The sequence below is a fragment of the Symphalangus syndactylus genome, chromosome 24 (assembly GCF_028878055.3).
Source record: "Symphalangus syndactylus isolate Jambi chromosome 24, NHGRI_mSymSyn1-v2.1_pri, whole genome shotgun sequence".
Taxonomy (NCBI): domain Eukaryota; kingdom Metazoa; phylum Chordata; class Mammalia; order Primates; family Hylobatidae; genus Symphalangus; species Symphalangus syndactylus.
This window is the reverse complement of record NC_072446.2, coordinates 14,971,538-15,102,427: the sequence shown is the minus strand read 5'-3', so window position 1 is coordinate 15,102,427 and position 130,890 is coordinate 14,971,538. Positions and strand designations below refer to the sequence as shown.

Genomic DNA, 130,890 nt, shown 5'->3' with positions numbered 1-130,890 from the left:
GGGGCAGGCGGGGTGGGCTTTCCCATCCCCAGCGATGGAGGCAGGTGCTCTTTCAGGCTCACCTGGAACACAGTCGCATGTGCTGGTCTGTTGGCATCGCCTCGGCAGTGAGCCCCTCTGTGGGCCACCATTTCATCTGCACCTTCCTCCTTAGTCCTCCCACAGCACTCCCAGGAGGGCATGGTGGGGGGCAGAGACACCGGATCTCAGGCCACACTTTCCTGAATTTTCCCCCAAATTCAGTGACCCAGCAGGACCTGTGCCTCCTGAAGTGGTTTCACTGTTATTTCTGGAGTCTCCCAAGGAGGCCCCCAAACCAGCCTCAGAAGCCACTGTGGGTCCTTGGAAGCCACTGTGGGTCTTCCCTGCCCTCTTCCCACTCTGCTCTCACTCGCCCGTGCCTGCCACCCCAAGGCTCTGGAGAAGGCTGCCCGGGCCCCCATCCCGGGACACCAGTGTCCACGCCAAGGCCTCTACCTGCAGGCAGCTGCAGAGCTCCGGCTCCTGGGAAGGTGGGGGAAGGGAGCCTCCTTCCAGTGTGGAGTCCTGAGCCCCTCCCCGGGTCCCTACTGACCATCACAGCACCCACCTCACTGCTACCCACCCCACAGCAAGGCCTCCACGGCATGAATGGAGACAGTGGGCCTGTGGGGGAGGGGGTTAGAAACAGCGTCATCTGTTCCAGCAGGAGCTGGTCACGCCGCAGGGCGGGCGCCTCTGACAACTTCACCAGCCCCAACCTCGCCCTCTAAACACATTCATTCAACCAATCTTTCCCCATTTACTTATTGAACACCAACCAAATACGAGGTCCTGGTGAGAAGACAAAGACGTAAGTCATTTAGCCGGGCATCATGGTGCATGCCTGCAGTCCTAGCTACTCGGGAGGCCGAGGCAGGAGGATCACTTGAGTCCAGGAGTTCCAGGCTGCAGTGAGCTATGATTGCACCACCGCACTCTAACCTGGATGACAGAGAGAGACCTTGTCTCTTAAAAATAAAAAAAAAAACCATGTACGTAATCTCTGGAATAATGTTTAGCTTCAGTCTGATAAATGCCACAGTGAGGTGCTGAGCCTGCCCAGGCGGTGTCCCTGCCTCAGGCCCTTTGCACGTGCCGTTCCCTCAGCCCGAATGTTCTTCCCCTAGGTGTCCACACGGCTCACCTCTTACCTCCTGCAGATCTCTTCATCTCACTGGCTGCTTGGTTCAAGTTGCAGCCCCTCTCCCCAGCCTGCTTGACTTTTCTCCATAGTCCTTGTCACTCCTTCCGGCCTTTGCTTGCTCTGTGCTGCTCACTTGTTGCTTGCGTGTCATTTATGTGTGTGTGGACTGCCGGTCCCCCCAAGGAATGTGAATCCAGGTGGCAGGCATTCTGTCTTATCTGCAGCTCTTTCCCCAGTACCTAGGCAAGTGCCCCATACATAAATAGCTGCTGAATGAATGAACCGCCTTAAGGCATGTGACCTGTTCAGTGATTCAGCAGCTCAGGAGGAAGATGTCAGGGGACATTTTCCCACCACTGGGGACAGACTCAGGTTTTTTTTTTTTTTTTTTTTTTTTGAGACGGAGTCTTGCTCTGTCGCCCAGGCTGGAGTGCAGTGGCGCGATCTCGGCTCACTGCAAGCTCCGCCTCCCGGGTTCACGCCATTCTCCTGCCTCAGCCTCTCAAGTAGCTGGGACTACAGGCGCCCGCCACCACGCCCAGCTAATTTTTTGTATTTTTAGTAGAGACGGGGTTTCACCGTGGTCTCGATCTCCTGACCTCGTGATCCGCCCGCCTCGGCCTCCCAAAGTGCTGGGATTACAAGCGTGAGCCACCGCGCCCGGCCAGGTTTTTGTTTTTTAGTTCAGTTTTTTTTTTTTGGAGACGGAGTCTCACTCTGTCACTCAGGCTGGAGTGCAGTGGCACAATCTCAGCTCACTGCAACCTCCGCCTCCCAGGTTCAAGCGATTCTTGTGCCTCAGCCTCCCAAGTAGCTGGGATTACAGGCGCCCACCACCACACCAGCTAATTTCTCTTTCTTTCTTTCTTTTTTTTGTATTTTTAGTAGAGACAAGGTTTCTCCATGTTGGCGAGGCTAGTCTCAAACTCCTGACCTCAAGTGATCCACCCGCCTCGGCCTCCCAAAGTGCTGGGATTATAGGCGTGAGCCACCGTGCCTGGCCCAGGCTCAGGTTTTTCAAAGCCTGAAGTTATGTCAATTTTGGACATAATCTTTAAGAAAGAGAGATACAGTTACATGTACAGAATTAGGGCCAGGGCCTTTCCCCTAAGCTAAAGCTTCGACTGCCTCAGGGTGAACCCCATGTGAGCTAAGACTGAAAGAAAGACTGGTGCTGATGACAGGAACCTCCTTCCAGGCAGGGGGAACAGCTGTGGAAAAGCTTCGAGGTGGCAAAGAGCCGGAAGAGAAGGTCTGTGCGACTGCAGCTTGGCAGGGGATCCAGGAGAGGCTGGAGGCCCAGCAGGGCTGGACCAGGAAGTGGCAGGTATGACATAGTGTGGCCTTGGTTTCTCAGGAGTCCAGAGGGCAAGCCTGGCGAGATGACCCTTGGGTTCCAGCAGGACTGAGCCCTCTGCCAGCCGATGTTTTCCTACTCATTCCGGTGGCCCCAGCCCTCCCTATCGGCTGCCAGGAATGTGTCACCCCTGCTTCGGGGTCCCTGCTGCCCCCTGCCCCACTCAGAAAGATCCCTTGGGGCTGGTTGGGGAGGCAGCCTCCCCCTCCTGCTCTCCCTGAGCTCTGCTCAGAATAAAAGCTCTCAGGGTCCTGGCTGCGGATGCTGTGCCCTCGCCCATCCGTGGCCACTGCCAGCCATTTGCATCACAAATGAGGCACAGTCGTGCTGTTGGACACCAGCCTGGTGCTACCCTCGGTGACTCAAGGACACAGGCCAGCATCCAGCTGCTGAACATGCTGCCTCGCCCCACCCCCAGCCGCCTAAACTGTGTCGCTGGGGAAGGATGCCCTGGTCCCCAGCCTGCCTGGGATCCTCCTGGCCTGGGCAGCTCTCCCCACCAGCCAGGAGAGCAACCATCGTCCAGGTGATAAACCCAACGCGGGCAAGGAGCGCTCTGCATGTCAGGTGGGAGCTCAGCACTTGGCAGACATTCTCTCTGGTAGCTTTCACGGCAGCCTGCTTTACAGAGGAGGAAACTGAGGCTCAGAGAGGGTGAGTGATAGGCCCATGGCCACTCAGCTACTCAACTATACTCAGTAGAACTGAGGCTTGAACTCATGTCATTCTACTCTAGAAACTGTGCTGTGAGCACCAGCTATTCCTTCCAAGGCCATCCGTGCTTACCCTGGGCATGTAATAGCTGTGCTCTGGATGAATAAAAGTGACCAATAGCTGCACACTGGGTGAATATAAGTGACCAATAGCTGTGCACTGGATGAATATAAGTGACCAATAGCTGTGCACTGGATGAATATAAGTGACCAATAGCTGTGTGCTGGATGAATATAAGTGACCAATAGCTGTGTACTGGATGAACAAGTGACCGATAGCTGTGTGCTGGATGAGCGAGTGACCAATAGCTGTGCTCTGGATGAATAAAATTGAACAATAGCTATGCACTCGATGAATAAAAGTGACCAATAGCTGTGCTCTGGATGGATATAAGTGACCAATAGCTGCGCCCTGGATGAATAAAAGTGACCAATAGCTGTGCACTGGATGAATATATGTGACCAATAGCTGTGTGCTGGATGAGCAAGAGTGACACAGAAGGAGAAGTGAGAAGTGGAGGGAGTCAGACGGAGAGAGGCAAAGGAGGAGTGGTCAGCGTGACTCAGAGGCAGCCACTCCAACAGAACCCAAAAGAAAAGCAGAAATGCAGGCATGAGAGAGGGAGGGAGACAGGCAGGAGAGAGAGTGACACCGAGGTGAACACAGAGGGGCCTGGGGACAGGGTTTCCTTCTGGGGTGACAGAAATGTTATGGAGTCAGATCATGGTGACAGTTGCACAACTTTGCATGCACACTAAAACCCACTAAATTGTGTACTTTCGTTTATTGATTTGCTTTAGAGATGGGGTCTTGCTGTGTTGCCCAGGCTGGAGTGCAGTTGTGTGATCATGGCTTGCTGCAGCCTCAAATTCCTGCACTCAAGCTATCCCTCAGCCTCCCAAGTAGCTGGTGACCACAGACACTCACCACCATGCCTGGCTAATTTTTTTTTTTGAGTTGGAGTCTGGCTTTGTCGCCCAGGCTGGAGTGCAGTGGTGCAATCTCAGCTCACCACAACCTCCGCCTCCCGAGTTCAAGCATTTCTCCTGCCTCAGCCTCCCGAGTAGCTGGGACTGCAGGTGCATGCCACCACGCCTGACTTTTTAGTAGAGACGGGGTTTCACTATGTTGGCCAGGCTAGTCTCGAACTCCTGACCTCGTGATCCGCCCGCCTCCGCCTCCCAAAGTGCTGGGATTACAGGCATGAGCCACTGTGCCCAGCCGCCTGGCTAATTTTTTAAAAACTTTTTTTTCTTGAGACGGGGTCTCTCTGTGTCACCCAGGCTGGTCTCAAACTCCTGGGCTCAAGTGATCCTCCTGCCTCAGCCTCCCAAAGGGCTGGGATAAGCCACTGTGCCTGGCCTAATTTACAAACTTTAAAAGAGTGAATTTTGTGGAATATGAATGACACACTATTTTAAAACACAAGAGGACATCAGGCAAACCCGAACTGAGGCACACTCTGCAAAATACGTAAATACTCTTCACTATGTCAAGGTCACAAAAGACAAAGAAAGCCCAGGGAAAGGCCCCTGGGTGGTTGCAGTGTGATGTGAGATCCTGGAGCAGAAAGTGGACATCAGGAAGAAGCTGTGAGGCCTGAATGTGACCTGTGGTCTGATTAATATTATTGCATCGGCCGGGCACAGTGGCTCATGCCTGTAATCCCAGCATTTTGGGAGGCCAAGGCAGGTGGACCATCTGAAGCCAGGAGTTCGAGATCAGCCTGGCCAACATAGTAAAACCCCATCTCTACTGAAAATACAAAAAATTAGGTGGGCGTGGTGGCACGTGCCTGTAATCCCAGCTACTTGGGAGGCTGAGGCAGGAGAATCGCTTGAACCTGGGAGGTGAAGGCTACAGTGAGCCGAGATTGCGCCACTGCACTCCAGCCTGGGTGACAAAGCAAGACTTGGTCTCAAAAAAAAAAAAAAAAAAAAAAAAAAAAAAAAAAAAAAAAAATTATTGCATCAATGTGAATATCTTAGTGTTGCTGATTGTCCTGTGGTTTTGTAAAATGCTAATATGAAGGAAGCTGGGTGAAGGGCGTGTGGGAACTCTCTGTACTTAATATCTTTGCACCTTTTCTTTCTTTCTGGAGATGGTGGTCCTGGTTCCCCAGGGTCAAGCTCAGGGCTTGAGTGGGATTACAGGCATGAGCCACCGCGCCTGGCCTCACCTGCCTATTTATGATTACAGCAGTTTGCAGGACCATAGTTTTGTGTGCACCAGTGAAACAGCTCACATGAGAATGATCTGTGCTGTGCACAGTGCTTCGATTTTGTGTTTTCCGCTGATGACATGTTGAGGTCCAGGGAGGAGGGGTATAGGTGAGGCCCATTCTTGGAAGAGCAGCCCCCACCCACCCCAGGGCTCAGCCCTGTCACACCCGTCCCCCGAGGACTGGCATTTGGGCATCATCACCTTTTTACTACTTTCATCACCTTCTTCAAATGGGCCCATCCATGGAACTGCAGCAGGGCAGCGGGTCGGGGGTGGGGGAAGCGTGGGCCTGGGCTGGGGGTGGGCTTGGGGGCTGTGCACTGCTCTGTGGGCTCCCCGAGGCTCCTCTGATAGAAATCATCCTAGTTAGGGAAGCCAGGACAGTCACGCAGGGCTTGGAAGTCAGGACAGTCACGCAGGTCTCGGAAGTCAGGACAGTCACGCAGGGCTCGGGAGGCAGGACAGTCACGCAGGGCTCGGAAGGGCCTGCACAGGGTTTCCTGCTCTGCTGTTACCATCTTGAAATTCTTCTCTATTTTTTTTTTTTGAGACAGAGTTCTCACTCTGTCACCCATGGGCATGATCTCCACTCATGGCAACCTCTGCCTCCCAGGTTCAAGTGATTCTCCTGCCTCAGCCTCCCAAGTAGCTGGGATTACAGGTGTGCACCACATTCCTGGCTAATTTTTGTATTTTTAGTAGAGACAGGGTCTCACCATGTTGGTCAGGCTGGTCTCAAACTCCTGACCTCAAGCGATCCGCCTGCCTCGGCCTCCTAAAGTTCTGGGATTATAGGCATGAGCCACTGTGCCCAGCCCATCTTGAAATTCCTGGTAACGTTTCAACAAGGGGCTCTGCATTCATTTTGTCAAACTTCATGTGGACATCTGACAACAGCAAGCGCCTTCAGAGCCCTCGTCATGTGCCCGCTCTGTCCTAGGCCAGCCACACACTGCCTCCTTGAATGCTACCAGCCATTCTGTTACAGGCATGGTCATCGTCAACCCATTCTGCAGATGGGGAAACTGAGACTCAGAGAGCTCCTGATTCAGGCAATACCAGGTAACACCAGCTTTGAAAATCAAATCTCACCAATTCCTTTTTTTTCAAACCGAGAGCCAGAGCGGCTAGAGTTGGCTCAGGGAGACGCAGTCCCCGTGTCTCAGTGCAGGTTCCCAGCCATTCCCCAGGGAGGAACAAGAGACCATCTGCCCTCCGGGTGCTTTCTCCGTGCCTTTTTGGAAGTCCCCATAGGCTGGGTTCATTCTGCCACATTTCCTTTCTCCTGGCCGGCGGGGAGGACTGTCTCAATAAGGGGTGAACAAACCCCGGTTTTAATCAGAGCAGCCACTTCCTCTCACCAGGGAAGAAACCCGCCCTCTCACAACCCACTTTCTATATTTAGACCTGGGGCCTCGCCTTGAGCTGGGCCAGGGCTGGGTGTGGCGGGGCCTGCGGCTGCTTCCGGCCCTCAGGAAGGAAGTTTCCACCTGTTTCCCAAGAGCCGGAGGCACGAAGCCTGCAGGTCCTAGGCTGAGTGCAGGATTCTTGAGCCCACGGGGGCCCACAGGACGGTAGTTCCAGCCTCCCCGTCTGCAGCTCCACAGCCATGTGGGGGACAGGGCCCATTTCCAGGACAAGAGACGCCCACTCCCATTTCATTCATTCCTTCAGGGACCTGGTGTTTTCTGGGTGCCTCCCACAACCCAGGTGCTGTTCTAGACTCTGGGGATATGGCAGGGAACAAGACAGGCCCCTGCCTTCACGGAGCTGACAGTCTAATGGGGATGACAGAAGTAAATACAATAAAAATAAATTAATAAAACAGAAACCAGATATAACTAAGGAAAGGTAATGAAGGCATAGATCAGGCAGATGGACTGAGAGGCATAGCAGAGCGGGGCGGGGTCCCAGGGCCTCTGCGGGCCCCTGGGGTGTGGAAGGGCCTGGAATGCAGCAAGAGACTGAACAGAGCTTAAGGCAGAGAGGACAGAGTGTGCTGATGTCACAGGCAGGGCTCTTGTGCCTGGTGTGGTGGGAGCCAGTCAAGCTGGAGACAGGGGTGAGGTCAGGCCCTGAGGGGCCTGGGGACCAAGGCACAGGTGTGGATCTCAAATATCAAGAGAAATCACCCAGCACTTTTGAACCTAGCGTGACATGCATCACGAGCTGTGTGATTTGTTTTAAAGCTCACCCCTACTGTGATGTCAAGAAAGGGAGGCAAGGGGCCATGGGAGGGAGTCCAGGCCAGTTGGAGGGGGTCCAGGCTAGCGTGGAGGGGGTCCAGGCCAGTGTGGAGGGGGTCCAGGCCAGCGTGGAGGGGTGGTACCCCAATAGTCTAGGGCACTGGCTCTCCACTGGGGCCATTCTGCTCCTCAGGGGAAGGTGGGCAATGTCGGAGACATTTTTTCTTGGCCAGGGGTGCTGCCAAGCATCCTGCCATGTCCCCACAGCGGAGAAAGATCCGGCCCCAAATGTCAAAGGGGCAGCGGTTGAGAAAGCCCGGCCTAGCGGGAGGAGGTGGTAGTGACCAGGGCGACGGTGGTGGAGGAAAGTGATGTGTCAGGTTCTGATATCTCCAGGGTGCATGGAGGATGGATGAGGAGTCACTTAGCATTCTGCTCTGTGTATTTAAGAGTGACCCATGAGAGCTGTAAACTCAAGTCTCAAGTGTGGGTGACCTCCAACACCCAGGCAAGGGTCCGCCTAGCATGGGCTCCCGTGCTGAGCGCAGTGTCTGCAGGACTATTCTGGACACATCTTTGGCAGTGCCCCCATGTGGTGGCAAGATGCCCCAGCAGCAGTAACCTTTGGCAGTCGGCCCCCAGCAGTCGGTTAAGGAAGACTTCGGTGTCCTTGGAAGATTGAAGACGAGAGAGGACTCGAGAAGGGGGTTCTCGGCTTCTTGCTAATAAGAGAATCTGAGTACCTGAGTGATTAAGGAGCAAAGGGACACAGTCATCTGGGGATCAGAAATTGATGGAGTGGCTTATTCTGACTTCATTAGGAGTTCCCAGGAGAGCCAGGGAAAGGGGAGGAGGATTGCTGGGTTCAGGAAAGGCACCTGTCACATGTGTGCCTCACTGACTTGCTCGTTGCTGCAAGAACATAGTCAATGCTCCCTCTTCTTTGCATCTCCAGCTTCAGTGCTCTTCAGTTTGTCAGGCGCCTGCAGTCCCGATCCTGGGAGAGCACTCCTCAGCTGGCAGGCTCCAAAATACCCAGGATGAAGGGAAGGCAGGGATGGCGTGGATGGGGCGGGAGGCTTTCCTCATCTCCCCCAGCTTCAAGCCCTTCTCTCCCCTTCCTACTTAGAAGATGCTTCCAATGTGGGCCTGCCAGCTCCAGCTGACAGCATCAGGCACTGTCCCAGACACCACCTGAAAAACAAAGGCAGTGAACAAACCATGAATCCCTCAGGAAATATAGACAGTTAAACAGTACATGGAGGAATGCACAGCCTTGCTGATCAAATGAGAAAAAAAAAATAGATAAAACAACAAAGCCTAGTGCTGCAAAGGATGCGGGGAAAAGAACACATCCCTTTACTGTAAACAGATTCCGATTTCGAAGATGCTTCTGTCTGCCTGGAAAAAGCCCCACGAAGCTACCTGAACCCCGGACTTCGAATATTATCTTGAGGCAGGGTTCTGCATCCGAGGAAGTAACCCTCAGCAGCAAAAGCGTTCACAGCAGCATTATTTAAAATGAGGGGTGGAAAAAAGAAAAAAACCCAGACGTCCCTTGCTCACACTTGTGGAGCGCTCACACCATGCGAGTGCTGGACATGCATTAGCTCTTTGATCCTTTCCACTGCTCTGTGAGTTGTGCTTTATGAATATCCCATTTTACAATAAGCAGGGGACACACAGAGGCCAGCCCTTCCTCCACAGCCGCTCAGGGGCTCAGAGCTGAGGCACCTCAGTGCCACCTGGAGCTTGGGTTCCCCTCCCTCCAAGCTGTTCCTTAGCAACATGAGGCAACCTTGTCCGCGAAAGAGGAGGTGACCACAGCTCCTGGGGATGTGCCAACACTGGGATGTGACCCGAAGACAAAGGGCTTCTTTCCCCTTCTGCCTGGCAGTAAGAGAGCCCGCCGCCCGGCAGGCATGCCCCGGCCTGTGGTTCTGGAATGCGGGCGAGCCACCGTCCCCAGAGACCTGTGTTGGTGGCCAGGCCAGCCCACACACCCGATTGACACATACTCTTGTGCTTGCCCAGGAGCGGAGTCAGACCATTCACGCTGCCTTCATGGGAGTTGAACAGTTGAATTGATGCCCTTAAACCCAGTGTTACCCTCTGGGAAGACGCCCGGGGGCCTCGTGGTTATAGGTGCTGGAAGGACAGCTCCAGCTCCAGGCACCTGCCACATAAAGGTAGTTGTGAAATTTCGGAGGTGCTCTTGGCACAGGGCAGAGGTTGGGGATCTCTTGCCTGTGAGGAGAGGACAAGGGGAAAAGGGGACGTGCCTGAGGCTGGTGTGGGTGTTGATGTGACCTCTGCTCTTGGGATGGAGCCTCCCCAACTCTAAGGAATGGGGCTGGCCTGGATGAGTGTGCCAGAAATGGGACTCCGGCCATCGTAGTCCACTGGGTGCCCTGTGTGGTAGGCACAGTGCTCAGGGGAATAGCTGTTTCTGTCCAATGATTGTTCTCTCCTTCTTGGCTGAGCTGGGGGCTCATGTGTCGTTAATACTGGCCAACTCCTGCTTACCCCCCTCCCCATCTGAGAGAGCAGGCCCCAGGCTCCCGGCATGTGCAGGTGGCAGTTTATGAACACAGTGACAGCATCTGAAATCCTGGTCAATACTAAACACGACTGATGGCCACTGTGCTTATTTTCAGAGTCATCTGCAAAGCAAGTGATACTGGTTTTCCATTTACATTGGTGCAACAGAAATTCCTTTTAAAATAGACATTTATTTATTTATTTTATTTACTTTTTTGAGACAGGGTCTCACTCTGTCCCCCAGGTTGGAGTACAGTGGTGCAATCTTGGCTCACTGCAACCTCCCCCTCCCGGGTTCAAGTGATCCTCCAGCCTCAGCCTCCCAAGTAGTTGGGACTACAGGCATGTGCCACCATGCCAAGCTAATTTTTGTATTTTTGATAGAGATGGGGTTTCACCATGTTGGCCAGGCTGGTCTCGAACTCCTAACCTCAAGTGATCCCTAGGCCTCGGCCTCCCAAAGGGCTAAAATAAACATTTAAGTAAAAAAAAACAACAAAAAACTGAGTCATTTTAAAGAAAAGTATGAAACAAATGATAGACCAGAGGAGATGGTCAAGGTCACAGAGGGAGCCTCGGAATGCGTGAAGTTTGGGAACCCTGGGCAAGGGCCCTCCTTAGCCCCTGGCAAGGTCACTCCAGATGGTGTGGGTCTTACCAGCCTCTCCTCATCCCGGCCTTGTTTTAGTCGCCAGGGCCTGGGTGGCAGATTCTTGAGTCTCTGGGATCTTTGCCCTCCCCTCTGCTTCTCCCTCTTTCTCTCCTCGTTCCTCCTTCTCCTTCCTCACTGATCGAGCTCAAGAAGCACCCAGCAGGTCCACCGCAGACCCCTCCCATCCCATCTTGCTTTGAGGCTTTCCTCATGGGACAGGGTTCGCCTGTCCTGGTTGTGGAGTCTCCACTTCCCCACTCAACCCCACTTGTATCTTCCTTCATCTGCCCAGTGCACCGAGGCTGCTCATCAGAGTCACCTGAGGGGCTCTTACCAGATGCCCCGGCCTAACCGCCTGACCAGTTGAGTCGGAATCCCTGGTGGAGGGACATCCTAGCAACTCTCTCCTTCAAGGAGCCTGACCTGACGGGAAGAGTGTTTCCCTGTCCCTGTCGCCCTGGGGTTCATTTTCGGGCAGATGAACGACGGCTGCAGAGCATAGAAGCCCAGCTCCGCTTCCTGAAGGACCCAGGTTCCTTCCACACTTCTGCTCGGTCACCCTCAGTGTGGTGTCTTTCAGTTGCTTCGTGGTCACGAAGTGGCTGCAGCTGCTCAGAGGCTCCCGACATCACAGTAGCTGCACCAGCAGGACAGCAGTGAGAGGGCTTGTGTCTCAGTGGCTAAAACTGGGTCACATGGCTCCCGCCAGCTGCAAGGGAGGCTGAAAGGCAAGTCTCGGGCAGAGGGCAGTGGGATGCCTATGATTAGGCCAGTCCTGATTCATCCCTAGGGCTAGGCATGCAGCTGGCCCAACAGAACTGCTATTTTGGTAGCAAAGGAAGAAATAAACAGCTTTTGAGAGTGCAGCCAAGAGTGAGTGTGACAAGGAGACATAAATATCATGTGCCGGCAGGGTGCCGTGGCTCGCGCCTGTAATCCCAGCACTTTGGGTTGAGGAGTGCGTGGATCACTTGAGGTCAGGAAATTGAGACCAGCATGGCCAACACAGTGAAACCCCGTCTCTACTAAAATACAATAATTAGCCAGGCGTGATGGCAGGTGCCTGTAATCCTAGCTTCTCGGGAGGCTGAGGCAGGAACCCGGGAGGTGGAGGTTGCAGTGAGCCGAGATCATGCCACAGCACTCCAGTCTGGGCAACAGAGGGAGATTCCATCTCAAAAAAAAAAAAAAAATCTATGTGCCTCCCACTGACAGATATTTATTTTTTTGTTGGCATCCCCTACCCTCAGAATATACATTCTAGGTGGGAATTTTTGTCTCTTTTGTTCTCTGCTGTATCTTCAAGATCTACAACTGTGCCTGGCACTGTGTAGATGCCTAATAAGTATTTGTGGAGTAAATGCCCAACCCTACGAGGTGGGTACCCTTGTTAGCCCCGCTTTCTAGTTGTGAAGCAGGCCCAGAAAGGTTCGGCGACTTGCTGGGGACACAGGGACCTCTAGCTGATGCAGCCTAGAGTTGAACCCCCGGGGAGCTGGCCCCAGAGCTCATGCACTCCGCCCTGCAGAGCCCTGCCCCTCCTGCTGGGCTGGGAGCTGAAGCTGGTGGTTCTAGGCTCAAATTCCTGCTCTACGGTGACCAGCTGTGTGACCTAGGGCAGTCTCTACCTCTCTGGGATTTGCTCCTTGTCTGTACAGAGAAACAAGCCTTTCTCTCAAGGCTGCCTGTGCATTCCAGGAGGTGGTCATTAGCACAGCTCTTAACACAGAGTCTGGCACCCAGCAGCTTCCTGGCTATTGCTGGCTGTTGTTTCTCTCCCATGTTATAGGGTGGGCAACCAAGAAGCAACCAGAAGACGTTCAAGGTCACAGAGCCTGTGGGTTCAAAGGCAGGCCTATGTGAGTCTCCCGCTGGAGGAAGAGCTCTCCTGGTGTGGCCAGTACCTGGGCCTGCTCCTGAGCTCCTCTGGCTTCCCTAGCTGCCCTCTGCCCACCCCCCGCCCCCCTGCCCTGCTCTCCCAACCCCCCACCCTCCTGCCCTGCCCCCCACCCCCCCACCTCCCCAACCCCCTGACCCCTCTGCCCTGCCCCCCATCCCCCACCCCCTGACCCCTCTGCCCTGTCCCCCATCCCCCACCCCCTGACCCCTGTGCCCCCCCACCATCCTACCCCCTGACCCCTATGCTGTGTCCCTCCAGCCCCCCTGCCCTGCCCTCCCACCCCCCACGCTCCTGCCCTGCCCCACCCCACCCCCCATCCCCCGACCCCTCTGCCCTGCCCCCCCACTCCCCCACCCTCCCACCCCCGACCCCTCTGCCCTGCACCCCCGGCTCGGCCCTGCCTTTGTCCTGCTTACCCCCTCGCAGAAGGTGTTGCCCAGGTGCTAGCAGGAGGTGGGGCTGGGCCGCACACTGGGCACTAGTTGCTATTTGCCTTCCTCTCCATGGCCCCGCCTGGTCTGGGCAGAGGTGGCATGGGGCCATGCAGGTGGTGGGGAGGGCACCTGGCTGTCCTCTCTTCTCTCCCTGAGCTCCTGGTGGTGCTGGCCAGCAACTAGTTTGCCCAGAATTGAGGGCTTTCCTGGGAAGCCTGACTTTCAGTTCTAAAACTGTGAAGGTCCCGGGCAAAGCCGGGTGAGTTGGTCACTATGGCAGCAGAAAACCTGAGAAGGGTGGGGGTGGGGCAGTAGAAGGGACAGCAGGGAGTCAGGGCCAGGATCAGCCACCCGGGACAATGTGATACCCCTCCAGCACCAGACAGAACCGAGGGAAGATCCCTGTCCCCATCCCACATCACTGATTCTGGGAGCCTTAGTTTCCATTTTGGTAAACTGATGCTAGAGATTCCCGCCTCATAGGGATGAGGGATGGGGAACCGGGTGAGGAAATGAGCATAGAGCACTTAGCAGATGCAGAGATGTGATTCATGGGGGATCACATTATTAGGTCTCTGGCTTCAAACCCAGCTTTCTGCCACTAAGAATAAAACGTGACACCCCACAGACCCTGGAAGCACCCGCGATCTCAGACCGAATCTCCCCAACTCCACTGCTCACTCTGCTCCAGCCTTGTGGGCCTCCCGGCTGCCTGAGATTGGGCCAGGCCTCGCCCTACCCCAGGGCCTTTGCACATGCTGTTTCCTCTGCCTGGAGCACCATGCTCTTCCCCTTCTCATCTTTGGGCCTCAGCTTCAAGGTCACTACACAGAGAGGCCTTCTCTGTCCCTCTTATTTGAAGGAATATCTGTCTCCTTGGGGAACGGTCATCTCTTGGCCGGTTCAGTGGCTGCCCTGGGCCTGGTATGGTGCCCCACCCAGATCAAAGCTCAGGATGTGGTCGTGGAGTGGAAGAATCATTGAATATTGGCCTGCGGAGGTCCCAATGGGCTGGATAAAGAGCCCAGCGTCTTAAATCTCTTTCCTCCTCTGAGCCTCGATTTCCTCATCTGTCAGCAGGCTTGAGAGGAGCATCTGAGTCCTTGGTCTCTGTGAGGCATGAATGAGGGGACAGAGATGAAGTCTGTTCAGTGCACTTGGCACGAAGCAGGACTCGGGGCCTGGCAGCTCTCCTGATGGCACCCTGGGGGCACCCCCTCCCCACTGTTTCCTCCCTGAGCCCTGAGGACCCCATGGGCGGTGGGTGCTGCTCCACGCTCCACACAGACCAGGAAGCCAAGCTTGGGGCCACCCCCACTGCCTTCTCCCGGGCACCACTGCCCATGGCTGGCCTCTCCTCAGGCCACAGATCTGGCCTGGCTGCCCAAACTCTCAGCCTGGAGGCAGCTGAAGCGTCACATGCCCTTGGCCAGCCCTCCCCGAGGGGCGGGTTCCCCTCGGGAGACTTCAGCACATTGTCAAAGCTGTCAAACAATTTCCCTGCCAGGTTTTTGCAAGAATCCAAGGCCTCGCGCCCAATGCCAAACACCCTCTTAAGACGATACCTCCGGGGCCTCCAGGCCTGCTCAGCGTTCGCTGCCTCTCCTCGGCCTTATATAGTCAAAAGCCGGGGAATCCCTGTCCCACCCTGGGCTGGGATCTGATGGAAGCTGCCACAGCCTTGGCCTGACCCCGGGATCTCCCGCCTCCAAGTCGGCCATCTCTGGCCAAGGGGCCGGGTGAGAGGCCTGGCATGCGCGCAGGCCTGCGCAGGGCTCTGGGTGTCCCATCGGCTGGCAGCCGGAGCGGCCAGGCCAGCACAGGCTCTTACCAAATAAGGCCTGGGCAGCTGGGCTTGGCCAGGCTCGGACGCCGGCAGCTGGGCCAGCGGCAGCAGGCCTGCCTGTCTCCTCCTCCCGTGCTGCCCTGCCTGCCCAGCAAAGACTCTGCAAACTGTGGTCTCCTCGACTTAAGGGAGAGCTCCACCCTAAGAAGCCTGGGTAGACGGTCCTGGATCCCCTGCCAGAGGCGCTGCCATGAGGAACCTCTGGCAAAGTTCCATTGGGAACCTTGAGAGAAGGCAAGGTGGAGAAACATTCCTAGGACTCCCGCTGCTGCAACGGGAGTCCCAAGCCAGGCCAAGAAATGACCTGTCCCTCCCCCAGGACCCCGCCCCCACTCCTGCATCCCCCAGGGTGTTCCGATTTGGATGTTGCTTGTCCCACCAGTCAGCCCCTTCCTGGTGCCTGGTCTTTGGGGCCAAAGGGCAAGGCTGGCTAAGCGGTTTGGGAAGGGGGCCTGGGCTCAGGGGCACACTGAGGGCCCTTGGGCAGTGACCTGCCCTCCAACTGTGGCTACGATGAGGAAGGGACATGCTTGCTGGTTGAGGAGGCAAGACCCCGATGACCATGAGCCAGTGTGGGCAGAGGAATGGGCAGGGGGAGGGGCAGGGGGCAGGTCCTCTCTCGGGAGCCACTATGGGGCATGAGGCTCCTGTGTCTGCTCATCTTGGTTCCAGCCAGCAGCTTTGGCTCTTGGAGCCTCAGTTTTGCCATCCTTAAAATGGGTGTGATAAAAACGCTATCTCAGGGTGGCAGTGGGAGTTCAAGGGGACAAGGTGCACACTTCGCAGGGCCCTGCAGGGAGTTCCTGGAAGATTGACAGCAGGGCGAGGGAGGGATCTCTCCTTTCCTCAGAGATGGGGGAGGCAAGGGCTCTCCTTCTGTCCGTGACAGCCCCTCCTCAGCTCCTCCTGCCCTCCCTGCTGTCTCATTATCTTAGGGGTGATGGGGGCATGGTGAGGCCTCCCAGCCACTCCCAGTGCTGGAAGTGCAGGTGTGGGGTGACCAGCTATTGCACATGTGACTGCATGGCTGTGTGTGCGCGCACGTCCCTCCCAACCCCTATTAGCACAACCATGGGAACGTGATCGTGCAGCCCAACAGCCGGGGCGCAGGATAGTCGAGAGGGTGGCCCCGGCCTGGAGATGTCTGTGGTTCTGCTGCTGCTCATTTCTGAAGCCCCTTCATGAGTTCTGGGACTCCTGGGGGGCTGGGGCCCACTTATGAGTGCCTCAGAGGCGCTCAGTGCAAAGTAAAAATGTGGTCCCCTCACATTCAAAAACACGAAGACTTTTAAGACGACAACAGCAGAGCATTAAACCAAAGGCGGCCCTTCTGAGTATGAGGGTCCCTCTGCGACTGCACAGGTCACACCCCATGCAGCCGGCCCTGTCCCCTGTCCCCCTCTGCAGCTCAGGTGGGCGGGGCCTGGTCACTCCAGCCTGGCCTCAGACTCTGGGCTGAGTGGTGCCAGGACCCGCCGGTCAGCCTGGATTCATCATAGCCTCCGGTGTCCAGTAGGCTTGGCAAGAAGTGTCTGTGGAAATTTATAAAAGTGACACTCCCCAGCCCCCAACCTGGGGAGCAGCCAGGAGCCCTATGTCAGGATGTGGGGCCCCTAATGATAGTGCTCTTCCAGCCACTCTATTTAAGCTGGATGAGTTTGTTCTCAGGGACTGGAGGCCGGCAAGGTAATGCAGCTGTTTTTAGCATTTTAGCAGGAGGCAGGTGCTGGCCAGGACGCCTGTGACGCTATGGGTGACGATGGCCATGACCCGGACACATACAGGATGGGCAACCTGGGCCGAGCTGGTGTGCCTGGAGGTGGGAGGTGGGTGCCTGGAAGACTGGTGTGGCCTGGACGTCCTGAGAACCCCAGAACCTCTCCTTGGGGCTCCCTGGGTGGCTACCACCTTTGACTCTTCCCCTAGGGGCACACACTGCTAGAGGCAGCTCCGCCTTTCCAGAAAGTTCTCTGGGATCTACAGAAACTGACCACCCACCCAGGTGCTTGAACGTGTCAGCTGGGAATTTGCAGTTGTTCTGTTGGAACCTCTGAGATTCCAAGCAGAATTGCTCAGAGCCTTCCGGATGCCCCACATGACATCCGCTCCCTCGGGGGTAGACAGGGTTTGGCTGCTCATCGGGGTCTCCCAGAGCCTGGAACAGTGCTGGCCTAGAAGCCGTGAACAACCATCCTGCAAAGCTGGAGAAGCAGGGCATTTCCCCGCTGACGCGCTCAGGACCAGGAGCTGGTGTGCGTCAAAGTCAGCACCAACGCCGGACCATGGCCTGTGAGATACTCGTCCCTCAAGATTGCATTTCAATGGAAAGACTGGCATTTCCCATTAATTCACCTATTTTTTGATGGAGGAAAAAGGTCTTTCTGAGTCGGAGAGGGGCTCTGCTGCTGGGGGTGGTCCCCTTATCTTCCTTGCATAACCCATATCTTCAGTGTATCTTGTGCCTTTGCAGTTTCTCTTTCTTTGAAATGGAAGAGAGAAGGAATATGCTCCCAGAGACGGTAACTGGAGAGCTTTGGAGCAGACTTTTATACTCTAAAGTAAACTTGTGCTTTTCATTAATTAATTAACAGAGATTTATTTGGTGTGGACCTCACGCCAGAGCCTGTGCTGGATGCTGAGAACAGAGGAAAAATGAGCCTAGGGAAATTGTGGCTGAGTGCAGCTAGGTCAGTTTTCTGTTTTACAAATGCAGGAACCAAGACTCAGAGAGGGTGTGTGAATCATCTAAGGCCACACAGTGCCTGCGTGACAGGCTTTGGCCTGTAAGGGGAAAGCTGGCTAGAAGAGATGAGAAAATGGGGTGTCATTCACCAGCAAAACTGGGTTCAAATCCGCCTCTGGGACCTTGGGTAGGACCGGTCTGCCAGACACAAATGCATATCTGATTGTTCCCCTATCCCATTTTGTCTGTGTTATGTAAAATGCAGATTCCCCCATCTTTCCTTTATCCCTTTTGTTTATGTGGGTCCCCTCAAGCTTTAAGGGCTGTGCTCTGCTATAAGCTAGCCAACTTCTTGGAGCCTCAGTTTCTCATTTGTCAATGGGAACAATTACTGATGGTTCCTGCAGTCACTCAACAAATATTTGTTAAGCACCTACTATGTGCCATGCAGCATTGTAGGCACTGGGATATAGCTGTGAGCCAAATACCCAGCACAGGGCTGATGTGGGAGTTGATGGGGTGGTGCAGCGGGTCTGGCCTGGGCTCCCTCAGCGAGCCAGGCCCAGGGTGCCCCAGGGCAACAGGGCTGCCCTGCAGGTAGGCTCAGCTTGGCAGATCCCTGGCCCTGGGGGCCGTCACATGGGAGCCAGGCCAGGGGCGTGTGGGAGCAGAAAGAGGATGGGGGGCAGGAAGGAAGGAGAAAGAGGGAGAAGAGAGGAGGGCACTGTCCTCACCCCCATCCTTCTCCAAAGAAGAAGTGATGGCATCGTGCTCTCACTGACTCATCGTCCTGGTAGGTCCTTAGGACACCCAGCAAGGCAGGCCTCCGTTTGACAGACGAGGAAACTGAGGCTCAAGGGTGACGTCACTTGCCTAGGATCACAGAATTCCCAAGCGGGACCCAGGCAGTCTCCCTCCACAGCCCAGTCTCTTCCCTTCAGAGGCAACAAAAAAAGAGGTAAGGGGAGAGAACGATGGGAGGCGGGGAGGAGGGAGGGGCAACAGGAGGTGTAGGAAGCAGGAGGGGGAAGAGGCCCCTGGGAGGCTTTGTGGGCCCTGCCTTATTTTCCCCTCCCTCCTCCTTCTCCTCCTCCCCCTCCTCCTCCTCCTCCTCCACTTCCTCCTCCTCCTCCTCCTCCTCCTCCTCGTTTGAGACAGAGTCTTGCTCTGTTGCCCAGGCTGGAGTGCAGTGGCGTGATCTCAGCTCACTGCAACCTCTGCCTCCCGGGTTCAAGCAATTCTCCTGCCTCAGCCTCCTGAGTAGCTGGGACTACCCAGCTCATTTTTGTATTTTCAGTAGAGATGGGGTTTCACCATGTCGACCAGGCTGGTCTCGAACTCCATCCCCGCTTCTCTGGGGGCTTTTGCTCCTAGGGACTCGGGCTCAGCTGAGATCCTGTGGCAAGTCCTGTGGGACTGGCATGGAAGACTCCTGGGCACGTGGTGGCTACGACTCTTCCCTGACGATGGTGGCCCCACCTTGGGGTTGGCTTCTCCTCTCCGAGTCAGGGACCTGGCATTTTTGGCAGCCCTTGGGGGCTATTTTTAAACCTCACAGCTGGTTTTCATCATGGCTGCTGATATGTACGTGTAGAAACGCTGGCTCTTGCCAGCATTCGGAACAAACCTTGAAAACGAGCAGGGTTGGAACTGATCAAAGTAGGGGCTCAGGGAAACCTGAAGTGGCAGCCAGTGCTTTGTCCCCACCCAGACCCTTGTAAGAGTAGGGGATGAAAGAGCACGGCTCAGGGGATGAAAGGAGGTGCCAGGGCAGGAGAGAGCAGGGATTAGGCATGTTCCCTAGAAGACGTAGCTGAATGTTGGGAGACAAGAGAAGGGCTCTTTAGCAGCTCGAGCCCTGTTATCCTCATTTTCCTTCTGGGAGGCAGCAAAATACAGAGGTTGAGAGCATGGATTCTGGAGTCCCACAAACCCGACTCCTGCCTTGAGTCCTGACTCAGCCTTTAACAGTTGTGTGACTGTGAGTGTATCAGTTAGCTACTGCTATGTAACAAATCATCCCAAAACTTAGTTGCTTAAAACATGATTCTATGAGTTGACAATTTAGCCTGAACCATCAGTTGGATGGTTCTGGTGTGGGCTGGGATCCCTCGTGCATTTTTGCAGTCAGCTGCCAGGTCTGTAGGAAGCTCTATCATCTAGGGTGATGGGAACAACTGGTCTCTCATTCTCCGGCAGACTGTTCTCCTGATGGAGACAGGGGTCCAAGAGAGAGAGAAGAAACCTGCAAGGCAGTCTGGGGTCTTAGATTTGGCACAGTATCACTTCCAGCAATTCTGTTGGCCAAAGCAAGTCACAAGACCAACCTGACTCAAGAGTTTGGAAACCACCTCTGCCTTTTGATGGGAAGAGCTGCAAAACCATTTTGCAAAGGGCGTGGATACAAGGAGGGATGAATTGAGGTCATTTTATAAAAATCTGTGTACCACACTGGGTACCTATATACCTCTCTGAGCCTCAGTTTCCTCATTTGTAACATGTGAATGGTTTGGCTTGTCAATTGGAGAAAACGATGAGACAAGTCTCAATCATTTTTGGAGATTTATTTGCCAAAGTTAAGGATGCACCCGGAAGACAGGTCTATGTCTTTCTCTGAAGATGGTTTTGGGGGCTCCAAACTTAAAGGAGAAAGGGTGGGATATTGAGAAACACACGGTTCTCACATAAAAGGGACAAAGGAAAGATGGGGGAATCTGCATTTTACATAAGATAACACAGAATGGGATAGGAGAACAATCAGATATGCATATGTGTCTGGCAGGTGGGGTGACTGCACCTAAAGATAAGCTATCAATTGTTGTAAGAACTAAATAAGGTGAGGTATGTAAATAGTCACCAGCATAGTGCCTCATGCAGAGTAAGTGTTGATTCCTTGAGAGGAGGCTTACTTCTTGTCACCCCCTACCCCACTATCCCTGTGAAACATGACCTAGGAGGTCAGCTGCTCTCTGGAGAAACGCTGTCTAAAAAGGCAATCTGTAGCTGCAAGAAACCCACCAGGACCGGGAGCCTTTTGGTAAATATTTCTTTCATCCTCTGCTTCAGTGATAGAAACAGAAAGTCCTAGTAAAGGAGGATCGAAGTTTATCAGGCATAAGGACACACTGACTTCTGTCTTTCTGCCCTTCAGGCCATTCAGGTGTCTTCACTCTTTCATTCAACAACATCAAGCACCTACTGTGTGCCAGGTGCCGTATTAAGTGCTGGGGGACACAGTGGTAATAAAAGACAACACAATCCTTGCTCTCAAGGAGCCAACAGTTATAATGACAGCAACACACACCAGTTCAGGTCTATGTCCCTGTAATAAGGTAAGAACTTCAGGTCACAATCCAGATAATAAATATGGCATTGGTTTATTTTTCTTACTATCAACAGAATTGTGATTGGATCCTTATCCCACTAGGCTGGGTGGGGAGCTTAATCTCAGGCTGTCTCATATTCTAGTTGCTAATAATAACTTCCAAACCTCCTTAATAGCTCACTTATATTGAGTGGTTACTAAATGCTGGCCCCATGGCAGATCTTTCTTTCTTTTGAGACAGGGTCTTGCTCATTGACCAGGCTGGAGTGCAGTGGCAAGATCACCTCTCACTGCGGCCTGGACCTCCTCGGCTCAAGCCATCCTCCCACCTCAGCCTCCCCAGTAGCTGGGACTACAGGCATGCACCACCACACCCAGCTAATTTGTTTTTGAGATGGGGTTTCACCTTATTTTCCAGGCTGGTTTTGAATTCCTAGGCTCAAGCCTTCTGCCCACCTCTGTCTCCCAAAGTGTTGGGATTACTGGTGTGAGCAACGGCGCCCGGCTGTAGGTAACGTCTTTACAAGCATTTCATCTTCTTGCAGCAATCTGATGAAAGCATTTAGGGAGCCCAGGAAGGGAGGCAATGGCGATCTGGAAGGATAAGCTGTTTGTCCTAGGATATACAGCTATGAAGTTTTTAACCGAGGTCTGGTTGGATTAGGGAGGGGACCTTCGCCATGGGGCGGTCATGACAGGTGCAGGGCGCCATCGTCTCCTCCAAGGGTGAGGCGTCTCCTTGAGGTGGGGTTTACCCCATGGTTTCTGTTCTTGGGTGGCAGGGCCCTGAACTCCCGGGTGGGTGTTTCACCCTGGGAGGTGGCAGCGGTAGGGACAGGGTGTCTCAATCTCAGCAGAAACGTCAGATGTGGCCACCAAGAATCAGCTAGATCATCCAGAATAGTAGGCACAGCTTTAAGTGCACACACCCACAGGCCTGGATGTTTTTTTAACATTTAATTTGGTCCAGCATCAGCCAGCTAAACCTCCCCCTTATCCTCGGCCTGGCTGGCAGCTGCCCTTCAGGGAGCTAAACCGACTCCTGTGAGTGAGCGGCCAGGCCTTTTCGGGAGCCTTCCAGGTGTGACTCTGGGGAGGGTCCACATATATCAGTCACTCACCCACTTTTCACACCCATGCACACTTGCCTGTGCACATTCACAGACACACTCACACCCAACTTTTTTTTTAGAGATGAGATCTCATCTCACTATGTTGTCCAGGCTGGTCTCGAACATCTGGCCTCTAGTGATCCTCCCACCTTGGGCTCCCAAAGTCCTGAGATTTCAGGCGTAAGCCACTATGCCCACCCACACTTCTACATGCATGCTGCTTCTTGCAATCTCACACACACTCACACACATGCACATGCCACTCCAGCACACACACACACACACACACACACACACACACACACCCCTCTCCTGAGCCACCCTGGGCTGCAACTCACCTGGCTTGAATTTTGCTTTCCTCAGTTGACCCTGGCCCTGCAGATTGAGAAGCTGCACAGAGTCGAGGCCGGAGACAGGAGACTTATTTTTCACCTGGTTCAACCACCAGGTCTCTTGCTGTCTCTGGGCCTTATTCCCCTAACAAAAACAACAACAGTCCATGTTTATTGAGGATGCTGTGGACACAGATCTAAGACTCACAGCAGGCTCGCGGGAAATGGAGGCTCGGGTAGGGAAAACAGCCTGTCCAAGGTCACTCAAGCAGTAACCAGAAGACCTAGGGTTTGAACCCTGACTGTGGAATTCTAGCCACTTTGCTGTACGATTTCCCAGCCCACTTCATTCTCCCAATGAGGGCATGCTGTTGTAATCCCATTTCACAGGTGAGGAAGCTGAGGCTGGTGGCGTGCAATAGCGCCTCGCACTGGACTTCTCTCCCTCCCTTGCTCACAGTGGGTTTCTTCCTGCCCAGGGCCCTGGCCTGCTTTGTTCTCTCCACCTCCCTACTTTGCCAAGTTCATTTCTCTTCTTCCTCTTGGTCTTACCCCAAATGCCATTTCTTCAGGAAGTTTTCTCTGACCCCCAAACTAGACCATACTCTCGCTTGAGGCTTTGACTGTATGTTTTCTGTTTGCTGGTATCACACGTGACCCCCAGTGCCATGGCCTGAAGCAGCTCTTGATTAGTTCACCGGTTCCTTGAGTCAGGCATCTGGGTGGGCTCCACTGACCCTCCGTCCAGGGTCTCAGTGAGCCCAAGTCAAGGTGTCAGCAGACTGTGCCCCTTTCTGGAAGCTCCGGGGAGCACCTGTTTCCTGCTCATTGGGGTGGTTGGCAGGATTCAGGCCCTTGGTTCCTCCCTTTCTAAGGCAGCAGCCTCGGGGTGAGTCTTCCCTCTGCCGCCCCTCTTCCCATTCCCTCTTGCACTGTGAAGGGTTCCTGTGAGGACACCGGGCCCTCTCCAATGGTCCGGGATGATCTCCCCATCTCCAGGCCAGCTGATTCACAACCTCTGTTCCATCTGCTGCCCAAACTCCCCTTCACTGAGCAGCCTAGAGTAGTTACAGGTTCTAAGACTGGGGTGAGGGCATTATTCTGCCCACCACACTTCCCTTGCTCTTTCCTGCCACCTGTTTTTCCTAAATGTGTCATTATATATTTGTGTGCAGGATTATTTGTTTTCTCTCTGTCTCCCTCCCATAAATATCATCTGCATGACTCAGGTCGGGTACATAGTGCCCATACACAGGAGGCATTGAGTACAAATTCCCTGAACAGGTGGCAGTACTGGGGTCTGAACCTGCACCTCCATGTCATTCTTCACCAACAAAGTAGTCTGGATGCTCAGTTTCTCCCTTGCCCCCCCATCAGGTCTGCTGTGTCCAGTTGCACAGGCTGTAAACTGCACAACTCCGCGGCACTATTCGCAGCTTAGTCTCTGTGATCCTCACAGTTGGGTGGGATCCCTCAGGACCTGTAGGCTGAAGCTCTGCTCCTGAACCTGAGCCTGTGTTCTAAATCTGGAGCCTGTGTTTATAACCTTGGCTGTTCCTAGAATCATCCAGAGGGCTTAAAAAAGCCCTCCTGCCCAGGTCATGCTCTAGATCAACTGTGCCAGAATCTCTAGGGTGGCACTCGACACCCCAAGTGACTCGGAAGTGCAGCTGAGGTGCAAGCCTCCCTCCAACAGGGATGCAGAGATAATTACGTAATACAGGAAGAGCCCCCCCGCACCCCACCCGGCACCCCCGTATACTTTGCATAACCGAGGCCGGGCAGCTTCCTCTCCCACAAGCCGGTTTCTTCACTCTGTGTGGCTGCAGCCTGGCTCTCCAGCTTCCTGTGGCCGATAAGCCATCCTGCGTCATTACAACACTGGGCCAACAGCTGGCTGCCAGTGTGGTCACCAGTCCTGCTCCAGTGAGGGGGGCAGTCATCTCTCCCGGTGACAAACTGCCTGCCCGGAGTGGTCTGAGGAGAGGGAGAGCAAAACCACATCATCGAGCCCCTTGCTCGGAACTGCCTGGAGGGTTGACAGATCCTAAGTTTTACTCGGCTTTGGGAAATTTGCTGGCACATTAGTTGCGAATATTTTGCTCTGAGGGTCTGAGCGCAGCCTTCGAGGTCTCAGCATCTTGCTTCTAGGGCAGGTGATGAAGTGCACCGGAGGCTGGGGCATGGCCGGGTGAGCCGAGGTGCTGGGAGCAGCAGGGGCCATCTGGGGCAAACTACTGCCGACACACTGGGTTTCTAGGGTGGACCTGGCCTGAGAAAGGACAGATGAGGTGGCTTGGAGGGGCCCGGAGAGCATGCAGGCCACAGATGGCACTGTGTGTGCACGCTTCACCTTCTGCGAGAACTACTCACGACCCTCTTGCTCGGTCGAGCCCCGGCCGGGAGGGGTGTGGTTTCGGCCCCTTGGTCACGTCCCCTCATGCGGAAGGTACAGTCCCTGTGGGCACACAAGCCCAGGGGTGGGCCCAGCACCCACAGCTAGCCAGCCCCGGAGGCCCCCGAAGGAGTCCCCCAGGCCAGCACTCCTCACCTCTGGGCATCCACCTCCCCCCTTCCCAGAGGGCTGTGTATCTTTGGCCTCCTGGCTGGCGGCCTTGGCATTCCTTTTCTTTCTCTTTCCTCCTCAGTGAAGCTGGCGGTGGGGTGGAGACAATTCAGGTCTGACTGCCTCAGCAGCAAAGGAGGGGGGTTGGCAGCTCATCCCAGGCAGACCCCGAGGTGAAACATCCGCATGGCACACCAGTGCACTTGTGGCTATTGCAGCCCCGTAGTCAAAACTCCGGGATGTCACCATGCTGAGGGCTCTGTCGCATCCCCTGCTCTGGCTTGGCCAAGCTCCGGATGGGGACAATCACATGCCCGGCCTTGTCCCAAGAAAGAGAAGGAGATAATGGAAGACCACCCTTCTCCATGGTGCCACGTGGTGATGCTTGCTCTTGCTTACTGAGGGACCATTCTCAGCCTGGCTGCGTATGAGTGCATTTAGTTCTCACAACGGCCTTGCAGCCACATAAATCCTCCTTGTACCCATCTTGTAGATAAGAACACCAAGGCACGGAGAGGTCAGGTAACCAGCCTGGGGCCCCACAGCCCTTGGGGACAGTGCTGGTGTTGGGATGCAGGCCTGACCTCCCCAGGCGCCCCGAGTCCTGCTGCCCCTTAGAAGGAGGCCCACGAGCCTTGTCTTTGCGGGGCTGTGAGAGGGGATGCTGCCGTTCCCACTGCAGAGGTCACAGGGGAGCCCTTCCGCTGCTCAACAGGAACCGGAACTTTGGAAACCACGTGCTTATCTGCCCCTCACAAGAGCTGCAACTTGGCAACACTCATGAGCAATTAGGGTTGGATGAGTCTTCAGGATGGGTCTTCATCTGCTTACTTGTTCACTCAATCATTCATTCACCTACTCTTTCATTTGTTCAGCCAATGTTTATTGAGGCCTTCTCAGGCCAGTTTCTGGGCCAGCTGCACAGCCATGCTGGGAATAAACCCACAAACACGTGCTGTCTATGCTATGTCACGTGGAAGGACACCAGAAACAGTTAAACTGGGTAAAGGGCAGGAGGAGGATGGGACAGGAGCCTGCCTTAGGCAGGGTGGTCAAAGAAGGCCTCTAGGGAGGTGACATTTGAGTAGACATCTGAATGGAGAGAATGAGCCAGGCCCTGGGCGCAGGATGTGCCAAACAGAGGGAACAACCAGTGCAAAGGCCTTGAGGCAGGGGTGGCAGCAGGGTGGCCAGTGTGGCTGGAGGGCAGTGAACAAGAAGGAGTGTGGCAGGGTGAGGCTGGAGGAGCTGTCGTGGGGAGGGATGGTCAGGTCGGGATGGGCCCGTGCCACACTGTGAGGGCTTTGGACTTGACAGAGTGAGATGGGGGACAAGGGGGCCCATGAGATTGTTCTGCCTTGTGTTTTAAAGACTAGAGTGGGGCCGGGCGTGGTGGTGTGTGCCTGTAATCCCAGTTACTCGAGAGGCTGAGGCAGGAGAATCGCTTGAACCCAGGAGGCAGAGGTTGCAGTGAGCAGAGATCATGCCATTGCGCTCCAGCCTGGGCAAAAGGAGTGAAACTCTGTCTCAATAAATAAATAAAGACTAGGGTGTAAGGGCAGAAAAAGGGAGGAAGTGAGGAGGAGAGAGATGTCCGTGGCTTCACATGAGGGGGGCAGGAGGCTGTGAGAAGTGACCAGGTGCAGGGCGATGTGACGGTACAACCTCAGGGCTTGATTCTGACTTTGACAAAGGAATGCCTGTGGAAGGCAGGACACCTGGTGGAGTTAAAATGACTGTCCAGCCTGGGCAACATAGTGAGACCCAATCCCTACAAAAAAAAACTTAAAAATAAAGTAGCTGGGTGCAGTGGGTCATGCCTATAATCCCAGCACTTTGGAAGGCTGAAGTGGGAGAATTGCTTGAGCCCGGGAGTTTGAGAGAAGCCTGGGCAACATAGTGAGACCTCGTTTCTACAAAAAAAGAAAAAATTAGCTAGGCATGGTAGTCTGTACCTATAGTCCCAGCTACTCGGGAGGCTGAGGTGGGAGGATCACTTGAGTCCAGAAGGTCAAGGCCGTAGTGAGCTGTGATGGCGCCATTGCACTCCAGCCCGGGCCACAGAGCAAGACTCTATCTTAAAAAAAAAAAAAAAAAAAAAAAAAAGTCGGTCGCGGTGGCTCACGCCTGTAATCCCAGCACTTTGGGAGGCCTAGGCGGGCGGATCACTTGAGGTCAGGAGTTCGAGACTAGCCTGGCCAACATGGTGAAACCCCATCTCTACTAAAAATACAAAAATTAGCCAGGCGTGGTGGTGCTCGCCTATAATCCCAGCTACTCGGGAGGCTGAGGCAGGAAAATCACTTGAACCCAGGAAGCAGAGGTTGCAGTGAGCCGAGATCTCACCACTGCTTTCCAGCCTGGGCAACAGAGTGAGACTGTCTAAAAAAAAAAAAAAGGTGCTTTTGGGTGGATGGCTGATTGTCAGGTAAGAGTTGGTGATATGTGATGACGTGGGGTCATCGGACTGGCAGAGAGGTTGGAGAACAAGAAACTCCAGAAGGCTAGGAGGTGAATGAGTGTGACTAGACATGCATCTGGGCAGCCGAGTCTCCAGCCTCCAAGCTCCTGTCCTGCCCTCTTCCAGGCCAGCAGATGCCCAAGGCTCTCCCGTCCCCACCCCTTCCAGCCCTTTGTTGCTTTCACTTGAGCCCAGGAGGTGGAGATTGCAGTGAGCCATGATCATGCCACTGCCCTCCAGGCTAGGCGACAGAATGAGATCCCTTCAAGAAAGAAGAGAGAAAGAGAGAGAGAGAGAAAGAAAAAAAGATAGAGAGAAGAGAAGGAATGGAGGCAGGGAGGAAGGCAGGCAGGCAGGCTGCAAAGATTTCAGCCTGAGCAGTGAGGGGCACGGAGGGTGCACCTGTGGAGATGTGAGATGGGGGAAGAGCAGGTATGAGGGAGAAAATTCTGAGTCCTGCTTTCAATGTTGCATTCGTCTGCAAGATTGCTTAGCTAATTCCTGAAAATTGGGTGGCTTAAAGCAGCAGAAATTTAAATCCCAAATCAAGGTGTGGGCAGGGCTGTTTCCTTCCGGAGGCTCTGAGGGAGAATCCATTCCAGCCTCTCTTCCAGCTTCTGTGGGCACCAGAGATCCTTGCAGCTCCTTGGCCTATGGCAGCGTCACTCTAATCCCTGCCGCCGTCTTCACATGGCCTTCTCCCTGTGTCTCGGAGTGTCTTCTTTCTCCTATAAGGATACCAGTCATTGGATTTAGTGCACAACCTAATCCTATATGACCTCATCTGAACTAATTCCATCTGCAAAGCCCCTATTTCTAGATAAGGTCACATTCTGAGGTTCTGGATGAACATGAATTCTGGGGGACACCGTTGCAGGTGGTGCAGATGTGGTAAGATTAAGATGTGACGATGAGCCCGCCTGGCGCTGCTGAAAATGTGGTGGGCCCTGAGCTGGGGATCAGCAGGTGGTCCAGGCTGGAAGTCAAAATTGGGAGTCATTGTCTTAGCCATGGCGTGTCTGCCACTGTCCTGGATGTGACACCAAGGAGGGAGGGTGCACAGAGAATAGACGAGAGGTCAGAGTCTGGAGCCTCCCCAGGCACGTGTTAGAAGAACCTGGGGATTTTGCAGGAGGCTGAAACCCACCCTGAGAGGTCCAGATTAAAGAGATGAGGTGGTAAGAGCTCCCCAGGGCATACGGGGGTGCAACTTGCATGAGCACCCCTGGTTAAAGCTGGTTCCTGCATGGGACCCAGTGATGCTTTGATGGCTGTTACATAGAAGTAGTTCAGTGCCTCCTGAAAGGACAGGTGTGAGTGGCACTTGCCATTGATTCTGATGAGCCTCCTCCTCCTCAGAGCAGGGTCTCACAGGGCTGTGCTTGCCTCCTGGAACTCCTCATTGTTGGCAGGGCCCTTGGAGCCCCTGGTAGCCAGAGAGATTGTGTGTGCATGCAATGGGCAGGACAGCAATTTGACATTCAAATTTGTTCTCTCAGCTCACAGGGCTGCTGGGCCCCGGCTTGAATGGGCTTTAGAAATTAGATGACAAGGAGAAGTGTTCTTTGAACCTCCATTACCCTCCAGCCTGGCCCTATGCTGCTACCTCCCACCCATCCCCCATGACACCTTGGCCACACGCAGGCTTTCTTGGGTTGTCTCAAACCTGTTGAACTCCTTTCAACCTTGGTGGCCTTTGAATGCATTCTTTCCTTCTTCTGGGAATCCTGTTTTCTTCCCCCATTCCTCTCTGGCTGACTTGGATTCACCACTCAGTTCTCAGCTTCATTGTCACTTTCTCCAAGAAGGCTTCCGTGATTGCTCTTCCCCCGACCCTGAAGCTTGGGCTTGTCCCCTATTATAAGTTCTCATAGTTCCAATGCTTTCCCATCATTGCACACATCAGAATCTATTTAAATAATTATTTCTGCAGTTATTTGTCAATTGTATGTCTCTGTTGCTAGGATACAGGGACCTTGCCTGTCTTGCCTGCCATGTCGCCCCCAGCACCTATGACAGGGTGTGGCTCACAATAGCTGGTCACTAACATCCACTGGTGGAGGGATAGGTCTGGTTGGAGGGGAAGGTTTGGTTCAGTGCCCGTGGGTCAGGGGATACTTCTGATGGTGGCACAGCTATTTGAGAGAGGCTGCAGCATCTGATAAAGAAAATAAACCAGCCAGTTGGGCCACTGGACACCTCAGTCACTGCCACCACATCCACAGCCATTGCAGAAGGGGCAGCTCACTCAGGGTGGCCATATGTGGGGAGACTTAATCCCGCCCCTATGGTGAAGATATTGAACCATGGGTGGGCATCTGACCTGGGGGGGCTGATCATTGGCACCAACAGATGACCTGAGCCAGTCCAAACTCTCTTAGGGATTTAAGAAACCCTGGGAATATAATGCAGATGACGAGATGACAGCAGGGTGTGATGCTGAGGGTTTCTGGGGCAGAGGCAAGCCAGGCAGGCCACGTCGGCCACCTCCTTGGTGCTCCCCAGGCATGCCGGGCACATTTCAGCCCTGGGGCCTTTGCACAGCCTGGAAGCCTCTTCCCCAGGCAGCTGCATGTCTCGCACCCTCACCTCCTAGGTCTTTGTTCTCATGTTCTCTTTTCAGTGAGGTGTACACTGACCACCTCTGCCACCACTTATAAACCTAATTCTTCCCATAAACACTTGACTTCTCCCCATCATTTACATCCCCATATGACATACTTGACTCCTTTTTGTTTTGTTTTGTTTTTGTAGAAATGGGAGGGTCTCGCTATGTTGTCCAGGCTGGTCCTGAACTCTTGGTCTCGGGTGATCCTCCTGCCTTGGTCTCCCAAAGCGCTGAGATTACTGGTGGGAGCCAGTGCGCCCAGCCCTTTCTTACTCTTGGTTGACTTTCTTTCCTCACTAGAATATAGGGAACATGGCTCTAAGAGGGGCCATGAGCATGGTCTGTGGAGTCTGGGAGACCTAGGTTCAAATCCCAGTCTCACCACTTTTTACGTGTGTGACCTGGGTGAGGGACTCTCTCTCGGGGCACCTGTTTCCATCTCAGCCAGGGTCACAGTGGGAGGCCGTCATCACGGCTAAGGTCAAGGCAGGTGAAGGTGCTTTGTCAACTGGGAAGAGTGGGTTTGCGAAGTTCGCCCTTTGTTCTAGGAAGGAAGACATGCATGAAGCTTCCAGATGGGAACTTTCTGTTCCAGATGGGAACATTTCAGCCAGCCATGTTCCAGGGATTGGCAGCTCCTTGAACCGGAAGTCCTGAGATTGAATCCTGGGACCGTAACCTGGTAACTGCACTAGACAAATCTGGTTCAACTTTTATGTAACAAAGTTGTGAGTTGTTTTCAGTTGCCATGAACCCCCAGGTTGAAGGTCGCATAACCTGGGCATGCCCAGACACACCAAGCATGCAGCCAGGGACGGAACCTAAGTGCTCGAGCCAGGATGTGGAGACTGAATTAAGAAGTGGACACTGCATGGCAGGATCCAGGATCCAATCAGATTGAGCCCTGGCATCACCCCATGGCAGGATCCAATCAGATCACACCTCCTGGCATCACCTGATGGGAACAGCCAATCAGATCACACCTTATTATCCTATGCTTATAAAACCTGACCTAGCCCCCAGCTGGGAGACAGATTCAAGTGTTTCCTCCTGTCTCCTTGCCACTCATAATAAACCTTTCTCGCTGCAAAAACGCAGTGCCTTGGTGTTTGGCTTTCTGCTGCATGTGGGTAATAGACCCAGTTCGGTCCAGTGACTGACCTAGTTGGCAGTGAGCTCAGCACATGACACAGTGGCTCAGGACTCCACTCAGCAAGTTCCCTGGGACTGCATCCCTTTATTGTCCCATTTTCCAGGGAGGAAACCAAGGATCACCATGGTGAAGGGGATGCCCGTGGTCACAGCTAGTGAGTGGAGGAGCGAGATCTCCAACAGGCGTGTGGCATACGCGACCCTGAGCACCAAAATATTCTTGCTAGAACCATGACAACAGCGTCAACAACGACAAATAACAGTGACTGGGTGTTTGCCGTGTGCCAGGCATTGTTATAAGTGTTCCATGGACACTACGCTGACCACCCCGTGAAGGAAGTGCTCTTTCAGATCCCATTTTGCAAATGAGGACACCGAGGCTAGCAAGCAGTTGGACTGGAATGGGAGCCCAGGAGGCCTGCCTGCAGGAGCCGAGAGCTCACTACTGCACCGTGCATTGTATTCATTATCCTATGCTTAGTGCTTAATGTTTATCCTACGTTTAGATGTTTAGTGGACCGTTCTGTCCTCTGACCCTGGCCGACAGGCTCTCCTAGGTTCTGGTGGTGAGAGTTACATTGGTTTCTATGATGTGTAACAAATTATCACAAACTTAGTGGCTTCGACAACACCCATTCATTATCTGTTTTAATGGGTCATGAGTCTGGCACGTTCTAGCTGGGTCCACTGCCCAGGGCCTGACAAGTCTGCAGTCAAGGTGGTGGCTGGGCTGCATTCTCATTTGGAGGCTCAACTGGGAAAAATCCACTTTCAAGCTCCCTCTGGTTGGTGGCAGGATTCATTTCCCTGCAGCGATAGGACTGAAGTCCCTGTTGTTTGTCCAGCTGTTGGCTGGGACTGCTGTCAGTTTCTAGAGGCTACTCACAGGTCCTTATCACGTGATCCCTCCTGGGGCCTTTTCACACGTCCAATCTCTGACTTCAAGAAAGGCTCAGTTCCTCGTAAGAGCTCATCTGCTTAAGCCAGGCCCACCCAGAACCATCTCTCTTTTGAGGAACTCCAAGTCAACTAAGTAATAATTTTCTCATGGCATGATACACCACCGTATCTACAGTCCTGCCCACATTTCAGGGAAGGGGGTCATACAGGGAGTCTACAGCAGGGGCTGGGATTCTGAGCCATCTTAGAATTCTGCCTCCCACAAGGGATGGGGGCCTTTCTGTGCTGTGAAGGAAGACAAGGCTTCTCTCCGGAAGGATTCCCAGCCACAGTGCCTCAGAAAGAAAAGTTAGCAAAAGGCATGGGCCCCTTTCCAAAGCCTTCCCTCAGCCAGCTTTGGGAATTTCTCCAAGTCTTGGGCACTGTGTTTGGTAATCAAGTGTGGATTCAGCTCCTGTGTGGCTGTAACCTTTGCAAGAGGGGAAAGAGGACACTGCTAAGGGCTCTTTCTGTCTTGAGTGACACAAAACCAGACTCAACTGGCTTAAGAAAAACGATTTGTGTGTAAATGAAATGGTCTAGGCCCTTCCTGCCTTCAGGCACAGATGGATCCAGGGGCTCAAATGCTGTCATCAGGACTTGATTTTTCTCCATCTCTTACTCTCCCATCTTTTTCAGTCAGCCCCTGGCAGCCCAGGGCTTACTTCCTCCCACCTCCCCTTCCAATAGAAAGCCAAATTCTTTCTTCCCAATAGTGGCGCAGAATTAACTCCTGTTGGACTGATGTGAGTTCTGTTCCCGTCCCTAAGCCAGTCACTGAGGCCTGCGGGATGAAATAATCTGATTGGCCAGGACTGAGTCATACGTCTACCTTGGGCTTTGAGAGTGGGGTTTACCCTCCCCAGACTACAGGAATTCAAGCTGTGATGGTGGTGGGGGGGTCCTCTCAGAAAATCCTGAGTGCTGTTTCCAGAAAATGTGGCGATGCATACTGGGGGTGGGGGGTGGCAGAAACAACAGTTGTCTTCCCCATCTGACGAGAAAGTGGAGTGATGTAAGCACCGCCCCATCCCACACCATCCAGGGGCCAGAAGCCACTGAGGGGATTATGAAGCCAGTGGGGCTGTGGGTGGAGGGGTGGGGGGCAGGGAGAGGGGAGAGGGGAGGGGGAACTAGGAGCCTCTCCCTGAGGTGGGTGAATAGAGGGAGGGGCAGCAGAAATGCAATGGTCTCAGGGGAAGAAGGAGACTTCCCAAGACTGGGAAGGGGAGGGGAGGGGACGGGGTCTATGCCTGGGGAGACTGTTTCCCCAGGGCACTGTCTCCCAGGGGCATTGGCCTCCCCCAGTCTCAGGGACTCCAGGCACTGCCAAGTTCTCCAGCCTCAGCTCAGCCAGAGGCTGCAGATCCACCCTGTCTGGGGGTCACCAGCCTCTGACAATGAGCACTTAAAGGTAGACAGTGTGAACTGAAGACCAGCCAGCACCTGGAATGTTCGTTCCACCTGGGGCAGGACCCCGAGTCTTTACATTACCTGGGGGCAGTGGGGCAGGACTGGCTGTGTGATTTGCAAGACCTGGGGCAGAATGAAAATGCAGAGCCTCTGGTTCAAAACAATGGAGGATTTCGAGGCCGGGGCAGCAGGGCCTCACAGCAAGGCGGCGCTCTGAGCTCAGGGCCTGTGGGGCTGTCTGGCACTTCCCTGTGGGAAATCAAGTTTCATTTGACTTAGAAAAACAGTCAAGTGATGCCTCCTGCCCTCACTGGGGTGTCCTTTTTACCCCGGGCACTTCTCCTGGGCTCCTGCCCTCCTGGTGCTGAGGTAAGAGGAGACACACGCAACCTTGCTGGCCTGGCCAGGAGGAGCCCACAGCCATCATTTCAGACAGAGGAACCCGAGCCGGACGCGAACCTGGGTTCAGACACTGCCGTTGCTGTGGGTCAGCGGCCGTTCCACCTGTGGAGCAGCATCGGGTGGGTGATTGCCCTTCACCGTGACTGTCAGGAGAACTTCTGCATGGCCTGGGTGTACTTCATGGGGGGTGCGGCCCCTCTATAATCGCTCTGCAGTCTGGGCACCCTGTGATGGGGGCCTGGTCCTCATCTGCGCTGTCTCAGCTGGCTCCCGTGTGAGGTGAGGAGTTAACCCCTGCCCTAGGCCCCCTCGCTCCTCTTGCCACCCGCCTCCCCACCACTAGCTCCTGACTGCCTCCCTGCTGTCACCAGGGTCCCTTTGCTTTGTGCTGGGGGGACCTGCCACCTCCCCCTCCCCTATGTGCCCCATGTGAAGGCGTCCCGTGGGTCCCCAGGTGTAACTGGGCAGGAGCCCTCCCCAGCGCACATCCCTGAGTCTGCGGGCCGGGGCCTGTCCTCCTGGCTGCCATTGGCCAGAGGCGTCCCAGTGCTGTCCTGGGAATGTCCCCGGAACAGCAGGTCCTTCCAGTGCTGGGTTCCATCCTGCAGCCTGGTTAATGGGCATGTAGAAGGCACAATGTGCCCAGCTGCTGCCCAGGACGGAGTGGACGTGGCCTGCCTGGGAGCTGATTCTTTTCTGAGAATGCAGGATGCAGAGAAGTACCATGGGGAACGGCTGACAGCATGCTGGCCGCAGGCCACTGACTAGCTTATCTCCTGTAGCTGCCTGGTGACAATTTGACTTTTCCCAGAGCTCCTCCCACTGCCCTTCTTGACAATGGGGTGGGTCACTCTGACCTCTTGATTGACTTGCACTTTGACCAAAGGGGAACTCCAGGAGAGGCTGGAGGAGCCAGGCCTGGGGTGAAGGCATCTGTTGAAAGCCGTCCCTGGGTTGCATTGTCTGAAAGCCAAGAGATGCCTGAGCGAGGATGGCTTTGTGGGCATGTGACTTGGGTGGTCATATAGATACCTGCACTCCGGAAGGACCCCACGCTCCAAAGGACCCCACGCTCCAAAGGACCTCATGATTGGTTTAATGCCTTACTGGTCACTGTTGGTTTAAGGACCCTTTGAACAGGGGCCTTTCGTTTTCATTTTGCACTGGGCCCTACAAATTACGCAGCCGGTCCTGGCCCTGAGCTGCCCCCACCACAGGTTTCTTACCAACAATTCGGGAACGTCTGTCTTCCCCTGAGTGATGCCCCTTTTCGTGGCCTGCTGTGGGCAGTTCATTCATTCTGGTTCAGAGTCGGTCCTGACCCCAGGCTGCAGAGCCCAGAACCTTCTAGTCCACAAAGGGCAGAGGTTCCTCCTGAAGAGGCAGGGAAAGGACAGGGCGTGCTGTGTCCACATCCTCCTCCCCTCCCTAGACAGCGTAAGTCCCCAAAGTGCTTGGGATGGGAGGGTGGCCGTCCACAGGGACCCCTTGGTGGGGACCACACGTGGTTAATGCCAGGATCTGGCCTGGACCTTGGCATACATCCCCTCCTGGCCTCCCTGGGGACGGGAGGGACTGCCTGTGCCAGGGTTCCCGGGGCTGGGTTCTAAGAGAGCTTTTTAAAACCACTTCCTGGTCCGGAAAGAGGAGGACACCAATTAAGTGCCTGGCTGAGGCCTGAGACCCAAATGGTCTTGAGTCCAGTCTTTCACTTAAAGTCCAAGTTTCCAAGAACCTGTCAAAGATGCTAAGTGAGGACTGACTGTACATGACTTTTGTGATAGAAGAGAGGGCGAGGAAGAGAGGGAGAGAGAGAGAAAGGGTTTGTACCCAGTGGAAGGGGATGAGTCCTGGCCCGAATCCTAGCTCTGCTGTGGCTGTGCCTCAGGGCCTTGGCTTTCTCCTCTTGAAAGTGGGGCTACTGACAGTTCCTGCTTGAGGGGGTAGTGAGAGGAGGCACAGGGCCTGCGCCCGTGGAAGCTTAGACCCTGTGGTTTCTCTGTTACTTGAAATATAGCCAAGTTGGGATCTTTCCAGAGACCCCTCAACTCAGGACTCCTTCCAAAGGACACATCTTCTGACACTGGAAGAAGCTTTCAAAAGAGCTCCCCAAAGGTGAGGAAAAAACACACACCACAGTTAGTTACAGAGATGTGGGATTTGGGAAAGAAAGGCTGGAAAGGAAGTTTCCAATTTTTTTCTCTATACTTCTGTATCTCTGAGCACCCTGGGGCTCCTTGAGCAGTTCAAGGGGTGGCCTTGAACTCTGAAGAGGAGTCGAAAGGCAGTAAAGAGAATCCTCGTCTATGCCTCACTTGGCTTGAATTTCCCATCATGTTATCATCCTACTCGATGACCAGGGTACATTTGTGCAGGCTAAGAAATCAACATCGCTACATTACAATTCACTAAATTCCAGACTTTATCTGGAGTTGACCAGTTTCTCCCTAATGTCCTCTTCCTGTTCCAGGATCCCATCCAGGGCGCCGCATCCTATTCAGTCGTCATGTCTCCTAGGCTGCTCTGGTCTGTGACAGTTTCTTACCGTTCCTTGCTTTTGATGAACTTGACCATTTTGGGGAGTACAAGTCAGATGTTCTGTGAAATGCCCTCCGATCTGAGTATGTCTGATGTTTTTTCATCATGGTTAGACCAGGATGATGGGTTTCTGTCACGTTGTATCAGTAGAGGGTACATGATATCCACATGGCCTTGTTTTTACTTTTAAGAAATTCTGGAAATGTCAACAATACTGCATATTTCTTATGGGATGTGTATCTGTATCTCAGCCATCGTATGTGGTAAGATGTTAACATCACACTATCCTTTAATCTGTCTCACTCAATCTCAGAGTCATGGAGGTCCCCACACCAAAGGGACCCCTGTGGCTAACTCTGAGGGAGGGTGATGGGGACTGGTTATGGTCCCCTGGAACCTGTGAATGTGACCGTATTTGGGAAAAGTGTCTTTGCAAATACAGTTTAGGATCTCACGATGAAATCCCCCTGGATTAGTGCGGGCCCCGAGTCCAATGACAAGTGTCCTTAGGAGAGAAGAGAAGAGGAGACACACACAGGAGCAGCCTACGTGAAGTCGCAGGCAGAGATTGGAGCAATGGGGTCACAAGCCTGGGACACCTGGAGTCCCCAGAAGCTGGAAGAGCCCAGGAAATATCGTCCCCTAGAGCCTCTGGAGGGAGTGTGACTCTGTCTACACCTTCACTGTGGACTTCTGGCCTCCAGAACTGTGAGAGAATAAGTGTCAAGCAACACACTTTTTGGTGACTTGTTACAGTAGACATGGCAACCCTGCACATCCCTGTCTTAGCTGAGCGTAGCACAGCTGGGCTGTGTGCAAATTCCCCGTGACCGATGACAGCGCGATGTTAACAGTTTCCTACACTCAGGGTCCTCTGGCTCTGCCGGCTGCCTTCCTGCAGGCCCTGTCCCTGGCGGGTGTAGCCCCCCCGTCGCTGCCTCCCTTGCTACATGATCTTTGAGGAAACTTTTCTGACATCCTGCAATCTGCCTCGACCAATTTCCTTGATGAAATTAGACCTCGTCACAAACATTGAACCATGCAGCTGCCTGACTTCCTGGAGGCTGTGCCTCCCCCACTGGGTGTTTAGAAAACCGTCAGGCTCGGCTGGGCACGGTGGCTCATGTTTGTAATCCCAGCACTTTGGGAGGCCGAGGCGGGTGGATTACGAGGTCAGGAATTCAAGACCAGCCTGGCCAACATAGTGAAACCCCATCGCTACTAAAAATACAAAAAATTAGCTGGGCGTGGTGGTGGGTGCATGTAATCCCAGCTACTCGGGAGGCCGAGGCAGGAGAATAGCTTGAATCCAGGAGGCAGAGGTTGCAGTGAGTGGAGATCATGCCACCCACTGCAGCCTGGGTGACGGAGGGAGACTCCGTCCCAAAAAAATAAAAAAAAAGAAAGCTGTCAGGCTGAAGCGGGGGAGGCTGGTGGAATGCTCTGGTGTGTGTCCTGGGAACTAAGTCCCGGGGACTTCCTAGGCACAGCCTCCAGTTCACACAGGCAGGAGAAACTAGAGGGTACAAGAGAATGTTTCGCGTCTTTTGGGGTGAATTTGGCTAAAAGTGAGTCCTCAGGGGAGATGCTAGTGGGGAAGAGACCAGAGTTAAGAACTTATTCTGAGGGCAACAGAGCTGCCGCAAAGCTCGCTCCACTGAGTACTAGCCACTGACCTTTACTGACCTTGAGCAAGCCACTGACCTTGAGTGAGTCACTGACCTTGAGCGAGCAAGCCACCTGCCTCTCCAAGCCTCCCTGTGTTCATCTGCAGAAGGGGATAATGATGCTACTGATAGCACAGGGTTGTTGGGAAGGGCAAGAGAGATGATGCTGACATTCTGTGGAGCACTGTGTGTTGGTGCCATCCCAGCACCCACTGGAATTGTGCAATTCATCACTCTGGACATGAAGGGAAGGCAGCCTAACGTGCACCAGCTCTGACTGACTTGCTGTACTACAGAGGACACCTCCTGGGACTACTATTGGGGTAGTTTAGGGTGAAATCACCCAGACCAGGCACTAGCTCTCCTGGAGGAATCTGCCGCTTTCAAATCCAGAGAGCGAATTGGCATAGCCCAACTCCTTCCTGCTGCCCTCCAGACCCTGCGCAGGCCCTTTGGGTTCTAAATACTAGGCATCAGAGGCTGAAGTTTCCTGGGTTGACCACCCCTGGCTCCTTCTCTCTCCAATGTCCATGGCCAAATCCTCTGCTCTATATTTTCAGTTGGTTTCTTGTGCCCAGGCCTACTGGTCCAGATCTCCTTCCCTCCTGGCCCGGACTTTCCAAAGCTCACATTCCCATCTCCAAAATGGTGCAGGGTTGCCATGAGTCCGTTGTTCCGGAAGTCCTTCTTTGCTTGCTTGGGGTATGGATGTAGGAAGGGTCCTACTGGCATGAGTGACTGGTCCACTACTGCTACCCAGGCCAGGCAAGGACATCCCTGCCCCACCAGGTCACGGTGAGAATGGGTGTCAGCTGCTCATTGGCAAAAGTGTGGGATCTCCATACTGGACAGGGCTGGGGAGCTCTCCAGCTGCCTCGCTGAACGCCATCGCCTGGGTCCCGCCTGCCTCGGTAATCCCTTCGCCTAAGCCTTTTGCTCTGAAACACTTTGCCTGAACATCCTCCTGGATTTCCCAGCCCATCCTGATCCTCTCATTCCTCAAACCCATTTCAGGATTCACCTTCAATGACCCAGCCCAGCGCCTGGCAGGTTTTCCCTGCATCTTCGTGGCTTCCATGGCATTGATTTGAACTTGCCTTTGCTTCCCAGGTGACATAACGAGTATTTTTAAGACCCCCAAGAAGCTTCTGTGTATATTATTTAATCCTCACAGTATCCCTGCCAGGTGGTGGTGCGAGTGTTACTGGCCCCATTTCACAGGGGGAAACTGAGGTCCCCAGAACTTAGGCTGCCGCCCAAAGCCATGCCGCCAGTAGGGGGCAGAAGTGGGGGTTTTGACCCAGTGCAGTGGCTATTCAGGGCCTGGGTTTCTTTCTGGAGTCCCTTCTGGAGCCTTTCTAGAGCCCTTCAAGCAGGGCAGGGGCTATTTAAGGGGAGTGAGGCCCTTCCCTCAGGCACAGAAAGCTGAGTCATCAAGAGAAATACCGTTTTCATGCCAAATGAATGCAAAAAATCCATGATGTACAAGATATCAAAATGTTAAAATAAAGTCAGGATGCAACCCTGCCCTTGCCCCACCTCCCCCCCACCCCCCACCTCACTTGCCCTCCCTACATCCAGCCCTGGCTGCAATAAAACATTATTTCTAGAAACAGATGACCAGCCTGCGGGCCGTCGTTGAACGATTTGAATTTTCATATAGAAGGTTTGAGGCATGTGCTCCTTCCCCACCACCTGCACCCCACGTTTTTATTATGAAAACTTTCAAGCATACAAAAAAAGAGGAGAGAAGAGTTAGATAGACACCTGTCTCATCTGTCCTTTTTATCCCCCACCCTGGATCCTAAGCACCTCAAGGCACGACATAGTGCCTTAGACTCATACCGCTCCAAGCGGGGGCTTGGAGTTTAGCGGTATGAATACTTTGTACCAAGGTGGCATTTCTGGTCCACCCTGACCCTCTGGGTCAGAATCTGCATTTCTAAGATTCCCTGGCATTCTCCGGCACAGTCAGGTTTGAGAAGCGTTGGCATGGCGCACGCTTTGCCAGGAGACGGGACCTGTGTCCACATCCTAGTCCCGGCACGTTTTGAGTGTTCAGTTTGGCAGTGATTGTAAGGTGCTGGACCGCCTGTGAAGTGCTTCCCATATAAAACTCATTTAATCCTAAATAACAACTCAGTGGCTCTCAACCTGTCATTCTGCTCTCCAGGGAACACTTGGCAATGTCTGGAGACATTTTTGGTTGTCAGTCTGGGGGTGGGGCTGGATGCAGTGGCTGACGCCTGTAATCACAACATTTTGGGAGGCCAAGGTGGGAGGATTAGTTGAGCCCAGGAGTTTGAGACCAGCCTGGGCAATATAATGAGAACCTGTCACTACAGAAAAGTAAAATAAAAATTAGCCGGGTGTGGTGGTGTGCCCCTGTGGTCCTAGCTACTCAGGAGGCTAAGGCGGGAGGAATCCCTTGAGCCCAGGAGACTGAGGCTGCAGTGAGCTATGATTGTACCACTGCACTCCAGCTTGGGTGACAGAGAGAGACCCTGTCTGAAGAAAAAGGGAATAAGCCCAGGGTTGGGGAGTTGTTGGCATCTAGTGGGGAGAGGCCAGGAATGCTGCCAAATCCCCCACAAGGCATGGGACAGCTCCACCCCATAGCAAAGAATGATCCAGCGCAAATGTGCGTAGGGCCGAGGCTGGAACGCTGTGCAACTGCCTAGCGAGCTGGCCACTGTTATGATCTCTGCTTTGCAGAGATGGAAACGGAGGCTTGAAGAGGGGAGGGCTCCACAGCCACCACCCAAACGGTAGGTGGAGGGGCCCTGACAGACCCCTCGGAAGGTTGCTGTGAGAATCAAATAGGTCCTTCGATCAATTTTTTATGAAGCAGCTACTCTGTGTTAAGTCCTGGGATCATGTAGTTCAGTGCTGGCACACAGTAGGCATTCAATAAATGCTGCTGCTCATCATAACAGAGCTGCATAACATTCACTGAGCCCTGAGGAAGGACATCGTGGCCATTGTCCATGAGGCTCCAGTGACACTGTTCCAGCTCTGTTGTGTGGTGTTCCCATTTGGCTTCCAGCAAACACAGGATGTCCCTGTGGGCAGCTCGCTGGTGCTTCCCTGCTCTTTGGCACCACGTTCCAGCTCTCTGTGCAGAGCCAGGCTGCCCAGCATGCTTCTGGAGCCCTTGGATTCACATCCCAGGCTGTATCCCAGCCCAGCCCATCTGCTGTCCCACCAGGGATGTGCATCGCCACAGGATATCTGCAGTGCTATTTGTAAACCTCGGGAAGCCTGATTCCTGGGATAGGGCCCACATTCCCGGGGCAGCAGCTCCTAGAAACACTGGCAGCCCGGCAATATTCCGACATACTTACACTAAAAAATTATTCACTCCTTATCTGAAATTCAAATTGAACTGGGCATTGTGTATTTTATCTTAGCCCTAATTCCTGGACCACCCTCTTCTATCTCCCTTTCCCTGCTTTAGTATTTTATAAACACTTTTTTTTTTTCGAAATGGGGTCTCGCTCTGTCGCCCAGGCTGGAGTGCAGTGGTGCGATCTCAGCTCACTGCAAGCTCCGCCTCCCAGGTTCACGCCATTCTCCTGCCTCAGCCTCCCAAGTAGCTGGGACTACAGGCGCCCGCCACCACGCCCGGCTAATTTTTTGGATTTTTAGTAGAGACGGGGTTTCACCATGTTGGCCAAGATGGTCTCGATCTCTTGACCTCGTGATCCACCCGCCTCGGCCTCCCAAACTGTATAAACACTTTTTATTGTGAAATATACATACAGAAAAGTGCAAAACATTTAAGAAACCAGAGGAGTGAATTTTTGCAAAGTGAACACGCCTCGGTAAGCAGCACCCAGATCAAGAACTAGAACATGATCCCAGGAGCCCCGTCGTGCCCACGATTCACCGCTCCCCCACCTGAGGGCAACCACGGTCCTTTTCTGAACTCCACGTGCTGACTTTTCCTGCTCTGGGGTGGTCCGGGTGTGCAGGTGCAGTGTGTTCTCCTGGTGTGGCTTCTTTTGCTTACACTGTGTGTGGGGATGCATCCCTGTGGCCGGGTGCCTCATCTGTTCTCATCCATCTAGAATATTCCATGGTCTGTTGCGTCACCTCTTGTTTCTCTAAACCCTATTGATGAGCATTTGGATTGTTTCTAGTTTGGGCTACTATAAATAAACTGCTAAGAACATTCTTGCGTGATCCTGATTTAAATTTCATCCTAGCACTTAGAATCACCAGTTATAGTAGACATTGAATCGTTCTGTATCGCCATCTTCCCCATTCGCGCCTAAGCCCCATGGGACCCAGGCTGTCTGGATCACCCTGGTAACCAAGCCCCTCACACACTGCTTGCACACAGTAGGCGCTTAATGTGTGTCTGGGGGATGAAAGAACACCAGCTCCCCACTCCCCAGGGCGTGTGTTAAGGGCTCTCAGGGACAGTACTTACCAAGGGTTAACCTTGGGGCACAGAACTTGAATTTGCATGCACTTTGACTAAGGACCCCAGACAACTGCCAGGCAAATCTTAGGGAAATGAGCCCCTTAGGCTCTGGGAGAGGAGCAGCCCAGACTGGGGGCCTGCTTCCTTTCCGCTGGCTGCCTGTCCCTGGCTCCCACCTGCCTGAGTGTCCTTTTTATAGCCGGCCATGGGCTGCCCTGACTCTCCCCAGACAGTCGCCAGTGGGAACATTCCTGGGGCTTCTCGAGTGCCTCCAGCTTCCCGCTCTGATGGCTGAGGGCTGGATGATAAAGGACAGTTAGGGATTCCGACTCCAGCACCCACCTGGCCTGGCTTCTCTCAGAGTCCTGTAAAAATAGCCTGCCTCTGGCTATTTTGGGTCATGGAAAGCCATAGGGAGACACACTGTTCTGAGGAGGACTGAGAAGGGAACCCAGAACAGCTAATCGCAAGCAAGCCCAGCTGCTCTTCCAGCAAAGAAGAATGTTGCTGAAGATTGCAAATTAGCAGCTCTATGTAAGAATAATGGCACAGTGCACATGCAAATGTACCCCTACACACACACACACACACACACACACACAGCACTCCCTCCTGTCTCCTCCTGGGCCACTGGCCCACAGAAGTTTGCCTGCCTGGCCCTGGGACATTTGAGCTCGGCCCTGGGATGACTTGGCCGGGGGTAGGGTGGGGGGGTATTGCTTGACCAGAGTCTTGCATGGCAAAGGGCAGCCAGATTTCTCACTGTCAAATGAGGCATGAGGTTCACTTTGAACTCCTGTCTCATCTAGGTGGAAAGCTCTACCTTCCATGCAAAGAACTCTCCCAGGAAATGAACTCAGCCTCTCAAAGTCTCTTTGTTTAAAGCTAATTTAAGAACATTTTAAATGAAAAGGGGGTGCTAGAATCCCACCACCAGCTCACCTGGGTTCAAGTTTACATATTCCCTTCCTGATCCACCTGGATGTCATGCATCTGGTCTGTCCAGGGGCCTTGAAGTGACAGGAAGAATAATGAATGTTGTCAAGAGTGCAGACAGCTGGCTGCTGGCACCGCCCTGAGGTGAACACAATGGCTTCGCAGCTTTGCTGACCGGAGTGTGAGAGGCGATGCTATCAGCGCCCTGGGCGCTGGCCTTCCTCCTACCAGTGAACCTCTTTCCCCATCTGTGACGTGGAACAGGACCTACCTCACAGGTGGTCGTGTGGATTCCCATTAGATGAGGGCCGAAAGGGTTGAGCTGGGTTAAATCAACTGACACTGTAGGCTGCAACCTTAGCTTAGCTTAGCCTCTCAGCTGAAGATTTAGGTCATTTTAAATAGTCCTTTGTTATCTGAAAGGGCTCTGGAATTCTGCACCCACAACCTCCTTCCCTTCCCTTTTCTCTTCCCTTCTTCCCCTCCCCTCCACTCCCCACTTTTCTCTCTCCTTAGGTGAGGTTCCTGGAAGTGGCATGAATACATTTTGCAGCCCTGGCTCCAAGGACAACCAGCCAGTCTCCTTCAGGGAGCTGTGATCTCTGTAGGAGGGGTGGGGGCCGAAGGTCCCTGACCTCTCAACATCTGCCCAATATCCGCCTGACCCTAGCCTAGTCTCACTTGCCTTTTGGACGGGAGCCTCTCTGCCTGTGCACAGGAGCTGCTCAGCACCCACAGGCCCGGGCGGGTGGCAGCACTGGTCACTGGTCCTGTCCCACAGCTGCTGGGGTCCTGCAAAGGGGCTGAGTTAGGAACCCCCATCTAGGGCAGAAGAGAAGCCTTAATTCCCCAGGGCAATGCAGGGAGAGCCACAGCCTGCTTTCCCCTCCCTGCCTCCCTTTCCTTCTCTCTCATTTTCCCTGCATCCTCTCTCTCTCTCTCCCCTTTCCTTTTCTCTTCCCTCCCCTCTTGTTTCCATTTCCCCTAATCTCCAGGGCAGGCACAATTGTGCTGGCCAAGTGCCCAGTGGGGGTTTGGAGTGGGGGTCGTTTAGCTTCTCCTGCCCTGGAATCTAAACTGCAGTGGGGTGGGAGCCGGTAACAAGGATTTATGTTTCTGGGTTGACCTCACCATTTCCTTTAACACATGAGTCCAAGGTGGCTGCACTGGCCGGCGGAGATGGAGTGGCAGCTGCCACACTCCCGGGGTCTCCCCTCTGTCTCTAGGGTGATGCTCGGGTGGATGAGGATGGGGGATGGGCTTGGGGCCTGCAGCCTCCCCACAAAAGCCAACTGTCCAGAATTCGGAGGCCAACAGGGAACAGTCCCCTGCCCTGGCCCAGGTATCTGCCTTCTGAGTGGGCCCGGGGGGCCTGGGCTATAAGCCCCCAGAGGTGGGACCTGACCCCAGGATCACGGAGACATCCTGGCTTGAGGGGGACCATTCTGTCTGTGAGGACTGTCTGGAAGAGGGCAGGCATCTGGGCCTCACCTGTCCCCCTCCCTTGCGAGGGAGTAATGAAGGAAGTTCTGGCTGCCCAGGCTGTTCTTTCCAAGGGACACTTCCTGAATGCAAGAGCCAGGACGATGCTGGATGGCACAAGAGCAAGGCCTATCCAGGCCCCTCGGCCTCCCAGCCAGTGGCTTGTCCCCTCTGAGCCTCTGCCTCTCCTCTACAGGGCTGCAGGATGGACTGGGTGGAACCTCGGGGCGGGCGCTAACCAGAGCAGCCACTGCAGTACTTCTGAACTTGCAGAGGGGCCAACCTAGACTTCAGCAGAGATGGAGCAAAACCACCTGAGCATGGGGGTCAGAGCCTGGGCTTAGGGATTAGGTGAGCACGTGTTGGAATCCTGGATCAGGGTTCCATGAGCCAGTGTGGCCTATGGTCCTTAGGCCCCCTTTCCACCCCTACCCCAGGCCCTTGCTGTCCCCTGCCTGGTGTCCCTCTCTCACAAGACTCTCTCCTTTTGCTCAGTTGTCAAATTCTCTCACCACCCCCTTAAGAAATGATCAACTCACCTTCCTCTTCCTAGAGCTCCCTGCTCCCATTGCTGCCCTTCCTCCACAGCATGGACACCCTCTGTGCCACCTGGTATTTCACTGACTCCTTTATGCAAGGACTCCATCCCTTTTATCCCTTGCACTTAGAATAGCACCTGGTACACAGCAGGTGTTCCATAAGTATTTGTTCAATACAGTTAATAAATGGGGGCTGGAGCGGTGGCCACACCTGTAATCCCAATACCTTGGGAGGCCAAGGAAGGGGCATTGCTTAAGCCCAGGAGATCAATAGCAGCCTAGGCAACATAGCCAAAAAATTAAAAATTAGCCAGATGCGGTGGTGGGCACCTGTGGTCCCAGCTACTTGGGAGGCTGAGGTGGGAGGATCACTTGTGCCTGTAAGCTCAAGGCTGCAGTGAGCAGTGATCACACCACTGTACTTGATATGATTTGGTGGTGTCCCTACCCAAATCTCACCCTGAATTGTAATAATCCCCATGTGTCAAGGGCAGGGCTAGATGGAGATAACTGAATCACGGGGGGATAATTGAACTGAACAGTATGGGTTCCCCCGTACTGTTCTTGTGGTAGTGAGTAAGTCTCACGAGATCTGAAGGTTTTATAAATAGGAGTTCCCCTGCACAAGCTCTCTTGCCTGCCGCCATGTAAGACGTGACTGCTCCTCATTCGCCTTCTGCCATGATTTCGAGGCCTCCCCAGCCACGTGGAACTGTGAGTCCATTAAACCTCTTTCCTTTATAGATTACCCAGTCTTGGATATGTCTTTATTAGCAGCATGAGAATGGACTAATACAGTACTTCAGCTTGAGCAACAGAGCAAGACCCTGTCTCTAATAATAATAATAATAAATAATGATAAATGGTATGGCTTATGGTTCATCGCCAATAATGGAACCAGATTTTGATCCTTCATCCGAGTTGCCAGAACTTTCAGGTACCCGTGCAGCAGAGATTTCCCATCTCTGGAATAAAGAGGAGGAGGATGATCACTGCACAAGCAGCCGGGGGGCCCTGGGAGTGTACAGAAAGAAGAAAAGGAAGCCGTGGACTCGCCCCCACCGCTCTGTGAAGGACTCACTGAGTTCTGAAAGCTTCCACAAGTGTCTGGGCAGCCCCTCAGCTCTTCACAGCAGGAAGCGGATGTGCAGACAGCCATAGCTCATTGTCACAGCCTGGCATGTTTCATTAGTGGTTTCACAATCCACACGCTGGCCCTCTCTTCCTTTCTGCCTGCGGGCGGACGCTGGGGAGGCGAGTTCTGCCCCACAGCCTTGCACCTGAGCTGGGTCTGCTCCACGTTGCCTGAGCTCTGGCTCTCAGGGAGCGTCTGAAAATGCTCTGGCCAGAATCCCTGGAGAGCTGTAGCAATCCTGAACGGGGCCTCATCCCAGAGTTCCCGTGTATTTCCTGCAGGTGTGGCTTGGGCACTAGCAGTTTTTAAAGTTCCCTAGGGAATTCTGATGCACAGCCAAACTTGAGAATTGCCCTGTTAATGGATCTTAGTGAATAGAAATAATATTAACTATCCTTTATGAAGCTGCTTCTGCCTGCCAATGCTTCTTCGCAAATGTCCCAAATCGAGCTCCCTCTGGGGGCCAGGCAGGGTGTGTAACTGGAAGAAGTGGACTGAGGGAGAGACAATAGGGAAAAGTGGGGACTGTGGTGAACTGGGGAACCACAGCCCATCCCAAAGGGGCAGCCACAGCTCAGTGCAGCTGACTGTCAACACCCCAGAAAGCAGATCCAGTGGGTGAGATCCTCCTACGAGTTAAGAGAAACAGGAAATTTGAATTTTAATGTGAAATTTGCCAGTTAAAAAATATGAGCAACTCATGGAGATTGGATGGGAGGCAAATCATGCTCTTTGGTTGGGTGGAGCCTGTGGGCACCCAGTTTGAGGCCCTTGCTTCAGGTCCATTTATTTTTTCTTTGCTGCAATGTCCGTGGGAGCTAGATATTTCCTATTCTCTTTTTAGAGGCGAGGAAACAGACTCAGGGAGGTAAAATTGTTTCAAATTTGCTGAGGTAGGCAGAGTAATAGCTCCCAAAGATGTCCATGTCCTAATCCCTGCAACCTGTGATGCGCTACCTTCCACGCCAGGGGAATTAAGCGGCAGATAGATTTATGGCTGCCGATCAGTTGCCTTTAAGAGAGGGAAGTTATCATGGGTTGCTGGGTGGGTCCAGTATAATTGCAGGGATCCTTTAAATGTGGAAAAGGGAGGTAGGAGGGTCTGTGTCAGAATGAGAAAGACAAGACCAGTCTTTCCTGGCCTTGAAGATGGAGGAAGAGGCTATGAACCAAGGAACACAGGCTTCTAGAAGCCAGAATAGGCAAGAAAATGGATTCTTCCCCATAACCTCCAGAAGGAATGCAGCCCTGCCAACACCTTGATTTTAGCTCATCTTAGACTTCTGACTTCCAGAACTATAAGACAATCACTTTGTGCTGTTTTAAGCCACTGAAGTTGTGGCAGTTTACAGCAGCCCCAGGAAATGAACGCACCTACCCAGCTAAATAAGACACAGTGTCAGGATCTGAACCCAGGCCGTCTGACTGCAGAGCCTGAGCTCTGAGCTAGTCCCTGCACATCTGAAAGTATGGACACACCAGAGGGCCTGGATTTTCTGGTACAACCCTGATCTCAATATCTGCTTCTTTGTAGGAGGATGAGTTTGGGGAAGTATAGCCCTCGGCCTAGGGGACAAGAAGGGGATTTGCTCATCAAGTTGATGTCTACCCAATAGCTGTCGAGCCCACATGTGGCAAGAACTCTTAGATGGCCCCAGGATCCTTTCTCTCTGTAGTAACAAGCCCCTGAGTGTGAGGTGGAGGCCCAGAACACACCCTCCATTTCCCGCCTCCCTTGTGGTTAGAGATTTGGATATGGTCCTGTGGCTGGCATCAGGCCACTGGGGGGTACTCTTAGAGGCATGGGGAGGGCTGAGTTGGGGGTGAACCATCCTGGACTATGCAGACAGGGCACCATTTCTGGCACTTTCTGGCACAATTTCTGCTATATTTTGGCAGCAGCAGGCCAGAGTGGGATCTTAGAAGGGTCAGCAGTCATGGTGGGAGGGGGAAGCTGGCATTGAGCCTTTACTAGAAGCTGTCTTTGAAACATCATATCTTTCTCTCCCACAAGGTCTGTCACCTGAATATTTTCCTTTATTCGTTAAATGAAGTTTGGCTACAAGGGGCAGAAAACAAAACAAGCAGAAATCACAATAGCTTTTTAAAAAAGAAACTGAATTCTCCTGGCATATTTTTCTTTCCTATAAACATGAAGTCTGGGGCAGCATTCCAGGGCCAGGAGGAGGCTCCACAAAGTCTTTAGGGTGACTCATGACTCTGCCATCCTCATGGTCCAAAATTATTGCATGAGCTCCAGCCATCACATCTTCTTTCCAGCCAGGAAAAAGGAAGGAACAGAGAAGGATGTCCCCTGTTCCTTTGAAGAACACTTGAGAAAACTTCTGCTCACCTCCCTGTGTCACGTGGCCATACCTCACTGCAAGGAAAATGTAGTCTTTATCCTGGGTGGCCATGCAACCCCCTGAAAACTGGGGGTCTTACAACTAGGGCAAGAGAGGAGAGTGGATACTGCTGTAGTCTGCCCGATCAGACCTGTTCCAGCCACGGGGAGGAGCTGAATGGAACAGCATCATTCCATTTAAGGCAATTGGCTGTGTGTCCTCTGACAAGTCACCTAATCCTTCTGGGCCTCTTTTTGCTCATCTAACTAAAATCAGATTAAATGGTTTTTCGTGTCTCCCTCAGTAGAATCCTTCTATGGGGTCTAAGAATTATCTCATTTTTAGCCAAAGACCGTATCAAGATGTAGAGACACTGGTGGGTACTGCCTGAGTGCGGTATCTTCTGTGTCAGACTGACCAGGCTTCAGGTCCTATGGGGCCCTGGGAAATGTCCTTCCTCCTCTGAGCCAGGTCCCTCCTCCTGGCCAGACTTGGATGAAGGCTGTGGATGAAGTGACTGTAAAGTTCCCAGCTTGCCACTCAGCAACGCCAGCAAATTACTAATATTCTATTAATAAAAACGACAGAGGAAATGCACCTGTTTCCTATTGCTGCTGTAACAAATGCCCACAAAGGTAGTGACTCAAACACCGCACATTTATTCCCCTCCAGTTCTGGAGGCCAGAAGCATGAAATAGACTCACAGGGCTGAGGTCAAGGTGTCTGCCGGGCTGTGTTCCTCCTGGTGGCTTTCGGGGAGAGCCCACTTCCTGCCCACTTGGGTGCTGGCAGAATTCAGGTCCCAGAGCTGTAGGAATGACCTCTTTGGAGGGTCAGAAATGAGCTCCTGGGATTATATTAGGCAACAGGTTGGATTCAGTTTTAGGAACAGAATTGCCATTTGGAAATTATGCTCCAAATTCTGCTAGATCTGAATTTTTTTAAGTAGCCAGTGCAGACACAGAAGGGCAGCTGTGAGCTGGGGTCCCGAGGAAACTTCAGAAAGCCATGTCCATAGCATCCTCCTTCCGTGGATCCCAAGGAGACCTCTGGACCCATCTGGGCCTCTCCCCACCCAGCTTCAGCCGTTGTGGTTTCAGGCCCACAGGGGGTCCCTGCCTCCCTAGATTGTCTCTGTCCCATTCCCAAGGCCATTCACTCTTTCTGGCACTCGAGTCCCCAGACACGCCCCCTCCCACCCAAGACCCCAGCAAGTGTCTCACAGCCCTGATCCCAGCCGCACCAGAGGACAGAGTGGAATCTGGGAGTTAAACACCAAATGTCCAAGGGTGGTTTTCCACTGAGACCTAGAGCCGAGGGGGCCATCAGCACCCGTTCTCTGAAGGCGGCTGGGGGCAGATTCAGGGCAGTCGAACAGGTGGACTTTGACGTCACCCTGCCCAGGCTCAAATCCCAGCTCCACCTTTGAGCTGTGTGACCTGGGATATGTTTCTTAACTTCTCTGTGCCTTGCTTTTGACATTTGTAAAAGGTGGATCATGATGGCATTTTCCTCCCAGGACAGGTATGAAGATTACAGATGAAATCAATCCAACATAACTGGTATAAACCACTTAAGGGATGCCTAGGACATCCCCCTGGTAACTGCGATTCCTGTTATGACCATGACAGGTGACAGCAGAACGCCCCACCCAGCTCCCACCCCAGTTGTATAGGCTGTGGGCTCCGCTTGGCCATGTGTGTTGTGGGGAAGGAGACCCTGTTTTCTCCTGCCTTTGCAGTCCCATTCTCTTTCCTAAGGATTCTCTTTTCCTTCTTTTTTTTTTTTTTCTTGAGTCAGAGTCTCGCTCTGTTGCTCAGGCTGGAGTGCAGTGGCATGATCTTGGCTCACTGCAACCTCCACCTCCTGGGTTCAAGCGATTCTCCTGCCTCAGCCTCCCAAGTAGCTGGGACTACAGGCATGTGCCACCACACCTGGCTAATTTTTGTATTTTTAGTAGAGACAGGGTTTCACCATGTTGGCCAGGATGGTCTCGAACTCCTGACCTCAAGTGCTCCGCCCTCCTCAGCCTCCCTTCGCTTTTCCTTTTACAGCCCTTCTGAGATGTCTCTTCTTCGGCGTTTCATTCACTCCCCGCTGCACCCTAGATGCCTGTTCACAGCTCAGTCCAGATTTCTAGAGCTGCTTTTAAAGGGTAGCTGCCACCCAGTGTTGCTCCCTGTATTCCCAGGTCACCTTGCAGCCACAGTGAGCTTGTCCCCATTCTATAGACGGCAATGGTCATAATAGTATTAGTAACAATGATGATAGGAAACATTTGCTTACCACTAATTAAATACGAGGGTCTGTACTAAGCAGGCATCCCTGTATTATCTCATTTCAAGATCTCCGGGGTCACAGAGGCAGCCTGTTTCCAGAGACAGTAACTGAGGCACGGAGAGAGGATGAGGAAATGAAGCTGGGAGACAGTGACTAGCTTGGTGTTCCTTACAAATGGGAGGTGGTGGCTGGAATAGGCCAAGCTGGCCTGACTCAGAGTCCAGCTCTAACTTCTGTCACCGGATTTAAACGGCATTCTGGAGTTTTAATTTTCCCCAAGCAGATGCTTCCTCCTTAACGTTACAATTTCCACACGTGCTGGGCACATTTGGAGGTGGACAGAGATGAGGCAAAATTAAACTTTTTCGAGTTGAGTCTGGTTACTCTGGGTAGAGGATCTTGCAAAACCACCTTGCTTCGCTAGGAGGGACTTTGGTCATGAAAGATAAATGTTCTGCCGTCTAAATCAGAGGTAGGACGCCCCATGCTGTGAATTGTGCTGCTTAGAAAAATTGCCGGTTATTGGGTTGCTTTTAACAATTTGGTAAGGAATTTAAATCCCCCATCAAATAAATGAATTGCTATTAGTTTACAGGAATGGTCTTGATTTCCACTTCTTTCTAAATAAAGCCTCAGGAAGACAAAAGGGACATGGGGAAATTGCAGGTTAATTTTTCGGTGTGCTCATAAAATTCCAGGACGCATGCAAATGAGGGCAAAGATGGTCGCACGGATAAGAGCTTAAACTCTCTGAGAGCCTGCCACTGCCAACTCACTTTAAAACATCAAATATATGAAAACAGTAAACTTTATAACGTAGCTATGGTAAATGGAAAACACGATCATTTGCCAACAACAGTAATAAAAATAATGATTATGATTAGTCACACATTTTGAGCATTTAACTCTGTGGCAGGCACAGCTGTAATGCTTTAAAACTGATGTTATCCAAATTAGCCAGGCACGGTGGTCCACACCTGTAATCCCAGCTACTTGGGAGGCTGAGGCAGGAGAATCGCTTGGAATCCAGAAGGCAGAGGTTGCAGTGAGCCGAGATCGCGCCACTGCACTCCAACCTGGGCAACAGAGCAAGACTGTTTCAAAAAACAAAACAAAACAAAAATCTGACGTTATTCTTTGAAGCTGGTACCATTGTTTCCATTTTACAGATAAAGAAAATGAGGTTAAATTCTTCTTCCAGTATGTTAACAATACGGGTATCCAATGAAGACATGAAACTTGCTTCACCCATTTTTTCATTTTTTCACCCATATCCTCCTCCTTTCTTCCCTAATTTCACCTATCTTCATCTTTAAAAGTTTAGAAACTTGACCCAGAAGCACCCTTCTAGCCTAGGCTGGTGAACACCTTGTTCCTCACCTATCTTGTAGCTCCGAAGTGCCCACCACACCATGCCTGTTGGTTAATGCAGCCTTCCCCATTGCAGTCCTACTAAGGAGGGCTGGGACGGGACCCACTCTCCCGCCTTCCCAGTGTGGGGCCCAGAGTGGGTTCTCAGCAGACACTTGCTGAACAAATGAATGAGGGAATCAGTGAATGAATGAATAAAGCAAATGCAGAAGTAAATTCAGATTCAAAATCCACCAGAGGTGTTTCGCTATGATTTCAGTGGTCCCTGTCTTTGGTTTAGTAGTGATGTGTCTTTTTGAGGCCCTAAACTACTTTCCTAAAATGAGGCTATTAGGGAGCGGCAACGCTGGGCCTCCCCGAGGGACTGTGGCAAGGATTAAACCAGTTAACACGCTAGTGTATCAGAACAGTACCTACCCAGAGCGAACACTCAAAAATGTTAATAACAGTAATAAGAATATTTATTATTTTATTTTATTTTTTTGAGATGGAGTCTCGCTGTATCACCCAGGCTGGAGTGCAGTGGCATGATCTCGGCTCATTGCAACCTCCACCTCCTGGGTTCAAGGGATTCTCCTGCCTCAGCCTCCCAAGTAGCTGGGATTACAGGTGTGCACCATCACGCCCAAATAATTTTTGTATTTTTGTATTTTTTTTTTTTTTTTTGAGACGGAGCCTCGCTGTTGTCGCCTGGGCTGGAGTGCAATGTTGTGCTCTCGGCTCACTGCAACCTCTGCTTCCCGAGTTCCAGCAATTCTCCTGCCTCAGCCTCCCAATTACCTGCGATTACAGGCACCTGCCACCACGCCGGGCTAATTTTTGTATTTTTAGTAGAGACGGGGTTTCACCATGTTGGACAGGCTGGTCTCGAACTCCTGACCTCAGGTGATCTGCCCACCTCGGCCTCTCAAAGTGCTGGGATTATAGGTGTCAGCCACTGCGCCTGGCCTATTATAATTTTATATATGAGATAAATGATATCTACCTATCATTACCATTTAAGACAAGTGACATGGGTTTCCCATGTACTGTAGCACTGTGATATTTTATTTTAAAATAAATGCATTTGATTTTAAAAAGTGAGTTGGAAATAAGTAAATATCGGTGCAGGTGAATCCTAGATAGGATCCCAATCCCGAGGTGGTGTCCAACCCCTGGGTGTAGGACCTCAGGTGAAGGGTTACTCAATTTGGGGCAGCTTCCCTAAGCCATGATTGTGCCACATGCATGGCTGGTAGCATGGATGTCAGTGTGGGGAGGCCCAGGCCCTTGGAGGAGGCTGAGGCAGCCTTGTCTGGGACCCTGGGTGCGCCTCCAGCCATCTTCCCCACAGCCCCTTCTCTGAGCACGCAGCCTTCACCCCAGACCCGGGCTGGTATTTTTAGCACACAGGCACCCTGCACGGCCCTGTACACTCTGACCAAATTTAGAAATCTCTAGAGATCTTTGCTTTTCTACACCCTTCAGAAGGAGCAATGAATGAAAAATCTCCCAGCCTCCAGTTTAGCGAGAGCAAACCCTCCTGTTTGCAGGGCTGTCTCTGGTAGGGAACCCCAAGGTTTACTGTGCAGTGAAAAAAAGCCAGGTGCAAATCCTGTGTGTGTTTTGGGTCTACGTCAGCAAATGCAAAGCAACCCCTGCACCGTGCACGTGTGTCTGAGTCAGCACAGCCAGCAGCAGGGCATGGAAGGAGCCCCCCGCAAGTGGGGGAGGAAGGGGCTGTGGAGGTGATTACCTCACTCTCATGCAGGGCTGAATATTACCGTTTCCCCTGTTAAACAAGTGTGTATTACTTCCGAAATCTGACAACCCCAAGCACCAAAAGGCTTAAAAATATCTCAAGATTGTAAAGCCTCCGACAGAATGCTGAAGCGGGATTGCACAGTTGACCAGGAGCTTCTGAGGTTGTGGCGGACCCTCCATGTTTCTGACTGCCGGACAGTCACAGCCCTCTCTTCCCTAATGCCACCAGATGTTCCCTGGGACACCTGCCCCCAGTTCTGGTCCACACAATGCTGCCCTCCGCCTCCAGACCCAGGGGAGGCGAGTGGCCAGGGCCGGCCAAGCCGAGCACTGTATGGCCCCTGGTTCAGGACATCGCTGGGACCCAGAGGCCAGAGACCTTCAGCTGGGATCCCCAAGGATCCCCTGGGACCCCCTGGGACTGTTGTCCACCTCTGTGCCACCAGGAGAGGAGAGCCCCACTAAGACTGGAGTGACACCGGAAGGCGCAACCAAGAGCAGGCAGGGAGAACGCAGAGTGCAGGCGCTGCCTGAGCCCCTGCCCTGGGCTGTGTCGGGGGAGCTACTGTGAAACTTTCTGTCTCTCCAGGCTTAGCAGGCCGCGGTGTGCGCCACCCGGCTCCCACCAATAAACACACAAACGCTGATGGCTAGATTATTTGCATATGTGTTGTTAAATATGGCCAATATTAAAATTAAATGATACAAACATGTAATTAAAGGAATTATATTAAAAACAGAGATAATAGCTCCTCAGGACACATCACTCCCTAATTAGCATACTGCACTTCACCACTTCCTAATTAGCATACTGCACTTCACCATTCCCCAGGCTCTTGGGGCTGCCACCTCTGCTGCATTTTGGGGAAGGAAATGCTTTAGGTCCAGACGCGCATTCCTGTGCATCCTCTGGATAGCAGGAAATCTGCCAGCATGGAAATGGGCAAAGGCTACAAACAGGGATCCCCCCAAAGCCATCGTTTCCCAGCATGCCTCTGAGAGAAGCCCTGTAACACAGGCAGGAGGGCACCTGCTCTGCAGGACCCCAAGCAACAGGAAGGAAACGGGAAGGAGAGGGGGAGGAGAGGGGGAGGAGAGGGGGAGGAGGGGGGGAGGGGGGGAGAGGGGGGGAGAGGGGGAGGAGGGGGGGAGAGGGGGAGGAGAGGGGGAGGAGAGGTCTTTGGCATCCTTATGGTGAGAACCACATTTTCTATTCCCATTTCCCTGGTAGCTAGGAAAGGCATTCAATTAACGTGTATTGATTGGCTTGAGAAAGTCGGGGTCCCAGAAGTCTATGGCCTTGCTTAAGGTCACCTAGCGGTGGGGCAGGAACTGGGACAGTTTTAATTTGACTCCGGAGCCCTGAACTGGCCTTGTAATTGGCGCTTCTTGTGCAGTGCTCATGGACACCTCAGCTGAATGAAGGCCCTGCCGGTGGCTGGACAGAAACGCCCTGTAGCCCGCATCCCTCACATTCAAGGCTTCTGTTTTGAGCACTCATTTCTAAGTGGCTTGCAACCTTGCAAAATGAGTTGTGGAAGTGCATGGGCACAGTACTTAAAAACATAGAGTCCCGAGTTGAGGCAGGTCTGCCCTTTCCAGTTATTTTCTAATCCTTGTGATTACAAAGAGGTTTCTTATTTAGGGGTGAGCCTGACTTTCACACTTGGGCAGGCTCCACCGGCAGCCTCCTGTGTCCCAATCTCCAACAGAAGTTAAAGACATGAGGAGGGTTCAATACATTCACTTTGGGGGATCCCTCCTACTTATTAAGAAAATGATTTTCCATTTTTGGTAACGGAGTTTTCTTTTAAAATTATTTAAGTAAATTTGGGGAGCAAATGCTACAGATAGTTATGGAAGGCATCCTGAGCTGATGGGCAGTTGTTGGATTTGATGGGAAACCGGGGTCCGATTCAATTTCCCAGAGAACCCGAGGCCTGGTGTGGGCAGGGAGGGTCAAGGAAGGGAGGAGCCCAGGGTCCGGCCCTCAGCCCCACTCAGGGAATGCAGCTGCCTCAGAAAATGCTGGCTTTCATATGTCAGGGACAAAAGGGACCCTTTTTTTCTCCCCCTTTTTTAGTTAGAAGGAAAGCTTTGAGCCATTTATAAAGACAGGCTCGCTGACTTATGGGAAAGTGGGCTTCTCTGCTGTCATTTACTAACTGGTATCCTTTAGCTCTGTGTCCCCACCCAAATCTCATCTTGAATTATACTCCCATAATTCCCGTGTGTTGTGGGAGGGACCTGGTGGGAGATCATTTGAATCATGGGGGCAGTTTCCCCCATACTGTTCTCATGGTAGTGGATAAGTCTCATGAGATCTAATGGTTTGATGAGGGGTTTCTGCTTTTGCATCTTCCATATTTTCTCTTGCCACTGCCATGTAAGAAGTGCCTTTCACCTCGCGCCATGATTCTGAGGCCTCCCCAGCCATGTGGAACTGTAAGTCCAATTAAACCACTTTTACTTTCCAGTCTCGGGTATATCTTTATCAGTAGTGTGAAAACCGACTGATACACTAAATGTCATGTGTCTGGACATGCGAACAATCCCTAAATGGGTGAGAATCATGTGTTTCTGCTACACTCTGTTTCAGCAATGCAAGTCTTGGGATGGATTAGATCAACCTTAAGTAATAAGAACAAAACCAGTCTTCAGAAAACTTTTGGGGGTTCCAACAGCATTTACCACAGGACCTGGTGAAACATGAGCTTTGTTTCATTCGGCTGCTGCTTTGCAGGAGGATGGAGCAGAGCAGGAGGGGGCGTGGCTCCAGACAGGTCGGGAACATTCTCAGAGCTGGGCCCCTGGATGACCCTCTGCTGGTCAACACAAATACAGAGCCCCACCCTGGAAACAGGGGAGAGGCACTGCCATGCTTTCAGTTTGTCTTCTGTCATATTCTGGCGACCTCTCAACAGTGCTGTGGTCCTTGGGGCATGTGCACTGGGAGTGGGGGGCTTTTCGCTCCCCTCTGAGGAGATTCTTTCTCCCTCCAGTGTTGATTCATTCTCATTTAATTAAACTTCGAGTTTTAAAAATGAGAACTGTCCAACCCAAGTATCCATCAATAGATAAACAGATAAACAAAATGTCATCCCCCTCATGCAAAGGAAAATTATTCGCCCTTAAAAAGGTAAAAAAATTCTGACACAGGCTACAGCGTGGATGAACCTCAATGAATTATGCTCAGTGAAATAACCCAGGCACAGAGAATAGTGAAATTCATAAGGGATGGGAAGGAGAATGGAGGTCTCCAGGGGCTGGGTGGAGGGGGACAGGGAGTTAATGTTTAATGGGGGCAGAGTTTCAGTTTGGCAAGATGAAAAGAGTTCTGGAGATGGGAGTACAACAAGGGGAATGTGCCTAACACCCATGAACTGTACTTATCATGGCTAAGATGGCCAATTTTTTTTTTTTTTTTTTTTTTTTTTTTAAGACAGAGTCTTGCTCTGTCACCCAGGCTGGAGTGCAGTGGTGTGATCTCGGCTCACCACAAGCTCCACCTCCTAGGTTCTTGCCATTCTTCTGCCTCGGCCTCCTGAGTAGCTAGGACTACAGGCACCCACCACCACACCCAGCTAATTTTTTTGTTTTTTTTTTTTTAATAGAGACGGGGTTTCACTGTATTAGCCAGGATGGTCTTTATCTCCTGACCTCGTGATCTGCCCGCCTCGGCCTCCCAAAGTGCTGGGATTACAGGCTTGAGCCACCGTGCCCGATAAGATGGCAAATTTTATGTGTATCTTCCTACCACTTACAAAAATGATACAATCAAGAGCAGTGCAAGTCTGTTTGCCAGCGTGCTGGGTCCTAACAAAAGACCCCAATGACTTCAGTCCTGCAGCCTGCTCTGGGCTCTGATGTTCATCATGGCTTGGAGTTGCTTCCCCCGACAGAGTACAGAGTAGCTGAAAGTCCACTGTTAGCGGGTTATTGGAGGAGAGCACTTACCAGCGGCCCACCTCTGCTGACTGCTGTGCCAGGCTGTGTGAAGCACTGTACTCCCATTCTTACCACAGCCACAGAGGACAGCCCGTGGTCACTCCTGGGGAGCAGCAGAGAGCTGAGGCTCTGACGGCCATAAAACAAAAATCCAAAAAGTGGCAAGGAACAAGAGAAAATAATACAACTACAGAAATAACAACATTACATGTAAGTGGTCCAAATATACCAATTGAAACACAAAGATGGTTGGACTGGATGAAAAAGAAACTGTATAAATAATAAACACCCATTTTAAATATGAAGATATGTCATTTAAATAAAATAGAAATAAGTAAATATAAGTATATAGAGAGTAAAGAGAAAATAAATAGAATAAAGAAATAGAAATTTTAAAACATGTCCTCAATCTGATAAAGAGTACCTACAAGGGTACTTGATATGATTTAGATTTTCTTCAATTTATTGAGACTTGTTTTGTGGCCTATCATATGGTCTGTCCTGGAGAATGTTCCATGTGCTGGTGAAGACGGTGTATATTCTGCAGTTGTTGGGTAGAGTCTCCTGTAAATAGCTGTTAAGTCCATTTGTTCTGGGGTATAGTTTAAGTCCATTGTTTCTTTGCTGACTTTCTTTCTTGACGACACGTCTAGTGCTGTCAGTGGAGTGCTGAAGTCCCCCACTACTATTTTCTGTTGCCACTGATCTCATTTCTTAGGTCTAGTAGTAAATTGTTTTATGAATTTGGGAGCTCCAGTGTTAGGTGCATATATATTTAGAATTGTGATATTTTTCCTGTTGGACTCATCCTTTTACCATTATATAATGTCCCTCTTTGTCTTTTTTCTCCCCACTGTTGTTGTTTTTAAGTCTGTTTTGTCTGACATAAGAATAGCTACTCCTGCTTACTTTTGGCTTCCATTTGCATGGAATATCTTTTTCCACCCCTCTACCTTAAGTCCTATGTGTTAGGTGAGTCTCTTGAAGACAGCAGATACTTGGTTGGTAGATTTTTAGCCAGTCTGCCATTCTGTATCTTTTAAGTGGAGTATTTAGGCCATTTACATTCAAGAAGAACCTGCATAGCCAAAGCAATACTAAGCAAAAAGAACAACTCTGGAGGCACACATTACAGTCTTCAAACTATACTACAAGGCCATCCTTATCAAAACAGCATGATTCTGGTATAAAAACAGGTATGTAGGCCAATGTAATATAATAGAGAATCCAGAAATAAAGTCCAATACTTAAAGCCAACTGATCTTTGACAAATCAAATAAAAACATAAAGTGGGGAAAGGACACCCTATTCAACAAACGGTGCCGGGATAATTGGCAAGACACATGTAGAAGAATGAAACTGGACCCTCACCTCTCACCTTATACAAAAATCAACTCAAGATGGATCAAAGACTTAAATCTAAGACCTGAAACCATAACAATTCTAGAAGATAATATTGGAAAAACTCTTCTATACATTGGGTTGGGCAAAGAGTTCATAACCAAGAACCCAAAAGCAAATGCAACAAAAACAAAAATAAATAGATGGGACTTAATTAAACTAAGAAGTTTCTGCACAGAAAAATAAATAATCAGCAGAGTAAACAGGCAACCCACACAGTGGGAGAAAATATTTGTAAACTATGCGTGTGACAAAGGACTAATATTCAGAATCCACAAGGAACTCAAACAAATCAGCAAGAAAAAAACAAATGATCCCATCAAAAAGTGGGTAAAGAACATAAATAGACAATTCTCAAAAAAAATACACAAATGGCCAACAAACAGATGACAAAATGCTCAACATCGCTAATTATCAGAGAAATACAAATTGAAACCACAATGAGATACCACCTTACTCCTGCAAGAATGGCCATCATTAAAAAATAAAAAAAAATAGATGTTGGTGTAGATGTGGTAAAAAGGGAACACTTTTACTGCTGGTGGGAATGTAAACTAGTATAACTAGTATGGAGAATCCTTAAAGAACTAAAAGTAGAACTACCATTTGATCCAGCAATCCCACTGCTGGGTATCTACCCAGAGGAAAAGAAGTCATTATGTAAAAAAGACACTTACACATACATGTTAACAGCAGCACAATTTGCAACTACAAAAATATAGTACTGGCCTAAATGCCCATCAAGCAATGAGTGAATAAAGAAAATGTAGTATATATATACCATGGAATACTACTCAGCCATTAAAAGGAATGAAATAATGGCATTCACAGCAACATGGATGGAGTTGGAGGCCATTATTCTAAGTGAAGTAACTCAGGAATGGAAAACCAAATATCGTATGTTCTCACTTATAAGTGGAAGCTAAGCTATGAGGACACAAAGGCGTAAGAATGATACAATGGTCTTTGGGGACTCGGTCGGGCGGAAGGGTGGAAGAGGGGTGAGGGATAAAGGACTCTATATTGTGTACAGTGTATACTGCTCAGGTGATAGGTGCACCAAAATCTCAGAAATCACCACCAAAGAGCTAATCCATGAAACCAAAAATCACCTGTTCCCCAAAAACTCTTGAAATAAAATGTAAAAAAGAGTACCTACAAAAACTTACAGCTAGCATCATACTTAATGGCAAAAAACTCAATGATCTTCCTCTAAACTGTAAACAAGGCAAAGATGTCCGCTCACAGCACTCCTATTCAACATCATATCCAAGGTCCTAGCAAGTGCCATATGGCAAGAAAATTAAAACAGAAACATACAGTTTGGAAACGGGAAAATAAAATAGTCTCTATTTGCAGATGGCATGATTATCTATATAGAAAACCCCAAGGAATCTACAGATAAACAATTTCAACTCACATGTGAGTTTAGCCAGGCTGCAGGTTACAAGGTCAATGAACAAAAATTAACTATACTAGCACCAAAAAATTGGAAATTGAAATTGCAAAAACAGTACGATTTATTTTTTATTTTTTGTTTAATAAAAAATTGTATTTACTTAGAAGCATTCAGAATGTCAACAAAACAGCTGCAACTTTTTTTTTTTTTTGCAATTACAGAGTGGTATTCAGTTAACAGAACAACAATTATTTCGTATAAGCTGCATCAGAGACAGCTGAAGATGAAAAACTACCATCCCCATATATAACTAATTTGTGCTGTGCACCAACAAGAACCTGCTTTAAATTTCCACGCCAATTTACAACCCCCATACTGTAACAGACAAGGTTAGTGGCTATTGAAAATACCACCAGGACAGGGCTATCTAAAGACACATTTGGCAGTGTGTTAACCATACAAAAAAAGACACTGTACAGTATAAAAACAAATCTTACACAGCCTTACATTTCAGTTTTTTTCTTTAAAGGCAGTGAGTTGTGTACAGGGGGGTTAAATGCTTTATAGACAAGAAAAAAAAACTGCGCTAGAACCAACTTATTTATCATCATCATCTTCTTCATCTTCATCTTCTTCATCTTCCTCCTCCTCCTCATCCTCTTCATCTTCCTCATCTTCCTCCTCTTCCTTCTTTTTCTTGCTTTTTTCAGTCTTGACAACTCCCTTTTTGCTGCATCAGGCTTTCCTTTAGCTCGATATGCAGCAATATCCTTTTCGTATTTTTCCTTCAGCTTCACAGCCTTCTTTTCCTAAGGCTGCTTGTCAGCTGCAGCAGTGTTATTCCACATCTCTCCCAGTTTCTTCGCAGCATCACCAATGGACAGGCCAGGATGTTCTCCTTTGATTTTTGGGCGATACTCAGAGCAGAACAGGAAGAAGGCCGAAGGAGGCCTCTTGGGTGCATTGGGATCCTTGAACTTCTTTTTTTGTCTCCCCTTTGGGAGGGATATAAGTTTTCATTTCTCTTTCATAATAGGCCTTGTCTGCCTTTGCCATATCCTCAAATTTTCCTTTCTCTTTAGCAGATATGGTCTTCCACCTCTCTGAGCACTTCTTAGAAAACTCTGAGAAGTTGACTGAAGCATCTGGGTGCTTCTTCTTATGCTCCTCCCGACAAATTTGCACAAAAAAATGCATATGATGACATTTTGCCTCTCGGCTTTTTAGGATCTCCTTTGCCCATGTTTAGTTATTTTTCCTCAGCGAGGCACAGAGTCGCCCAGTGCACGTCCAGCTCTCACTTGCCCCGGCGCTGTCTCCGTGGAGCTCAATGTACTGCAATGGCTAACAGTACGATTTATAATAGCACTCTCCCCGAAGGAAAATCCATGACAAACTTTGATACAGATCCAACATCTGTGCAAGATGTCTACGATAGATATAAAATGATGATGAAAGAAATCAAAGAAGGCCTAAATGATTGGAGGGATACACTCTTCTGTTCACGGATTGGGAGACTGAGTATTGTTAAAGTGTGAAATTCTTTCCAAATTGATCTATAAATTCATTCCCCCAAAGATCTCAGCAACACTTTCTTTTTGCATAAATTCACAAGTGGACTTGAAAATTTAGATGGAAAGGCAAAGGATTCAGAATCACCAAAAACAACTTTAGAAAAGAAGAACAAAGCTGGAGGACTTGCATTATCTGAGTTTGAGGCTGACTATACTCTGTCATCATCAAGACAGCCTGGTTCTGATGAAGGACTAGCTTGGGAAAGAATGGAGCTAAAACACCCACACATGCGGCCAATCCTTTTTTTTTTTTTTTTGAGACGAAGTCTCACTGTAGCCCAAGCTGGAGTGCAGTGGCGTGATCTTGGCTCACGACAAACTCCGTCTCCATGGCTCAAGCCATTCTCGTGCCTCAGCCTCTGAGTAGCAGGGACTACAGGTGTGCACCACCACACCCAGCTAATTTTTTGTATTTTAGTAGAGATGAGGTTTCACCATGTTGCCCAGGGTGGTCTCAAACTCCTGAGCTCAGGCGATCTGTCCTCCTCAGCTTCCCGAAGTGCTGGGATTACAGTCGTGAGCCATCGTGCCTGTCAATACATTTTAACACAGCTGCAAAGAGAAGTCAAGGGACAAGGGATAATTTTTAAAATAAATGGTGCTAATCGCCGGGCGCGGTGGCTCATGCCTATAATCCCAGCACTTCGGGAGGCCAAGGCGGGCGGATCACGAGATCAGGAGATCGAGACCATCCTGGCTAACACAGTGAAACCCTGTCTCTACTAAAAATACAAAAAATTAGACGGGCGAGGTGGCGGGCGCCTGTAGTCCCAGCTACGCGGGAGGCTGAGGCAGGAGAATGGCGTGAACCCCGGGGGGTGGAGCCTGCAGTGAGCCGAGATCACGCCACTGCACTCCAGCCTGGGTGACAGTGAGACTCTGTCTCAAAATAAAATAAAATAAAATAAAATAAAATAAAATAAAATAAATGGTGCTAAAACAATCCATCAACCATGTGTGGAAAAGCGAACCTTGATCCACACCTTGGGTCATAAGCGCTATTTGGTTCAAAATGGATCACAGACTTAAATGTAAAACATAGCATTATAAAACTTCCAGAAGTAAACCTAGGAAAAGACCTTCGTGACCTTGAGTTATGCAAAAGATTTCTTAGATATGACATCAAAAGAATGATTCACTGGCTGGTGGTGGCTCACGCCTGTAATCCCAGTACTTTGGGAGGCCAAGGCGGGTGGATCACGAGGTCAGGAGATCGAGACTATCCTGGCTAACACGGTGAAACCTTGTCTCTACTAAAAATACAAGAAATTAGCCGGGCGTGGTGGCTGGTGCGGTGGCGGGCACCTGTAGTCCCAGCTACTCGGGAGGCTGAGGCAGGAGAATGGCGTGAACCCGGGAAGCGGAGCTTGCAGTGAGCCGAGATCGCGCCAGTGCACTCCAGCCTGGGTGACAGAGCAAGACTCTGTTTCAAAAAAAAAAAAAAAAGGAAAAAAAATGATTCATCAAAGAAAAACAGCAGATAAATTAGACTTCATCAAAATTGAAAAAAATTTTACTGTTTGAAAGACACTGTTAAGTGAATGAAAAGACAAGACACAGACTGGGAGAAAATATTTACAAAACGTATGTCTGATAAAGAACTTGTGTCCAGAATACATAAATAACTCTCAAACAACCCAGAGTATAAAATGTCAAAAGCTATGAACAGGCACCTCACCAGAAACCATCTGCAGATGGCAAATAAGCATGTGAAAAGATTTTCCAAATCATTGGCTATTAGTGAAATGCAAATTAAAACTGCAGTGAGATGTCACTACATGTGTAGTAGAAAGGCTAAAATTAAAAACGAAAACAAGGCCAGGCGCGGTGGCTCACGCCTGTAATCCCAGCACTTTGGGAGGCTGGCAGATCACAAGGTCAGGAGATCGAGACCATCCTGGCTAACACAGTGAAACCTCGTCTCTACTAAAAATAGACACACACACACAAAAAATTAGCCGGGGTGGTGGCAGGCTCCTGTGGTCCCAGCTGCTCCAGAGGCTGAGGCAGGAGAATGGCGTGAACCTGGGAGGCGGAGCTTGCAGTGAGCCGAGATCGCGGCCACTGCACTCTAGCCTGGGAGACAGAGCGAGACTCTGTCTCAAAAATAAATAAATAAATAAAATAGGCCGGGCGCGGTGGCTCAAGCCTGTAATCCCAGCACTTTGGGAGGCCGAGGCGGGTAGATTACTTGAGATCAGGAGTTCAGGACCAGCCTGGCCAACATGGTGAAACTCTGTCTCTACTAAAAATACAAAAATTGGCTGGGCGTGGTGGCACACATCTGTAGTCCCAGCTACTCGGGAGGCTGAGGCAGGAGAATTGCTTGAACCCGGGAGGCAGAGGTTGCAGCCAGCAGAGATCACGCCACTGCACTCCAGCCTGGGTGACAGAATGAGACTCTGTCAAAAAAAAAAAAAAAAAGCCTGACAATGCCAAGTGGTGGCGAATATTTCTGATGGGGCTGTGGGCATGCTTGGATCTTGCTGGTGGGAGTGCAGAGTGGTGCATTCACGTCAGAAGATGGTTTGGCAATTTCTTACAAACATACATCGACCTAGTGACTTAGAAATCTCACCCCTAGGTATTTGCCCAAGGGAAAGAAAAATGTCTGTTTACACAAAACCTGTATGCAAATGTTTATAATGGCTTAATTCATAAACCTCTCAAATTGGAAAGAAAGCCAACATCCTTGAACTGGTGAATGATAAAGCAATTGTGGAGCGATCAGACAATGGAATATCGCTCAACAATCAAAAGAAAGGAACAGTGAGACACTAAACAGCAGGAAGAATCTTGAAGTCATTTGTTGAATGAAAGAAGCCACACTCAAATATAGAGTATAGGATTCCAGCTATGTGACATTCTGAAAAAGACAAAACTATATAGGACAAAATCCGGTGCTGGGAGCTGGGAGTAGGAGTAGTGCTTGACTACAAAGGAGTATTACAGAACCAAACTGGGGTCTGTTTGCCATACTCAAACTGGACATTTACACCAAGGTTTCCAGTGATAGGAAGAAAGGTTTTTAGTGGAGGGAGTCGAGTATGGAGAACTAGGCAGCTGAATGTTTAAATTCTGACCTCTCCGATGACTTGCAGGTAAGGATTTTTAAAGGTGGGTGGAAAGTAACAGTTACAGGCAAAATTATAAATTAATATAGAAGGTTCTATTGTTGGTTGGCTTAGACTTAAAAGGGCCAGGATGTCTTCAAGTGCAGGCTTACAGGTTGTAGACAGATTCAAAGATTTTCTGATTTGCAATTAGTTAAGGAAGAGAAGCTTTGTTTAATGATCTGGGGTCAGTAGAAAAATGTTCACTGGCTAGGGGGAGCGACCGCTTAGAACAAAGGATGATGATTAAAGTTTAGTTTTTACTTTTCTTAAATCTGAGGTTTATGTGTCTGGATCTCTCTGATGGGAGATCTTAGAGGGGTTCTGAGGTTTTGAACGACTCAGTAACATACGTTAAGATGTGTCTTTGGGTTTTACAGGGAAAGTAGACATTTGGGGGGCTTTAACTTTTTTAGTTATTGTCTTAGGTTATTATTTTGTTTTAGTAAGTTCTTTACTTTTGGGGCTAGCTAGGTGTCTGGATTTCTTTTTGAAGGAACTCAGGGCTTTTTATGTGTGGGGTCCACAGGCCCCTAAAAAGGGGATCCCTGTTCTAACTTTGGGAGCACAGTGGGATGCCTGGGGTGATGGAGGTGCCCTGTGTCTTGGTTGAAGCGGTGATTACATGATCATTCGTCAAAACTCATAGATACTTAAAAGGGGGAATTTTACTGTATGTAAGTTATACCTCAGAAAAGTTTTTTAAAGACTTAAAAATATGTAAAACAATGCATTGTTGGAAAATTGCAGTAAGAAGAATTCTGCTTTGCACTTCACTGAGCTCAAAAGCTGTGTGAGGAAACTCACTTCCAGTTGCCCAAGTGGAGGCCTCACCTTCTCACGACTGATTTCTGATTCTTTATGGAATTAAAAAAATATATCTATCAGGAACTATCTACCTGTCTGCATCCATCCATCCAAACGTCTGAAGTCATCCTACACATGGCAATACATGGTAAGGATAATTTTTAAAAAGCATCAGTTGCACTTATTTGGAAATGGGTCCATATCACCAAGGGTGGAATATCACCCAGATATAAGACCAAACAAGCTCCAAACAAACTCGCAGAGTCAGACAGATGAGTTGATGAATCCTGCCCATGCTCCACGTGACCGCATCTGCCTCCAGGTGGAAGAGGAAACTGTGTGGTCAGACCCCGAGTCTTCTTGCTGCCTCCCTCCCATTCCCTGGGCCTTGCCTGGCCACGGCAAAACTGGGGTCTCGGCTCCCCTCCCATGTCACCTGGGCATGCAATTGTGCCGGTCACTCCATGGAGGCCTGGCAAATTCCACAGCATGGGTCATGTGTCACTTCCAGAGGCTCTGGAACAAAGACCGGGTGACAGGCCAGCAGAGAGATGCTGAAGTGCTCTTTTGGGTTGAACCACCCAGAATAAAATGCTAAGGGCCTGGCTACTGAGGGAATCTCCAGTTTTTCGAACATCTGTGAAAGCAGGAAAGCAACACACACTGGACAGCAGGTGGCCTCTGGGGCCGGTGCTCCCGTGCCACTCCCGAGATCCTGTTTCTGGGGGTCTGTGGGTAGGGGAGGGAGTGTTCCTGAATCTGTACTTTTTACAAGCTCCCTAGGTGATCCCTAGGCCCAAAGAAATGTATGAGCCACTGTGGTCGAGGGCCTTGAATGTCGGGTGGGGGAGCTGGGCTTGCACCTCCAGATGGTGGGATCAAAGGAAGGCCAGGGGTGTCACATGTCAAAACTTGAGCAGGGCCACGTGGCAGGAGGAAGGAGCACCTTGGCCCAGGCAGATGGAGCCACTGGTGACCGAGCGAGAAGCGCACAACCAAGTGAGAGGATCCAGGGGCTCTGCCCAGGCTGCCTCTAGTGGGAAGCACCCCCACAGGGACTGGGTGCCACTCGTAGGTGCACGGAGGTGGATCCCCACGTGTTCCAGTCAAAAGCCAGGCTCTCCCTCCATCCACAGCTGCCCGACAGCAGCTGCAGCAACTGCGTTCTGTCCTGGAAGGCATCTCACGCCCCCCAACACCATGCGCCTTTCAGCAAAAGCACCTCCATACCCTACTGTGCTTCTCACCCTTTCCTTAAAAATTGCTTGCATTTTGGCCGGGCGCAGTGGCTCACGCCTGTAATTCCAGCACTTTGGGAGGCCGAGGCGGGCAGATCACAAGGTCAGGAGATCGAGACCATCCTGGCTAACATGGTGAAACCCCATCTCTACTAAAAACACAAAAAATTAGTCAGACACGCACCTGTAGTCCCAGCTACTCGGGAGGCTGAGGCAGGAGAATGGCATGAACCCAGAAGGTGGAGGTTGCAGTGAGCCGAGATCGCGCCACTGCACTCCAGCCTTGGCGACAGAGAGAGACTCCGTCTCATAACAACAACAACAAAAAAAATCACTTGCGTTTTACTTCCAGCGTCTCTGAGGCAATCGGATGTTAGTAATCAACTGTAACATGGGGCTGTATATAGGATATTGTGTATCAACATCCTTGGGATCACATTCTAAAATTGCAGGCACCCAAAGTCAAAACAGAGTGAGGTCAGCAATCATGGCCACATTTCGGGGAGGTTGCTGAGCTCGAAGTCACGTGGGGCTGACCCTGGGGCCTCTGGTGTTTGTCCTGGGAGTGAATGTGCCAGGGAGCTGGCGGCTCAATTGGGTATATCCATGGATGAAACTCTCTTGACTCCTTCCGCCTCATCGGAAGAAGACTTTCAAATATCAGCTTCTTGTCAGGGGTTGCAAGCAGGAGGCTGCAGACTACTTACTGACGCTCTGCCGCAGAGACAGAACAGGCATATTTGTTTCTGTATCCATTTTAAATCAATTTTTGAACTCCAGGGCAGCTGGATCTAACTCCTTCTATATGATCGGTAAATCTGGGCATGCCTGTGTAACAACGGTTTTGTTTTCTGCTTAAGAAAAATTATTTAACTGACACAATGATTGTTTTTTATCTAACAGAAAAATCCTTGGATCCCTCTTAAAATTTTGTCATATTCACAGATAATTTTAGCGCCGCAAGCATGCTACTCTCCCTGTTGCGGGGTAAGCGGTTCTCACGCTGTGAAAATGCTGGATGGACTTCTTTCCATACACAAGTATGTGTTTAAGTTGTCACATAGCCATTAGGTGAAGGGGCTACCCTGGAAAAGCAAGAGAAAACACATCTTTTTCTGTGGAATCTAGTGACCCACGGGGACTGATTTAAAGTAATTCATTGTTGCCAGGCACGGTGTCTCACACCTGTAATCCCAGCACTTTGGGATGCCGAGGTGGGCCAACTGCTTGAGCCCAGGAGTTTGAGACCAGGCTGAGAACATGGTGAGACCCCATCTCTACAAAAAATACAAAAATTAGCCAGGCGTGGTGGTGTGCACCTGTAGTCCCAGCTACTCAGGAGGCTTAGGTGGGAGGATCACTTGAGCCCAGGAGGCAGAGGTTGCAGTGAGCCAAGATTGCAAACACTGTACTCCACCCTCGGTAACAAAGCAAGACCTTGGATCAAAAAAAAAGTAATTCATTGTCTAGTATGTTATTTTCTGCCATTTTACTGCTTCTGATAGTTCAGGCCTTAGGTTATGATTATAGCAATGACCAGAATGAGTCTTTTAATCAGCAACCCTTGGACTCATGTACACAAGGTCATACTTTATTAAGGAGAACGATAGGAGCGTGTGTTTAGGTTCACAGTTGCTCCTGAGAGGAGCTATTAGCAGTCTTTCTATATGAACTCTGCAGCCAGCTTTCATCCACTGGGTGCAATTAAAGAGTTTGAGACAAACTATTTTGCTTAAAATAGTTTTGAGATCCAGCAAGAAATAATTCCTTGTTTGAGACAAGGTCTTGCTGTGTCACTCAGGCTGGAGTGCAGTGGTGCAAGCAGCCTCAGGCACTGCAGCCTCAACTTCCTGGGATCAAGTGATCCTCCCATCTCAGCCTCCTGAGTAGTTGGGACCACAGTCACTTGCCACTGCACCCAGCTGATTTTTAAAATTTGTATTTTCTGTAGCAATGGGGTGTCCCTATGTTGCCCATGTTGGTCTTGAGCTCCTGGGCTCATCATCCTCCTGTCTCTGCTCCCAAAGTGCTGGGCGCCTGCTCTCAATTAAGATTTTTTATTTTTTTGAGACAGGGTCTCATTCTGTGGCCCAGGCTGAAGTGCAGTGAGGTCATTAAGGCTCACTGCAGCCTCAACCTCCCTGGCTCAGGTGATCCTCCCACCTCAGCCTCCTGAGTAGCTAGGACTATAGGTGCATACCACCACATCCGGCTAATTTTTGTATATATATATATGTGCGTGTATATATATATGTACATATACATATATACACACATATATATGTACATATATATACATATATATACACATATATATGTACATATATATACATATATATACACATATATATGTACATATATACATATATATACACATATATATGTACATATATATATACATATATACACATATATATGTACATATATACATATATATACACATATATACACATATATACACACACATATATATATATACACATATATATATATATAATTTTTTTTTTGTAAAGACATGGTTTCACCATGTTGCCCAGACTTGTCTTTAACTCCTGGACTCAAGCAACCCTGCCTGCCTTGGTCTTCCAATGTGCTGAGATTACAGGCATGAGCCACCAGGCCCAGCCTAATTAAGTTTGTTGATGGCACTTTTTGTCCTGACAAAGCACAGTAAGCATCCCATATAGTACTCTATCTGCCATGCACAGAAAAATAAACATATGCATCTTAAAATGCTAAATTGTGCATACTTTAAAAGATAATGATTTAAAGGAACCAGGTTCGTAATCACACCCATGCCTTGGAAATGGTTCAAAAGTTACTAAAAATAGCATAAACTAGGCTGCCACTTAAAATCTGTGTTTATCTGATACTGTCAATCAAAAATAAACTGCAACGAAAGCATGAGGAGATGCAGAAAGTCGATTTGATAAGCCAAATGTCCCAAGAATTGAATGGAACATATTTAAGCAGAACTAACAATGCCCTTTAGTGACTAATAGTCATAAAGAATGCATTTACAAGGACTATTCAATGGTTATCAGAAAAAAATTAAACATTTATACTGGAAATAATATCTGGAAAATATCTTGCCATTTTCAAAAGGTAGGCTGTCAAACTTTATTATATAAAATGACTTCAGTTTCATCACCCCTATCCAGCCTTTTCAGTGACTGATCTCAAACAATAGAGGCTGTTAACATGCATCAGCCAGGTCTTAGGTTTGTTTAAAAGCCATCCTTTATATAGTAAAACTGTTGTCAAACAATGTTGTAATTTAAACACCCCCTCCCTGCAAAACAGAGATGTTAAACGGTGCAAGGGGTGTACATTCCGGAATTATTTCTTGCTGGATCTCAAAATTATTTTAAGCAGAAGCATGTCACTCACCAAGCATTCACGAACTCAGAGCCAACTAGTGTCCTCACTCCCAGGTTTTGCAAAGGTCCCTTCTCTTCCTTGGCAATGAAAAATTTTTCTCTTTCTGTATCACGGAATTAATAAAATTGCAAGACTTTGCTATAACTTTCCGTGCTTATTACTTCCGAATAGTGAACCCGTCTCAATATTGGAAAAGACAGAAGCGACTGCCCTCTTGCGGGCACTATTGTCACTTCATCTATTTTGGTATCAAAGGCACTAACGGCACTTGAGGACCAGGTGTTTCCCCTTCTTGCCAGGTGTGGGTGAGAGTCACGCACATAACTGAGTAGGTATTGATCATCTCATCTGAATTTTGTTCTACATCTCAACAGGTGTTACACACATGAAACACTGCAACTATTTATAAAAATGTGTTTATCGGAGCTTTCATCTTGGGACAGAATCCCACTCTATTGCCCAGGCTGGAGTGCAGTGGTGCGATCTCAGCTCACTGCAACCTTCGCCTCCCGGGTTCAAGTGATTCTCCTGCCTCCGCCCCCCAAGTAGCTGGGATTACAGGTGCCTGCCATCACGTCCGGCTAATTTTTGTATTTTTAACAGAGATGGGATTTCACTATGTTGGCCAAGCTGGTCTCAAACTCCTGACCTCAGGTCATCCACCTGCCTCGTCCTCCCATAGTGCTGGGATTACAGGAGTGAGCCACTGCGCCCGGCCTAGGAGTTTTATTTATTTATTTAAAACAGTGTTTAGATACCAACTTGGCTTGCATTTTCAAACATGTTTGTTATCTGTTTTTGAAATTAAAATACATTTGGTCATAGTAAAATACATGATATAGTTTGGATATTTGTCCCTGGCCAAAGCTCATGTTGAATTGTAATCCCCAATGTTGGAGGTGGGGCCTGGTAGGAGGTGACTGGATCACGGGGGCGATTTCTTAGGAATGATTTAGCACCATCCCCTTCGTGCTGTCCTCGTGACAGCGGCAGTTCTCAAGGAATCTGGTCATTCAGAAGAGTGCAGCACCTTCCCCTCTCTCGCTCCTGCTTTCACCATGTGACTCGCCTACTCCCTCTTCGCCTTCCGCCTTGATGGTAAGTTTCCTGAGGCCTCCCCAGAAGCCGGGCAGATACCAACATCATTCTTCCTGTACAGCCTGCGGAACTATGAGTCAATTAAAACTCTTTTCTTTATAAATTACCCAGTTTCAGGTATTTCTTTATAGCAATGTGAGAAAGGACTAATACAACATAAAATTTACCATTTTAGCTATTTTTAAATGTATGGTTCAGTGGAATGATTAGGTAGATTCACACTGTTGTGTGGCCATCACCATGACTGATCTCCAGAACTCTTTCTTCATCCCAAATAAACTCTGTGTCCATTAAACACTAACTCTCCATTCTCCCTCACCCCTCAGTGCTTGGCAAACATCACTTTACCGTCTGTCTCTATGAATCTGACTATTCTAGATACCTCCTATAAGTAAGATCATATAATACTTGTCCTTTTGTGACTAGCTGATTTCACTCAGCATAACGTCCTCAAGGTTCCCCCACATTGTAGCATGTGTGAGGGTCTCCCTCCTTTTGAAGGCTACATAATATTCCACTGCATGTATATACCACATTTTGTTTACCCATTCACCTGTCCATGGAATTTGGGTTGTTTCCATCCTTGACTATTTTGAAAAATGCTGCTATGAACACAGGTGTGCAAATACCTCTTTCAGACCCTGCTTTTAGTTCTTCTGGGTATACAGTATATCTGGAAGTGGGATTGGTGGGTCAGATACTAATTCTATTTTCTTTTTTTTTTTTTGTGAGAAACTGCCATACTGCTTTCCACAGTGGCTGCACCATTTAACATTCCCACCAACAGTGCACAACGGTTCCAATTTCTCCATATTCTCTCCAGGCGAAGAAGACGTTTTTAAAGACCAGTACTGACATATAACAAATATAGCAATTTTAAGTCATTTCATTTTATTGAATTATGTAAAACATCTTTAAATAACAGTAAAATTAAGAAACCATTGCACAAATTCAGTCACAATGATGGCATACTACAGCCCACAGAATTTAAATCTCATGTGAGTTGAGTTGAATTAATTTGCTGGTACAAAGAGAGTATAATGCTCTTCCTGCTGGGAAATTATTTCCACATATTCACATTGTATAGGGCTTCTGAACTTGTGATATTTTCAGTAAAAGGTCCACATCTTAAGAATCTGAATTTAGGGCTTACCAATGATCTTGAAATACAGGGGTGGAGACAGGTTTGCAGCAAAAGAAACTGCTCAACTAAGCAACGAAGAAAAATCTGGCTCTGTATACAGATAGAAATTAATTTCAAGTGTTAAAGAGGCATCTCTCATGCTGCTCGAGGGTGGAAAAATCTTGTCAACTGGCAAAAAAGAAATACTCACTAATCACTGGGCATTATGAAAAAGTACAAATTCCTTACAGGTACACATTTGCATTATCTGATTTTATGTTTCTTCTCACTCTGCCAATTATTTTAAAAATATAAAAAGAGTAGTTTTAGCAGAAAAAAGGGTTATGGAGTGAAATACTAACAAGCAATAATGGAATGTAACCAGGGCAATTTCATACCTGCCAAGGAACATAATCAAAAGAGAATACAAAAATCTTAAGGTGAACCTTGCTCCTATACCAAAGTAAAATAGATTTATTCCTTATTTTCTAGTCTAATCTAGTTTTTCATTTCCTACTCAGTTTTCCTTTGTATAAGATTAAAACATTTTTTGGTTGAATTTAGAACTAATTAAAAGCATTATGGTAGCTTTAAATTTTGTAGAAAATTCATTTGTATAAAAATATTTGTCTTTAATGTTTAAAACCATATATTATTAGAAATATCATGGGTGTATATAATGCAACATAAAAATTTCCAGCTTTGACTGTGGAAGCACTAGCTGGTCTAGACTATTTTGAAATATCCCAAAATCACTACTCACTCATTGTGGGCCACCTTGCCAATATCAAGTGAATGAATTCATAGGTTTGAGGTGTTACCCTCTTATTCAAGGTTTAAAACTGTTATAAAATACCTGCAAAGTTTCTTTGAAATATCCAGCTACAAACAGGAGAACAATTCTAGACACTACCTCAAACTTATGTCATCCATTGTCATGAACTTAATTGTTTCAAAGAAAATGCTAAAAATTTCTAACTTGCTTCAGGAATTAGGGGCAGTGAACATGCAACCTGACTCTCTCTCACTTATCCATCGTGTTGAGAAGCATTTCATGCCTTAAATGCTAAAAACTTCTAACTTGCTTTAGGAATTGGGGGCAGTGAACATGCAACCTGAATCCCTCTCACTTATACATCATGTTGAGGAGCATTTCACAGGTCACGCCTTCATCCACTTCCTCTTTGACTCTGGCTGTGGTTTCTCCACAGGCGACAGGAAACATCTCTCCTGGGAACTGTTCTCCCTTCGTGGTGGAAGCCTCCTCAGCAGTAGCTTCTTGAGAAAAAGTCCAGGATGAGCAAATTTATCAGAAAGCCAAGGAATTGGAATTTATAAACTGTGCAAATATATTTTGGAAACCATCACTTAAATTTGAACACGGCAGCAAGCACGTTAGAAAACAATCTGATTGATAAGATGGTACTATTCTGATCTCAACTACTGCCTTAAATCAGGGCTTCTCAGCCTCAGCGCTACAGATGTTAGGGGCCAGAGAGCTGTCTGCTGGGGGCAGGGCGCTGTTCTGGGCACTGTAGGATGTTAGCAGCGACCCTGGCCTCTACCACTAGATGCCAGTAGCACCCTCCTCTCCAGCTGCAAAAACCATAAAAATGTCTCCAGACACTGCCAGTGTCCCCTGAAGGTGACAAGGGGAGGACACAGGCATTCCCAGCTGGCATCAGCCACTGTAGGCGAATGTGGATCTTACAGATTTACATCGAGGCGGATCTTAAGAGATTTATATCGTGGCTGAGCTGCTCACCTAAGTCTTGTCTCAGTACCCGTGTAATGATGCTGCCTACATGAAGAAAGCCAGCTGCCTGCAGGGCATTTGTCCCTTTGGCCAAATGACATACACTGAGTACTGATTCTGGGTTGCACATTCTGCTAGGGATGCTGGGGCCAACGCCAGTCTTGTATCCATAACCTGCTCCCCCTCCAGCAGCTCTGGAGCCAGTCTGCACAACTTAGTGGGTTTAAAACAGACCACTGTGAGCCGACCCATATTCAACCCTCTACTGTCCCCAACCTTTTCAGTACCAGGGAACACTGTTGTGGAAGACAATTTTTCCATGGACTGGTTGGGGGGCGGGGGTTGGTTTTGGGATGGTTAAAGCACATTACGTTTATTATGTACTTTATTTTTATTATTACATTGTGATATATAATGAAATAATTATACAACTCACCGTAATGTAGAATGAGTGGGAGCCCTGAGCTTGTTTTCCTGCAACTAGATTGTCCCATCTGGGGGTGATGGGAGACAGTGACAGATCGTCGGGCATTAGATTCTCATAAGGAGTGTGCAGCCTAGATCCCTTGCATGTGCAGTTCACAACAGGGTTCGCACGCATGAGAATCTAATGCTGCCGCTGATCTGACAGGAGGCGGAGCTCAGGCGGTGACCCGCGAGTTGGGGAGCGGCTGTAAATACAAAGCTTCGCTCCCTCACCCGCTGCTCACCTCCTGCTGCGAGGCCCAGTTCCTAACAGCCCACAGGTCCACGGGCTGGGGGCCGGGGAGCCCTGCTCTACTCATTTTCCAAATTATTTCCCCAAACATCCACAGAGCGCCACACTGAAGAACGTGACTGCCTCATGTTAGTTCTAACCTGTCTGAGGATATTTTTGTCCATGCTTCCTTCAAGTATTTTTTTTTTTTTTGGGTGGATGGAGGGAGACAAGAACACCCAGTTCTTAGATATGAAAAGAAACACTGAGATCCACAAAACTGGTGCGATCAGGCCAGGCACGGGGGCTCACGCCTGTAATCCCAGCACTTTGGGAGGCCGAGGTGGGCAGATCACTTGAGGTCAGGAGTTTGAGACATGGTGAAACCCCGTCTCTACTAAAAGTAATAGAACAATTAGCCAGGCGTGGTGGTGGGCATCTGTAATCCCAGCTCCTTGGGAGACTGAGGCATGAGAATCACTTGAACCCAGGAGGCAGAGGTTGTGGTGAGCTGAGATCACACCTGGGCTATAAAGTGAAACTCTGTCTTAAAAAAACAAAAACAAAAACAAAAACTGGTGCCATCAGATAGTCACTCGTCGAGATCTATCAATGAACTGGAGAGGTGCTGCGTGCTGGTGTACCGGCAGAGCAGACACAGAAGTGAGACGATTATCTGGATAACACAGGCTACAAAGACCCTGAAATGCAGATTAAGTCATATTTTTTTGCCAGGTTATTTGCCTTAATTCACACTTGCTTTGGATATGACCACTGACCATCAAAAATATGAAAAAAGTTTGTATATGTACAATTCCTATCATCAGTTTTTAAGCCTATAAGAACCTTCTCAACTCTTCTCCACAGCAAAAATGTCACTGACTGAGGGTGACATGTTCAAAATTCACCCCAAATCATTTGGTCTTCCAGAGGTTTAAGAGATAATTAACAACAACAACAACAACAACAAACCAAAAACCAAACCAAAACAAAACCACTGCATTTACGAGTCAAGATGTGGAGAATTGCAGAAGTGCCCTTTAGGTGCGGAATTAGTGGGGAAGTCACATTTTTCCAGGGACCCTTTAGGATTTGACTTAAACTCAGAGCTGAGGCGGCCAGTAGCCCGGCCTTGGGTTTCTACAATGCGGGCTGATGAATTGTGGGTCAAATTTCACCGGTCTGTCTTCTCCAATAAAGGACTGTGCTTATTATTCACTTGTTCATTCAACAAGTGGTGACTTAACGAGCAATGCTAAGGCCAGGCCTAGTGCCAGGAGCTGGGGATGGACCCGATGGGCCAGGCCCGCCTTGGAGGAGCCTGCAGTGCGCTGCATGTGGGAATCCAGCACTTATTAAAGAACCAAAGAAGCGTGAAGTGCACAGGAGGGGCAGCACAGGACCAGGTGGGTGGTCGCACAAAGTGCTTTTATTTTTCTGAAGACACAGAGCATGTTTAAGGCGGATAGGAAAGAGCAGGCCAGGAGGGGTGAGTTGGCTGAGGAGGGTGGGCGGGGGGACATAAAGCTGCTGATCTAGGGGGTGGGTTCCAGACTCAGAGTCAGAAGGGGCCTTAGATGGGAGGGGTGGCTCCTCCAGCCCCTTCCTCCATTAAAAAATGTGAAAAATGATATTTTACAACATCACTGGTATGAAGGACTCCAAATGGAATCCAGGCTGCATTCATTGCTTAATACCCATCAGTGTGACACTGGTTTTTCTTCTGATCTGCCCCAGGAGCACTGTGGACAGCCCTGTGCCCTGCGGGGCCTGATGGAGAAGCCCCAGGAGCTGGCAGAGGATGGCAGGAACTCCAGCTGGGAGTGGGACGACACAGGAATGCCAGGGCAGCGGGCAGCAGAGCCCATCTGCTGGTGCAGAGTCAGCGAGGCCTCCACCCAGAGGGAGGGAGGCAGGGGCTGGGAGTTTGGGATGAAGGTGCTCACTGGAAATCAGTGGAAAAGTTGTTGGTGCTGAGGTTCAGAATGAGGGCTCTGGGCACCTGGGCAGGCTCGTCCCCACCCTGCGATGGAGCGCTCTCCCTGCCAGATGGATGACAGTGCCCCCTGCAGAGGCCTGTGGTCATGATAAGAAGGGACTTGCATGAGCTCAGTGGTAATTGCTGATGCCTGGAGGAGAAAGGAGGGTGCTCCGTGCATGGGCAGCGTGCACAATTCTGGAGAGTTCCAACTGAGCTGAGCGATGGGGCACTGCCTGGGACCTCTCAGTCTCACCAGTTCCCTGCCAGGCAGGGCCTGGCTGTGTGACGCAGGCATGGGAAAGGCAGGCCTAGGGCATACCCAGGCTTAGGGCTTTGCCAGATGGTGAGACACAGAGAAAGAGTGGGGGAGTGCTGCCTGTGGACAGAGCGACTGGGACCAGGGACCCAGAACCGACTCCGCACAGAGGGAGTGGGAAGGACTGCAGGATGCCCGCTTCTACCTGAGTTTCAGATACATGATGAACACTTTTTTTAGTATAAGTATATCCCAAATAGTGCATGGGACACATTTAAACAATGATTCACTGTGTATCTGAAATTCAGATTGAGCTGGGCATCCTCTATCTGATCTGGTAACTCTTGAGGAAAGGCAGGTGGAGGGCGACCGTCATCTGTGGGAACATTCGCAAGGCAGGGACTGAGTCTGGAATCAGAACATGGGGTATTTGCTTGTGCTGTAAAAGGCTGGACGGTTTCCAGTTATCTACGGTTCTAAGGTTCTCAGAGGAAAGGAATGGAGAAGGTCAATAGTGCAGGTGTTCGCCTGTGCAGGTGTCAGGTCGGCCCCTCTTACAGCAGAGCCATTCACAGGACACACAGGATGGGGCCCAGCTTCGGCCAACCTGGGAACTCACTTTAGCTCCCAGAGGCCAGAGGACGAAGACTGTGATGGCTGTGGAGGCTGAATGGTGACCCCTAAAAGGATATGTCCATATCCTAAGCCCCATAGCTGACCTCCTTTTTTCAAAAGAAGTCCTGAATCCTAAATGACAAATGTCTTTGTAAGAGGCAGAAGAGAAGGCCCAGACACAGAAGAGAGGAGAGAGCTAGGAAAAGACAGAGGCAGAGACTGGAGGATGTGGCCACAAACTGAGGAATGGTGGAGCCACCAGAGCTGCAAGAGGCTAGGAGGGACCCTCCCCTAGGTCCCCAGAGAGAGGGCGGCCCTGCCCACACCTGGATTGAGGATTTCTGGCCTCTAGACCTATTTGAAAATCAATTTCTGTTGTCCCAAGCCACCCAGCTTGTGGTCATCTATTGCAACAGCCCAGGACAGTCCCTGTAGCTGCAGGCGACAGTCCAATGCGATGGAAGAGGGCTCCTGGGGGTGGGGGCCACACGTGGACCTGCGTGGGGCTCTCACACTGACTTTCTCACGCTATGCTCACTGCCATTCTGAGAGACCTGGCACAAGCCACCTTGCAAGACCGACTGGTGGACAAATAGGGGCTCTGGACACATCCCCTGGACAGTAACACTTGCTATCCAGGATAGTCAACAACCAGAAAATCACTGAGGCGGTAAAAACAAATCTGTGTAAAATCAGTACCGTCTCTGTTCGCGGCTTCCTTCCATCCCTTCGCGGCTTCCTTCTGACCCTTCGTGGCTTCCTTCAGGATGGTCTGCTTCCTCTTTCCTGTTCTTCTTCCTTTTCCTGAAGCAGCCGACTTTGCTTCCCCTGAACCACACTTCTCCGAATGTCTGTGCACGTTACTCTGTTGGAGAATTGACACAGAACACACAAGGCGAGTGAGATGGGGCAGGGACCCCTCTCAGGGGCCTGTGGGGACCCCAAGCATGGAAAGAAAGGAAAATCCTGAGTTCTTTCGAGGGAAATTCCACGCACCTCGCTAGCCCTAAGAAGTAAATAAGCAACTTGATAAGCAAGAAGGTAATAGGAAGCCAGGCACTGTGACTCACATATGTAATCCCAGTACTTCAGGAGGCCAAGGAGGAAGGGTTGCTTGTCCTTGTAGGGCAAGGTATCCTCCATATGCTGATTTATAATTTTGTCTGTAGCTTCTGCTTCCTTGGCACCCTGCGAATAAACTCCTGCTGCAAACTGTGGTGTGGATATCTGGTCTTACTGCACCAGGCAAGCAGACCTCAGTTTGGTTCTGTAACAAGAGTCGGCTTCCCCAAAGGCACTGAAAAACGCACAGTTAAAGAGATGGGCTTTGGGAAAACTGTGGGTAGCATGGACCTTTGATAATCTTGTACAAAAATGATGACTTTTTAAAGGTGAACCTTTCTGTTGTGTTTAGGTCTAGCCAAAAGCTAGCTTGCTTTAAGTATTTTTTTAAATAATAGAAATCAATGAGAAGACAAAATTTATTTTTCTAGAATGTTTCTACTCTCTAAAGTGAAGACTGATGTTGAACCAAAAATTCAATACATTGGTCAATTTTATAACCATCAACTACATACCATAAAGATTTCACTTTTCTGTTAGCTTCTCTCTTGAAGCTACTGAGCAGAGGTCATGGGTGGCAGTTATGAAACTGTATACAACATTCAGGAATAACAGTCAAAGACTTCCCCTAGTCAAGCCTACTCGTGACATATTCTCATCTAACGAACACTTAAGATAATCTTAAGTTAGAAAATTTTCACTTTTTGAAAAGGTCCCAGGCAAAAGTAAAAAACTGGTAACAGGTGTTTAAATTTGCAAATTATATGAAACATCCCGCCTGATTCCCATTTTGACTTTCCCACTGTGCTTAATAGGACTGTCTGCGTTTATGACGGAAGGAAGAAGAATTTACACATAATGGGGGTGATGTAACAGGTTGTTTAAACTTCTTCCATTTTATGCTTAGACACTGCGGTTGGCAAACGACAACTAGTCAGTCAAATCTGGCTGCCAACTGTTTGTGAAAGCAAGTTTTACTGGAACACAGCCACGTCTATTCATTTACACACTGCATCCACAGCTGCTTCCATGACACAAGGGCAGACTCAAGAAGTCGTGGCAGAAACTGATTTGCGTTGCCCTTACTGCACCAGGCAAGCAGACCTCAGTTTGGTTCTGTAACAAGAGTCGGCTTCCCCAAAGGCACTGAAAAACGCACAGTTAAAGAGATGGGCTTTGGGAAAACTGTGGGTAGCATGGACCTTTGATAATCTTGTACAAAAATGATGACTTTTTAAAGGTGAACCTTTCTGTTGTGTTTAGGTCTAGCCAAAAGCTAGCTTGCTTTAAGTATTTTTTTAAATAATAGAAATCAATGAGAAGACAAAATTTATTTTTCTAGAATGTTTCTACTCTCTAAAGTGAAGACTGATGTTGAACCAAAAATTCAATACATTGGTCAATTTTATAACCATCAACTACATACCATAAAGATTTCACTTTTCTGTTAGCTTCTGCGCTTACTGGCCACCTGTACGTTTTCTTTGGAGAAAGGTCTATTTAGATACTTTAACTGTTTTGTTTTGTTTTTTCCTGAGACAGTCTCGCTCTGTTGCCCAGGCTGGACTGCAGTGGCACAATCTCAGCTCACTGCAACCTCCACCTCCTGGGTTCAAGCAATTCTCCTGTCTCAGCCTCCTGAGTAGCTAGGATTACAGGCATGTGCCACCACACCTGGCTAATTTTTGTATTTGTAGTAGAGATGGGGTTTCACCATTTTAGCCAGGCTGGTCTCGAACTCCTGACTTTGTGATCCACCTGCCTCAGCCTCCCAAAGTGCTGGGATTACAGGCGTGAGCCACCACGCCTGGCCTAGATACTTTACCTGTTTTTCATTGGGTATGATTTACTGAGTTATAAGAGTTCTTTTGATATTTTGGACACAAGTCCAAATATGCTTTCTTGAATAGGAATTTCAAAAATTTTATGTTCTGAGGGACTGCATGAGGCGGACTTGTTCTTTTCTCTACATTTTTATTTCTTGCACCAAAGAGCAGTTTTTTCTCTTTAGAATTCTACTCGTTAATTTTAACTCTTTACAATTTTTGCATGAGCAATGGTGTTTTGGGAGCACTGCCACAGCTTTTATTTGAAATTTTAAACTAAGAGGGTTGACATTCCAGAACTATCCCACTGTGCTACTCAGAAAAACACAACTACACTACAGTTTTCAGAAGAAATATTTAAAAAAAATAGTCAGCTTTAGGAAATTCAACTTTTATAAAACTTTTATAAAGTTAGGCTGAAGCCTACATGGTCCAGTGACCTAGCCAGCCATGTGCAGTGGTTTTTAAATGTCCTGAAATTCTCTGATGCTGTTCCTTTCAAAAGAAACTTCATTCCCCACTCCTTGAGTGTGGGTGAGACTTCATGGTTCATTTCTTGTGACTAGAAGTAATGTGCCACTTTTTTTTTTTTTTTTTGAGACAGAGTCTTGCTCTGTCGCCCAGGCTGGAGGCCAGTGGTGCGATTTCAGCTCACTGCAACCTCTGTCTCCTGGGTTCAAGTGATCCTTCCGTCCCAACCACTCAAGTAGCTGGGATTACAAGTGTGCACTACCACGCCTACCTAGTTTTTTTTTTTTTTTTTTTTTTTAAGTAGAGACAGGGTTTCATCATGTTGGCCAGGCTGGTCTCGAGCTCCTGGCCTCAAATTATCCACCTGCCTTGGCCTCCCAAAGTACTGGGATTACAGGTGTGAGCCCCCACACCTGGCTGTTGTGCCACTTTTAAGACTAGACTGCAAAAGGCACCGTGCCTTCCTACTTGCACTCTCTCACTTGCTCTGAGTCAGGAGGACACTCAAGCAGCCCTGCAGAGAGGTCCCTGTGGCAAGGAACTGAGGCCGGTGCCAGCAGTTGTGTGGTGGAGCTGTCCTGGAAGCAGATCCTCTGACCCCAGTCCAGCCTTCAGATGATGCAGCCCTGGCGGACATCCTGACTGCAGCCTCAGGAGTGATCCTGAGCCAGGACCACCCAGTTCAGCCACTTCTGAGTTCCCAACCCACAGAATCTGTCAGGTGATAAATGTTTGTGGTTTTAAGCCACTCCATTTTGAGGTAATCTGTCATGCAGAAATAGGTAACTAATACAACACCTAAAAGAATAAAACCATAAATGTATTGCTTAGTCCAGTACCAACTGCACTATTCTTTTTTTTTTTTATTAAAAAAATTATTTTAGAGACAGGGTCTCACTCTGTCTTTGAGGCCAGAGTGCAGTGGTGCGATCGTGACTCACTGTAGCCTCCAACTCCTGGGCTCAAGTGGTCCTCCTGTCTCAGCCTCCTGAGCAGCTAGGCCTACAGGGGTGCACTGACACAACCAGCTAATTTTTTTGGAGGGATGGGGGTCTCTCTATGTTGCCCAGGCTGATCTCAAACTCCTGGCCTCAAGTAATCCTCCCGCCTTGGCCTCTCAAGTAGCTGGGATTATAGACACCAATAACACTATTCTAGGGACATCTGAAAAGATGTGTGAAAACCACATTCTCTCTGTCAAGTAGCCTAAATCTAGTTCACTGTTTGAAAATATTACACTAAAAGCTGGGGTTCTTTGGGGAGTGTGATAACTCTCTATTGTAAGATTTTGTGTGTTGGATTGTCCTTTTTTTTTTTTTTTAGGGGATGAGGAGACCACACTTTCATAGGATTCTTCAAGAATTTTGTGATTTTAAAAAACTAATACCCACTTTCCTAAGGCATGACAGATGCTCCTGAAGTCCTGGCACGTTTCTATCATCGGGTTTAAACTCTCCTGGTGTGACACTGTCCTCCTGAGATAGAAGGATCTTTCCATGGGGAATTTACTGTGACTTAAGTAAGCTTACCCAGCGGGAAAAGCCTTTGCCACACTTGGAGCATTTGTAAACAGTCGGGATGAAATTTGCATCGTGGTATTTCCTGAAATGAGCGTTTAGAAGTTGCTTCTGTCGGAAACACTTATTGCAAGAAAGGCAGGTGAATGGTTTCTCTCCAGTGTGGGTACGAATGTGAGCGGTCATATGACGTTCCTAAGAGGGAAGGGGAAGAAAGCAGCTTGTCTAGTTCAAAGGGCTTTCTTGAATTAGACATTGTTTATCGTACAATACCTTTTATTTCCCTCCCTAAAGATGAGTCCACTATTAAGCAGAATCACTGCAAACACATTCTGAACAAGGCAGCATTCACTCTCAGTAAGTGGCCGCCGAGGAAACAAACTCGTATGCAGCAGCAAGTGACAAAGGTCTTGCAGTGGATTCCTTGCTGGCTGTCCTGTCCTGTTGGGATGTGGGAGTACACACCACAGGGCGTGACAGGATGGTCCTTTGTCCCCTCGTTACTGGGAGTCTTCCTTCTATACAACTACTTACAATTAACTGAATTTACAAAGGGCAAATAGAACCTGCAAACTTGAAAGTCAAATGTCACAGTTTAAATTCAGCAGACCTTTGGGGTTGCAAGTACGTTAAGTATCAACATTTTTCCATTTACTTCCCAATAGTATCGTAACAGATCTTAATACTGACTTTTTTTTTTTTTTTTGGAGACAGGGTCTCACTCTGTCACCCAGGCTGGAGTACAATGGAACAATCATAGCTCACTGCAATTTCAAACTCCTGGGCCCAAGTGATCCTCCTGCCTCAGCCTCCTGAGTAGCTGGGACTGTGGACGCGTGCCACTATGCTCGGCTCAATTTGTATTTTTTGTAGAGATAGGGTCTCACTATGTTGCCCAGGCTGGTCTCAAACTCCTAGCCTCAAGCAATTCTCCTGCCTTAGCCTCCCAAAGTGCTGGGATTATAGGTGTGAGCCATCGTACCTGGCCTAAATAGAGATTTTATCTTAGAAAGGAGAAAATAATTTGGGAAATCAGGACAAAAATATGTATGAAGTCAAGCAAAAGTACACATTTTGTTTTATTCAAAATGTGATGATTATTTGGATTAAATATACATTCGGCCATTTCTGCATTACTGTCAGTGGCCTAACTGATGGTCTTTCTTCTAATCTTTCTCTCACCCAATTCACTAAACATGCTCTTCCACGCACAGCTTTCACCTCATCACCCTCCTTTGGGACAGCATCTCTGGCTCTCCCCGCTGGGAGCCCGACTCTCCAGGACCGCGGCAGCCAGGCGCACCCAGCAGTGCTCCAAGCCTCTGCCCACGGCCACGGCCTGCCTGGCTGCTCTCTGCTCCCACATACCCGCTGTATGCCTGCTCCAGAGCCCCCTCATCCTTTCCAAGTCCTATCCATCTTTCAGGAAGCCCTCCTAGTTCATTTGAATAAATATGAGCCTGGGGCCTCAGAATATTCTTTGCTCAAAATCTACCAGAAAAACTCCTTTTCCTTTATTCAAAGCATTTACAGTTTACAGCCCACACTTCAAAACACAGTAAGCACTGATTTTCACCTTTGGTAACCAATAGCATGCAATGCTTCAAAGCAGTGGTTTGGTTTTCAAACTTCTAGTCTGAGGGCCTTTTATACTTTTAAAAATTACTGTGGCCTCTGAAGAGCTTTTATTTATACAGGTGGCATGTATTAGTATTTACTTTCTTAGAAAGCAAAACTGAGGAATTCTTAAATATTTTTTAAAATAAAACAATTTATTAACTCATTTAAAAATAACAACAAACCAACTACCTATTATTTCTGTAAAATTACCTATTTTTCAAAACAAAAATAACCTAATGTCTGTCTTAATAGATAAGGTTGCCAGTTAAAATATAGGCTGCAACTACTTGTATATAAAACTATTTGTTATTTGTCTGAAATTCAAATGTCACTAAGTGTGCTGTAGTTTTATTTGCTAAGTCTGACAACTCTATTAAAAGCATTCAGGGCCAGGCACGGTGGCTCACGCCTGTAATCCCAGCACTTTGGGAGGCTGAGGTGGGCAGATCATGAGGTCAGGAGATCGAGACCATCCTGGCTAACATGGTGAAACCCCGTCTCACTAAAAATACAAAAAATAAGCTGGGTGTGGTGGTGGCCACCTGTAGTCCCAGCTACTCGGGAGGCTGAGGCAGGAGAATGGCGTGAACCCGGGAGGCGGAGCTTGCAGTGATCACGCCACTGTACTCTAGCCTGGGCGACAGAGCGAGACTCCATCTTAAAAAAAAAAAAAAAAAAGGAATTCAGATGGATTCCTATTTCTGCTCTTCCCTCAGTCCACTGGAGTATGTTAAGTGATAAAGAAAATTTGGTCTCATAGACATGTAGTTTGAAAAGAGAGAAACATTTTACTAGCTCTTCCAAATAACTGTGGGCATTCTTCTCTGCTATTACACTAAAATTCAGTTAGTAGTAATTTCTTTTTTTAGGGTCTCACTCAGTTGTCTGGGCTGGAGTGCAGTGGTATGAACACAGCTTATTGCAGCCTCAGCCTCCTGGGCTTAAGTGATCCTCCAACCTCAGCCTCCCCAGTAGCTGGGACAGATGTGCACCACCACACACAGCTAATTTTTGTATTTTTTTGTAGAGACAGGGTCTCATTATGTTGCCCAGGTTGGTCTTGAATTCCTGAGCTCAAGAGTTCTGTCCATCTCGGCCTCCCAAAGTGTTGGGACTATAGGTGTGAGCCAGTGTGTCCGGCCATGGTAATTTTTTACCCATGGGTTGCAATGTGGAATCTGAAACCCTGCCAAGGAACTTGTTCTCCTCTGCGACGTTAAAACCTCTTGTTCTATCTTTTACTTTGAATGGATCTTTTACCTGTGTGTGAGTCTGTAACATCATGGATTGGTCATTTGGAAAGTATTAGTTCACTGAGTTATGCAGGTCTTCTAAATGCTGACATATTTCATTACACAATATAAAAATTGCTTTAAAAAATCACTCCAATCTTTCTTATTTATTTTTTTTGAGATGGAGTTTTGCTCTGTCGCCCAGGCTGGAGTGCAGTGGCCGATCTCGGCTCACTGCAACCTCCGTCTCCCAGGTTCAAGCAATTCTCCTGCCTCAGCCTCCTGAGTAGCTGGGACTACAGGTGCGCGCCACCAATGCCCAGCTAATTTTTGTACTTTTTAGTAGAGATGGGGTTTCACCATATTGGCCAGGCTGGTCTCAAACTCCTGACCTCAAGTGATCCACACGCCTCGGCCTCCCAAAGTGCTGGGATTACAGGTGTGAGCCACCGCACTTGGCCTATATTGTTCGTTTTTTTAAAAAAAGTCCACCAACACCCAGTGCTGCCAGTGTGTGAAGGTGAAGAATACCACAATGACCAGTTCCACTGGGTGTCACTGCCTTGATCCGGGCTAAGGACCACCACTACTTTGGCACCAAAAGTGCAAATGTCAATGTCTCAAAAGGGCAAATGACACCTTTCCATTATCGTAACAAAGGCTTGGCTCTTGTGGGGCCCTAGTTGGTCACAGGGAGCTCTGGGGGTACGTGAACATACTTTAAAAACTGTTGTTTTGAACGACTGGCTCACAGTTGCTTTCTGGTTATTCTGAATAGGCTACTCTATTAAAAGTATGACTTTTCTCAATATTTTCAAGGTGGTAGAGAATCCCACCCTAGTCCTCCATTCTTCCACACACCACTGCCTCTCCAAATTAAGTAAAGTACAATACCTGCTTGCAGGCGTAACTGCAGTGTTCGCACTTGAACCTCTTCTCATTTTTATGAGTTTTCTGGTGCTGCATGAGGGCATAGCGTTCATGGAAGACAGCAGAACAGTAGCGGCATTTCAGCTCTGCAGCGCTGTAAGCATGCAAGTTGCGCATATGCACACCTGAAATGGTTACAGAACGTTATATACTTCAAGAGTGTTGTTTTCTGTTAGCCTGCTTCCCCTCTCCTCTAAACCGGGGTTTCTCAGCCTTGGCGCTGGAACATGCTAGTTCCTTCCTGGGCAGGGTAGGGTGGGCTATCCTGTGCATTGTAGGATGTTAAGCAGCATTCCTGGTGTCTGTCTACCAGATGCCAGCAGCACCTCTTTCTCCCCGGTTGTGAAAGCCAAAATACCTCTAGACATCACCACCTGTCTTCTGGGCAGTAAAATCATTCTCAGTTGAGAACCGCTGCTTTAAACGAACAGAATGCTGAAATATCATTTTAATACTCTTTCAATATGGAGTTAAATGTTATATAAGGTATGTCACACTGGACTTAAAATGTTCATTTAACAAAGCACTTTGAGAACTATTATGGGGTAGGTGAATTTTAGGATGATGTTAAGGTGGTTTTATATAAAAAGATATAACATCTTTATTTTACCTTAAATAATCCACTCGTTGTTAGAAGTCAGTGCCCTGTTATTTCCTATGTTGAAATTAACCTGAGACACATGGTAAGGTCTGGCTGGGTTTGCTCAATTAAGTCTAAAGCATGATGGTCTTGTGATACTTGTGTAAGAAGCCAAATGACAATGGACAGCTGTGTGATGGAGCTATTCCACCTTACCCACAGTGACTCAGACATTTAGAGAGCTTCATTTCTCATATAGTCATAGGAAGGAAGAATTAGTGTGTTTATAAAGCATCTTATAGGGCTATGTGGAGTGTATCACCCACTGGCATGAGATGGATATAAATCATGTTACTTTGCCATGGTGTCAAAAAAGTCCAGCAACTGGCTAGACTTGTGCCCCACCAAGCCCCACTGGACTGTGTTTTGTGATGTGCTGGTATCTATGGCAACAATGACAGAATGGTCCAGATGAAAAATAAAAGTTAAGACTTTGTGGAACACCTTTCACCTTTCAGAAAGGTTTTCAAAAAAGTTCACTTCATCTCCAGAATTTCTTTGGGCAAAAGGGTCAATTCTTTTGTTTTGCTAACATATTTTGTGTATCACAGTGTCATATATTTTGGAAAGAGAAATAAGATCATGGAAAAGGGAGGCCCAGGAATCCTGAAACAAAGAAGAGGCTCATTCACTCACGCTTCCCACACCCTCCCTCCCATTGCTCAACAATGGCTGGCTTCCCCACAGGCAGTAGAAAATCCCAGCTCCTAGGCATGCTGTCCCAAGACCCTCTGGTTTCCCTCTCCCACTCCGCAGGGTGTGACAGTTAAAAGGCTCACCATGGTAGATGCGGATTACACGTTACAGGCCTGCCTCCTTTCCCGAAGTGACTGTCTTAAGGGGAAAACTGTGTCTTTTGAAACTTCTGCTTCCAAAACTTCTTAGGCCCACAGCCAGGATTTAACAAAAGCTTGCTGGGTGTCACAGATAGAGCACTGATAAATAGGAACCCAGAATCCAGCCACCTCCTAGTACCCTTGGTTCATGTGACTCCCAGGCAGTTTACTCTATGTCTCTGATCCCCAGTGTCCTCATCTGAAAAATAGGCCCAATGTGGAATGAAATACCACCCATCTGTGAAAAGTCTTATCACGTGCATATGGAACAGGCCTGGGCCCGGATTCTAAAAACATGCTATAAAATGCACTTATGAGATCCAGCCACCAGATGGTGCGACAGGGCTTCTGGAAGAAAACTCGTCCCAGGGCCAAGTTCCCGCAGACCGGGCCTCCCAGTATCAGGGCCAGTACTTTGCAGGTTTATATAAGGGCCTCGCTCCAAAGAGCCAGCAAATGCTGTAGTAAAAGAAAGATCACTAAACCACTCACGTAGGTCGCTTTTCCGTGCAATGATGGCGGCACAATGGGGACACTGGTATTTGGGGACATTTTCGCTATGTTTCTGCAGAATATGTATTTTCATGGTCCCGTTCTGGGTGAAGCGGGCGTGGCAGATGTGGCATTCGTAAGGCTTCTCACCTGAGATGCAGACAACAAAGTGATTCCCCCTCCAGGCCTGATCCTTGCCAAAGGCCACCTGTACTGAAAGTGTTTCTTTTGCCCCAAGCCTCCTTTATCAACCCCCTTCTCACTGGACAACCCCCAATTAGTATGAGACTCCCAAATCAAGCCCAGGCAGCTTATGTCAAGTACAGCTGTGTCCATGATGGACCAGAGACATGACTTCCCCGCATCTATCTGGTGGCTACGCAAGAGTTCAAGGCGGTTCACATCCGTGGGGCTGTACGAAGAACCAAGAAGTACACATAAATGTATTCTTAACACAAGACATCAAGTACCTCTGTTACAAAACCAGCACACTTTATGTTTTGCCTTAAAGTTGAAGAACGAATTAAGGAGTTGACTTTCATTTATTTTTATTTACTTTTTTTTTGAGACAGGTTCTCACTCTGTCACCCAGGCTGGAGTGTAGTGGCGCAATCCCGGCTCACTGCAGCCTCAATCTCCCGGGTTCAAGTGACTCTCCTGCTTCAGCCTCCCTAGTAGCTGGGACCACAGGTGTGCGTCACCAGGCCCGGCTAATTTTTAAATTACTCGTAGAGACAGGGTCTCCCTATGTTGACCAGGCTGGTCTCAAACTCCTGGACTCAAGGGATCCTCCTGCCTCAGCCTCCCAAAGTGCTGAGATTTGAGCCACCATTCCTGGCCAGGAGTTGAGTTTTAAATACCTAAAAAATCTATGGAAGCTAATACTTTGTGTTTTACTCCACACAGTGGGGTTGTGGCACAGTATCTATGTAGACTCTCTTACTGCTAAGTAAAGGTAAAGGTACAGATGAAGATTCTCATATCATGAAGGCACGCAAAAATCCACTTTTACCTTTAAACTTTAATTGTGCCAATAAAAAGTAATTTTTTAAAGCTTGCTTTAAGAGTTAACACTGTAGGTATCAGGCCTTCAGCACCAGAGCCCTTACCTGAGTGCGTTCTCATGTGGCGTTTCAGCTTGTAGGTGTCTCTGCTGGCGTAGCTGCACTGGCAACACTGAAAGGGGCGCTCCCCAGTGTGGGATCGGACATGGCGCTTCAATTTACTTGCCTAATAAATACATAAATGATGTTCGTTGCAATAGAAACTAAAAAATGGCAGAGTCTTCCATTAATCAGCATTATAAAAGAGATTTAAATGAATCATATTTTAACATCAGAGCACCAGAGCATATTTCACTCACTGAAAACACATGAAAAAGTCATTACTTTTGATCATCTGTTATGGGTGATTTTATTTCAGTTGATGTGTGTGTGTATAAGCTCCTTTAGGGAAAATGAGCAGCAGTTCTGAGAGGCTTTCGCATTCACCTACACTTTAAGCCTACCTGCCGAATGCCATGCAAGATTTTACTTTCATTTCTAAGGCAATATATGCTCAATAGTTACAAAATTTAGATTACACTGTAAAAGCGCAAAGGCAAACATTTTTTTTTTTCCCTGCATGAAGTGAGAATCTTGAAACTCTAGCTCTTGTCAGGTATGGTGGCTCACGCCTGTAATCCCAGCACTTTGGGAGGCTGAGAGGGGTGGATCACCTGAGCTCAAGAGTTTGAGACCAGCCTGGGCAACACAGCAAAACCCTGTCTCTACCAAAAATTAAAAATGAGCTGGGCACGGTGGCACACGCCTGTGGTCCCAGCTACTCGAGAGGCTGAGGTGGCAGGACTGTTTGAGCCTGGGAGGCTGAGGTTGCAATGAGCCAAGATCATGCCACTGTACTCCAACCAGGGTAACAGAGTGAGACCATGTCTCAAAAAAATAAAAATAAAAATAAAAATGAAACCCTAGCTCTTTAATGGAGAACAGCTGTATGTGTCGCCTCACGGTCACAAGTCCTGCAGACTCCACCCTGGCTGGCCCCAGGGTAACAGTGTGAGTGGAGGAAGGCGTCCCTGGCTATTCAGCATTGGCGCCATGTGACAGCGGGTTCCTAAGAAGAATTAAGTTTTAAGTAGAAGAAATTAAATTCTAATTTGAATAATTATGTATCCCAGGCAATCAGTTAAATAGCAAACAACATAATACCTCCCATTTGAGCATTCACTGCCTGACTCGTTTATTGCCTTCTAGAAGTATTCTTATTCTGCATTCGTGTATCGCAGGCTCTTATCTACTGCTAGCAGGAAATGGGGCCATCAGCTACACAAGGACTACAGAAATCAGGAAGCTGCATCAGTCCTGCTGGTGACCCAGGGATGCCACACTCCATCTGCCTCCCCAGTAAGTGATAAGCGCACAGAAGCCTAAGGAACACTCGAGAACAAAAGAAGGCTTAGAATGGAAAACAATAGCCAAGCCAAAAAATTTCACTTAGATTTTCAGAAGAAAAGTGAATGCCTTCAAGTATATTAGAGAGCAAATCAAAAAGAATTTTAAAAACCGTATAGCATGAAAGTTTTGAGGAGGATAAGTGGTGTGAATGAGCAAAGAAGGCCATTAAAAAAGACTCTGGATGACTCTTAAAGGTGGGATGGGAGGACAAGGGGAGTTCAAAAGCTTTTTTTTTTTTTTTTTGAGATGGTGTCTCTCTCGTCCAGACTGGAGTGCGTGATCTTGGCTCACTGCAACCTCTGCCTCCCAGGTTCAAGTGGTTTTCCTGCCTCAGCCTCCTGAGTAGCTAGGACTACAGGCATGTGCCACCACACCTGGCTAATTTTTTTGTATTTTTAGTAGATACAGGTTTCAACATGTTGGCCAGGCTGGTTTTGAACTCCTGACCTCAAGCAATCTGCTCCACCGGCCTCCCAAAGTGCTGGGATTACAGGCGTGAACCACCACACCTAGCCAATTCAAAAGGTTTTTTAAAAAAGGGGCACATCTGCACCACAGTTCTGATACGTTCCTGCTGGCATTTTTGTCACAGGATGGGATGAGGGAATAAACAAGCATGGCAAGACTTGAGGAGACTGCAAAAATGGGGGGCTATGGCAGCAGTAGAGACCCCTGTGCTGAGGCCACCTCCCTCAGGCTGCATGCAGACCGCTGGCACTGGAGGAGGGTTTCGGGGACCTAGGAAGTTTGTGCCAAGCACTGGCAGGACACCAACAAAAGGTCCACTCCAGGTTTAGGATCCCCAGGTGACTCTGTTCCCTGAACCCTCCATTTTGCATTCTCATACTACAATCACAACCTTTAACTCAGATGAGAAATAATTTTTTTAAAAATAGTAACAGCAGAAAAAAGTTCTTGGAATCAAATTCTGACCCTAACCATGAAATTTCCCAATTTGTGAAACCCGGCTGCATTGTTACTATATTTAATCTTCAGCTGTTCCCTTTAACTTAGTTCCATTTGAGTGTACTGTTGACCCAGTCTCGACCAGGCTCAAAACTGGGCCTCAGCCTATTTCCCAGCACACAGTGGGACCCTGACAATTAACTGGTGGAAACTGGCACTGACTAGTAAAAGCAGTGCTCTGCCTGTTTCACGTGAGTACCGCCAAACCTGTTAGAAGGTACAAATAAAGCAAATTAATTAAAATGACTACAGCATAGCTGAAGTTTGAAAAGGGTGGTCTCTCTGTAATTAAGAACAGAAACATCTATGCTTAAATCTTCAAGCAAGCTGCTTTGTATCTAATCAAGCTCAAAAATTTCAGCCAACATTGAAATTGGATCTGCATTCTACGTTAGAGCAAATATATTTTGATTTTGTGGCCCTGAGTGCTAGATAAATTGCAGAACTTTTAAACAAGTCTGGGACTTATTTCTTGACCACAAGTAGTTTATTTGTAATTTGTACACCTTTACATATTGTTTTCACTAATTAGTAATCAAAGAAACAAAGAAATCAATTTTCCATTTTAACTTCATAAAAGAGAATGCATACTATTTCCTGCATAAATTTTATACGAATAATAAAAGGCCTGTTTGTAACAGATTCTACTGTTAGTTACACTTGGCATAACTTCTACAGCAGCCTCTACTAAGATGTCATGAAGCTTCAAGTCCAAGAATGACTTTACCTCCACACTGGCATACTTGCACATGGAACATTTAAAGGGCTTCTCATGAGTATGTTTATAGCGCCTGTGTCGGACGAGTTCTCCACTGGTGACAAATGCCATGTTGCAGTCGTTACATTTATAGGGCCTGTTTCCTGTAAAATCACATAGTTCATACTTTCAAAACAAGACTTAACCAGAAAAATTCCAAGGAATTCATGGCTTTTTAATTACACTTAGTCTCAAAAATGCTTTAAAAATTAAGAAGAGGCTCTTTAAACTATAAATACCATAGATACATGTGAGAAAAATCTTTGTAACAGTATTTTTAATGGAAATTCAAAAAAAAAGACAAAACTAAAGTATAAAATGTTACATGATTCTACTGTAGAAATAGGTGGATTCACATTCTTAACATAAGCCTTAACACACATTATTCCAGAGAAACAGCCTTCCCAGCAGTTTTACCTGTGTGGATGTTAACATGGTTACGCAGCAGAGTGACTGTACGGAAGGTTTTCAGGCAGAGGTGACACAGGTGAGGCTTCTCATTGGTGTGAGTTTTCATATGACGATTAAAACTCGACATTCTAGAAGAGGTGAACATGCAGACATCACAGTGGAAGGTTCGTTTTGCTCCTATAAGCAGGAAATAGTTTATTTGTTAGAGGTTCAAATTCCATTTAAACACTTGAAAGGAAATCAGCACATCGTCTTTTCAACTAATGTGGGAACTGAACAATAGAACATACTATTTATATTCATAAGCTGATTGAAGCAATTCAGGACACCATGTTCCTGGATAACCAGCAACGCATTTTCGCTGTTTCAAGATGGGCCGATGTCTGTTTCTGGGCACAGAGTGGACTAGGTACTCTGCTCATCCTTCTTGCTGAGAAAAAAAATGCTAGGGAGGAGACGCCTGAACATTTCAGAATGTCTTGTAGACCTAAGGAGACAAGAGAAAAGGCACGCTGCCTACCTAAAGTGGGGCGCCCAAGAAGAGATTCTCCTATAAAAATGTGGCCCTGCACTCTCTGTAGGGTGAACTAAAGATAACCCGCCCCATCTCTGCATCCTTCTCTCTAGCGAGGGGACTGCAAGAAAAACCATCTAGAATGGTGCCATCCAAAACCATAGCCATAAGTCATGTGTGACTTTTAAATGTGGACTTAAACTAATTAAAATTAAATATAATTAAACATTTAGTTCCTCTGTTGTAAGCCGCATTTCAACTGCCCAAAGACCACATGGAGATCGTGGCCACCATACTGGACAGGGCAGATAAAGACCATTTCCATCAGCAAAGAAAGTCCTCTTGGATGATGCTGGTCTAGCACTGATGGAGAGGTGAAAAAATTCCCCCTAAGAAGATGGCTCCAAAGAGGGAAGGTGGCCCAAGTGAGCATGTCCTGGGTGGTTCTAACAGTAACCCTTGGGGGATCTGGTTTAAGACAGTTTTTGACCATCACTGCCTGGCAGAAATTAATATATACCATCCCTCAAATAACTCACTTTCACCCCAGGCTTCAAGGGATTTCCACAGATAACAGTAAAAAGAACCAATCGGCTCACGGTGACAAACAAGATGCCAGTGCAAGGGCAGCGGAAACAAACAGAAGACTCAGACCTACAAAGACTTCTGATGTTGGAATCATCAAATACAGAATATAGCTGAGTTGTTATTCTCAAAATCCATCCCTCCATAAAAGCAATGAAAACAACTTGAAAACAACTGTGAAAAAAATGTCACAAGCAACTTTTTCAGGACACTGGAAACTTAACTGGAAGCTTCCAGCAACCAGGAGAAACAATTAAAAAAATCTAGCTGCTTCTCAGTAAAAAAGAGAGCTTGGTGGAATTCTAACTTATTCTGGTTCCATTCTCTGCTCCTTAGCTCAGGGGTGGCCTTGAAAATAACAATCCAAGCTAGGTGTGGTGGCTCATGCCTGCAATCCTAGCACTTTGGGAGGATGAGGTGGGGGGATCACTTGAGGCTAGGAGTTCAAGACCAGCCTGGGGGACACAGCAAGACCTCATCTCTATTTTTTTAAACATAAAATATAATAATAATAAAAAAGAAAATAACAGCCCAAATACACAGTTTCAGTACCAGAGAAGAGCAGAATGGACTTCATTCACAAAAATTATAATTCTTTGCTTTGACCTGTCTAGTGGCTTCCTAGAAGATCACATCAAAAGGCTTGCCTTTATCTTGCCTAACATGGAACTTGCCCAGTGCTAAAGAGGCTACCTGGAGTGAGGTGAGTGGAGGGATATTTGGTGAAAACGTTTACAGGTAATGGATAACAGTTAGGGCAAATAACCAACTAACAAAACCTTGGGAGGAAAGGCTGGGGAATGAGATGCTTTGGGGAATAAGGGCACAGACAAGCTCTAACATATTCCTTGGAATAGAGAAGACCATGAGTATGCCCCTGGCTTAGGAACAAGCTGAGAAGGCTGTTAAGGCCCCAGGTGCTCATCGCTGGCTGACCACAATGCTCTCAGGAAGTAGGAAGTGAAGGCTAAGACAAAGCTGGATGAATGTTGGGAAGGCCAGCCTTAGTAAACACACAGTGTTCTTCAGCAAAGACTGAGGGATTTAAAAAAAAATTTTTTTTTGGTTCAGGTGTTTAAGGAAATCTTTGTCCAGTCATTAGCAGAGACTTCAGTAGCTACACAAAGCAGAGAATACAGACTTCACAAAGTTAGTTCAGAAAAGTTACCAAACAATCAATACAACCAGCAGCAACAGCTAACCCTGGGGAGGGAAAGAATCTGATTTACACAGTTGCCACATTATAATGTTCCAGATGGCCAGTTTTCAGTAAAAAATTATAAGGCATGCAAAGAAACAAAAAAATATAGTAGCCCATTCAGAGAAAAAAAATAATAGAATCTTCCTTGAGGAAGTCCAGGGATTGGGCATACTAGACAAAGACTTTAATCAGTTATCTAAAATATTTTCCAAGACTAAAGAAAACTGAGTCTAAAGGACTAAAAGAAAGGCCAGGCATGGCGGCTCACATCTACGATTCTAAAGCTTTGTGAGGCCAAGGTGGGATGACTGCTTGAGACCAGCCTGGGCAACAGAGTGAGAACCTGTCTCTATCAAAAATTTAAAAAATCGGCAGGTGTAATGGGGTAAGCCTGTAGTCCCAGCTACTCAGGAGGCTGAGGCAGGAGGCTTGTTTTAGGCCAAAAGTTTGAGGCTGTAGTGAGCTATGATTGTGCCACTGCACTTCAACTAAGTGACAGAGTGAGACCCTGTCTCAAAAAAGAAAAAAGCATGAAAATGATGCTTTATCAAATTGAGAAAACCAATAGATAAAATTTATTTAAAAAAATGAGAACTTCTGGAATTGAAAAATATAATAAGCAAAATGAAAAATTCAACAGAGGGACTCAACAGCAGAGCTGAGCAAAAAGAAGGAAGAATCAGTGAACCTAAAGACAGGTCAATTGAGATTATTCAGTTTGAGGGAAAGAAAGAAAAAAACGAACAAAGAAAAATGAGCAGAGACTAAGAGATCTGTGGGACATGATCAAGCACACCAACATATGCACAATGGGAGACCCAAGGTGACACAGGAGAAGAGAGTATTTGAAGAAATGATTGCCAAAAACTCCCCAAATTTGAAAAAAAAATCTACACATCCAAAAGCTTAATAAATTTCAAGTAGGATAAAGTCAAAGAGATTCACATCAAGACACATCATAATCAGATTGCTGAAAGACAAAAAATGAATCTTGAAAGCAGCAAGAAAGACAGACATGCCTTATCACATACATGGGATTGTCAATAAGATTAATGGCTGATTTATCATCAGAAACCATGGAGGCCAGAAAGCAGTGGAATGACATTCAATGTGCTGTAAGAAAAAAAACGTCAAACAAAAATTCTGTCTGACAAAACCACCCTCCAAAAATGAAGGAGAAATTAAGACATTCCCAGAAAAATAGAAACTGAGCAAGTCTGTCATTGGCAGATCTATCCTACAAAAATGCTAAAGAGATTCCAACAGGGTGAAATGAAAGGACACCAAACAATAACTCAAATCCATATGAAAAAATAAAGACAGTGATAAAGTAACAACATATGCAAATATAAAAGACAATATTCATGTATTTTTTAACTTGTAATCCTCTTTTTTTCTATCTGACTCAAAGACAGCATAAAGCAATAATTATAAATTGATGTTGATGGCATATAATTTATAAAGATACACTCTGTGGCAGTAACAACAGGAAGTGGAGTGGGGAATGGAATTATATAGGAGCAAAGTTTTTTATATACTATTGAAATTAAATTGGCATTAATCTAAACCAGATTATTATGAATTGAGATGTTAAATGTAACACCAAGGACAACTAAAGAAAATAACTCAAAAATATATAGTAAAATAAATAATAAAAGAATTAAAATGATACACTTGGCAGTGGCTATTCAACACAAAAGAAAGCAGTAATAAAAGAACTGAGGAATAAAAGATGTGACATCTAAAAAACAAATACAGAAATAAGAAAGTAAGCCTTTTTTATCAGCAAGGAGATTAAACTCTCTGTGCAAAGGTCGGGATTGGCAGAAAGGACACTATACAAGATGCAATTATTTGTCCTCTACAAAAGACTCATTTTAGATTCAAAGACAAATAGGCTGAAAGTAAAAAGATGGACAAAGATACTCCATACAAACAGTAACCAAAAGAGTGCTAGGGTGGCTATACAAATATCAGACTATATTCTCTTTAAGACAAAATTGTTATAAAAGACAAAAGGACGTTATATAATAATGAAAGGTCAATCCATCATAAAGATACAACAATTATAAACATATATGTGGCTAGGCGCATATGTGGCTCATACCTGTAATCTCAGCACTTGGAAGGCTGAGGCAGGCAGATTATTTGAGGTCAAGAGTTCAAGACCAGCCTGGACAACATGGTGAAACCTCATCTCTACTAAAAATACAAAAATTAGCTGAGTGTGGTCGTGCATATCTATAATCCCAGCTACTAAGGAGGCTGAGGCAGGAGAATTGCTTGAACCCGGGAGACAGAGGTTGCAGTGAGCCAAGACTGTGCCCCTGCACTCCAGCCTGGCGACAAAGTGAGACTCCATCTCAAAACAACCCAACCAACCAAAAAAAAAAAAAAAAAAAATATATATATATATATATACATATACATATGCACCTAATAACAGTCCCAAAATACTTGAAGCAAAAGGAACAAAATTGAAGTTAGAAACAGGCAATTCAGTAATAGTTGGAGACCTCACTTTAAACAATGGAGAGAACTAGACAAGGTCAGCGAGGAAACAGAGGCTTAAATCACACTATAAACCAAGTAGACAAAACAGACATCTATAGAACATCCCACCCAGTAACACTGGAGTAGACGTTCTTCTGAGGTGCGTAGGGAAGAGTCTCCAGGATAGACCACATGTGAAGTTACAAACATATTGAGACACACATATCTTAATAAATTTAAAAAGACAAATTGAGCCAGGCACAGTGGCTCATGCCTGTAATCCAGCATTTTGGGAGGCTGAGATGGGAGGATCGCGTGAGGCCAAAAGTTCAAGACTAGCCCAGGCAACATAGAGACCCCATCTGTACAATTTTTTTTTTAATTAGCTGCGTGTGGTAGTGTGTGCCTCTTGTCCTAGCTACTTGTGAGGCTGAAGTAGGGGGACTGCTGGAGTCCAGGGGTTCAAGTTTACAGTGAGCTATGACTGTAACACTGCACTCCAGCCTGGGCAACAGAGCAATATCCTGTCTCTACAACAAAAAAAAAACCAAAATCAAAAGATGTTCTATGTTCTCTGACCATAATAAAATGAAATTAGAAATTAATACCAAGGGAAATTTGGAAAATTCATATATACATGGAAGTTAAAAAACACACTCCAAAATGACAAATGGGTCAAAGAAGAAATCACAAGAAAATTATTAAGTACTTTGAGGTGAACGAAAGTGAAAACATGAGATACCAAGAGTTATAGAATGCACCTAAAGCAGTGCTCAGAGGGAAATTTTTAGCTATAAACACTTACATTAAAAAAGAAGAAATATTTCAAATCAATAACCTAACTTTATACTCTGAGGAACTAGAAAAAGAAGATGAATCTAAACCCAAAGCTAGTAGAAAGAAGAAAATATTAAGATTAGAGAGAAAAAAATTAGAGAAAACCAACAAAACCACCAAAAGTTGGTTCTTTGAAAAGATCAACACTGACAAACCTTTATCTAGACTTGTGACCGAGGGGGTAAAAAAGAGAATACTCAAATTACTAAAATCAGGAAGGAAAGTGGGAACATTCTTACCAATCTCACAGAAATAAAAATGTTTATAATAGAATACTATGAACAATTATGTGCCAACAAATTAGATAATACAGATGAAATAGAAAATTCCTAGAAACATACAAACTACTAAAACTGATTTAAGAAGAAACAGAAAATTGGAATAGACCTGTATCAGTAAAGACAGTGAGTGAGTCATTAATCAACACTTCCAAGAAAGAAAACCCCAGAACCAAATCGCTTCACTGATTAAGTCTACAAAATGCTTAAATATTAATCCTCTAAATCTTCAAAAAAGGGAGGAAACACTTCTTCCCAATCCATTACATGACGCTAGTATTACTTAAATACTAAAGCCAGACAAAGACATCAAAAGAAGACTACAGACCAATATTCCTAATGAATACAGATGCAAAAATCTTCAGAACACTAGCAAACCAAATCCAGCAGCATATTAAAAGGATTATATACCATAACCAAGTTGAGATTTTCTGCAAGAATAAAAGGGTGGTTCAACATATGAGAATCAGTCAGTGTAATATACTATATTAACAGAATGAAGAAAAAAACAACAACACATGATCATCTCAATAGATGCAGAAAAAGAATTTCATATAATCCAACACCGTTTTCTTGATAAAATACTCAACAAACTTGGAATCGAAGGTTTATGGGTTGAGTTGTGACCCCTGCAAAAATATGTGAAGTCCTCATGCCAGATACCTGTGAATGAGATCTTATGTGCAGAAAGGGTCTTTGCAGATGCAATCAAGTTAAGCTGAGGTCCTACTGGATGAAGATGGGTCATAAGCCAATATGACTGGTGTCCTTATAAGAAGAGGAAAACAGATATAGAGACACACAGGAATAATTCCATGTGATCACAGGGGCAGAGATTGGAGTAATGCATCTGCAAGCCAATGAATGGCATGACTGCTGGCAATACCAGAAGCTAAGAGAAAGGCATGAAATATATTCTCCCCGACAGCCTTCCAAGAGAGCACAGCTTTGCCAACACCTTGATTTCACACTTGTAGCTTCCGTAACTGTGAGAGGTATGTTTCTGTTGTTTGAAGCCACTCAGTTTGTGGTGCTTTGTCATGACATCCCTGGGAAGCTAACACAGTGCCAGTTAAAAATGGGCCAAAGATTTGAATAGCCATTTTTTTCCAAAGAAGATACATAAGTGGCCAATGAATACATGAAGAGATACTCAAGACCCTTAGTCATTAGAGAAATGGAAACCAAAACTACAACGAGATACCTCTTCACACCTGCTAGGATGGCTATAATTAAACAATAATAACAAATGGAAAGTAAGCATTGGTGAGGATGTGGAGAAACTGGAAGTTAAACACACTGCTGGTGCAAATTCAAATTGGTGCAGCTGCTATGGAAAATAGTGTGGTAGCTGCTCAAAAAAATTAAACATAGAGTAACCACACCATCCAGCAATTCCACTCCTAAGTATATACTCAAAAGGATTGGAAACAGGTTCTTAAACAAAAAACTTGTACACAGATGGTCATAACAGCACCATTCACACTTGCTGAAAGGTGGACACAATTGCAGTGTGTATCGATGAATGAATGGATAAATAAAATGTGCAATACCCATACAGGGATTATTACTTAGCCATTAAAAATGAATGAAGTGCTGACACATGCTACAATATCAACAAACCCTGCAAACATGATGCTAAGCTCAAGAATCTAGACACGAAAGGCACATGGTATACATATATGATTCAACTTCTGGAAAATGTGCAGAACAGCAAAATCTATGGAAACAAAAAGTAGATTAGTGGTAGCCAGGGGCTAGGGGGAACAGAGTAGGAAGTGACTGCCTAATTGGTACAGGCCTCTTATTGGGGTGATAAAAATATTCTGGAATTTAGACAGTGTTGATGGGTCTACAAATTTGTGAATACATCAAAAACCTAAAAATGAGCTAGAAATTGTAAAACTTGGGGGGCAAAGCTCTTGATTTAAACATATGAGAAACTACCATATACCAAAAGGCTGCAAACTCAACCACCTATGGAAGGCAGAGGCAAGAAACCTAAGTGAAGGGCCCTGACCACATGTAAGAATGGGGTGGTGGCGGCGGTGTGTTTGGGCGGCATTCTCTTTTTCTAAACTGAGTCACCTTCCAACCCCAGGCACCTGATGCCAGGTGGAAGGAAAACTGTGCCAAATGTTGCCAGATATAATTTAAAAGAGCTAGAAATTGAAATTTTGGGGGTGAAATATGTTGACTTAAATAAGTGAGAAACTAATATTTTTAAAAAATAAGCCAAACAAATCATTTTCATAGGACAAATTCATCCTGTGGGCTGCTGGAATGCAATCTCAGTTTAATATGGCTTTAATATTGCTTCAGGGTCTTCCTAATCTGGACCCATCCACCTCTCTGAGCACCCACCCAGCTCTACAGACACAGTAGAGCTCTCCACCCTCACATACAAAGTAAATACTTCCAGAGCTACACACCCAGACCACTTCCTAGTACTTGGAATCCTGATCCGCATCTTAATGGCCTCTTGGTCCTGGACTGACCTAAATATCACCTCCCTTAGAAGGCACCCTCCTTCTCTTGGCCCTGAAGCACATGAAGCCTCACCACCTGTCCTGTAATGACCTGTCCCCCATATCCCTCTGGGGCTGCAAACTAGGCAGCAGAGACCAGGGCTTGGTCTTCTATGCTTATGTGCACAAGGCTTTGCGGGAACATTTTTACTGTGCTTTCAAAACGTTTGTGTGCAAAGTGCAAAACCCTTCTGGATTTGATTCACAATACAGAACATTAGTTTAAAATTTCTCCCATTTCCTGACATTTTGAAAGTAAGTCAACCACTTAAAACTTCAATTACCATCACCTCCCCATAAAGAAAAACAGCAGCCCAGTTTTATGGAGTGTATTCTATGAGATGAACTACCCTTTGTCTTTCTTTGATTTTTTGTAGATTTGGCCTTTTCAGCATCTGCTTGACCAGCTGTAGGTTGATCCTCTTGTTCTTCCACATTTAAATTTGAAATTGTGAGAACAATTTCGTCACTTCTTTCATCTCCTGACATTGTTTCCACAAAAAAGAGCTGCTCCTTTGTTCTTTCAGCCAATCTTCTTTCAGCCAATAACTGGTTCTTCTCCTGCCCTTCCTGGAGCTAATAAACAACAACAAATATTCAAACAAATATGATACTATTAATTTCAACATAATTAGATTTTTGCCTGGATGAACCACAGAATACAAAAAGAAAAGCAAAAGTTGAAGATTATGCATCACAATGTTAATTATTTCGCATCAGGGTTGTGGCAGTGAAACTTAACACTTCTTTTTAAAACATAATGCACCTTACACTATTCCAATTAGCACAACTTTTAAAACTCTTTTTAAAAAAAGAACCTAAGAACTCTCAAGATTTTCCTGGGAAGTATTTTTACTGTCTTTAATTTGCAACTGCAAAATACCCTGTCCAGACATAATATTGCATAAAAGCCGACTTGCATTTTTTCTGTTTCATGTAAGGGGTTGTTTATTAAAACCAACTGTACCTTAATCAGTCCAGCACTTTCAGCCAGGCTCACCGCTAACTTACTGTCTTCACTGGCCACCATCACACTCTCCTCTAGAGCGTGGAACTGCAACACCTCCATCTCTTGCAGGGAGTACAGCTCTTGCTGGACACTAATGGCCACATACTGCTGCAGGCTCTGCCGGGGCCCTTCCTCAAGCCACAGCAACCCAGGGCCAGGCTGCTGCACCATCACCTGCACCCCTTCTTGCTGCTGTATGCTCAGCAAGCTCATATCCTGCAACTCCACAGCTTCAGAAGTGAAGTGCACCGTCTGCAGGGTCAGGATGTGCTTCTCGCTCTCCTCCGAGGGGGCCAGCACCAGCTCCACTTCTTCCTCCAGGACGCTGTCCTGGAAGGCCCCAGAGGTACGCTCGGCCTCCAACTCACTAGGGCTCCGATGGTCTTTCTCTCTGCACGTTCCGTGTTTTTCCTCCTCCTTCAGGCCTTTTTCCGGCGTCAACTCGAGTTCTTTGATTTTGGTGAATTGCTCAGAAAGGACAGAGATCTCAGTGGCTGCCATGACTTGGCCTGTTTGAAAAATAGGCAAGCGGTTTTCATAGGGGGAGAAGGGGGTGGTATGAGTAGGGATGGGGGGTGCTTGAACCTAGCAGGCTTTGGAGTTGAAACAAGGTCTGGCCTCAAAAGGCTTTGGACCTAGTAGTGTCAGAACAATGCTGATCTGGCCTGGGTCTAGGAGGGGGTCAAGGGTAAGCAGGATTTAGGCTAAAGCAGGATTTTGTACAAAACCCTAGAACGAACAGGTTTGGGCCTCAGCAGGCTTACGGCCAGCACACATCCTGGGCCTGGCAAGGTTCCGCCTGAGCACGCTCTGGGCCAGTGCATATCCTGGGCCTGGCAAGGTTAGGCCTGAGCAGGTCCAGTCAGTGAACATCCTGTGCCTAGTAAGGTTTGGGCCCAGCAGGCTCTCGGCCAGTGCACAACCTGGGCCTAGCGAGGTTCGGGCCCGAGCAGGCCTTGGGCCGGTGCACATCCTGGGCCTAGCAAGTTTCAGGTCCAAGCAGGCCCTGGGCCAGTGCACAACCTGCGCCTAGCGAGGTTTGGGCCCGAGCAGGCATTCCCCTCGTGCACGATTCTAGACCTAGCACCCTCAGAGCCAGGCAGGCTTTGGGCCTAGTGGCCTCGAGCCCACCCAGACTTGGCCAAGCAGCCCTCGGCCAGGCCAAGCACGCTCCTTCGGAGGCCTGGCAGTGCCCCTGCTTTACCCTGTCCCCCACGCCCCGCCCCGACCCGCCCCGGGCTGCCCCTCAGCGTCTGCCGCCCGCCCTTGGGCCTTTCCGGCCAACCCCTCCCTCCGCCCACGCCCAGAACAGCTCATGCTCTTGGAGGAAAGCAGGTGGGCTTGACCCTGCCCGGGACTGGCCCCTCACCACAGAAGGCGTGGCCGGAGTGCCCGGCCCACTCCATCTTTAGCTTGTGGGCTCTGCCTCGTGCACCGCGTGTTGCAGCCCGCAGCCGGCCGCCACACGGCTGGCGCGAGAGTGGAGGGCGGCAGTGCGCAGGCGCGGAGCGGAAAAGAGGGAGCGTGAAGGGGGCGGAGCCAGGCAGGGTTGGGGAGGGGGTGATGTACTGTGGGGGCAGGGGGGAGGGGGAGCACGGAGGAGGAGGACCCCGCAGGGAACACTGGTGAACCTGGGGGGGTGGATGAGGAGGGGAGGAGGGTCCCATACAGGGCACTGGGAGACCTGGGGGGGATGGATAAGGAGGGGAGGAGAGCTTGCAGGGGGCACTGGAAGACCGGGGGGGGGCCTAAGGAGGGGAGGAGGGTCCTGCAGGGGGCACGGAAATACCTCGGGGTTGAAGTGGATGAGGAAGGGAGGAGGGCCCCGCAGGGGGCGCTGGGAGACCTGGGGGGGAACTAAGGAGGGCACGAGGGCCTGCAGGGGGCCTGGGAGACCTGAGGGGGAATGGATAAGGAGGGGAGGAGGGCGCACAGAAGGCACTGAGATACTGGGGAGAGGGGTGGAATGAGGCGGGGAGGAGAGCCCTGCAGGGGGGCTGGGAGACCTGAGGGGGGAGTGGGTAATGGATAAGGCGGGGTGGGTAATGGATAAGGAGGGGAGGGGGGCCTGCAGGGGGCCTATGACACCTCGGGGAGGGGAATGGATAAGAAGGGTAGGAGGGCCAGCAGGAGGCACTGAGATACCGGGGGGAGGGGCGGAATGAGGAGGGGAGAGCCCCGTAGGGGGGCGGGGAGACCTGAGGTGGGGGGTAATGGATAAGGAGAGGAGGAGGGTCTGCAGGGGTTCTTGGGAGACCTGGGAGATGGATAGGAGAGGACGAGGGGAGGAGGGTATGCAGGGGGCCCTGGGAGCCCTGCAGGGGGCGAGGGGTGGGGGAATGGATAAGGAGGGGAGGCGAGCCCGCAGCGGGTGCTGGGAGACCTTGGAGGGGAATGGATAGGAGGGGAGGAGGTCCTGCAAGGGGTGGTGGGAGACCTGGGAGAGGGGAATGGATAAGGAGGGGAGGAGGGCCCGCAGGGGGCGCTGGGAGACCTTGGAGGGGAATGGATAAGGAGGGGAGGAGGGCCCGCAGGGGGCGCTGGGAGACCCGGGGGAGGGGAATGGATAAGGAGGGGAGGAGGGCCCACAGGAGGCACTGAGATACTGGGGGAGGGGTGGAATGAGGAGGGGAGGAGAGCCCTGTAGGGGGCGCTGGGAGACCTTGGGGGGAATGGATAAGGAGGGGAAGAGGGCCCGCAGGGGGCGCTGGGAGACCTGAGGGGAATGGATAAGGAGGGAGGAGGGCCTGGAGGGGGCGCTGGGAGACTTGGGCGGGGGTGGGGGGAATGGATAAGGAGGGAAGAAGGGCCTGCAGGGGGCACTGAGACCTGGAGGGGAATAGGTAAGGAGGGAGGAGGGCCTGCAGGGGGCGCTGGGAAACCTGGGGGGCTTGGATAAGAAGGGGAGGAGGGCCTGCAGGGGGTGCTGGGAGACCTGGGCAGGGCAGGGGTGGGGAATGGGTAAGGAGGGAAGGAGGGCCTTGCAGGGGGCGCCGGGAGACCTGGGGTCGGGGGAGGATAAGGGGGGGCAATGGGAGAGGATGGGGAACGGGGTGCCTAGAGACTTGGGTGGGAAATGGAAGCAGCGGGGACTGGGCAGGGAGAGACCTTACAAGGGTTCCAGGAGATGGGTTGGGGTGGGCTGGACAGGGCAGAGCGGAGGGTGAGGAGGGCCCTCTGTGAGCCATGGAGACCTGAGCAGGAGCTAGGTGGGGGCTGGGAATGTGCAGGAAAGGAGACGTGGAAGGAGGAGGAGATAAGGCGGCAGGGGTGATGGAGATTGACAGGGACCCCAGACATGGGGGTCGGGAAATGGGGATGGAAATAAATGGAAAAAAAGAGGCTTCATGGTGGGAAAGGGGAGGAACTCCGAGGGCTCCGGGGCACTGAGGTGTGCAGAGTTGCCGGGTCCTGAGTACCCTCGAGGGAGCAGAGGGAGCTCGAGGAACGAGGAAGAGAGGGGACGACGAGCGCAAAAAAGGGAGAACATAGGCGGATGTGGAGGAGGATGAGCGTCCGAGGGAGAAGACTGGGGAGTTGAGCAAAGAAAGGGCGGGAATGTGGGGGCTGGAAAGGGAGAGGAGGCAGCCAATGGAGCAGGGGTGCATCGGAGTTCATGCGTACTTCCCAGGAGCTCATTTAAGGCAGGTGGGAGGGCGGGGGACTTGGAGGGGCGGCAACACTGTGAACGGACTGAAGCCCACTGAACTGTTCACTCTAAAGTGGTTCATTTTGTTACGTGTGTTTTCACTTCAATCAATTACATTTAATGGAAATTAATCATATTGATGGTCTCCAGAAGAAGTTGGGTTGATACCTGCAACCAGATTTTAAAAATGCAAATTTGGGGCCAACGAGTGAACGAAATAATTTGTACCTCACTGATTTCTTTTAAGGCACAGCTTACAACGTTCCAGAAACTGTTCTATTTGTTTTCGCTTTTGTTTCAAAATCTTAATGGCATTTTGTTTGCTGATTGTGAGTAAATATTTGTATGCTGCGAAAAGCAAATCAAAAACCAACAGCTCAAAGGAGAAAGTATGGCAAACAGGAGACTGGAGATTGGACTCCAAAACTCCTGGAGTGACGAAAATTGACCTAGATGAAGAAATGGCTTTCTCTTGGCCTTCTTTTGTTTAAACATATCTTCCAGTCCTGGGGATGGATTTCCCTCCATCCATAGCCAGAGAACTTTCTGTATCCATCAAAGTGCTTTCTATGTTTGCCCACCCTCCACAGCTCCCTCTTTGTCATTCGCGAATAGTATATAATCAAATATTGTTTTCATTTTCAGTAGTATAAAAGATAGAACTAAATTCAGCTTTGAAAGACACCCATGTACCAGTGGGTACATGGTACACTTACCAGTGACTTTCTTGGCTCCCTAGTTTCTGCGTGGTGTCTGGGGTTTCTGTCACAGTATATGTACTATACAAAGAAAATATTTGAAGGTCGCTGGGAAAGTAATGTGCTATAATGACTTATTTCAAATCATTTAAATGAGTTTTTCTGCTTGAGCAATCAGCACCTATTTAGTGCTTTCTTGGGTAATTTTGCGTGATAGCTGTGACACTCATGCTGCTAGGAAGTTTTTCAGAGTTTGTATTATAGAATCATGTTTAGAAAATTTCAAATACCAATTTAAAAGGCATTTTTTAAAAGGAGATATAAAGCCAGTGGGAGGAGGGATAGAGAAAGGGGAAACTGAGTTAAATTTGAAGGGGACAAAGGGGCTTAAAAAGAGAAAGAGATGGAAAGGGAGGGATGAGGAGGAGGAGAGAGGGCCAAGCAGGCAGGGGAGGCAGGCCTGCAGTTGCTAAACTTTGCTCCTTCCCCGCGTTCTTGGATAATATTTGCGGGGAGGCACTCCAAGCCAGACCTGCTGGGTTTCCTGCTCATAGGCCTGTGTGGCCCAGGAAACTGTTTAGAAAAGTAGGAGGTAGGATCCTATTTGTACCCTGAGTGTTTGGAGCAGTTTCTACAAGGTAAACCTTCCATCTCTTTTTTAGGGGATCAAGATAGACTGCAAGGCAAGGTGCTTGCATTTAGTCTCAGATGAAAAGAACAGTGGACTCCTGGGCCCACATCCTCCTGGTCAAGTCTCAATTCCTCAGATGGGCTTCAGTTCTCCCTTTAACCAATGCTGTGCACCTGTCCAGCCTTTTCATCTACAGAGTTCTGTCTCTGCTCCATCCAGACCCATCTCCTCCTTATCCTCAGGGGCTGTGCTAGGAGTGGATGTAAGGGGACGGAGTGTGTCTTGTTCCTTGCATCCAAAACCTGCTGAGACCCAGGCCCTCCTCGTAGCAAATGCCATTCGGTCTCTTACAGATGCCCAGGTGTGGTGACAGGCCAGCCATGGGTTTCCCCAGTGCCTGCTGTGGAGCTCAGTCACTTGCATCCTCCGGGTGACAATGATATTTATTATGCCTTTTGTACCTGATGTTTGGGGACTTCCATGTGGTGGACAGGTGAGCTTTGCTCTCCCAGCTGCGGCTGTAGTGCACATGTTTTGCAGGTGGTATTGCTTCGTGGTGGGTCCACACTATGAGCTTATCGGGCAATGTGCTCAAAGGAAAGGAAGGCCTTGTAAAGTATGTGGAACAGGTAGGGGCTATACACATATTACTGTGTCCCCCCAAATTCATATGTTGAAGTCCCAACCCCCAGTACCTGGGGGTACACAATGTCACGATATTTAGAGGTAGGGCCTTTAAAGAGGTAATTCAGTTTGAACAAAGGCCACTGGGGGCAGTAGGGATGGGGGAGAACTAAGCCACCTGACGGTGTTAGGGCCTCCGAAGAGGTGATTATTAAAATGATGGCAAGAGGATGGGGTCCCAAGCCTACCTGGCTGAGGTCCTTATAAGAAGAGAAGACACCAGAGAAGGGCACACACAGAGGAAAGGCTGCGTGAGAGCAGCAAGAAGATGGCTTTGTGTGAGCCAAGAAGGGGGCCTCGGGAGAACCAAACTTGCCAACATCTTGCTCTTGTACTTCCAGCCTCCAGAACTATGAGAAATAAATGTTTGTTTTCTTAGCCGCTCAGTCTGTGGTGTTTTGTTACGGCAGCTCTAGCACACCAGTGCAGGTACACACCAGGACAGGCTCACACCAGTGCAAGCTCACACCAATGCAGGCTCACATCAGTGCATGCACACACCAGGACAGGCTCACACCAGTGCAGGCACACACCGGAACAGGCTCACACCAGTGCAAGCCCACACCAATGCAGGCTCACATCAGTGCAGGCACACACCAGGACAGGCTCACACCAGTGCAGGCACACACCAGGACAGGCTCACACCAGTGCAGGCGCACACCAGGACAGTCTCAAACCAATGCAGGCACACACCAGAGCAGGCTCACACCAATGCAGGCTCACACCATGCAAATGGGACTGAGTGTGGGAGGCTGTGCTACTGCATGGCTGCTGAAAGCAAATGTTGGAAAACGTATTCCACTTAGCCCTTTGGGCTAAGAATTATCCCCAGCATGTGTGCCTGACCGGGTGGGCATGGGGACAGATGAGCTCTAGAGCATTATTTGGAACTGGCATAGATTCAAATAGAGATGGACAAATCAGAAATGTAAAAATATTTCAAAAAAAAATTCTATGAAGCAGCAGTGGACGAGACAGGCCATTGAGTGTTGTCATTGTCTTTAAAAAATACCATGTTCACTGCTTTCAAAGTAAGTATCCTGAGGTTTATTGCTTAGTTGTTCCCTGGCTCCCCTAAGTTGACTGTAAAATCTTTATGAGGCACTTGATAAGCACGTAAGTATTTGAAGTACCCAAGGGATAAAAGAGCTCGATAGTGAAATGGTGAGTGAAGGCTGGAATTGCCCTAAAGTCTGGGTAGGAAGGGGGCCTCCAGCTGAGTATGCCAAGCAAGTGACATAAGTTATCTCTCAAATCTTCTAGAAAGCCCTGTGAGGGGGCAGTATCATAATACCCTTTTCACAGAGAAAGAAATAGAAAGGTTAAGAAGCTTGCTCAAGGCCAGGCACGGTGGCTCACACCTGCAATCCCAGTGCTTTGGGAGGCTGAGGCCAGAGGATCACTCGAGGACAGGAGTTTGAGACCAGCCTGGGCAACATAGCGAGACTCAATTTCTACAAAAACAAAAAAACCAAAAAAGTAAAAAATAAAAACTTGCTCAAGTGGTGGAAACAGTGATTCAGGGATCTTTGTCTTAAATACTTTATAATTTGTTATTTATTATGCTTCTTGTTAATTTCCACATGGGAAATTATATATATGTTTACGTTTTTAAATATATATTATATATACTTATATATTAAATACATATTTCTACATACGTTCCCCATATATATGCTACGTAATATATATGGTAAGAAAGCTCAACATGGGTAGGGATCTTTGTGAGTTTTGTTAACTGTTGTATCCAAAGTGCCTGGGACAGGACCCTTGACAACACTTTGTGGAATAACTGAGTGTTGGACTCCATTGGCCTTCAACCATTCTTTTTTACAGCCCCTCTGGCATACATGAAGGGTGAATCTGAGTTTTATATCCCACAGCCTTACACAAATAAATGTCATGATGAGTTTTCTCTTGTTGTTCTGCAGTGATATTTACCTGGACAATTTAATGATGTCTCTGACCTCTTCATTTTAAGAAACCTTTCAAGAACTTTTTACTTCATTCAGCAGTTGTCTATTCGTGCCATAGGTATTTATAATGAACTGTGATATCTATATTGTGGAGAAACAGGGTTCTCAGAAAGCTTTTATTTTCTTTTTCTTTTCTTTTTTTTTTTTTTTTCTGAGATGGAGTCTCGCTGTGTCACCCAGGCTGGAGTGCAGTGGCATGATCTCGGCTCACTGCAACCTCTGCCTCCTGGTTTCAAGTGATTCTCCTGCCTCAGCCTCCCAAGTAGCTGGGATTACAGGTGCATGCCACCATGCCCGGCTAATTTTTATATTTTTAGTAGAGACATGGGGTCTCATCATGTTGGCCAGGCTGGTCTCAAACTCCTGGGTGATCCACCCACCTTGGCCTCCCAAAGTGCTGGGATTACAGGCATGAGCCACCGCACCCAGCCCAGAAGTCTTTTCTGAAATGGAATCTGGTGCCCAGAATTTCCAGCTTTGACACTTTGTGTGTCAGTTCCCCTAGATACACTATGGACCTGCATTAAGGCAAAGGGAATTTAACACATACCAGGCCAGGAAATAGGTCTTAGTGTTAAGATTTATTAGTACTGCCTCAACTGCATGCATTACTATAATCAGCTCAATTCTCAGGAAAAACAGCTGGGAGTGGGTTGCTACCTTGTCAAATGGCAGAACTAGAGGGTAGACACCAAGTTTTTCTTCTGCACAGTTGATTCTTCTGTATTTATTTATTATCACTCTGAAGCCTGACCAGCAGCTGGAATGTAAACTGTTATTTTATCCATGCTTACGTGGTGTCTGGCTTCTCTTAGTGTTATAAAGATAATTTGTACCACAAAAGTACATAAACAGTTTAGTTCTCTTTCACCTGATTTCAACCAATGAATGGCAAAGGAGTGTGCATTTCAGAGCATGTCAGTTAACCTGTTGGGCAAATGTTGTTTATATACAGAGCACTATACTTTGAACTTTGATATGAACACAGAGAGGGTGTACCCTTATTGAACAAGCAGTTCAGCTTTGCTCACGGAATTGGCCGCAGAGGTGAGGAGCTTTGGGACACATGAAGCCCAAGAGAGAATTTTTAAGACTGTTTGTAATGTTTGTGAAGGGGAAGAGGTGGAGTGAAGAATGGGAATTCGACTGTACAAGTGCTCCAGGTGTTCTGGAACTCCCCAGAACTTTATCATTAAAACCTCTTCCTTCTCCTACTTATCCATGAAGAAGCATTTGGTAAATAAGCAAATAAAAGCTTTATTACCTTCCTACCTTCCCTCCTTGGATTGCAGGTTTGAGTCACCCTGCCTGGCCTTGAGCAAGCTTCTTAAACTTTCTATTTCTTTCTCCGTGAAAAGGGGATTATGATACCACCCCCCATAGGACTTTCTGAAGCATTTGAGAAGTAACTCATGTCACGTGCTTAGCATACTCAGCTGGAGGTCCCCTTTCTGCCCACATTAAATGGGGTCTGAAAGCAAGCATCTTGGGGGAGAAGAATCTGGAAAGTGCATTTTAACCCGTAAATGGTCATTTGGGTGGCAGATGGTGAAGGCACTGATGTGAAGGACGACTTTTTCTCCTTTGCATAATTGCTTTACAAAGTACACATTAATAGTGCAAAGAGAAAGGTAAGAATCTTGAGGTGGGAAGATTATCCTGGATTCTTCGGGTGGGCCTAATGTCATCCCAAGGGTTGATAAAAGGGAGGCAGGAGAATCTGAGTCAGAAGGAGATGTGAAAAGGAAGCAGAGAGACAGATTAGAAGATCAGAGGCAGCTGGCTTTGAGATGGAGGAAGGGGCCACAAGCCAAGGAATGGTGGTGGCCTCTAGAAGCTGGAAAAGGCAAAGAGAGAGATTTTCCCCTAGAGCCTCCAAAAGGGACACAGCTCTGCTGACCCATTTTAGACCTCTGACCTCCAAAACTTTAAGCCACTCAGTCTGTGGTCATTTATTACAGCAGCTGGGGGAAACTCGTACAGGAGTTTCCTGCATCCAGGATGCCCCACACCTCTGCTTCTCCCTCCTCATGGCTACCCCCTCATCTCGGTGCTGCTTCCGATTTCTCCTCCTGGCCTCTCAAGAACAGATGGGGGAACCCAGACACAGCCCTTGGATCTTTCCTCTCCCCACACTCTCCCTTGGGGATCTTATCCAGTTTCGATGTTTTCAGTGAACTGTGTATGCATGATGGCTTCCCCTCTCCAATGGGGACTGCTTCCCTGACTCCAGACCCTGGGACCCATCTGCCCCCATCATCCCTATCAAAATGCCTAATGGGCAAATGTAGCTTGTCCAAAGCAGAACACTTGCTCCCTCCACCTGAATGCTGTTTTACCTAGTCTTCCCATCACAGCTAATGGGGATCCTTCCAGATGCTCTGGCTGAACACCTTAGAGGTTCCTCTTTCTCTCACAGATGAATCTATTCCATCAGCAAATGCATCTACCTCAAAAGTGTCTTCAGAATCTGGCCACCTCTCCTTACCTCCTGGCCCTCACCCTGATCCGTCTATCACGCCACTACTCCAAACGCCACCACTTCAAATGCCACCACTCCAAACACCACCACGCCCAATGCCACCACACCCAAGCAGGACCCTTCCACGGTGCCCTTCTCTTCTCAGACATCACAGTGGGCCACCCTATCTTCCACCTGCTCCCACCTTGTGGCCTCTTGCTGTTGCTCAGACACCCCAAGCTGGCTGATAACCCAGAGACTTGGCATTTGATGTTCCTTCCGTGGGGATGCTCTTCCCCCCAGTGGCAATACTTGTTCTTCCACTTTCTGCAAGTCTTTGTTCAACTGCTCTGTCTCTGAGGCCTTCCCAGTCCTCCCTATTAAAAATTACAACCACAGGAGGATTGCTTGAGCCCAGGAGGTCGAGGCTGCAGTGAGCTGATTGTGCCACTGAACTCTGGTCTGGGCAAGATAATGAGACCCTGTCTTAAAAAAAAAAGTAAAAAATTGCAACCCCAGTTTTCCTTGTCTTCTTTATTTTCCCCAGGATTAAAAGTTGCTGGGGCCAGGCACAGTGGCTCACTTCTGTAATCCCAGCACTTTGGGAGGCTGAGGTGGGCGGATCACTTGAGCCCATGAGTTGACCATCCTGGGCAACATAGCAAAACTCTATCGCTACCAATAAAAAAAAAAAGCAAAAATTAGCTGGGTGTAGTGATGCATGACAGTGTTCAAGTTACTCGGGAGGCTGATGTGGGAGGATGGCTTGAGCCCGGGAGACAGAGGCTGCAGTGAGCCATGATGACACCACTGCATTCCAACCTGGGTGAAACTGTAAGACCTTGTCTCAAAAAAAAAAAAAAAAAGTTGCTGATATCTCCTCCAAAAATTGGGTGTTCGTGGTCTGCTATGGATAAATGTAATTAAAATGTACAACGTGCCTAGGACAAGGTGAGGGTTCTTTCTGCTGTGGTTCTCTCCCCAATACCAGATCAGTGCACGGCACATGGCAGTCAATCAACAGATGTCTGTTGAATGAATGAACCTGAACGTATAATTGTGCAATAAGCTTACCTGGTTCTAAGAGCTGAGTGTTCAAAATAAATTTGCAGTGGGTTTGGTTTATCTCTAAGATTAATTGTCTATATTTAAGTTTAACATAATATGCACCTTAGCACTTCTTTAACATCTCTGTTTACAGAAATCATAAAGGCTGTTTACTATAATAAAACAATGTAAAACAGAATCCCCAAACTGAAGCTGAAAATATATTCACGGTTTACCTTTCCTGCTCTAATTACCTCTGGCTTCTTCTTGATACAGGTTCCAAAACATATTTTCTCCAGAATTAAAATTCAGAATCATTGCCCTGGACAGGGAAGGGACAATTTTCATTTGGAACAAGGGCTACGTTTAGGTTGATAAGAGAACTCATGTGAAGAGACTGCTTTGTCTTCCACATGCTGAGGGGCTCCTCCTCAATTCTGGGTCTTCAGGGCTGCCCTGGGGAGAGGCTGACCAAGTATCTGCAAAGCGAAGGAAAGAAAGAAGGACAGAGCAGGTTGGCAGTGAACAAGCAGCCCACCATGGGTCAGAGGGAGGCTGGAGAAGGCTGATAAAGCTGGACTCCCAAAGGGTGCAGCTCCGGCCAGAAACACACTCTCAGAGCCAGGGACCAGGGGAGAGGCACACTCTCAGAGCCAGGGACCAGGAGACAGGACGTTGTTCGGTGCAGCTTGCCCTATTCTTCTCTTGACAGCAGAACTGTCCTGATTCAGGAAATCACCTTGACTGTTTACCCGAGAGTGGAAGGAAAGAACCCGATCAAGACACGAAGGGAGAAAACCAAAGGACTCCGCGTTAGAAAGAGAGAACTCCTCACTTTTGCTTTTTGTTTTTTTTGTGTGTATGATTTCAAAGGGGTGGGACGTGAAAAGAACAGAGAGGAAGTGGGGAAAGGGGATGACCAAACCGTCCTGTGAAATGGCCGAAATATCGTTTAAAGATGTATCTTACTAAAAGACTGGTTGTGCGTGCCTCCTTCAGGCCATCAGCATGCTCTGCAGCACTCTCAAAAGCCTTGGGGAATGGTTTCTTGTGTGTTTGCTTGTGGTGCGGTGTAACAAAGAGGCTGGTTCCTGACAGCAGGAGCACCGACATCTCGGACAAACACCGCGACTTTAAGTTCCAGCTCCTTTTCCAGCCTCATGCATTTCAAGGAAATCACTTCTCTTCTAACTACAAGCAGCCAGAAAGAGCAGACAGTAAAACACAGAGAAGACAGCCTCTGCCCAGAGGGGAGGTGGGGGAAACTCTCTTGGGTAACTGCCAAACTTCACCCTCATACCATGGGCTCCAGTAAAACAGTGGGCCTTAATAAGCACATTCCTTTCCTTTCAGGTGCACTAAGATAGGGAATGTAAAAGCAGACTCGGGAGGTATGCCTGCAGCTGCAGAAAGTTGTATGGGAACAGACACACAACTCTCCCTCCCAGATAAGCACAACAAAGAGACACAGAAGGAGTCCAAGCCTCTGATAAACTCTCCCACCCTAAATCCTTAAAAACTCTTAGTCTGTAAGAAAGTGTGCCTCTGACCTAACGTGGCCAGACGCCCCTCTCAGGTTTGTTTTCTCTAAAATAATCCTGCCTTGACCATCAAGCTGCCTTTCATGTTTCTTTCCTCTTTCTTTAATTCTTACAGTTCCCTGTCTGTAGGAGCACATGCAGGGCAGGACAGCATCGTGGGAAGGGGAGAGTGATCAGCACACAGAATCAACCCATAGTGGGGAGCTTGGGCACAATGTCTACCACTGGGATTTTGCTTGTGTTTTTCCAAAAAAACTTTTTGTTTTGAAAATAATTATAGATTCACAGGATATTGCAAAAAAAAGAAAAAAAGAAAAAAGAAAAAAAAGAGTATGCAGGGAAGTTCCATGTATCCTTCCCTCAATTTCTCCTAATGGGCACTTCTTATGTGTTATTGTACAATATCAAAGCCAAGAAACTGACACTGGCACAATCCAGAGTTTGTTTAGACTTTCACCAATTTTCCCTGCACACATTTGTGTGTGTGTGTGTGTGTGTGTGTGTGGTGTCTATCACATGTGAAACAACCACAATCAGGATGCAAAACAGCCAATCACCACACGGATCCCTTAAGCTACCCATTTATAGCCATATCCACCCTCTTCCCTCACCCCACCTAGATGACTGTAAGAATTTAACCCCTTTGGGAACTGGCAGAAGTCTTGGGAAGGACATTGGAATTTTCCACAAGGCTCGTATGGGAGGTTCATGCCTATCTTATCTGGATATGAAGGGCCATCTGGGTTGCTGTACTGTAATGCTGGAACTATGTTGATGATACCGAAAAGGGCATTCATTGATTTTAATCCTGAATAGCTCACATTTCAAAGTCCTCTCATTTCACAAAAACAGTGGTGCCCAACCCCTTTCTGCATTGGTAGACGGTCTCTGGTGAGGGGCAGGATGGTGCACAGGAGCCATCCTGAGGCTAGGTCCTCGAGCATAAGGGGTATCCATGGATAGGGAGAAGAAGGCATCAGGGAGGTGGTGAAGCCTGGAGGGGGTTCACCTTTTTCAGCAGCCCCAAGTCCTACTCAGTGCAGTGGCACTGATTGCATAAATGAGACATCACAGGTTCCTACATTATGAATAAATGATATATTTTAAAACCTAGGACAAAGGTTGCAGAGTGATTTGCCTGCAGGAACCAGGCAAGTCAATGACTTTGGCAGCTGGAGAGGGACAGGTGTCCTCTGTCCCAGCTAAGTTCTCCTGATTTTCAAACAGTGGCAATTAATTAATAGAAATTTCAAATTCTCCCGTCAACCAGACAAAATATACGCATGAACTAGTTTTGGTCACTGCCAGCTGGTGACCTTTAACCTGGATATTTCTTCACTGGTTCTCTTCTTCCCTTCCTTCCTTCCTCCCTCCCTCCCTCTTTGTTTCTTTCTTTCTTTCTTTCTTTCTTTCTTTCTTTCTTTCTTTCTTTCTTTCTCTCTCTCTCTTTCCTTCTTCCTATATCTCTCTCTTTCCTTCTTCCTATATCTCTCTCTCTCTTTCTTGTTTCATTTTTTTTAAGTCACAGAACAAGAAGACACAGAAGGAAGAAATCATCCCGAAAGTACCTGTAAGCACTTTACTAACCCATTAAGTCATTGCTTTTCTGAAATGAGAGCTCTGGAAATGATAAGAATGAATATTTGCATAATGCTCTAAGGCTTACCAAAGTCATGTTGGAATACACTGCCTTGATTTTCCTCCTAGGGAGGAATGGATAGTTTGTCTAAGGTCTCAAGGCAGGGAGGTGGGTGGTGTAACCAGGACTTGAACCCCAAACTGACTTCAGATCCCATGCTCTATTTCAATCCCATACCCAATCCTCTTTTCTTTTGGCTCCCTCTCCCCAAACCAGTGTGCCTACAGCAGAGCTCAGTTTTCTTTGCCAGGCATTTCTGACCCTTCTCAATTGGCCCCAAGCTGGAGAATTCAGCTGCCACCGCCCCACCAACTATGCCCACTCCCTCAAGTGAGTGTGGAGTTGAAGACATGAACCAGCAACTCACTCTCGGTCAGTTTCAGATACATGTTCTTCTTAGGGTGAGTCAATCTGAGGGGTTCAGCACTGTCCTCAAGTCTTAGCCCCATGTTAGTTTGAGCTCCTATGGAAGCAGCACCGAGAGTCCAGGGCTTGGGTGCAGGTAGTTTATTTGGAGAGGATTCCAGAAGGAAGGTGAGGGAGCAGGGAAATGACAGAGGCAAGAAGGGAAAGCCCGCATAAGGGCAATTTATTGCGGCCTCTGCTGTAGTCCATGGATGCTTCAATGCCAGAAAAGCTTCCAGAATGCTTCCCAGATGGTCTGCCAGAAGGACTGTCGGCAAGGAGTGTTTGCCCACCCCCTCTCATGCTTGCAGTCAAGGGATGCTCTTGGGGTGTCCCCCCACTTTCTATGTTTGCACATGGATTAAAAGGGACACCCACTCTGAGGAAGGCCCTTAGGCAGAGAAGGATACTCTGGGCTCCACACTGGAGCCTGGGGAGCCTAAACACACGTGGAGCTGTCACCACAGATACGTACAAAATCAGGGTGTAAGGGCACCACAGGGGTCTTGCCAGAGCTCCCAGTGACATGTCAATTTCTTCCGTGGTGCCAGCCAGAGAAATAGTGTCTGTTTCCAACACAGAGAAGCAGCTGGCTGTGCTGGACCTGTTGTGTTGAAACTGAGAGGTTATTGCAGCTTTTTGAGGAATTTTCATGTAGAATTTAGACCATATGTAATTTTGACTGGGTTCAGAACCTAATTCCCATAGGAAATTTTATCTCACCTCTTTCAAACACACCTTATTATAGACATCTGCCCCTAACACACGCACATTCACAGATGGAGAAACACACACACTGAGACACACACACATACATACACTGACACACATTTCCTCCCCATGCTGTTTTCTCACTTGCCCCTCTCTTTATCTGAATCTAATCCAAGCATCCTTCATGACCCCTTCAAATCTCCCTTCCCCTATATCTCTCTGGGTCCCACTGGCAGCTTCTGAGCCCCTTCTTCTCTTTCCTCCCTGTGTTCAGACCCCTAATGAGGCTGGGGAAGAGACAGAGGCCAGCTCCCGTAGAGCTGTGTAGGCAGACCCTGGTAAGGAGTTTGACTTTATTTATGTTCCCCAGGAAGCCATTGGAGGGTTTAAGCAAGGGAATGACATGAAGCCCTAAACCACTTATATATTTTTTATGTATTTTTTTTGAGATGGAGTCTTAAACTGTCACCCAGGCTGGAGTGCAGTGGCACAAGCTCGGCTCACTGCAACCTCCACCTCCCCAGTTCAAGCGATTCTCCTGGCTCAGCCCCTGAGTAGCTGGGATTACAGATGCACACCACCACACCCGGCTAATTTTTGTATTTTTAGTAGAGACAGGGTTTCACCATGTTGGCCAGGCTGGTCTCTCACTCCTGACCTCAAGGGATCTGTCTGCCTCGGCCTCCCAAAGTGCTGGAATTACAGGCGTGAGCCATTGCGACTGACTGAAAGCATTTATATTTTAGAACTTTATTTTCTTGTTCTTTCTTATCTTGTCTCCAGAGTACCTAGGATGGTGCTTTTGACTTCATCATTATCGTTGTGATCTTTGCAGCTGGAACGTCTGTGGCATCTTCATGTCAGGCCAAGAGAGACATCGATTGAGGTGTCCTTGTGCTGAGGGTGTTGCTGGCATGTGCTTTATTCAGTGAGCGCAGTGACTCAGCACAGGGCAGGCCAGCTGCCGTTTGCGTCAGGAGGCTGTAACTGTTTTCTTACAGCTATAAAGGTCGCAAACATGACTGAGCTGATCCCCATCTCGAGGCCTGAATGATACAAACATTCTTATGACTGGAACATTTTTCTTATCAGGTTATTCTTAATGGAGATGCCCACTTGGGACCTGTTTAGTCTTTAGTGTTTTAAATAACCTGGGCTGAAGCATAAGGGAATTAGTCTTTGGTTTGGTGACCTTGAAAATTTGATCTAGAAGGAGGAGGAGGTGCTGGCTCCTTCTTCTCAGATAGCATCGTTTTACCCGCGCTCACCATGTCGGTCGTGTGCACCAGCTCGCCAGTGGCTCCTTTGGCCTGGCGCCTCCTTCCCTTCCTGCGACACTGCTCTCTCAGCTGCAGCCTCCTCGGCCTCAGCCTTCCCCGAGCTGCAGCCTCCCTGGCCTCAGCCTTCCTGGAGCTGCAGCCTCCCCGGCCTCAGCCTTCCCCGAGCTGCAGCCTCCCCAACCTCAGCCTTCCTCATGAACACTCAGCTCCAGCCCATTTGAGGAGGAGAGAGGAGATCTTCCCTGAGATGTACACGTGGCCCGCTCCTTCTCATCCTAACTGCACTTTTTCCAAAGTAACTGCTTTCTAAAATACTCCCCTTCCCCAGACACGATTTCTATCACAATCCCATATTCTAGATCTTTCCTATCTGCTTTCTTGTTGATGTGTTTGCCTGTCGGTTGTTTCCCCTTAGCATACAGACCCCAGGAAAGCAGGGCCCTGTCTGTCTTGCTCTCCATTTTCCTACAGGGCTTTGAGCAGTGTCTGGAACTCATCTGCTGCATGGACGTAGAAAGTCAAATGCCACACGCACGTTGGAGTCTTGAGTTCCTGCTGTGAACTGGAGCCAGGGCACTGCTGGTGTTTCTGACCTTGACAACCACAGACACAGCACACATAACTCCCTAACCTCAGTCTCCTCAATCATCATCCCCATGCGAGCGTCCGGCTCGTGTGGACCCCATGGCACTGGGCATTCCAGGACCGCATGCACAGGCACCAGGCGGAGGGCTCTGGGCTCCGTGGTTAATGTGTACCAATGCACTTTTTATCTATAGCTGGCTTTGCCACCCTAGGCCTGCTTTCTTCCCGAGACTTTCCCCTGGCCTCTTTCCAGCAATCTGTCCGGGAGTTATAGACTAAGCTACCCTTCGGCAATTAGACTGGACTTTAGTTGTTTTTGAAAGATGAATTTAGAGGTAATTTTCTAATTACTAGCAGTTGTCAAATAAACTGAGACAAAAGACTGCTGAGTCTGCCTGAGCAGAAATGAGCCCTCGCTACAGCAGGAGCTGGTCCTGTGCCTTGGTGATGAATGAAGGGAGACAAGCAGCTTAAAAACCAATTAACTTTCTGCTTCTTTTGCTAATGTGGGGACAGTGCTGGGAAGAGTTTGGCTGCTTGAGAATGGAGTTCAAACAGGGCTAGCTGTGGAAGTTAAGCTAGCAGAACAGATGAAAGGAACACGCTTCAAGGACGTCTGCGTTCTTAGCAATATCAAAATGTTCATCTTCATTTGATGGAACACTTCTGAGTCTGAATTGTCAGTACAAACGTTAAAGATGTAATAGCTATTGACGCCTATTCTAGATAATAATGCCTAAAGATATCACTGGGACATTTTTTCATAGGAACTTTAATCTGTAAGTGAAAGTTTTCCTTTCAGTTGCTATCTGCAAAAATGTCAAACTTACACACAGTAATATTTATAAGGTGGCTTTTGTGTTTTCTTCGGCAATTGTTTGTGTAACATTTTGCTTGGTTAAGTGTTGCATCTATAGAAAGCACATAGTATGATGATCATGGTACCCAGACACAGTAAGGGCTCAAATGAATGGGAGCTCTCATTCTTATTGGGAAGATTAATAGTTCTGATGGTAGAATAGTAGCAGCTGTTGTGGCACCACCAGCAACAAATACAAGCAGTCAGGAGGTGCAGGTCATTGGAACGGAGGTGAACTGTGTAGAGGGCTTCTCAGCCCTGGCACTACTGATGTTTGGGGCTAGACAGATTGTTCTCATGCACTGTAGGGTGTTTAGAAGCATCTCTGGCCTCTACTCGCTAGGTGCCAATAGCACCACCCAGTTGTGACAACCAAAGTCGTCTCTGGACACTGCCATTGTCTTTGGGCAGGGGGCAGAATCATCCCAGCTGAGAACCACTGGTCTAGGGGAATACGTCACCGAGATGACGGGGAAGCCTGTGGTCCTCCAAAGCATGCCCCAGTGCCTGCACCTGCACACACTCCTACCTGCCCAATGCTTTGCTTCAGTTCTCTCTTCCCTAGATTTAGTCCATTAGATGACAAAGACTGAGTGGCCACTATGAACAAGCACCTGGGCATAATCTGTGGGAGAATAAGGTTTGGCCTCTGCCCTCAGAGACACCCCACAGACCTTTTCCCTTCACCCCCTTCTTTAGCACTGCCCTTCCTTATGTGAGGCACAATGCTGTCGACTAGGTCACAGCTGTCCGAACGACACTGCTGTCTGTGGGAAGCCACCGCTCAGCCCTTCTCTGAAGGCAGAACTTCTCTGCAGTGTATTACTTAATACTTCTTCCAAGAGCGTGCCTTTTTCCTTGTGCAAATGCTGACAATATTTATTAGCATGAAAACTTTGGGGGAACATATTAACCACCCTGGACCTCAAGTTTCTATGCAAAATGGGGATAATGACATGCTCCCTTCAGCAGTGCTTGCAAGTGGATTAACTGAGATTCTGTAGGCTCTTACCCCTGTTCTCTTCTTTCCGATGATAACTTTATTCTAAATTGCAGAGGCACCTCACCGTGGCCTCTTGGTGTTTACCATAAGAGTTTTTAAGGACAGAAGTTAAGGTAATGTGTCTAAACTTAAGTTTTTTGAGGATCCTGTTCTCCCTATGCCTGTATTTATCTACATTACTATCCAATTTAAAATGTTAACTTCTTTACCAACAGAACTCAGTGGTTTGCAAATCTCTGTATCATGACCAGAATAGCCCATCCCCTTGTAATTTGGACTAATGTCTGAGAAGGCCTGCATGGGTAAAAGTTCAAATTATTTTCCAATTAAAAAAGAGATATTTTATGACTTTGGAACCCAGCAAGAATGGGACTAGGAAACTATGACAAAAAAATTCTTTAGGGAAACAGTAAGTAAACAGATGAGAATGATTCAGAACTCTGTTTTGCAAGCTCTGTATTGATGACTCTCTTTATGGCCATATACAATACCCACTGAGAAATGCTCATTTATAACTCCCGCCATGCTTACCACGTTTAAAAACAACTTATTGTTTTAAGTAGCTTCAACAGTCACCCAAAATCCTATTGACACTGTTAATTTGCTTAGCAAAGACTTCCTTTAAGATCTTAAGAGGTAAACTTTCACCCAGCCTCTTTCAGAATCATTATAAATTAGAGTTATCCAGAATTAAGAAGGTTTAGTTAGCTCACTTCCATTCTATTGAACTTACTCAAAATGTCAGAACATTCTACATTTCTGACATATACAATGTTCATATGATGATAGTTTTTATAGATGCCTCACATCATTTAATTCCAGGCACCCCATTTTAATTGTGTCCTGTTTTATCTGTTGATTTTTAATTGGCAAATAAATAATTTTAAAAGGAAATTTTGATTCATTTTCACATATGCTGGCTCTACTGGAGAGCTCATAGGGCCAGACAGCAACAGACCCAGCCAGATTTGAATTTTTATCTAAATTCTCAATCTGAACCTTACTCTTATAAATAAATGTGACTGCTGGAAAGAGTTTGAGTGTTGGAGTCAAGAGACCAGGCTCTAGTTCTTGGGCAAGTCTCCTAACCTCCTAGGGCCTCAGTTTCCTTGTCTAAATAGTAGGGAGTTCAATGGGGAGATTCTTGGCTGCCTTCCCAGCTCTTAGTACCCTGTGATTCCAAGATTCTTTTCTAGTCATTTTTCTTCCCAGCATCTATCCAGAAAACCCCACTCTGACATCTGCTCTCCAGTATTTACATGAAAAGAACTTATTTTGTTCTATAACTTTGGATGTTTACTGTATTGGGATTTCTTTGAGTGGGACATCCTTAACACAGGATGTTCCTAATTATTCTTAAACTGTCCTATACGATCCTAAAAATACCCTGAAACTCCATGTATGGACTGCCTGAATTGTGAACATTAACCCACATTTATATAATCACTTGGTTATGCAATCAGGAAATGAAGTTCAGGTTAAAAAGAGGAGTGTCTTGACATTTGTCTTGGATCCAGGATCTGCCCTTGGGACCTATTTATCACCTCATTTCCCTTGTTAACTCCTGTTTATCTCTCCTGTTCCTATTCAAAGGAACAGGAAAACACCCAGTACAGCACTTCGTTTGATTAAATTCATAGCTCTGAGTGAAAAACTAGGCTGTCCACTTGGAGCTGCGCTAAGTCTTTTTTTCTGTGCTATGAGGACACTAGGTGTGAACAGATACTGACATCAGAAAGTTGAGGGTTGAGGAGGGGGGTAAGGAGGAAAGAAAGAATGGCAAAGGAGTTATGTTGCAGTCAGTAAAGGTTAGAAATGAATCATAAGATCGGGGTAGGAAACCAAGTAATAAAATAAGTGCATAATAGTGGGTTGCCAGGCAGACAGTGGGCTAATACCGAAGTGAAAATGGCAGTGCAGCAGGGAGGCTGAGCAACAGAAAGGAGTGGGCGAGATGGAAAAATAAAGAGAGAATAATAAAAGCCAACACAGAGGGGGAGAGCAGAGGAGTCTGTCACTTTGTCTTAGGAGAAATTAAGAAGCCAGACAAATTATAAGTGTACTTTCATTTGGAAACATGATCAGACAGTCTGAGATGGGTGCTCCTGGGTAAGGTGATCATGGCTTGTAGGGGCCTGTGAGTGGCTCGCTCTGACCTGGCATGGGAAGGGCCAGGACTTGCCAACATTTGCAGGTGGCAATGAAGTGCAAGACTGAGGGAATGCGAGGGGGCTCATTGGATCTCTTTGATTCTTCTGTTCAGAAAGAAAAGAGTGGAAGAAGATGGCTAACATTCTTAAGGGCCCGGGGCCAATGTGGGTGTTCTCATTGAATTCTCACCAGGGCCTTATGCAATAGGTGCTGGTTTTATCCCTCTAGTTCAGATGAGAAAACTGAGGCCAGGAGCTTGTTCAAGATCACATGAGCAGCAAGGACTCTTGTTTCCAACCTCTCTGCCACCTGCCTGCCCAGGCTGCCTCCTGAAGCCACTGCATCACCGTGAATGTGCATCTCCCACGAGGGCTGGTGTGTGGTTTACAGCCACAGGGAGGCATTTTCAGGGCCCACCTGGGGTTGGATGACATTGCTTTCCTTTGTCCTGACACCAAAAAGGAAACCAGCATGGCCACTCTGAACATTTTGTCTTCTTTGGCATTTGGTTGCCTTTTTTCCCTCCTTCATTGGCAATGGTTCTATCAGGTTCTCAGTCAAAATACTGCATTGCCCAAGCACAAACGTGACCCTCGGTGTGTCATGGGAACACAGTGCACAGAGAACTCCACCACACTCAAACACTGACAGTGCTTTGCCAGCCCTGGTGGACTTGAAGTTTCTATGAACTTTAAGTTCATGAAGCAGCTTAGCTCTGGGATTGTGGTAAGAGTGGGATCTAGAGAGATGGGAGGTCCTCCTGCAAATGTGCTCTTGAGCCTGTGTTGAGGTCAGTAACCATGCTCAGCCACAGTGGCCTCTGCAGGTTGTGGAGGGATTCGCTGTCCTTCCAGAAGCTTCTCTCTAGTTTCAAATGTCATACCCAAATGAAGAAAGGAATGCTTCCTTTGAAATTGATGCCATCCTCAGAGCCACTACACTGAGTGCAGGCCTCTTGCACCCCCATGCAGGGTCCTGCTTTGCTCTTCCTGTCTTCCCTGCTGCAAGACCTCAGGGAATGTCCAAGGACTGGGCACTTCCTGAGCAGGTTTTCACTAAAAGAAACACTCAGTAAAATAAAGAATGTTCCTAGCGTATCGTCCATGCCTAGCTAATGTTTCATGAGGATAATAGAAGGCATCATTTGTTTTCAGAGCATAATTTTATTATATCTTAATGCAAGAAAAGGTAAGATAAATTTCCTATTATTTTAAAATAACCTTGTCATTGTGATAATACCATACTATGATAATAACCATTTTACTGAAAATGATGAACATGTAAGTGCCTTTCTTATACATTAGCATATTATGATTTACCACCACAAATGTTGTTTTTCTTTTCTTAATTAATTTTTATACTTTCAATATTGAAAATCTTTTCAGCATCTTCTAAATTGGCTCATTCAGGCTTGCACTGTAGACCTTTTGCAACAAGCCTATAGTTCTGCCATCATCTCTCTTTTCAGATGGTAAATTGCCCTGAAAGGCTTAATGAATAAATGAATACATTACTTAACAATGCCTAGAGAAGGGTCTCATTAAAACAGTGTGTGTTTGGGATGCTCCGCTGGCATTCGGTGGATGGGAGCTGACTATCTTATGATGAAAGATGAACTTAAGCCCCCTGAACCGTCTCCTTATGACTCATAAGAGTTTTTACTGGTATGGTTATGTAAACGAGGAGAGCATGAGGGAAATTATTGTTTAATTTCAAAAACATAACTGAATCACGAATACAAAGTGTGCTCTTGCTTCCTGCTTTGATGTCTAAGGTGTCACCACATGGTACTGCACTTGAAAGGAGATGGATCTTGGAGCAGGTTTGCCTGCCCGAGGGAGGTCATCCCATGTGCCAGGAGGATGCAAAGTACCTCTTGTGGGCAGGGTTCACCTTCAGTGCCCTCCACTGAGACTAAAGGTGCAGAGACACCCCGCAGGGCAGGACTGTGACATGGCCTGTCCAGCATTCTGCACTACATGAAGAATTTGCTACCCACCATGTGCCTGTAGCGCTCCCCTAATTCTGTGACAACCCACCAGACTCCCATATATTTCCAAAGGCAGCCCCTTGGCAGGTGGTGATGAGGATTCTGCCTCAGGTTGAGAACATATTGAGAAAGTAAGGTTCTGCCAAGTTCTAAAGATGCCATGTGCACAGGCTGTGAAGTGCCCATTTGTCTCTCTTGGATTAAGTTGTAATCAATCTAATTTAGTGCTGTTTTTAAATCTAGCAAGACGCATTTGTTTATTTTATTTTGTTTTCTAAATAAAGAATAATTGCAGAAAGAGGCTTGGGAGTTCTCAGGAAAATAGAGAGGCAAAGTACTCCATGCAAATAAAACCCAGAACCTTCTCAATGATGGGTTTAGAGGCTCAAACAAGGTAGAGCAGTGCACAGAGGCGGAGCCTTGGCCGAGGTCTCCCGAGTGCATCGGGGAGACACTCACGTCTACTTGATCTTTCCAGGTACCAGAGTTATTGACCTCCAGCTTTTCACATCCTGGGAGGAGATTGCTCTCAAAGGTATGTTCATCTTAACCAAACTCAAGACAGTGATGTCTAGAACAAGAAAGCTGACATGCTGATTTGTGCTCAAACCAGAGTTGAGCTGGCTCCAAGAGCTTCTGGTCTCCAAGATCTGCACGGCGTTTGGAAACCAAAGCTCATTCCCAGGGGCTCAGGGCCAGAGAATCAAGAAAACGTGCTGGTTACAGAAACTGAAATTATTCACTCATTCAACAAATATTAGTCAGCACCTACTCTAGTCTAGCGACTGTTTTCAGGGCTGTGACCAAGACAGACAACGTCTTTGTTGAGCATGGAGCTTATGTTCTAGTTAGTCGTAGATTCTGGGGTTGAACCCCTAGACAAGTGAAGAAGGCAACATTAAATAGTAACTGTCAGAAAGGAAACATAACAGGGGCATGTGTTGCAGGAGCTGGGAAAGGCTGAGACCCAGATGACACGAAGACCCGTCCATGTGCAGGCCAGGAAGGGTGCTCCATGCAGAAGCATAGCAGGTGCAAAGGCCTTGAACTGGGGATGAGGGTGGCTCAAGGATGCGATCAAGTTCAACTCACAAAGGGGAAACCGACTGTGAAGTTCAAAGGAGAGCCTGTAGCTTCCAAGGCCGGATCACGGTCTGAGACAGACGAGAGAAGCAGCAGATGGAACAGGTTAATAAAGCAATGGACTGGAATGTTCAGGATTCCTCTGGTTGTTCTATGTGATTTCCCTTGGCTGTCTCACCCCTCAAAACTGTTGGCAAGGTGCCCGGCCTGCAAACTGCACTCAGATACGTGTTAACAAATGGTCACGGCACTGCAGAAGGCAGAATGGAGTGGAGTGGAGTGGACAGCCCTGCAGTGGCTAAATGCTTTTGTTAGAATGCAAGTGTCTGTAGCCACAGATGATCAGCTTTCTCCATTCACCAAGATGGCCCGTGCAGGCCTTGGCTTCCCGGGGAGAGTTAGATTTCATCTCTGACTTAGACTTTTTTTTGTTAAGGAAAAACACATGTCACATAAAACTTTTTTTTGACATGACAATACCTGGAATAATTAGATACATAAAGAACAATGAGGGAGCTGCACTTTCCTGAGTGTATTTTGAGCAGTTATTACCCACCATCAGTGCCTTTCAAATGTCACTTGTGGAGTGTTCATCTGTTTGTCATGAAGCACAAAACTTTTTCTCTATTCTTTCCCAAAGTAGTTGAGAGCATTTTAAATCTCTGTGTTGCGCTACGGCAAGTCACTCCAAAATTAAAGTGCTCAAAACCTTTATTTTGAAAAGCCCGAACAGTGCCCATCAAAGCAGCACAGAGAACACTGTCTTTTCAGTACTCACCCAGTACATTCCTCTGGAAATGTCAGATATGCTCTCATTTAAATAATTTGACAGCTCACAAGAAGCCATCTGATGAGTATTGCATTCAATTGTTAAAAGTACAACAAAAAAAGTCAAGAAGTTTTTCTTCCAAAGAATTTATCATTAATAATTCACACAAGCTACTTTGTATGTGGTCGCCTACTAAATGCAATTATTTAGTTTCTCTCTCTGTCTCCCTCTCCTTCTCTTTCTCTGCAAGCGGAGGCTGTGAAGACCCATTTTAATATAAAGGACACTTGGGATTTTCACCTGAAATGAGAAAACAATGCATTAAGGCTGCTTAAGTAGGCTTCACACATTCAATATGCTTGCAGGAATGTCTAAACACGGAAGTGTTTGACACATATAGAAAAATACATGTATTTTTAAGACATGCTTAACTCAAAGCACCTGAACATTTTATTTATCACCATGAGGCAGTGCATTGAATCCAGACTGGCCTGTTCTGTGGCTGCACACATTCCGTTTGGTTAAAGAAGCATTCAATGTACAGGGGTGGTTGTGCACCTCCTTAAACTTGTGTCCAGGACGTTGAATTTGGCCGAATAGAAATGAGCATGAGCCCCTGAAAGATGAGTTCATGGCCACTCACGTTGTTCAGACCTGGGGATACAAATGCTGGGCTTTTTGTGGTTTGCAGTGTCTCAGGTTGAATGGATGTTGCAGGTCTAGGGGATGGATACTCAGGGACAAAGGGAGTCAGGGGCTCCCTTACAGCTGTTCCCATGCCTGTCATTCATTTAGCTCTTTAGCCTCTACTACGTCTTCCTCTTCTACTACTTTCCATCTTTGGGTTAAAATGTGGAGAGCTGACTTGAATGAGTAGCACAATCTCACGCTCGGGCCAGTCCTCCACATCATGAGCGGGCTGCAGCCACCCCAGGCTTCTGGGGAATGAGGTGGGGTGTGGGAAGCAATTAAGAAATTGCTTTGCTGACACAGCCCCCTTGTACAGAGCACCTTGTCGCTGAAGGAACAGCTGTCCTCTGTGGGGAAAATCGGGCCCAGCCAGCCTGACTTGCTGTGCACATTTGGGATGTGGCCGGAGCCTCAGAATCCACTTGGGAGGGTGTGTACCGGCTGCCGTGTTTCCTTTTGGCAGGCTTAAATTAATTTCTTCAAATGTTCCCGTTAGTTAACAATGATTGATAGAGTGAAGATATTATTAATAAAAATTAGGTACCCAGCTAGGGAATGGACTTTTGTTCATGCCTCAGCACTCATCAAAGGGCAAATGAAAAAGGTGTTTTCAGCAGCATGCGATTGGAATGAGTCGGGCCAGGTGGAAAATGAATCTGGCCATTCATCAAAGCTGTCAGGACCGGTCTCTCACCAGAAGTGTTTGCCAGTGTTCACCATGAGCTTCCGAGTTCTGCTAATGAGAGCTTTGACTGTAACTCAGAGGACTTGGAAAACGACTTGGGTGACTTAGCGTACCTATGTTATTGAATTCACTTAAGTGTTGTGACTCTTGATGCTGACACTTATGAGGATGCACAGTGGGACTTCCAGAAAAGTTAACAGTGCAGTTCAGAAAAATGCCTCCGTGGGGGTGGGGGGCTTTGAGGAAGTCCAGGTGGCATGGGACTGGGGAGGGAAAGAAGCAAGGAGCACAGCGGTGTTGGGAGTGAAAAATGAGGCACTTATTCCACACACATAATAACATAAATCTGATTCAAAAAAATGAGAGACAAGGGGAGTTGACAGGAAAGCATACGGAAAAAGTTAAAGAAAAACCCAAGCTGCTATAACCGTGACTCTGTGTCTAGAGATGTACTGGGGAGTGGGTGTGTTTACTGTCCATACAACACTCGTGGTGCTTAGTCATTCGTAGCCTTGTGCAGCTCAGCGGCCACGGGTGTGGAGCTGGTCTTCCTGGCTGGGCCTGGGCAGCAGACATTTGCTGAGCACCTACTATGTGCCAGGTGCGGTTTGGGGCAATGAGGATGCTAAGAGGAGTGAGAACACAGACTCCTAGAAGTTGGCGACTGTGCTTGGACTGTCTTGTCCCCTCCATACTTAGCACTCCATAGGAGCCAATTGTTAAATAAATAAAACTTGCACCCAAAAAGAACTATGATTTTTATTTCCCCCTTCTAGAATTTAGGAGTGTCTGCTCAGATGTGCCTGGCACTATGTTAAGTATGTTTATTTGG

The 130,890-nt window shown here is 48.2% G+C and overlaps 1 protein-coding gene and 1 pseudogene across 10 annotated transcripts; both read right to left on the bottom strand.

The window, feature by feature from the left end:
- Positions 1-61,351: 61,351 nt before the first annotated feature.
- On the bottom strand, positions 61,352-62,467 carry LOC129474551 (high mobility group protein B1-like; annotated as a pseudogene).
- Positions 62,468-62,568: 101 nt separating this feature from the next.
- On the bottom strand, positions 62,569-104,508 carry CTCFL (CCCTC-binding factor like). 10 transcript variants are annotated; one of them, XM_063634003.1, is made up of 11 exons: positions 103,480-104,022; positions 102,863-103,088; positions 94,083-94,253; positions 93,636-93,769; positions 90,599-90,719; positions 89,490-89,639; positions 87,486-87,646; positions 83,752-83,934; positions 79,563-79,728; positions 74,689-74,836; positions 62,569-62,653 (listed from the first exon to the last, which is right to left on the bottom strand). In XM_063634003.1, the coding sequence occupies exons 1-11, from the start codon at positions 104,020-104,022 to the stop codon at positions 62,569-62,571; spliced, it is 2,088 nt and encodes a 695-aa protein (XP_063490073.1). The 10 variants fall into 10 exon arrangements, with proteins under 10 accessions (XP_063490073.1, XP_055121924.2, XP_055121929.2 ...); XM_055265949.2 differs by lacking the exon at positions 62,569-62,653 and adding an exon at positions 72,110-72,505 and having other exon boundaries at positions 103,480-104,508; XM_055265954.2 differs by lacking the exon at positions 62,569-62,653 and having other exon boundaries at positions 73,304-74,836; positions 103,480-104,508.
- Positions 104,509-130,890: the final 26,382 nt, after the last annotated feature.

Coding starts and splice junctions, on each gene's coding strand:
- CTCFL (XM_055265949.2), bottom strand. CDS start 104,022: ATGGCAGCCACTGAGATCTCTGTCCTTTCTGAGCAATTCACCAAAATC. Junction 87,647..89,489: donor TGCACGGAAAAGCGACCTAC/GTGAGTGGTTTA, acceptor TAACCATTTCAG/GTGTGCATATGCGCAACTTG. Junction 79,729..83,751: donor GCAAAGGCTTTTCCCGCTGG/GTAAGCTTACTT, acceptor ATTCTCCAACAG/AGTAACGTGCACAGACATTC.